Here is a 144,179-nt window from a genome sequence, read left to right as displayed (position 1 = left end):
AAGGAGAAGCCTTGACTTTATTTAGATAAGAGCATGAATAGTAATTGCAGTATCTATGGTAACAGAGTATGTGAGTACAAATGGTAAAGGCACATTAGATGTGACAGTGGGAGTGTTTAGAAGCTATAAGCTAAGATGCTAAGATGCCTGAAGTAGGAAGTAAGTGAGAGTGAAGACAGAGAAGGAGGTATATCAGCTGTGTGAGAAGAAAGGAGAAGTGGTGAAATAGCTGTCTTGGAAAATAGGGAGAGAATGGACAAGGAAAGTAGAATGTGAATCCTGGGCAGCAACAAGGATGGATCCAACCTGAAGCTCTTGACAGGTATTTAAAGTTTTTCTCCAGTTTGTTCAGTTCCATGGGCACAAATCCAGAACAGGTGGAAAGGTGTATTTAATCAGTGTTTAGGTTTGGCGCAGTGAGTATGATGAAGTGAAAGAGAAATAAGGAAGAAGAGGGTGTGATGATAATTACTGGTCATGGAAAGTAAGTTGGATGAGGATGAGACAAAGGGCAAGAAAGAGTGCAAAAGTGACAAAATTAATGGATTGGAGGTCCTGGTGGGTCAAACGATTGTTGGAGGTGCAATAAGGGATGGTCGTCAAAAGTGGATCTGGTGAAAGCAGAGATTATGTCACAGAAGCGGATACTGATACTAACAATCTATGCAGGGCCTCTTTAGCTAGCTGTAGTTATCGACCAAGTCTTTTTCTTTCTTCCCCTCATCCAATCTGCCACAAACATTCCCTCACCCCTACACAGACACTACTAAAACAAATGGAAAAAAATTTTAAAAGACATGTAAAACACACTGATCATAAAAGCACCGATCAAATGGTTGTATGTCACATCAATGTCAAATTGCTATAAAAATCTTTAAATATTTACTGTAGAATTTCTGTGCTTATCACATGTGGACCACTAACAAGAATTTGCCCACTAACTCTAGCCCATGGTCCACACCAAATAGTGCTGGTTTTGGGTGTGACCATAGAAGTGAGTGGCTGAGGTGGGATAAAGACCAAACTTATTGGAAAATTTCAAGAAAATGAAAGGTTAGAGGTTGAAAAGATCACCTACATGTCTATTGAAATCACTCAATATTATGATAGGAATAGTGTTAAAGAGTGTGATTTTTGAGCAAAGAGCTAAAATTGTCAAGAATAAGGGAGGGAGTGCCCTGGGGGAGCAGATGACAGCAATAGTGGGGTAGTAGGTGATACAAACTCATAGATGATATTTAAAACCAAGGTTTGGAGAGGAGAGAGGGAGAATGATCTGGAAGTAGCAATGCAGAGTAAGGAGGATGCCTACTACCTTACCTCCAGCCTAGTGTGGGAGAAAAAAAACAGCCACCCTTGGAGGTTTGCAGGGGATACAATGTTCTCTGAAGAAAGTCAGATTTCCACTGGAGCAGGAAGGGAGGGATTGTGCAGAGAAGTTGGAGATACAGGGGACTTTGCTGTTTGTTGCACAGTAGAAGAAAGGTTTTATGGGTTGGCATTGGGAGGACAGAACAAAGAATGTGCAGGGCCTTTCTGGGATTGGAGTGCAGGAGATGAGGGCTGAACTGGGCCTCCAGGGCTTCTTAAACATGAGAAAAGTGCATAATGATAAAAGTCCTGGATTCAAGGCAGGTAGTGAAAGCAGCACTGAGAGTTGGGTATAGACTGATGGGGCCTGGGGATCTCTCCTGCCCTCATCCATGGAGGTAAGGAGGTCTGAGTGAGGCAGGATAGGTAGGCCAGAAAATTGACAATCCCTGCCAGGGTACAGAGTGAGGTGCCTCACTGGTTACATAAGTAACATGTGACTATACCCAGGACCTGCAGCTGGAGAAAAACAAGAACCAGTTTCATCCAGCTAGGCCCTTATGACCTGGGACCGGTCATTTTAATTTTAATGTGATTGTAATGTCATTTGCATTGTGGTTACTACAACTCCCATCATGCATCTGATGCCATGATAGAACCTATTAAGGAAGAAAAAGTGGGAAATGAAGGGTCTGGCCTAGACGGAGGAGATGAATGAACCACGTCAATGGGAGGTCACCAATTCCCCCACTGGGAGGGATAAAGACACCTGCATGACTTCCTCTGTGTGACTAGTTCTCTGAGTTCACTCGCAATTTCCTCTCTAGTGTGTACTTTCATTTTCAAGAAATCCCTTTTGCTTTCCTGCAACTGTCTCGCTCTTGAATTCTTTTTTGTGCAGAGGCAAGAACCCAGTCACCGCTGATCGGGTTGAGTCCTCTCTTGGACAACCTTGTGAACCTCCAGCAATATGAGGAAGCTGGGTCCCATCCTGATCCCAATGATGGGAATAAAAGACCTGAGAAAGAGTGTATCTCAAGACTTCTAGTGAAAGCGTCCGGGAAAGATACCTCTAGCAGTCTATATAACCCTTTTCTGCTTTTGCCAAGAGGAAGCTATTGGTTTTAGTATCTCAGGATGCAACACTTATCTTGGGCAAGTGTTCTATGCTGGTTATTTTCTGATCTCTGCAGTTGCAAGTATCCTCTATCCATACTTTTTCTGTAGTTGGGATTGACCTCTGGCTGTTCTAACCCCAGATTCTGGTTTAAGGTTTCAGGGCAGTCTTAGCTTCCTAATGAAGAATTTGCATTTCTGTTTCTTGATTTTGTTGATTTTGGATATTTCATATCCGAAAGAAGAAATGTTGACTCTGTTTCATTACTTTATTTAGAATTTCCCTTTTTCATCTATAAACGCTTTTTTTTAAAAAAAGATTTTATTGGGAAAAGGGAACAGGACTTTTTAGGAACGGGACTTTATTGGGGAACACCGTGTGTTTCCAGGATTTCTTCCAAGTCAAGTTGCTGTCCCTTGAATTGTAGTTGTGGAGGGCGCAGCCCAGCTCCAGGTCCAGCCGCCATTGCTGGTTGCAGGGGGCAGGGCTCACCATCCCTTGCGGTACTCAAGAAGTCAAGTCGAACTGGCAACCTTGCGGTCCAGAGCCCACTGGCCCATTGGGAATCTAACCGGCAGCCCTCGGAGTCAGGAGCATGGAGCTCCAACGGCCAGAGCCACCAGGTCGGCCCAACGCTTTTTTTTTAACTTTTTTTTTATTATTAGTTTCAGGTGCACAAAACAATGTAATAATTAGACATTTATCATTTCTATCCCTCACACAGTGACAACTCCCCTTCCCCCATCCACTTCCCCTCTGACATCGCACACAGCACATTTCCACTGTCTCTATTCCTAATGCTGTACTCCACTTCTTGTAACTATCTATCTATCTATCTATCTATCTATCTATCTATCTATCTATCTATCTATCTATCTGTATAAAATTGTAGTTGGCATTCATTATTATTCAGCTTCAGCTTCAGGTGTACAGTGCAGTGATTAGGATCTACGTCATCCATGAAGTGGTCTCCCTAATAAGATGAGTGTCCATCGGATACCCTACAAAATCTTTACAACATTATTGATTACATTTCCCAAATTGACTTTCGTATCCCGGTGGCCATCTTGTGGTTACCGACTGTGCTTTCTAATTCCCTCACCTTCCCCTTTATCCCCCTGCCATCTAGCAATCCTCAGTTTTTCCTCTATGTCTCTGAGACTGTTTCTGATTAGTTCATTCATTTATTCTTTTCTTTAGATTCCACATATAAGTGAGATTATATGGTATTTGTCTTTCTCTGTCTGACCTATTTATGAACAACCCCTTTTTGAATAATACCTCATTCTTGGAGAACCCTGAATATTTATACCTACAGGTATTTTGTCATATGTTGATAATTTCTCTAGAAAAGAATCCTCTAATGTCCTGCCTTTGAGAAAATAGTTCTGGCTATCAATATCCTGTCAATATCAATATGCTGTCAATATCCAGAAGCCAAAAGACGCCAGGAATCCCCCTCCCCCCCAATTAGTAGGCCAACTTTTGTTCAATCTCTCTTTCTAGTAAGGTCTCATCTATTCCTGGTTTTCCTGAGCAGAAAGATTCTCTGGTTCAGATTCTTCATTCCTGGGACTGGGCAGGAGTTGATGGACAGCAAGGCACAGGGGAGAGGCCTTGGGGTTTTAACTGCTCCTTCGGTATTTGGATATCCCTGTGATATGCCCCATCTCTTACCCCTGTGGCAAATATATTTTCCCAAATGGCCACATCAAAATATATCCCACCCCATAAACACTTTTTATAAACTGGGTGTTGACACACCTCAACTGAGAGGTGGAGGGATATGTTCCCTCTTCTTGACTCTGGGTAGAACTTTATAATGGCTGCCATGGCCAACAGAATGCAGCAAAAGTGGTGCTCTGTGGCTTCCAAGTTAGGTCATAGAAGTTGATATGACTTCATCCTACTCCTTTCTTCTCTTTTGGGATACTCAGCACTGAACCCAGTTGTGAGGAAACCCAGGCCACATGGAGAAGCCACATGTGGGAGTTCTGTCCAACAGCCCCAGCTAAGGTCCCAGCCAAGAGTCAGCTTGTAAGTGAATTGCCAGACATGTAAGTGAACCCTCAGGTGACTCCAGCACTCACCTTTGAGTCTTCTGGGTAAACCCCAGACACAGTGGAGCAGAGACTAGGTGTCCTCATGGTACCCTTTGTGAATTCCTCACCCACAGAAACAGTGACAAATAATAAATAATTATGTTTGTATTAAGCCATTAACCTTTTGGAGTAATTTTTTTACTCAACAGTAGATAACTAATAAACCCCTGTCTTCAGCAGTCTCTTAAACCTCTAATTTGTGAGCTTTGCCAGTGTTCTGATGCAAAAATCAGCTTCCTTCATTTTTATTCCCTTGCCTTCCCCCACAACCCTGCCCCCCACTGCAGCAATTGATTATACCTTTCTCTGAGTCCATTCTCACTGTCCGTTTACTTTTTATCTTTCAAAACTGTGTTGATATCTCTTGTCTGCATGTTGTCATTTCTCTTGTTCTCTGTGTCCTAATAAAATTTGCTTTTTTAAGAAAAATCCTTATATGGTTATTTTAGTGGACTCAAGGATGAGTGGGGATAAATATACGTGTTTAATCCACATGTCTCCCCTCTCTGATCAGGTTGAACCCAAGATGATTCAATCCCTTTATGAATCCTATGATTTAATTTTGTGGCAAAAAATAGAAATGAACTCCAGCTAGTTTAAACACCTCATATATGAAGCATTATGTGGTTTTCAAATAATTGAAGGGAGAGTTCAGTGGCCAAGACATGAGGAGGGAAGAAGGGATGTGTGAAGTTTGGTCGAGATTTGATAATGTTGGACTCAGCTTCCATATAAAGATGAGGCATCTGCCAAAAGACAGCAGACAGGTTTCAACAGTCCTTTCATGTCTAAAAAGAAATATGGTGTGGCCAGCTTCCTAGAGGATGTTTCTGTCCTGCCTCAGAAAATTCTAGGCATACAGGCCACTGGACATGAGGTGTGAGCAGACGGCCTCTGAAGACCAGTCTTACCCCCGCTGTAGAAGAGCTCTGAGCGTCATGGATTGGGAAGAATTTGTGGTGCTACTTGATGCTGATTGAAATTGTAATTTCAAAAGTGAGTCACAGAGTTATTTGGCACCAATACAATGGGTTATATTTATAAGGATGGTTTTTGGTGTCTTGTTTGTAGTGGCCAAAAATTGGTAACTGCCAGGATATCCATCAATAGGGGGATAGTTGAAGAAATTGTGATACTTATACACCTATGGAATATTATGCAGCTCTGTTTAAAAATAAATTAAACCTATGTCTTTTGACCTGGTGGGAGCTCTATGATGTATTAAGAGAGAAAGTCAAGCTGTACAATTACTATACAAAGAATGATCGTATTTTTACAAAACAACAAAATCCCACCTAAGTGTATAAGTATTAGTACATGTCAGTGTGGATAAGGAAAATGTATGGAATGATACACACCTGGAGAAGTGGAACAGGAGCAGACTGTTACCTTTTGCTTTTTATTTTATTTTTTATTCTGAAATAATTTCAAACTTACACAAAAGTTGAAAAATAAAAATAGAACACCTGCATACCCTTTACTCAGGTTCACATAACTGCTAACATTTTACCCCGTTATGTTTATGATTTGTGCATGCTTCACCCCCTCACTTATCCTTTCCCTTTCTTTCTCTCACTTGCAGCTAATCTCTACACACACACACACACACACACACACACACACACACACAGAGTTTGTTTTCCTGATCCACTTGAGGAAAACTTACATACATCATGGGAATTTAGGCCCTAAATACTTCTTCATCCTGCATTTCCTAAGCATGGAGTTGTTCTGTTACACAAACAGAGCACAGTCACTGGCTTCAGAAATGTATAACACTGATATGAAGTAAGTTCTCTGATCACAAGAGAATTAAACCAACTGGACAAATAGTTAACCAAGTTTACTATTTGGAAGTGCTGAAAAGGCTGCATGAAAAAGTTAGATGGCTTGAACTTTTCGCCAACAATTCATGGCTCTTGCATCACGACAATGCACCAGCTCACAGGGCACTGCCTGTGAGGGAGTTTTTAGCCAATAAATGAATAACTGTAGCGGAACACCGTCCCTACTCACCTGATCTGGCCCCCAATGACGTCTTTCTTTACCCAAAGATAAAGGAAATATTGAAAGGAAGACATTTTGATAATATTCAGGACATCAAGGTTAATATAACAACAGCTCTGATGGCCATTCCAGAAAAAGAGTTCCCAAATTGCTTTGAAGGATGGACTAGGCGCTGGCTTTGGTGCATAGCTTCCCAAGGGGAGTACTTCAGAGGTGACCATAGTGATATTCAACAATGAGGTTTGTAGCACTTTTTCTAGGATGAGTTCACAAACTTAATTGTCTGACCTCGTATAAGATGGGACTCAGTGAAAATTCTTCTTCCCATTTGCCCAGTTCTCCTCACTACCCCAGGATAACTCCTGTCTTAGTTTTTCATGAACCCTTCTGGAGTTTAAGTATATATAAGCAAATACAAGTATTTTCCCCTCCCTTTTTTTTACCAAAAAGAGGGAGTAGCTTTTAATCGTCTCACATCTACTGGTGTCACTTCTCCTATTCTTCATGTCCTTGCAGGAATTTTTTTTAATTCTTATATAATCATGTATAGCTTACTTAATTCTTGTATTGTTATTATTATTATTATCACTTAATTTGCCACACCCATAGATCTCATCTTCCTGTCATATTTTAAATTCCTGGAGGTGAAAGCGATGTGTTATTTATCTTTGACAGTGCTTCATCTATTATGTGCTTTCCACCTGGTCAGTAAAAGTGAACTAAATTGAAAGAGATGATGAATAGCTCTTTGTGAAACAAGTGAGTTAATGTAGGAAACTGTATTTAACACCTATCCTTTTCTAATAGTAACTGATTTCATAAACACTGTGTTTTTAAAATAATTTAGAATATATAATCTATTTATTTCTGTTTAAAATGATTTTTTTTTTTTGCATTTTAAGGATAGGCTGATAGCATTTGTGATCTTGAAAAAAAAATCAGTGTAAAAATCATCAGAATGTCATTCAAAACTAACATATGTAAATAATCTCCTCAAATAAATGAGTCAAAGTTTAATATTTTTCTTACAAGGAATCGACTTACATTTTTATTTGGAAACTTTCTGTGAGAAACATGAAGGCATAGGACAAAGCAAGCATAAATCAAACTAACATGGGGACAAGAAGAAAGAAAAATATTTTCCCAGGAAGCTTTGTTAGAAGCTAAATGGCACAAAGAAACCCTGCTCCTCTGATCATTCTTATATGAATTCTGATCCGTGCTTTTTCACAGTCCATGGCAAGTTTTTCCTTTAGAAGTGGTCTGTAATAAATAAGGGCTAATCCTCTCCCAATCTCACAGTGGTATTACAGGTCTTTTTAAAAACCTTTTTCCTCTTGTGGAAAATGGTCATTTGTTCTCATGCAGCTGCATTTTCACCACGCAGGACAAAATGTAATTCGGAATTTGGTGCATTCCAAATATCATCATCCCCTTTGGCAAATATTTATCGAGGGCAGGGGCCACGTCTTTTCACCCATATGTTCCTAGAGCCTAGCACAGTGCCCTGTCTGTGTTTGTCAAGTGGAGATAAGAAACCCGTTCTCAAGGAACCAACAGTTGACAATGAAGTTTGTACAACTCCACCTAGACAAACCTAAAGCAGATTAAAATAATTTCTAAAAAAATTTAAAATTTTAAGCATTTTAAAACCCTGGAGTAACAATACTTATACAAGTTGATGTATAAATCTAAAGTATACAGCTTAATGATCTTTTACAAATGCATATGTTCGTAAAACCACACCCAGATCAAGATAGAGCACATTTCTAGGACCGCACAGTGCACCCTTATGTACCTTTCCAGTCACGATCCTGCTTGCATTGTCTTAGATTCATCTTGCCAGGTTTTGAACATTATGAAAATAGAATCATACAATATGGTCTCTTTTGTATCTGGCCTCTTCACTTAATATTCTGTGAGATTCATCCATGCTATTGCACATACCACTAGTTTGTTCTTTTTTAGCACTGAGCAGTGTTTCTGAGTATGGTATATCACAGTTTGCATACCCAATTCCCCTGAATGGACACTTGGGAAGCTTCCAGTTTAGGCTGTCATAAATAAAGTGGTATGAACATTTGTATACATATCTTTTTTAAAAAATTATTTTTGTTTATTTATTGACTTTTTTGGTGTACCATTTTATGAATCTTTATGTGTGTGTCATGTGTAAATTTATACAACTACCAATCAAGATGCAGTCCCATCATCCCAAAGAACTCCTGCTATTCCTCACCTCCAATCCCTGACAACACCAATCTAGTATCTATCATCTCAGCTTTGTCTTTTTAAGAATGTCATGTAGATGGAATTGTGTAGTATGTAACCATTGGAGGCTGGCTTCTTCCACTCAGACAATTCCTTTGATATCCATCACTAGTACATTCCTTTTTCTTGCTGACATTATTACATGAACTTTGATAGACACAAGCACTCACTTCTATTGGGTATATTTTCAGGAGGGGAATTGCTTGGTCATAGTTTCATCATATGTTTAACTTTAGTAGATACGAACAAATATTTTTCCAAAGTGGTTGAGCCAGCAATGTAAGAGAATTCTAATTGCTCTGCTTTCACCAGCATTTGGGAAACATACTGTGTGATTACACATTTTAGTCGTTCTTATAGGTGTGTACGTAAATTAGATTTTTAAGGTTTGTCATTAATCATGGAAAGAATTAGTCATCTTCTGTAGCAGATGCTCTTGGTGCCCTGCCCAGATCCCCTGGGATCCGTTTTACTGTCCCACAGCTGCTGCAGGTGCTGTGGCTAATGGCTCACACCTGCAAGTTTATCCAGCGAGGGCTCTTGGGCTATTAGAGCTGCCACACAGTTTTCATCCCCCACCCCCAAACACACTGGGGTGGTCGCAGGCAATGGCTGACTGTTTCCGGGTACAAAAGCCCAGTTCCTTTGCCTCAAGGCAGATAGACTCACAATGTTGCAATTTATACTTCTCAGCTCCCCATGGGGTAAGGCAGACAGTGACTTGACCTGAAACCCCATTTGTGTTTGGTTTTTCCTCTTCCCTGTTTCTGCTCCCCTCACTCCCTTAGAAGGTTTTTATGTGAGCACCTTCCCAATAAAGAAATTGGACAAGCACCCTCATTTTCAGCTCTGCTTCTAAGGAAACTGACCCCGGACAACTTTGCAGCATCCATTTCTCCATCCTCTGCTCCCGCTTTCTATGTATGTATGTGTACAGTTAGAAAAATTGCAGAAAGACTGCAACTCACAAAAAACCTGATAAGCAGAGGCTTAAACAAACAAGTGTTTGTGTGTTTCCTCCAAGCAACTTTTGCCTCAATATGACAAGTGCCAGGTAACTGGCAAGTTTCCAGGCAGAACTATAAGATAAATGAAATTACCTCTGACTATCCCAGTGGCTCTTCAAGACCTTTCTGCCTGTGTTGGTTGCTCCTCCTACTTCCTTCTCCCCGCCCCATGTATCCCAGTGACCTTGGTATGCTCACTCCAATCATTTTCAATAAAAAGCTGAAAATTTTCAGTTTCCTGGGGTTCTTCAAAAACTCTGCACACATAAATTAATATTTTATGCCAAACAATAGAAAACTTTAATTCCTGAGATTTTTATCATTAGGCAAATTAATAACTAGGCAGTTAATTTCATTCAACTTTTAAAGACATTCCTCTAGTTATTTATCTCCATAGGAAGTGATCATATCAACTCATCTGTGCTCAGGTGTTAATGACAGTCATTAATTCTTTGGTTTAATTAGTGATGCTAGAAGGCCTGACCCAGGCTCTAAATTAGGTGTAGGGATTACAAATATGAATAATATATTGACCTTTCTTTTAAAGACCCTGCATGTTCACGTATGATTGTACTTTTCACTCTACTGTAATTGTCAGTTTGCTAATTTATCTTGTCCATTTAGATTGTAAACTTCTTGAGGTCAGAACTGTGTTTTAGCTCTGTGCTCCTATAATTAGCATAGTGATTGGAACATCCCATACATGTTTATGGAAAGCAGAGTGGCAGAGAGGGATGAAGGAAGATAAAGAGAGACAGGAAGGGAGGAAGGTGAGGTAGATTAAAGAGGCTACCAGTTCTTTGTGTTTTCCCCACTGAGAGGCTGAGTCTATTTCCACTCCCCTTGAATTGAGGCTTATCTTGTGACTTGCTTTGACTAGCAGAATGCAGCAGACATAACGTAGTTCCAGGCCTAAGCTTTGAGAAGGTCTGGCAGCTTCTGCTTTTGCTCTCTAGGGGAAGCCAGCCCCTTGTAAGAAGTCTAACTATCCTATTACTGCTGTGCTATGAGGAAGTCCAAGAGAACCTTGTGGAGAGGCCATGCAGAGGAGAACTGAGGAACCCAGCCAATAGCAAGGACTGAAGCCGGGAGGTATGACCCCAGTTATTCCAACCAGACCTTAGTTATGTGAGCCATTTCAACGGAGGCCCCAGAACCACAGCACAGAGATGAGCTATTACCTGTGCCCTGCTCAAGTTACTGACCCACAAAATCAGGTTCAAATGAAATGGTTTTTAAGCCACTAAGTTTGGGGTTTGTTACATAGCAAAAGATATGTGAAGCAGGAGGCATTTGTCATCAAAAGGACAGTTTACTGTCTCATCATTCCAATTCTATTTAAGATATGCCTGTGGGAAGATAGCAATTCTTACTACAAAGTAGAAGTTGTAATAGTGCAAATATTTAGAGGCAGAGAAAACATTTCTGACATTCCTCGTATCTAAATAAGGGTAGGCGTGCCTTGGTTGGTCATGTTGGATGCCTTGATCAGGGCCAGGAGAGAAGCTCGGAGCCCACTACATGTGCTGAAATTCAATTATCTACTATGGTCTGGGAGCTGAGGTCAATGAATAAAGTGGATTAATTAATCATGGCAGGCTTAGGAAATGGTGGGAATGGTGAATTGGGAGTCACCAATACTCACCCAATTCCAGCCAATTATAGTTATGAGGGAACATGGGCCCTGTGTTGCTGGATCATCAGTTTTCTTCCAGAAGCAAAGTAGCCAGATTTTTACATAATATCTGTAGTTTTGCTTTTTTTTAGTTTTTTTTTTTTTTTTTTTATCTAGGCTATAAAATTTGTTGGGCTGTCAATTTGATCATCCTGGTCCAGTGAATGAGAGCTCTGGATGAGGTGTCATACTGAACATACATTGCATGTGCGTATCTCTAGACACCCTGTGGCTTTTGGAAATGAAAGTTGGCCTGTCTATGTGTTTTCCAGCACAGTCCAACCGGAATAGACTTAGAATATTCTAAGTGTCAGTGGAGACGTGGAGCAATCAAAGCTCTCACACACTGTTAGTGGGTATGTGAACTGATACAACCATTTTGGAGAATTGTTTGGCACTGAGATTGAGAATACATCTGCCCTATCTTTCTGACTCCAAGGTACGTACCCAAGAGAAATGCAATATATGTTCACCAGGAGACATGTATTAGAATATGCATAGAAGCACTATTAGTAATAGTCAAACACTGGAAAAAAATAGTGTTCCTCAACAGTAGAATGGATAAACAACACATTCATCAGGGGAGTATTACACAACAATAAAAACTGACCTATTGTTTGGACATAATAGTGGTTAGTCTTGACAGAAGAATGGTAACTCAGTGGGGTATGGGGGACTTCTGGTGCACTGGTCATGCTCTGTTTCTTATCTTTGAGCTGGTTACATGGGTGTATTCACTTTGTGAAAAAATTCACTAAGTTGTATACTTGGATTTATGTACTTTTCTTATATGCATGTTGTATTTTATTTTTATTTATTTATTTATTTTTAAAGATTTTATTGGGGAAGGGGAACAGGACTTTATTGAGGAACAGTGTGTACTTCCAGGACTTTTTTCCAAGTCAAGTTGTTGTCCTTTCAGTCTTAGTTGTGGAAGGTGCTGTTCAGCTTCAAGTTGTTGTCCTTTCAGTCGTAGTTGTGGAGGGCGCAGCTCAGCTCCAAGTCCAGTTGCCGTTGCTAATTGCAGGGGTTGCAGCCCCCCATCCCTTGTGGGAGTCGAGGAATCGAACTGGCAACCTTGTGGTTGAGAGCCCACTGGTCCATGTGGGAATAGAACCGGCAGCCGTCGGAGTTAGGAGCACAGAGTTCCAACCACCTGAGCCACCGGGCCGGCCCTGCATGTTGTATTTTAATATAAGTTTTTAAAAAGCAAAATTTGAAATATGCAGTACTTTTCCTTCAACCTGGGTTCAAAGGTGAGGACAATATTGACCTGGAGGAAGCTTCTAGCTAGCTACCTGGCATGGGCATGCAGCATGCGAGAGAATGAAGCCTTTGTTAAGTCATAAGAACACAGAGCAGTGCTCTGGCGTAGCCTGCTAACGGTCCTCTCAAATCTCATCTCCATCTTCCTGGATATAGATAGGGCTGCCTAACAAGAGGCTGCATTTCCCAGCCTCTCATATTGGGCCACTGGGAAGTAGGCAGAAGTAAAGGATCTGAGCAACTTCCTGGTTATCTCCAACATAGGATGAACCACTTGCCACAGACTTTTGCTTTTACCCTTTTTAATGTGCCTGAATATGAAAATGACAAGGACCCGTCTCTGACCATGCAGACCAGAATAACAGCTTCGGGGATGGCAGAGCCACAAAATGGAAAGAAAGCAGGTCTCTGAATGACCATGTGACTGAGAATCACCTTATCATCCTAGATGAGCTAGAATGTTGACATGAGAGAAACAAACCTTTTTCTTATTTAAGTTGCTATATTTTGGGGTTTATTTGTTGCAACAACTAAGCCTCTGCCTTTTCCCAAATGTTTCATAGTATGGCTGTCGTCATACAGCCACAAGCAGTAGGGACTTGGGGCTCATGGACTGCAGCTGTGGAATTACCTAATAGGCTAAAGTCAGTCAGAATTATCATGCAGTCTGGGCCTTCACAGCTGTAGCTGTCAAATAGAGCATTGAAAGAAATGGCTGTATGTTAGGCATTAACCTAGTGAGGTTAGAACAGCGGTTCTCGAAGTGTGGCCTCCCAAACATCAGCATGAGCATTACTGGGAGTTTGTTAGAAGTGCAAATTTATTCTCAGATGGAATAAATCAGAGACTCTGCCGATGGGGCACAACAATGTGTGTTCACCACGTCTACAGGAATTCTAACGCACACTCACACTTGACCCCCCTAAGCCTAAGGCTTAGGGGGTCAGCAAACTTTTTCTGTAAAGGGCCAAATAACATATTACATTTAGTCTTCATGTTTGCTTAAGCTCCTCTTGACTGTGACAGTTTCTCAGACTTTTCTTTTTTTGATGACATTGTCATTTATGAGGAGGACCGGCAAGTGTTTTGTAGATTATCCCTCATTTGCAATTTATCTGAGGTTTTTCCTATGACTAGTTTGCTGTTATGGGTTTTGGGGAGGAAGACTACAGAGGTAAAGTGCCATTCTCATCACGTCTTATCAACAGCGTATATTATCCATGACTTGTCACTGTTAATGTTAATCTTGATCACCTGGCTGAGGTAGTATTTGTCAGGTTTCTCCACTGAAGTCACACTTATGTTTCCCCTTTCCATACAGTCCTATTTGGAAGGAAGTCACTGTGCAACCCACACGTGAGGAGTGGGGAGTTATGTTTCATCTTCTAGAGGATGGTGCAATAGGCAAAATAATACCCTCTCTAATGATGTCCATGTCCTAATCCTCAGAACCTGTCAATATGTTACACAGCAAAGAGGAATTAGGAATGTGAATGGGGTGATGAGAGAAAGGAAGAATCAAAGATGACTTTCAGGATTCTTGCTGGGGCTGCTGAATAAGTGCCATTTATTGAGACGGGGGAGCCTGGAACAAAGACGTGGGGAAGGAGAGATTTAGAGGGGAACATCAAGACTTTTTCAGACTTACTGGGATGTTTAGAAGACCTTCAGATGGAGATACTATATAAACACCAGGATCCAGGGGAATCTGGAACCCTAAGGAAGGTATAGGTTGCACATAGACTTTGAAGGTCATGGAATTTAACGCTAGGAATGAATGAGACCTCTGTGGGAAAGAATGCAGATAGAGAAGGGTGAAAGGAGCCAGGACCAAGGGCTGAGGAAGAGTTGAGATCAAAAGCCAGGCTGCAGGGAGTTCCATGGGAGGGATAGTGAACAGAAAGTAAAAGTGTAAGTACGTATCATAGAGCACGTATTGTCGTTCTCAAACCCAAATGATTATCAGAATCACCTGGAGGGCTTGTAAAACCTAGATTTCTGGGCCCAGAGTTTCTGACACTGTAGCTAGGTCTAAGATGGTTCCTGGGAATTTGCATTTCTAACAACTTCCTGGGTGATGCTGATGCCTCTAGCCCGAGGACCTCACTTTGCAAACCACTGCCAGAATGAACACTTTTGATATGCTTGGCTATGAGTGGGCATCAGATAAGTGGAGGGGAGTGAGGATAAAGGATTTCTAAAGTTGAAAGGTAACAGTATATTTGCTTGCTGATGGGAGTGATCCAATAGAGGGGGAGATGGATGATGCAAAAGGAAGGGGGATAAATGAAGAGACAAAGTCCTTGATAATTCAAAAGGGGGCTGGATTTGGAGCATCCTGGGGCCTCTGATAGGAGAATGGACATTTACCCCATGGTAGCAAGTGTGCATAGGTTTAGAGGATTCGAGGTAGGGTATTGCATAAGCTTGTGTCAGGGAGCTTCATATTCTCAAAAAAGAATGGAGAGTTTATCTGGAAGCTTCTGTATTCTGTATTCTCAAGGAAGAATAGAGACAATGATGGAGGAGGTTTGAGGTGAGGGGAGAAGGTTTGAGGGTTTGAACTAGTTGGAGAACAGGAAGTCAAGTTTACTAGACCAGCTTAACAACACTTTCTTTAATTGGGAAAATGTTCTATAATCTGTGCTGTCCAATCTGGTAGCAAATAGCCACATGAGACAATTTATATTCATGTTAATTAAATTAAATAGAAATAGAATTTGCTTCCTTAGACCCACTAGTCACATCTCAAGTATCAATGGTACATTCTTAGAGAAACAGAATTGGGCTGTGGAGCTGTGTTGAGGGTGTGCGAGACGTTAGTGAAACCAGCCAGCACAGCTTGTAATTTTTCTCCAGCAATGCTCACCAGCTCAGCAACAGGCCCAGAGAAAGTGAATGATGCAAGACTTGCAGGGTGGGATTTTTTCCAGATGAGTCGTACAGAGAGCAGGCCAAAGCATCAAAGATATTGTGGATGAAGTGATTAGAATGTCCAGTGCAGGACGCAGGACAAGAAAAGTAATGAAGCCAAGAGGACTCACAAATGTGTCCCCACTGTTAAAATGACCCTTCCAGAATAAAGCATTTATCTTACTTTTTCTATATAATGCATCTCAAGAATAAATTGTTGACAAGGGGAAGTTTCTCTTTATAAATATTCCACCTAATAAAGGAGTGATAGAATTAGAGCATCAATAATCTGTAAGTCCCTAATGAAATAATGGATATAGCCAATGCCCATAAATGGCTACTAAAACTACAAAAATAGAGGGACAAAATGTTTCGTGCCTCTTGATGGAAGAACTCAGCACTATCTGGTGTGTCTTTGCCAAAAAATCACCCCTAAGTCTCATCAAGTTTCTAGATCCAACAACCAATTTACAGAACATGTTAGTGCCTAGGAGATAGAATCAGTAAAATCTACACTGTGAAAAATTATACCAGATAAACAACTTGGTGTCTTCAACAAATTAATTGGAAGGGAAAAAAGAGATAGAGGGGGAACCTGAAAGAGATTTATGGGACACATCAATAATAATGATATTGTGGTTATGTATTTTAGGTGTCCTTATATTTTAGGAATACATATTGAAATATTAACAGGTGAAGTTATATGTCTGGGATGTATTTCAAAATACTCTCAGTGGTTGGGGCATAAATGAAAGAAGAAAAGGCCATTTGATGATTACTGTAGCTGGTGATACATATCTGGGTCTTGATTATACTGTTCTTTCTTCTTTATGTATATTTGAAATTTTCCATAATAAAAAGTTTAAATAAAAATAATCCTTCCTACTCTGGATGCTTTTCACAGATACAAACCTGCCTCTCTTTTTCCTTTCATGGCAAGTATCTTGAAGGAATTATCTCTTGTTGTTTCCCATCCTTACTTTGCATTCATGCCTTTAAACATACAATCCTCCGTCTACCCAGGCTCCTTCCCCAGTGCTTCCCCTAAGTTCCCTAGGACCTCCACAGTCAGCGAACGCCCTTCTGCCCTCAGCTCCCTTGATACTGTTGGCACATCCACCTTCTCACACTCTCTTAAAAGCAGGACAACTAGAGTCAGGCAACAGGGGCTCACATCCAGGCTGGCCACAATTTGGCTTCGTCTTATTGGAAAACAGCTCTTGTGCTCCATCTCTCCATCTCTAAAATGAGGATAATGATAGTGTCTAACTTGTCCTGGGTACTAATTGCTGTGTAAAAACTCACCCCAAAATTGAGGAGCTTGAAACACTCTTTATTATTTTCTATGATTCTGAGGGGTTGATGGTCTCAGCTAGGCAGTTTTCCTTGAGGTCCCTTGAGTGGTTGCCGTCAGATGGTGTCCAAGGCTTAGGGTGCCTTCACTTCCATGATGGGCCCTAGACTGGGGTTTCTGGAACGGCTGGAGCTTGTCAGGCATCTGTCTCTCTCTCTCTCTCTCTCTCTCTCTCTCTTTCTCTCTCTCTCTCTCTCTCACTCTCTCCATGTGGCCTCTCCCCATCTTCCTCTCAGTATACCTGGACTTTTTACATAACAGCTGGCTTCCCTCAGAGTGAGTATTCGATGAGATAGGAAGTGGAAATTTCTGATCTCTATAGCTTGGAACCTGGCACATCACTTCTACCATAGTCTATTGGTCAACACTGTCACAGAGCCTGTCAGGATTCTAAAGGAGGGAACTTAGTGAAGTACCAGGGAGTTAAGTCTCAAAGTCATTCAGTTGTGAATAAACCCTATTCTTTATTATAAAAGTGATCTGTCTCTCTCTCTTTCTCTCCCTTTCTCTCCCTTCCTCTCTCCGTTCCCCCAACACCAACATCTTCTAAGTCAAAATTCCTCAAAATATTAATGTGTTAGGTGCCTATTTATTTGCAAGAAACAGCAGAGGCTTGAACAATAGAAGGTATTTTTCTCTCGTTATAAAGAATATGAAAATGGACACCTGCAGACATTGGTTCAACTGCTCAAGGATGCCTTCAAAGTCCCATGCTCTTGCTTTCTGCTCTGCCAACATTGGCATCTGGGCTTTCATCATGATGCGGGCATCCTCGTGGTCATCGGTGGCTGCCACACCTCCAGACCTCAGCAGGGCAGAGTTCTGTTTAGGACTCATTGGATGAAACTACGTCACATGGCTATAACTAGCTGAAAGGGAGGCTGGGAAGAGAGAATGGAACTTATTACACTACAGTGCCATATAAAATTGGAGGTCTGTTATCAAGGAAAGAGTGGGAAACGGATATGTAGTAGGCAAAAATCTGTTTGCCACATTATGTCAGCACATTTGTGTTTGCAGTACTTGGTAGGTAGTAGATGTGCAACAGTGTTTGATGGATGGTGGTCATCATGAATGGGGAAGTCCGGACTCCAGGCCACCTCCTCTAAGGGAGATTCCTTACCACTCACCCTCTGATAGAATTAGCAACTACTATATTCTCTGCCCAACAATGCCGAGGACAGACCTTTATTAAAGCATTTGAAAGATAGTAGGACTCTTAACTTGGCATTTCTGTCTCCTTCTTCTTAGTTGTGTCCCTTTGAGGTCAGTAACCAAGTTGTGCCCCTTTGAGGTCACCTTTGGGTCCCCATCGCCTAACACTTTAGGGAAATGAATGTGATATAGGTTTGGGGAAAGTTTTGATTGTAGAAGGTCTACTTAGGAAAAATGAGGGGAATTAGAAAAAGAGAAGACAAAATGACAGAAACATTCAGGAACAGTCACATAATTTTCTTGAAAAATAGAAATATAAGGGACGTTAATTAGCAACTAAAGTTATTTTTGCTGATTCATAAAAAGGAGAGTAAGAAAAAAATACAGAAGGTAGTGAAAGAGCTTTGAAACAAAGAGGTTCGAGCAAAAAAGGAAGGGAAAAAAGAAAGGATAGAGAGAAAAGAAGGAAGGAAGGTGGATATGTTAGTTTCCTGTGGCTGTTGCAAGAAATTGCCACAAACATACTGGCTTACACAACAGAAATTTATTCTCTCACAGTTCTGAAGGCCAGAGCCAGAAATCAGTGTCCCCGGGCTGAAATCAAGGTGTCAGCAGGGCCATGCTCCCTCTGGGCACTCCAGAGGAGATTCTTTTCCTGTCGCAAGTTCTGGTGGCTTCTGGCATTTCTTGCCATGTGGCCACATCACTCTAGTCTCTACCTTCCTGGCCACATGCCTCCTCTTCTGTCCATGTGATCTCCCTCTGTCCCACACTTGTCATGGCATTTAGCCCTCCTCCCCAGATAATCTAGGATAATCCTCAATTTAATCGCATCTGCAAAGACCCTTTGTCCAAATAAAATCTCATTCCCAGTTCCCAGCGGTTAGGGCATAAATATCTTCAGAGAAGGGGGCATTTTTAAGCCTATTCCACTGGGGAAGAGGAAGGAGAAGAAGAGAGGACATCAATGTGTCAGCCTCTCCCACTTGAAAGGCCACCTTCCTTTAGAACAGTATTGCCTCCAAATCGTTCTATCTGCCATCATCTGAAGGATTTTAGCTCTACATAAGCTCCACCTATTCCATCATATAGTGGCCATGAGAAAGTGACTCACATCTCTTGGCTACAGGGAGTGTGACTGACCCTGGGCCTCAGCCGCTACACTCTGAAGTCCACCACTGAGTTGGGGAGGAGGCCACGCTTCCCATGGGCTGCTCCAGCCAGTGACTGAGCACAGCAGGGATACTGAGGTAGGTCCACCCCAGGACCTACCTCTGACAGGTGGGACTTCTCTGACAGGTGACTTTGGCTGAGGACTCCCAGAAAGCCTTGCTGAATATTCCTTAGAACTGCCAAGCAGTCTAAGATGTTAACAACAAACCTCCTACCTCCCTTCCCAGTCTCCTGCAATTGGATCAGACATCTATCCAGGTCTGACAGCTCTCCAGACCCCTCCCAGTCCCCTCTGCATTTTCTCTCAGGCATATCCCCTAATAAATGTCCTGCGTGTTTAATCCCTTCCTGGTATCTGCTTCTCAGACAATCTAAAGCAGCACATATTACCTACTTAATACTCCTCTTTAAATAAGTCATCATTAATAAATGTATTTTAAAAGGAAATTTTGCATCACTACTAAAAATAGAAAGCTAGTGTCACTTGATATCAACAGAAGGTAAGTTGAAAATATATAGAGACATAGGCCAGCAAAATGACGTTCTTACATTTCAGCCAGGTACCCATGGCTTGCCTGCCAGAGGATGAAAGTCTGGGGTTGGCTTGCTCATTAAAGGGAGTTTAGCGAGTGTTGGAAAAGTGTTAGAGACCTATTAGCACCAAGCTAGGACTTCCTCCTAGACCTAATCAGAAGGACCAAAAGAGAATTAAAAAGAGAATAACTTTCTCACTTGGGGCTTTCATGTTAATATTTACCATAGACCAATAAATATGCCTCAGTTGCAGAACCTTGCACATGATTGGCAGGCAACAATGAAGGGTTCATTGTTACGAAGTCTTGTGGTAGGGAAATTATTGAGATATTAACTTGTGTTTTGTTCTAGCTGTAATTTTTCCTCTACCAGTACCTATCAGGTAGATGTTCCTTTCAGGCTTTCTTGTCTTTGGGGAGGTCTGTGTTGAAAAATCAAAGTCTTTTGAAGGTACCTCTCTTGCAGTCATTAAAGAAAACCTAAATTCATGAGTGAGGAAGAGAGAGATGTGGATGCAGCAGCATTGAGAATGAGCAGGGAGGTTACTTAAGCTGGGGAGTGGGACAGAGGCCCAGGGTCCAGAGAGCAGGGAAGACCCTCATGTCCCTCGCTGGGGGAAGGACCTACAGGGGAAAGGGGTGAAGAAGGTGGTTGCATGACAAATCCACCACATTGGGATGGCACCTTAGTGCCAGGTTAACAAAAATAAAATTATGTCTACACACCTGAGTTTGTGGATCTGTATTCACATGTACCTACAATGCAAGCATCTCAAGAAGATTGGATCAGTAATTCAGAATGGTAATCAACTTACTCCCAATTTTACATTGATTTTTTACATTGATATTTATCTATTTACATCTATATTTACATCGATATTTTTATGGTATCCCAGATTATGGAGATTTATTGTTCACATGTGTGTCCTTAATTTACGGAGCCATACCTTCTATCTCTTAGGAGTAAACTAACAAGTAATTTTGTCCTGGTGGCCCTTGGAGAACCAGCCTGTAGTTCACTGGGAAAGGACACAATGTCTTTTCCATGAGTCACAGGAGAGCAGAGAAGTGAGCAAGTGCCATTTTAATAGCTATTAAGTTAAAACTATTGGTAGCAAGTGAGACAGCACAACTTTAACAGAGAGAGAGAAAGAGAGAGAGAGAGAGAGAGAGAGAGAGAGAGAGAGATTTGACCACTTCAGGGCTAAACTTGCATTGGGTAGTGCTAGATCCAGTACTGTCATGAGAACTCTGTTTTGTTCTTCTCATCTCCTGGTTTTCCTTCTTGTGCATTGACAATACTCTCAGGCAGCTGCCTGCCCCAGGCTTGTATCCCATCCTCTCTCAACCTAAGGGAAAAGGGAAGTCTTAGCAACAGCTCCTCTCCAGTGCTGGTTCAGTTTGGGTCTCACATCTGCCCTTGGAGCAATCCTATGGCCGAGCTGAAAGCTCTAATCAGCTGGGTTAAATGCCCATCTCCCCCAGGAGGGGTGGAGTCAGCCTGTCCAGAACTGCGTGTTCAGTTACTGGAAGATGGGGGAATGGGTGCTAGAGGGCAGGTGAAAACACCAGGTGTCTTCTACAGGTAGACTCTTCACTTCCCCAGACACTGGTGCACCCGGGAGCAGGGAGAGCTCATTAATGTGGGGGAGACACTAATATCTTGTTCTTGGAAAATTCTGAGTGTGTTTACAGACTGAGTTAACCCTCAGGAGAGCGGGTTCCCCCACATGGCACATCCCAGGCAGACTGGGGGCCCTCATGGACACACTGCTGGTTTCTGCTTAGCTCACGATGCACATTCTTGGCAACCTGGTGCAGCCCTAATGGGGGCTTAACCTTTTCACTGTGTTAATTGATTTCAAGTTTGTTCTCCAAAACGTGTCAAAAATCCACAGAAAATGATTACAGTATTTATATATTTAAGTAAATACATTAAAGTGCTACATTTTATTTAAATAAATGATTAAAATATAAAAATTTCCTATTGTTATTCATTCTTGAAAAAACAGAAAAATATAGAAAAAATGTTCATCTGCTTTCCTAAACTTCCTTTCTGGAACACTGAGCTTGTGGGGTAAAGTCGAACACTGCAGTCAGCGGCAGGAAATATTGTTAGAATATAGACGAAAGTCATAGCAAAAATGGTAAGATGGGTTCTTGACCTTTCTAAGCCTTTGTTTACTCATTTGTGATATGGATATAAAAGAAGTATTTCTCTCCCTCAAAGGGTTACCTAGTGAAACAATCTGTTTACATCATAGAAGGCATTCGATTAACATTGGTCATTGTTATTTGAACAATAGGAAAATGTTTTCTATAATCAAACGATCCCATATGATTCTCATAGTAACCCTGAGAGATAGGTAAGAGACATATTATTGTCTCATTTTAGGGATGAAGACACTGAGGCTCAGAGAATTTTATTGATTTGGTCATGTCCCTAGATCTTGTCAGTGGCAGAGCCAGGTTTCAAAGCCAAGTCACTGGCCCTTCAATGCTACTTCCCTGCTCCCCAAATCACAATGCTGACAAGGAAATGCAGGGATACCTACAGACAGCCTTTCAGAACGACGCAGGCTCTTCAAGTCAGTCATTACTAATTTAGACCAGCACTGTCCAATAGAATGACAATGCAAACCACAGATGTAATGTTAAAATTTCTAGTAGCTGCATAGAAAAGTAAAAAATAAATCCTGAAATCAATTTTAATAATATATTTTATTTAACCCAATATATCCAAAATATTATTTTAACATGTAAATCAACATACAAAACTATTAATGAAGTATTTTGTAGTAAGTCTTCCCAATTCAGTGTGTGCTTTGTTTACACTTACAGCACATCTCAGTTCAGATCAGCCAATTTTCTGCTGCTCAGTCATCACATGTAATCAACTGGTGGTTCTTGTTTAGGACAGTACAGGACTGGAGGCAGATTAGGCATACATTTAGGGCGCCTGCAAAGCAGGAGCATGAAAACAGGGGCTGAGGGAAGAGATATTGCTTCGACGATTTTAACCAGAACCTTGAAAATTAGTCTAGGAAGAAGAGATTTAAAATACGCATACATATTTTGTGGTTTAGTATTGCTTTTATTTTGAATTATAGTAGGGTGGGGATGGTGAGACACCAAATCTTGTGCTTGATTAGGAGACAACTGAAGATCCTAATGAGGTCCTGGAGACAATGCCAATTGCAGAATAAATGACCCAAGATGTGGTAACAGAACCCACTCTAGCTAGTTTCATCAGAAAAGGAATTTATTGGGCCGCCTGGTGGCTCAGGCGGTTGAAGCTCCATGCTCCTAACTTCTGAAGGCTGCCAGTTCAATTCCCACATGGGCCAGGGGGCTCTCAACCACAAGAATGCTGGTTCAACTCCTGGAGTCCCACAAGGGATGGTGGGCAGCGCCCTCTGCAACCCAGATTGAACAGATTGAACAGGAACCTTGAGCTGAGCTGCCGCTGAGCTCCCAGATGGTTCAGTTGGTTGGAGCGCAGCCTCTCAACCACAAGGTTGACGGTTCGACTCCCGCAAGGGATGGTGGGCTGCACCCCCTGACCTGGAGCTGAGTTGTGCCCTCCACAACTAATACTGAAAGGACAACAACTTGAAGCTCAACCGGCACCCTCCACAACTAAGATTGAAGGGACAACAACTTGACTTGGAAAAAAGTCCTGGAAGTACACACTGTTCCCCAATACTGTCCGGTCCCTCTCCCCAATAAAATAAAATTAAAAAGTATATAAGTTATCATTAAAAAAAGAAAGGAATTTATTGAAGGATGTTACGTGGCTCATAGAATCTCCAGGAGAGCTGAAGAGGTCAGCCTGAAACGATGCTCAAGTTGCAGTTCCAGGCTTCTCCAGTAGGGGCTCTGTCGCTGCCATCTCCTGTCAGGGCTCTCAGCTCCTACCATCCCAGCTGAGCACAAGACCCTGACCACCAAAGCCGGGAGTCGGGAGTCTGTGGGTATACCCCAGTCGCTGAACCTGGGTCACATGCTTGCACCCAGCAGCAAAGAAGTCTGGGAAAGCAATTTTCTGGCTCCCTTGTGAGGAGGTGAGACTCATAAGGGGAAATTGCCCCCCAAAAAGGTGTGGAAAAGGTATTGGCTTTCCTCAAGCATGCCCCTATCCACTACACCAACTGATTGGGTTTTCTCATTTAAAAATTATTGTGAAATATGTAACATAGACAAGCGTGAATATAATATGTACATATGGTACAATAATTATTCTTTGTAATTCAGAATTAACTGTGCAATAGTCCCACAGGGGATACTTTCCAAGACCCCCAGTGGATGCCTGAAACTGAGGATAGTATTGAATTCTGTATATACTGTTTTTTCTTATACACACACATACATTTTCACTTAAAGGAAGAACTTTACCATTTCTCTTTGGCATATCCGAATTGTCAACATCACTACTCTTGCACTTTGAGGCCACTATTAAGTAAAATAAAGGTTACCTGAACACAAGCACTGTGATACCCAGACAGTCGATCTGATAACCCAGATGGCTGCTACATGATTACCTGGGGGAGAGTGTCTACAGCACGGAGACGCTGGACAAAGGGATGATTCAGGTCCCGGGCAGGATGGAGCAGGAAGGTGCAGGAGGAACATTAAATCATAGGCAGTTTGTGTCTTTATCCTTTTAACATGAATAAATGAATTTTCTGGAAAGATTAAAAAAATTGAAATGCAGAATGTATGTCATGCACATTCTTAATTGACAGCTACCATGTTTCCCTGAGAATAAGTCCTAGCCAGACAACCAGCTCTAATGCATCTTTTGGAGCAAAAATTAATATAAGACCCAGTATTATAGTATATTATGTTAGATAAGACCCGTTCTTATATTATAGTACAATAAGACCGGATCTTATATTAATTTTTGCTCCAAAGGTTGCATTGGAGCTGATTGTCCAGCTAGGTCATATTTTCAGGGGAAACACGGTAGTTACTAGAGAAAGGTGACTCCAAAAATGATAAGAAGGTAGTTCTGGACGATAAAGTACTTGTGTCATTTGTTTACATTAAAAAGAAAGATTTCATCACATTACTCAGATTGGTGCTCCACTTATGAATTGTTTATTTCTGGAATTTTCCTTTAATATTTTTGGACTGACCAAAGGTAACTGAAACCGTGCAAAGTGAAACCTTGGATAAGGAGTGACTACTTCCTTTGAAACCTCCATTTGTCTCTCCCTAATTTTACACTTGTTCTTCTCCCAAAGTGATCACCACTCTCCTTTTGTATCAATCACTTTGTTTTGCCTAGTTTTTTTAAATTATTTTTTAATTGAGATACAATTGACATATAATATTGTATTACTTTAGGTGTATAACATAACAAGTTTATATATGTATAAGTTATGAAATGATTACCACAAATTTTATTAACATCCATCACCACATGTAGTTACATTTTTCTTTTTGGTGAGAGACATTTTAGGATTTCCTCTCTTAGCAATTTTAAATTTTTTTTAAATTAAACCTTTTATTTTGAGACCATGTACATTCACATACAGTTGTGTTCTCTTCATCTGGTTTTCCACAGTGATAAATTTTACAGAATTAGAGTACTGTTTCACCAGCAAGATATTGACATTGAGACAATCCACAGAGCTTATTCAGATCTACCCAGTTTTACTTGAACTCATTTGTGTGCATGCGTGTGTGTGTGTGTGTGTGTGTGTGTATTTAGTTCTACAATTGTATCATGTGCAGGTTCATGTATCAACTACCACAAGTATTGAACAGTTCCATTACCACAAGGATTCTTCATGTTTCCTTTTTATAATTCTTAATTCCTGACAGCCAGTAATCTTTTCTCCATTTTTATGATTTTGTCATTTCAATAATGTTATTTAAATGGAATCATACAATACACAACCTTTGGGATTACTTTTGTTTATTCGGCATAACCATCTAGACATTCTTCCAAGTCGTTGCGTGTTGCCTAATAATTTTAATATATGGGTTTATATTCCTAAATAAGATATTGTTTACTATGATCTGTTTTTAAAAATAATTTGAATCTTATAGAGCAATTCTTCTGTACCCTCATATTTTTCATTCAATAATATGTTTTTGAGATTACCTTTGTTAATGTCTGTGTCTGTGAGCCATTCATTTTCACTGTATGGATTTATTACCATATATTAATCCAATCAGTTATTGATGGACATTAGGATGGACATTTTTCAGGATTTAATTTTTTTTAGTATGATGAATGATACTACAATGAATATTCTGATTCGTGACTCTTGGTGCAAAAGTGCAAGAATTTTTTTTTTGGAAGGGGAACAGGACTTTATTGGGGAACAGTGTGTACTTCCAGGACTTTTTTTTTTTCCAAGTCAAGTTGTTGTCCTTTCAATCTTAGTTGTGGAGGGTGCCATTTTAGCTTCAAGTTGTCTTTTCAGTCTTGTGGACGGCACAGCTCAGCTCCAGGTCCAGTTGCCATTTTCTAGTTGCAGGGACATAGCCCACTCTCCCTTGTGGGAGTCGAACCGGCAACCTTGTGGTTGAGAGGACGCATTCCAACCAACTGAGCCAACTGAGCCATTTGGGAGCTCAGCGGCAGCTCAGCTTAAGGTGCCGTGTTCAATCTTAGTTGTAGGGAGTGCTGCCCACCATCCCTTGCGGGAGTCAAAGAATTGAACTGGCAACCTTGTAGTTGAGAGCCCACTGGCCCATGTGGGAATCGAACCGGCAGCCTTCGGAGTTAGGAGCATGGAGCTCTAACCTCCTGGGCCACCGGGCCGGCCCGCAAGAAATTTTTTAGATTACAAATTTGGAGTGGAATTTCTAGCTCATTTAATAATGTGTATGTCCAATTTTACTAAATAAAATCAAATTCCTTTCCAAAATGTTTGACTCAATCTACAAGCCCACTAGCAATATGTGAACAATTTCATTGCTCCATATTTTCATCAACCCTTAGAATTGTCGAATTTAAAAAATGTGCCAGTCTGGTAAATATGAAATAGTATTTCATTGTCATTTTAATTAGCATTTTCCTCTTTACTAATGAGATTGAACATCTTTTTATATGTTGATGAGCCATTCATGCTTTCTCTTATGGGAAATGTCTGTTCATATCTGTTGCCATTTTTCTATTGAGTTTGTCTCTTTCTTATTCATTCATAAGAGTTCTTAATATAGTCTGGATTTTGATCATTTGTAAAATGAATGTATTGCAAAAGGTCCTCTCAGTTTGTTGTTTAGCTTATCATTCTCCTGATTGTGTCTTATTGTGTCTTTAAGAACAGTCATTCTTAAGTTTTCTGCAGTCAGACTCACCAAAATTTTTTATGGTTTGTTTTTTGTGTTTAAAACCATTTTTCTCTATCCTATGGTCATAAAGATATTCTTCTGTATTATCTGTCTATCTACCTCTCTATCTATCTATGCACACATTTAAATGTTTAATCCACCAGAAATTGATATGTGTATGCATTATTCAATTTCATTTTTTCCCTAGATGGATAACCAAGCCTTTCAATTTCACTTACTGAGTAGCACATCTTTCCTCATTGCTCTGCAGTGTCCTCTTATAAATCAAATGTCCACACGTGTGTGGTCAGTTTCTGGGCTCACTGTTCTGTACTGGTGGTCTAGCTGTGCATTAATGGCACACTATTTTAATTAGTATTGATATCTGATAGAGTCTCCACATCTTTTTCTTTGTCAGGAATGTTTGGTTATTCTTTCATATACACTTTAGAACAAGTTTGTCAGGTCCCACAAAAATACTTATTTTCAAGTATTTTTAAGAGTTGTATTGGACATACATGTATTAAATGAGCTAGAAATTCCACTCCAAAGTTTGTAATCTAGAAAAAGTCTTGCACCGAGTCACAGGCAAGAATATTCATAGTAGCATCATTCATCACACTAAAAAGACATTAAAACCTGAACACATCCAAATGTTCATCAAGAAGTGATTGGATTAATATATGGTAATAAATCCGTATAGTGACTATGAATGGCTCACAGACGCACATATTAACAAAGGTAATCTCAATACAACTCATCTACAGATAAATTTGGGGATTGTTTTACTTTTTTTTTTTTTTTAACTTTTATTTATTTTAAGTGTATTTTTCCAGAACCCATCAGTTTCAAGTCAAGTAGTTGTTTCAATCTAGTTGTGGAGGGCACAATTCACAGTGGCCCATGCGAGGATTGAACGGGCAACCTTGTTGTTAAGAGCACCGCACGCTAACCAACTGAGCTAACTGGCCACCTTGACTTCTTTTTTATTCAGAGTCTTTTATTCGATTAATATAGTAATTTTTTCCTTTGATTAGTGTCTTATTGAATGTCTTCCAATGAAAAGTTTTCTACTCTAATCCACAAAAAGCTTACGCAATATTTTTAAAAATTTATTTCAAGGCACTTTCTATTTTGGCTGCAATTGTAGGTCAATTTTTTTTATTAGACTTTAAACTTTTCTTACTATTACACATGTAGAAATGCAACGATACATAACTCCCACTCACACACACAGATTTCCTATGCAACAAACTTGCTAAACTCTCTTACTAATTCTAATAATTTGTCTGTAGATTCTGTTGGGTTTTCCACATAGAAAATCATGCTGACTACTAATACTGAGCATTTTGTGTTTTCCTTTATAATCCTTATACGTTTATTTCTTCTTTTTCATTTTATCATACCTGCAAAGAAGCCAGTCTAATGGAGTGGTGAGGGGAGGCATCTTTGTCTTGTTCTGGGGTGTTGTCTCCACAGGTAAATTCAGCTTGTGGAAATTTATTTAGTTGTGTACTTACGTTTTGTGCATTTATTCCCCCAACACTACATTATATTTCAATAAAAAGTTTAAAAAAACTTTTTAGGAATATTACCAACATCCTAACCTCTCCTTACAACTGTATGCTCTAAGGATGCCACTGAGCATGTTTCTATCTATTTTTCAATCTGACTATACATTACTGGAGAACACAAGTTTTAAATGAGAACACTGATAGCTGCTTTCGTGCATGTAAAGAGCTGCCAGGGAGGGGGGCTCAGGCATAGTCTCAGCAGTCCCTGAGGGCAGAATGGGGAGGGGAGATGGAAATGCAGGGGAACAGATTTCTATAAAGGAGGAGTTAAAGCTTTCTAACATCATTGTTGCCTAACCAGAGAATAGACTGCTTTTTGAAAAAGTGAGCTCCCCAGCACTGGAGTATTCAAGCAGGACTGGATACACATTTACTAAGGATACTATGCAGGGCCACTCCATCCCCCCAATAGTGGATGGGGTGTGGACCGTATCATGTCTTCTGTCTCTTCCAGCTTCAAACTTTGAGATTTTTAAAGAATTGAGCTCATCTCTTATCCTACTTTTAGGGGTTGCTCTATGAACTCCTTTCATACTATTTAGAAAACTGACTTTACAATAGAGAAAAGTCAACAAAGGCAAAACTGGTTCTTTGAAAATGTTAATAATATTGATAAACCCCTCTCAAGTCTGATCAAGAAAAAGAGAGAAATATAAAACATTAGAATTTCTTTCACCCAAAGAAACATCCAACAAATATAGTAGATGTGTGTCCAACAATCGTTGAATAGAAGTGTAGTTATCCGTGTTATTTTTCATCCTCAATCCCCTAAACGTTGCACTTTTTTTTAGGTTTCTAGACTTATATCCCATCATTCTGTAATCTTTTCAAATAATGGACAAAGTGATCCAGGCACTCATTGCTTTGAAATCCAGTAAAAGAAAAAAAGCTCTGTTAATGCTGTTAATGGTGTTGACTGCCTCTTTTGTAAAATAAAGAATTTTGAACAAAGTGAAGTTTTAAAAGATTTTTGAGATGAGCGATGATTCTGATTTATAGTTTTGCTTTATTTTTACTTTCATTCAACCAAGCTCCTTTCTAGCAAACCTCCAGTTTGTTGGCAGATAAAAATACAGTCGCAGAAGTCTCCTCGAAGCTGAGCCATCAACCTCAGACTAGAAGGAAGTCTCGTTTCCTTATACTGCTGTACAAATGTCTTCCTTCTCCACCCGCCTCACAAGTCGCCCACGCCCGAACCCGCCCGGGCTACCAAGATCAAAGTCTTTTTTTATTCTCAGTTGGTTGAGAAAATCTGGAGTCCAGACAGGAATGAGCCCAGAAAGGGCGACCCCTTGAGGGCAGACCCGGAGGCAATCCCACCACTATTCCCTCGGGAGTCCTTGGAGCGCTGCGCCCCCTCTCCGGGCGCAGGGAGCAGGCCAGTCTGGCCGAGAAATCCGTTACTAGGCTGCTGTGTCCCCAAGGGCCATTCCAGGGCGGAAGAGGACGGGGAAAACCGCTGTGTTGATTCCCCAGGCCTGTGGGCTGGGCGCGCAGCGACTCAGGTTACAGACAGGTGAGTCTGGCGGATGGGCAGAGCTGCGGGAGCCAGGGACGCGCCCCCGCAGACCCGGGAGCTGGCGTAGATCTGAACACCCCCTGGAGGGGGGCGCCCCCCGCAGCGGTGGAGGTAGTGCGGTGCGTTGCTGGGCGCACCGGAGCCGGGGCCTTGGAAGGGCTGCGCGCCCCCCAACGCGGGCACAGCTGTTCTTACCAACTCTCCTTAGTTTTCTCCCCCCCCCCCCAGGTATAAAGGTAGATAGCAAAAACCTAAACTCAAAATAAATACAAAGCTCTCCAGGCACCTCCCCTCTCGGGGCAGTTAGGGGATGCAGTACGTCTTCACTTGACTGGCTTTCGGGAAAGGTATTTCCCAGCCTCAGAATTTGGGGAACGGGCGGTTACGAGAGGCAATAATGGGAGTGGGGGAGGATAAGAAATACGTTTCGAAGCTGCGTTTGCATAACATGCACTTGGCTTTTGTTTCCATTGTGTGTTAATTTGGGGTGAAGGTGCTCTTGGGGTGCAAGGCCTTGGGGTGGAAGCTGCTTTAGCGAATAAAGCCGACTTGCTTTCTCTTAAAATGTATTGTACAAAGTAAGAATGCGTTCTAAATATGCTGAATTTTTAAATTTAATTTTACTGTGTTTATTTGGAGGGACTGTTGTGGATGATAGGAGTTTAAACCCCCGAGTTCCGCCTCTACCAGGTTAGAGTCCTGGGAATCTATCCCCACAGCCTCCCTCTTCCGCCCATCAAGATTTCAACAAGCCCCGGGAACGATCCACAAGGTCACAAGGAACTGAGCCATTTTCTGGTTTGCTTGTCGGAGACAAATGGTGGTGGTGGTGGTGGGGGGTTAACTCTCTGGAGGCCTCAACTGATTGTCAGGAGGGATGCCCTGGGAAGCGGACCTGAGGTTTGCCTCAGAGTTCGCCACGAAGTGCCTATGATGGGGAATGGGGTTGGGGGTTCATTAAAAAACGTTCTTCCTTTTAAAAAGGAGAGGGGGACGAATCAGACGTTAAATTCTTTTGCAAACATTCATGCCTAAGGAAGGGCTGGAACAGGCAATCCCGGCCGCCGGAACCGGTCGGACAGGTAGCGAGCTTGTTGACACCGTTATGTTGCAGGGCGCATGCTCACTCCCAAGTTTCCTGGTGCCTTTTCTATTCCACCTTATGAAACTTTTTCCTCGGCGTGGTCTCACCCGCGATTTAAGGCATAGGTGTCGCGGAGCCGGGAGGCTTGGAGTCGTCGGGAGTGCGGGGGAGAGGCCAGGGCCACGCTGCGGCAGGGGTCGGAGGGAGAGGGCCGGCTAGGCGGGAGGGTGGGCTCTGGCCGCCAGAGCCGGGGACCCAGAGGAGCCGGGGACCCAACCATCGCCGCCGCCTCTAGCGGGGAGCAGCCGGGAAGAGGGGGCCGCAGTCCAGGGAGGGGGCCCTACCATGCCCAAAGTCTTTCTGGTAAAGAGGAGGAGCCCGGGGGTCTCGGTCCGCAGCTGGGATGAGCTCCCGGACGAGGAAAGAGCAGACACCTACATCCCAGGTGAGCGCGCCGCTGGGGCCGGGCCTGGGCTCGGGACTCCCAGGGTGGGGGCAGGGATGACCAGATCCCCTTAGCTTATCGGCTGGGGCTGGACTCCCCACCCCATGCCCCCTGTTCCAGAGGGATAGGAGGGGGGTAGGGGCGCGGGAGGACCGAGAGTGCGAGGCTGGGAAACCCAGAACATCGTGCTCCCCCTTCCCCCTAGTGAGCGCCTCTAATTGCCCGGCGGCGGGACCGTTGGCTGCAGTGCGGGCCGAGGTGGCCCAGGAAGAGGGGTTGAAAGCCAGTAGGGGCAACCCCCCGTCCCACGTCGTCGTGGGGTTGCACAAGGATCGGTCAACCCCTCTGGGGCTGGATGGGTGGAGGACAGACTCCTCCACCTCCAAACCAGGGAGAGGAAACTTGGCGCGCTGGGTCTCTCAGTTCTCGTGGGCGCAGGGACCGGGGCCGAGGAGCGGCCTCCAGAACCCGGAGTTCGCTCGGGAGGCCGAGCCGGGGACTTGCTCTTCCATCCCCTCAGCGTTGCCCACTTGGCGAGATGCCCAGGGGCGGGGCGGTGGCGGCGGCACCGCCCGCAGGTCAAACTGCCGCGGGCATCCAGGCCTGACGCCGCGTGTCTGTGTGCCCCTGCACGGCCCCTCCCCCCGCAGTGGGTCTGGGCCATCTGCTGCGCGATCCCCCCGAGGACTGCCGCAGCGACGGTGGCAGCAGCAGCGGCGGCGGCAGCAGCAGCAGCGCGGGGGATCCTGGAGGCGCCGAGAGCAATTCGTCCCCGCGCGCCCCCGAACGCGAAACCTCTGAGCCTGGAGACGCAGAGAGCCTCGGTGGACACCTGGCGGTGAAGCAGCGCCCGGTCGCCAGGTCGAAAATCAAGGTAGGGTTCCGACTCTGCCCCCGCCGCCACCTGCACCACGCCCTGGCGTCGGGCTCCCAGGGCCCGCGCCCCTCCCTGCCGCGCCCGCCCGCGCGCCCGCCCGGGCACCGTTGCACCCAGCGCGCCCGCCGCGTGGCTCCTGCACCTGCCCCTGGGCCGCCGCCAGGGCGCCTCCGCGCGTCCTCCCGCGGACCGGGGAGCTAGCCGCCTGCGCCACTGCGCCGCGGAGGCCGGCTTCCCCTGCGGGCACAGTACACCGGGCAGCCTCAGGAGCTGCCTAAAAGGCCCAGGCGCAGCTTCCTCCAGCAGCCGGTTCTGTGCGCTAGAGCCAAAGAAAAACCGGGCCGTCGAGGTTCCAGTGGTCGGGAAAGAGGGACCCAGGCTCCGGACTCCACTCTCTGGGGCGCAGTTTTTAGCGTATTTGAATTCCGAGTTTCACACCCTGCATTGCTTTTTGGAGACAGTGGCTGCAGCTTGGCACACAGTGGGCTTCTCACAATTTAACAGCTGTTCCCAATGCCAATCACCCGTTAGACACGAGGTCTGTACTGGGCACTTTAAATTTGTCCTGTCTCTCAAGTTTTCTTAAGTTAAAATGATGGATAAATGAGTTCAATTGCAAATTGCCTCAATGCCCCGCCCCCAGTGGGTTGGAGTGTTTGTTCCCCTCGGTCTTCGCGTTTCAGTTTCCCACCCCCACCCCAGTCTTCTAGAATTGTTGGCGACATCTTATCCGGACGCCCATCTGCTCTTCCATGATTGCCTGCTCAAAGGTATACGCTACCCCCAAGATTAAGGAATCCCATTCCATGGACTCACAGACAGCGGGAGCCAGGGAGTGGTGTTTTAGGAATCACATGAGCCTAGTGCCTAGCCAGATGGGCCATAATGTGACCCTTTGCCAGTTTCAGGCCCTCGGTGTAGGTGATAATTCTTGGTTGGTCTCGCAGTCCCATTGCCCAGGAGTGGGTGAGGAAGATAGGGTGGAGGAACCCTCGCGATTGCTCTGGATTGGGAAAGCTTCAGTTACTTTTCCTGGGAGAGACCATCTCTCCCCTATGCATAGTACTGGCTCCTGGGGCTTGGCTGGGGGCTGGGGGCGGGGCTGGGGAGTAGGATCTCTAGCGTTTGCAGTGGATTGGGACTGTCTCCGTTACTTTTCCTGGGAGAAACCACCCCTCCCGCATGCATATTCCCAGTTCCTGGCTCCTGGGGTTTGGCGGGAGGTGGGCTGGGGTGCATTTGGTTATGAATTGAGGCTAGAGGCCTGAGCTGGAATCCTTTGGAAAAACATCTTTAAAGGATGCTGCAGACTAGGGCTTGCTGCTTAGTGTTTTTCTGCTAAGGGTCAAAGTCAGCTAGCCTAAGGTTTTTCTGGGCCAGATGGGGTTAAGTGGGAGGGCTCAGTTTGCCTGAGGCTGGTAGCTCTGCCCTTCAGGAAATTCTACAATGTCCCACTTGCATATCTATCACCAGGCTGGAAGGACAATTGAAACGTTGTTTTGGGATGGATTATAGGCTGTTTGCCCCTCAATTGTCCAGATTACCCTCGAGACAAAGTGGCAGACAAAATATACCCAATCCCTTAACCAACGTTTTAGGAGATCTCTCTTTGCTGCCCCAGGCAAACAGCGCCTTTGGAGTCCTGACTTAAAGGAATGAATTCACCAATTTTATTTTCAGGATGGTTGCCTCTTTGCTGCCCCAGGGATGGGGGGTGGGGTATAGAGTTTGCTCCTCAACCTTTAACATAGTTTCTGGAGGCTTGTTTGTTTTTTGTTTATGGAGGACTCCAGTCTGGTTCTTTCTCCCTCTCAGCTTCCGCCCACAAATAAGGACACATCTTGGTTTTAAGATGCTCCAAGTCTCCAGAGTTATCAGTCGTGATATTGGTCATTTTCGAATGACTGGCCAAATTGTCCATCATTTAGCACATTGTGTAACTCTAGAGTTCTATGCAAAGCACGCTGAACTGTTTAAGAACTAGTTTCATAACCAGGTATAGAAAGCCATTCAAGTATGAGGCTCATACATGCTGCATTATTTTAATGACTTAGTTTCAATGACTTGAAGATACTTGGCAGTTGGCTCTTAAGACCAGAGGAAGGGCACAGGACCTGCAGAGAGGTAACATGCTGTCTAACAGTATGAAGTACCTGCTGTGGACCAGGCAGCCAGGAGTTAAAAATGCTCCCACCCTAGTGTTCCAGAATCTGACAGTAACGGTTAATTAAGCCTCCGGGTTCTAGCTTTGCACTTCTTAGTTGTGTGACCTTGGGCAAGTTGTTATCCTTCTGGACCTCAGTTTTCTTGTCTTTAAAATAGGGACAATGATGATACTTACAGAGTTGTGAGGATAAATGAGCTAAGAGAAGAACATGGCAGGTGCCCGATAACTCTAGCTGGAATTGTTTGGGTTGGGGGGGAGACTCAAATATTAATTGTTAATTCTACTACAGGAAAGGGAATGCTAAACTAGAGGCACAAGCAAAGATGTAATAAATTCTGAGCAGGGGAAGGTTTCTTGGTATGGATTTGAGGCCTATGGAGAAGGAGAGAAGCAGGCTTTTGGATGATGTGACCTCAACCGGAAACTTGAGTAAGGAAAGGACTCAGAGCTATGGTGGATGGAGGATGGAAAACTGCTGGGGTCAGGGAAAGTGAAGGCAAGGGGCCGGAAATACAGCTAGGACAAGGTGAGAGGGTAAAGGGGCCAAGCCAAGGAAAGGGGAAGCTCCTTTGAGGGTTAGGAAGGAGCTCTGGAAGATCTTTGAGAAGGAAAACCTCAGTTGGGTCCAACTTACTAGCTGTGGTTGGGGATATATGACTTGTTCTGAGCCTCAGTTCCCTGATGTGTAAAATGGAGAAATAATAGAATCAGCCTCTCAGAAGCGTTGCATAGATTGTAGATAAAATGAGATATAAGGGTGCAAAATGTTAAGTAATTTTGTGCCTATGTAAATTGCCCAATAGGAAGTTAGCTGACAATGACTTATAGCAAGTTTTGTTGATGTCCAATATTATGTTGCCTACAGTAGGGACAAGGGATTTTCCAACCTGATTGGATCCGGAGAGGAGTTCTACAGCAGGTGTCAGGAAAAGTGTTCTTTCTCAGTCTTGCTGTCTTTTGACTGTGTGCCTTAGGGCAGGTTAGGAAAGGATTCTGTAATTTACAAAATAGATGGGGGTTGGGAAATGATGTACCTTTGGGAAACAAACAAACCTCTGCCCAGTTCCAGGTTGCTTTAAGTCCTTTTTGTACTGGACACATTTGTAGGTCTGCAGCTGTGGGGTAGCGACCCCTTTCCTCCTGGAAATCCCCCCTCCTGTCATCACTGTCCTTCCCAGGCTTATCAGAAACAAAGTTAATCATCTGAAGTAAATCAGTTAGTTGACTGATACCATATACATTCCTGACTCAGAGTGGCTGGTGGGACCCAGGTGCAAGTACAGATTAACAAGTGAATTTGTCTTCTTCCCCTTTCCCGATCTTTTCCTTTAACCTCTTCCAAGAATTTTTCAAAGGAATTGAGTTTAGAATTCCTTCAAAAGTATTTTTGGCCTTTTACCTGGCTCTGTAGTCCCCAGTCTTCCAGAAGTGACAGATGTGTAAATATGGAATAGTCTTTTCCTTTTTCCATCATTTTTTTTTACAGGACTTTTATTGGGGAGCAGTATGTACTTCCAGGACTTTTTTCCAAGTCAAGTTGTTGTCCCTTCAATCTTAGTTGTGGAGGGAGCCGTTCAGCTTCAAGTTGTTGTCCTTTCAGTCTTAGTTGTGGAGGGCGCAGCTCAGCTCCAGGTCCAGTTGCCCTTGTTAGTTGCAGAGGACGCAGCCCACCCACCATCCCTTTCGGGACTTGAGTTGAACCTGCAACCTTGTGACTGAGAGCCTGTGCTCCAACCAACAGCCATCTGGAAGACAGCTCAGCTTAATCTTAGTTGCAGGGGGCAGAGCCCACCATCCCTTGCGGGACTCTAGTTGAACCGGCAGCCTTGTGGTTGAGAGCCCACTGGCCCATGTTGGAATCCAGCCGGCAGCCTTCAAACTTAGGAGCACGGAGCTCCAACTGCCTGAGCCATCGGGCCGGCCCCTCCATCATTTTTTTAATTTGGAGATTTTTCAAAGGCAGAGTCCCTGTCACTTGGCCCCAGCAACTGTGAACCCATGGCCGGGCCCATCCATCCATTACCCATTTGTTCCCCGACATGATTTTGAGGCAAATCTCAGACATTATAAATATTTTAGACTGCTCTAATAAAACCAAAACACGTGATTAATTCACAAAATGGTGTTCACATTGCTAATTTTCTCATAAATTCATACTTTTTTCAGTTTGCTGAATCAAATCTACATAATGTTTACACATTGTAATTGATTAATATGTCTTTCAAGTCTCTTTTAATTTATATATTTTCCCTCCTCTTTTTCGGTTAATTGTTGAAGAGATGGCTAATTTTTGTAGAGTTTTGTAGAGTTTCCAGCATTTTGGATTTTGCAGAGTGCATCACCGTGGTGTCTAATGTTCCTTTTTCACCTGTGTATTCTCTAAATGGTAGTTGGATCTGCAGCTGCACTGTCCAAAATAGTAGCCACAGTCACATGTGACTACTTAAATTTAAATTAAGTAAACTTAAGTAAAACTAAAAATCCCTCAGTCTCATGACCCATATATCAAGTGCTCAGTAGCCATGGGTGATTAGTGGCTGCTGTATTGGACAATATAGATTAGGACATTTCTAACATTGAAAAAGTTCTGTTGGATATCACTGCTCTAGATTTTTGATCAAGTTTATTTCAGCTAAAATCTGTCACAGTGAGGGGTGCCTATCTCCATCAAGAGGCACATAATGTTTAGTTGTCCCTTTGTGATGTTAGCAGCCGTTGATGCTCAAGGTCTAAATATTTTAAGTTATTAGGGGTTACAGAACAGTAATATTCTAATTCTGTCCCTTACCTATTAGCTGAAATTCTTCTATAGAGAGACAATCCCCCTCATCTGCTATTTGGTTTCTCAGTACGACAGTTTCTCAGTGTGACAGTTTATTTAGGAAAGGCAGAATAGGATTCCCTTTATTTACCAAGTCTTCAAAATAATCATTTGGTTTGCCAGAATTCTCTAGTGATGGCCAACTGGTTCATTTTTTAAGTATTGTTGTGAATCATAGATTTAAGTAGCTTATAAAAACCTAAAAACCCATCCACTTGATATTTGGAAGGGAACATAAGCTCCGTCCCTAACTCCTTGCCTATTCTGTCTCCCAAGACAGAATTGGATGCCCCTTTCTCTGCTCCCACTGTAACTTGCTGATCACCTCCCTGGCTGCACATTTAGCTGACCAGATTCTTCTTCTTGGTTCTCAACCCACCGTAGGCAAAGATCAAGTCCCTACTGGGCTTGTATTTCCAGCACCTGGTGCAGTAATGCCTGACTCATAGTAGGACATAAGTCAACACAGGACAGAAATCCAGGCAGGGAAGGGGTCAACAGTCCCTAGACGTAAATGACAGCATTTGGAGGAAAACAGGAAGCAAGAAAAAAAGGGAGATCTTAGAGAATGCTTGGAACAGATGCTCAAAAGAGTTTAAATTAATTTAAAAGGGGAATAGGAGGAATAGGAGAACAATGTTAAGTGTTAACTACATGAGCTTTTAATTTGAATATAGGTGAAGTGGTTTTTATTGTTGGAAGGGACTGCATGGGTTTAGTTATGGACCACTATAGCTAGCTTAAGCAGAGAATGGTTAATTATAGCGTGCTAAATGGACTAAAGAAAGACCAGGCTGAGCTCTCAGGAATGACTCTGAGAGCCACATTGCAGAACTAGGCCATCTAGGGAGCTGCAGCTACTGCTTTTATGGCTGGCTGCCTGTTCCTGCATCATGATGCTTCTGCAAATGCAGAGTGTAAAACAATTGCCATGTGCCTGCCTCTGTTCAATTAACCCAGGTTCAAATTCAAATCTTCTGATAGTTAATGTAATTGGTGGAACCCAAGTCCCTACTGGGCTGTATCTTAAAACCATAGCTGCAAGGGAGTCTGGGAAGTATAGTTTCTAACTTCCTGGCTTCTGTAGTACAGGATTGCGTATCAGAAGGAGTAGAAATAGAGACTGAGTGTCTATCCATAGGATCTACCACAAGGACCTTTAAAGCTTATCTGATCCAATCTCCTCATTTTCAAGGGGAAAAAGGTAAAGCCCAGAGAGGTTTTGTTAAATTCCTCATAGTTGTTAGTGGCAAAGCCCAATCCAAAGATCTTTATTCTTTTAACGCTGCTGTATTCCATTGTGGGGGAGGTATCTTTGACTCTTTAGCTATTAGCATTGACAGTCTGCTGTAAAGGAATCCGAAGCTATTTCTCTCCGTGATATGAGACAAACAACAGGGTCCTTTTCTCCCTCTCCCCACATCATGCCCAGACTTGTAGGCCTGTCAGGGGGACCTGTAGACACAAGTTTTGCAGACAGGCCGCATTCAAAATCTCAGTGTGGGCACCTACAAGTCATGTGGCCACGGATAGTTTACAGCTCTTTGAGTCTCAGTTTTTTCTGGGTTATGAGGATATATTCCCTTCATCATCTCTGCATTTGAGAAGGTTCTCCATTCTGCCATATTGCAGAGTTGTGAAGCCTAAGGAAATGGTACATGGGACCAGGAGAGGAATTTTTATCTCGAAGGATTTGGGGAAAAATGCTTAGCATGTTTTGAGCACTCAAGCTTAGCAAACGTGTCTGTGGAAATCTTGTCCAAATGGCCATCAGCAGGTAGCTTGGATTCATATTACCATCCCACAGGAAATAGGACCATTAATTTAATGAACTTGTCTGGTGGAAGCATCAACAAAAAATAAAGGATTTAAAAATTTTTACTTTAGAAGTTTGACAGGTCAGTGACCTTAGCTAGCTTTGAAGTTGGCCAGAGGGCCAGCTGAAGTCCCTACCTCCCCAGACGCTCCTAAAGTTTTCAGTAGCACTGATACAATGATTGGTTTGTTTCTGCTGCAGAGGCCTGTTGTTTAGAACTAGAGGGGAACTTTGTGTGTTTTTTAAAATGAAAGCTGAGATCCTGTAGAAAACAGGACAGCAAGTAAGATAGCGCCAAGCCATGAGGGTTGGAGAATTGCTTGTTCTTTCTTCATTTTTCTTGCCCTGAATTAATCTCCAGACTGATGTCATCTCCCACTCTTCGTGGTAGCTTCCCCACTTCAATTAATAAGCCTTTTGACAAAGTGTTAATTTTGGATTAAGGGTGAAACTATCAAGTTTTTTCAGAAGATAGCACAGTGTAAATATCACTCCTGGCAGGTCTGGAGCAGTACCCTATCATTAAACACATTAATAATTTCTGTACCAAAACACATGAATATTGAGACAAAACAGATAAAGTCTGTGCATAGTTCCACTTCTGCTTGGGTCAGGTTTTATTGCTAAGGGAGATGGGAGAGAAAGTTGGTTTTCAGAACTTTTTGGATTACGGAGCGTTGGATGAAGGACTGGGGACTTGTGGCTCACACCGAAAGTTAGTCCCATTTTCCTTTCAGCAGAGAGAAAAATTCAAAAGCCAAAGGGATAAACAAGGGTTTTGACTGACTAACTTTTATTTAGGATCGCAGAGTTTTGGAGCTGGTCTAACTATAACAGTTAGGACTTATCGAGCACCAGGTTCTTTTTAAGTAGCTTTTCTTATTTTATTTTTAAAAAACTTTTATTTATTTAAGTGTGTTTTTCCAGGACCCATCAGCTTCAAGTCAAGTAGTTGTTTCAATCCAGTTGTGGAGGGCACAGCTCACAGTGGCCCATGTGGGGATTGAACAGGCAACCTTGTTGTTAAGAGCACCGCGCTCTAACCAACTGAGCTGATTGGCCGCCCCCTAGCTTTTCTTATTTAATTCATAATAATCCGAAGAGGCAAATATCATTATTATCTACATTTTACAGATGCTTAATTAAAGCTTAGAAAAGTTGAGTAACTTGCTTATATCCCACAGTCCATAACTAGTGGAGCAGGATTTGAACTTAGAAGTTGGAAAATACTCTGCTCTTAGTTTCATATTCTGCTGAAGAGCTCATCTAATACTATTTCATTATTTTTACATGTGGGAACTTGTGGCCCAGGGATATTACATTACATTACACAGCTAACCAGGTCTAGGTTTTCATTTGATCCTCAGCATTTCTGTTTCCTCACTCCACTCATTTTGTAACTAAGATGACTAAGGTATAACTAGTTTTGGTCTACGACTTACAGAGTAGAGTAACCAGGTAAAATCAGTTAACTCTTACTTTGAACTTTTAGGAGGTAGAGTGTTAGATATAAACCTGTGTAAACATAGTAAATATGGCCTAGTGAGCAGATATGTGACCTGGGAGGGATTGCTGGTTCTCTGGCTCATGGGACGTCATTCCAGGAATTAGATGTATCTTCTGTCTTATGCAGCCCTCATGTGAGAGAACGTTCAGAAATATGGCAGGTCTGATGTTCTGGAGAGGAGGTGACACATCTGTCACTGTTCCGGTTCATTTCTTGCTTCTTCACAAATAACCCCAAATTTAGTACCTTAAAATAATTTATTGTCATGTCTCCTAGTTCTGTGGAATGACTGAGCTCAGTGGTGTTCATCTTCCCTGGCGCTTCTCTTGCTATTGCAGTCAGAAGACAGCTGGGACTGGACTTTTCTGGGGGTTTGACTGGGCTGCACATCCAAGAGGATCTATTCATGTGGCCGGCAATTGATACTCTTTCCTTTTTTCAGATGCTTTGATTAAATAGTTCTATTTTGTTAAACAAGTTGCTATTGACGGACATATAGAATAGTTTCAGTCTTTTGCAGATCACATTATCACAGATCACATTTCAAGGCACAAGACGTGTAAAATACACTCTGGGATAAATTTCACATTTAGGAATTTATCCTAACAAACATTCCTTCCTTTCTAAGGAATGAACTATTCAGGCAAAAACTGGCTTCATCAGCCATGAATATTTTCCATTTAATTAATATTACCTCTTGCTTCAACAAGGCTCTTTTAAGGCTTCGAATATAATATCTGATAGCTGGATTGGTCATAGATGTATATAAGTGGCAAGTAGCGCTTCATGGATTGGAAGGTACACACCACTGGAGTTCCCTAAATGAGCCACTTTGTGCTGATTCAGTTTTCCATGCTGTGAAATGGGAATGTGTATGAAGGTGAGGAAATGGAAAAATTGCCTTTGCTGAGGCATATTTGGAGAACTTCTATTTTTGCTCCAAGAAAACCAGAGGAAACCTACCCTGGGAATGGGGTTCTCTCAGTCTCCATCTCCTCCCCCATTCTCTGTTTCTCCCCTGTGTTAAAAAGCTTTCTGTATCTTAGTCAGGTGATCCATTAGCCCTGCACTCCCTTAAATATTTACTAATCTCTCTTCCCTCTGCCCTTCAAGGTTTTATTCTTCTCCAACAGAATAATGCCAATGATTTGAGATTATTTTTTCATCCTGGCCTATATTAGAAGGTATCTATATTACATGCCTAGCATTTTAAAAATAGGAATTTACCAAGAGCATTAAAATAAACAAGAGTTCAGGTTTGAACTGTAGTTGGCGAGTCCTCAGGCACATACTGCAGGATTTTCAAAAGATAGTTCTAGCTTTCTACATGTTTTTAATCAGAATTACCAGGGTCAGTTGTCTATGTTCTATTTTATTAGTCCCTCCCTATCTTTATTCTGTGTAAACTTGGCCTTAAGAAGCTCAAAGTATTCAATTGCCAAGACTTGGGCCGTATTTAGTTTTTTCACATCTCTTCAAGGGAGGCAAGACCAGAATGGGGACTGCTGGACAAGGAGGAGACCAAGACCTCTTCTAGTGATAGGAATACACAGCTGGGTCTCCCTCAAGGCCAAGTGCCAGGTCCTACCCTTTGGGGAACACATGGCAGAGTTGGGGTATGAGGTCTATTCTAAGGAAGAAGGGGAGAATACATGTTGGGAGGACCTGCCAGTTGTTCCATCTTCCCCAGAGCCAAAACCTGCTTGGAATTTTTAGGAGGCAGAAGCCCCAGCCAGGCCAGTCCTAGAGAAACAGGGAGGTGGGATCCTGGAGTAACCCCCAGGATGTACCTGCCTGCACTGGGGTCCTCACAGTCTCTCTCTGTGTCCTAGTTCACTACAGGGACATGCAGTGACTCGGCGGTTCACAGCTGTGACCTGTGTGGCAAGGGCTTTCGCCTACAACGTATGCTCAACCGGCACCTCAAGTGCCACAACCAGGTTAAGAGGCACCTCTGCACCTTCTGTGGCAAGGGCTTCAACGACACCTTCGACTTGAAGAGGCATGTCCGCACGCATACAGGTGAGGAAGGGGCATGCGCTTAGCTTTTGGTTTTATTTTTCTGGCCAAGAGTTCCTGTTTCTTTCCCACCAAAGAACCAAGTCGGGAACATGGAGCAGTGTCATATTTCTGGAAAGATCACAGGATGGCGCATTTGGAGCCAGCCCATCTGGGTTCACCTCCTGGCTGTGCTATCTGCCAGCTGTGTCACCTTGGACCAGGCCAGCCCCCTCTCTTAGCCTATTTCCCCCCCTTGTAAGATGGGGCTGATGATACATGTTCTGGCTCAGCTCAAGACAAATGCCTGGTTGGAGGTATTCTGAGAATTGTGATGCCTGACGCAGTGCTGCGGGATTTCATAGTTCAGCCCCTTCTCTGGGGGTTGTGGTCCCTGTGGTCCTATTGGTGGTATTTTATGCTCTGTTCTTGGGAAGTAAGCCTGTGTCCAAACAGCATCATGTTCTTCCTGAGATCTCAAAAGAAGAAAGTGTTTGGCCTCACTTAGAGATGACTGAGCCTCCTACTTGAGGCTGGCAGGAAAGCCTCTTCCTTTCCTTGGGCCTCCTTCAGTTTCTCTCCTGATGTGAGGGTCTGAGTCCTCCCAGCTCATTTCACAGAGAATCCTGCACGTGCTCATGAGCTTCTCTCCCAGCCCTTTTAATTGGTCGCAGCATCATTAGTTTTATCTTAGAAACATCTGGCCTCCACTCTTCTCGAGGTCCACAGTCCACTCCTTTGTCAGAGAGATCCGTTGAGGAGAATTCTAAGGATGCTACTTTCCTGCTAAAAAGTCTCCAACTGTGGATGGGAGGAACTCGAAACTTGTCTTGATGAGCTTCGAGTCCCTCATCCCATTTCATCTCATGTAAACCTATCCCATCATAACTCATTCAACCCCATCCTGGTTGCTACCCACGCTCTCTACAGCCTCATAGAATTTACTGTGTATAGTCCTCCTGATCCCTATAGCCCTTTCAGAGTTTAGGGTTTCCCCTGGCATTTTGGTGGGGATGGGAATATGTCCACTCCTCCCTCCAGATGGGGTTTTCAACTCCTGAACACCCCACCGGACCCTTCCCAGATCCTCTAATTCAGAATTCTTTTATAGCCCTTACGCTTCTTGTTCTTCGAGTACTGGCCATAAGCTGCCTCCCTGGCCTGAGGAGAGTGCCCTCCACCTCAGAGGGTGGACTGGCATACTAAAAGGTTTCTTTTTTTCCCCTCTTAAAAACTTTTTCTAAAAATAATTTTTCATTGAAATGTAACACACATCTAGAAAAGTACACAAGTCCTCGGTGCACAACTCAACAAATTTAGGCATTGTTGTCAAGTGAACACATCCATATAACTAGCACCCCGATGAAGAAACACGATATTTCCAGACCCTAGAAGTCATTGCCTACGCTCTCATGCCGCCTCTAAATCACTATCTCCTTCCTTCCAAGAGGCACTGCTATTGCAGCTTCTAACAGTATAAATTACTGTTGCCTAGTTTTGAATGTGATGGAAATGGAACCCTATAGTGTGTACTCTTTTGGGTCTGGCTGTAAGGCTTCTGTTTTAGTCCCGAGCAACAGTGAGTCAGTAAAAGTTGGACCTCTGTCAAACTGGCCTCCAGGCACTTCCAGGCCAGTCTGGCACCTTAAGTTGGGGCAGGGAGCATGCTTAGGGAGTGTCAGGGTTGGGGATGGTCCTGTGGGATAATGGAGGGTCCTGGAGGTAGCGGTGGGTTTTATAGGTGGTAGGCTGAATCCATTAAGTGACTATAAATCTAGGCTCATAGACAACCGACCCAAGGGCTAGAGGGAAAAACAAAGTGAAGAGGGCTCAGGGAGCACTGTTGGCTGTTGGTACCTTCAGTTGGAGTAAACATTGAACTGCTTCATTAGTACCTGAGTTAATTCTCTGTTGATGGAGAATTAACTAGGAAATATTAGGGACTGACTGCTTCTTAGGGAAGAGTTTGCAAGTTGAGTTGGTGGTAGAGTAGTTAAGAACTCTGGGTCTGAGTTAGCTGACTGTTTAAGCAGTTTATTTGGGAGATGATCCCAGGAGGCACAGTGAGGGGGTGGAGTGGGGAGATAAAGGAGAAGAGTGAGTTAACGAGCGGGTTACCACTGTGGGCAACTGGGGCTCAATCCCACTGGGGTCCCTCTGAAGAAATATATAGAATGCACCCCAGAATTGCGCCAGGGTTGAGGAAGCTAGGGTATTGATCTATCAACTCCTCTCCCTCCTTGCTTGGGAGTCCATCCTGGGACCCTCATCTCCTAGGCAGTCCCTCACCCCCAGCCCCTTACAGGCCTCTCATGTTTACTGGGGACCATCCTCAGGAGATGTGGGAACTGGCCTTATAGGAACTACCTGAGATTACCTGGCAGTAGGCTGAGGAGGCTTGCGTTGGGGGTGGATAGTGTCTGCTCAGGCAGTAGAAGGGTTAGCAAGTGAGGAGGGTGGCTTGGCAGAGAACGGAGACTACAGAGGGCTACATAGTTTCCTCAGATGCAGCAAGCTGCGAAAGGTCACTTTCCTTAATGCCAGGCTCTCAGCATTTATCATCTTATCCCAAACAACCCTGAGGAGTCAGTGCTGTTGTTACCCTCACTTCACAGATGAGGAGACCAGGCTCAGGGAGGTACACAACAAAGGTGGTAGAGCTGGGAACCAGACTGGCTGGTCCTGAAGTTCATGGTCTTCTGTCTTCCACAGAGTGGCCTTCTCTGCCTCCTTTGCCTCCCAGTGCCTTCCTCTTTCAGTGTTCTCCCTGGGGCTGGGGCTTCAGCAGCCTGCCCCCTTTCAGTTTATAGAAGTCTGTCTGCTCTGGAAGAAGGTGAGAAAAAGGCAAACTCAGAGCTAGCACAAACTGCACACTGCAGCCTGGGCTTTAGCAGGTTGCACAGGGGCCTGAGAGTGTGCGTTCAGTGGTGTCTAAATGTCCTTTGCCCACAGAGTGAGCAAGAAAAGGCATGGCATGCACCCCCCAGACTCCTGGGCTCCTCCATCTTCTGTTCCTCAAAGGTGATACTTCTAGTGATTTTTAGAGGAAGGGCTGAACTCATTGAGGTCCCCTGAAGGGAGAGTCTAATACTGAGGAGACATCTAGGAATGGGAAAACCTACAGCTGCACTGGCCACTACAACACCCACTGGCCATGTGTGGCTGCTGAGTCCCTGTAATGAGGCATACTGTAAATGTCAGACACTAGATTTTGAAGGCTTAATGCAAAATAAGAATGTAAAATATCTCAATTTTTAATGTTAATTTCATGTTGAAGTGGTAATATTTTGAATATATTGGGTTAGATAAAATCTATCATTAAAATTAATTTCATGTGTTTTTTACTTATTTTAATGAGGCTACTAGGCATTTTAAAATTCCAAAGTGGTTCCAAATGGTTTGCATTTTAATTTCTATTGGACACACTCAGATCATTGAAATCTACAGAAAACCGTTAAAAATGTTTTAATCATAATCTTGACTCTTAAAGTGATCAACAAATGGGATTATAGAAATGTCTTGACCCTGTTTTCCCTGTGCTCGTTTATTTTGTAATGGAAATATGACTCGAAATAACAATGAACTAGAAAAAGGAGCCAGGGGCTTACTGACAAAGCAGCTGGTAGCAAACTGAAAAAGGAGGGCCAGCTCTGGGGATGCTGCTGTCCCAGACGGGCCCGGGGAGCAGCCCTGGCCTCCTGGTGTGAGACACCCGACTTGCTATCTTTTGAGCTCTGTGCCAACGGGATAACCAGTAAATAGGGCAAAAATGTGGGGTTTTCAGATATTTTTTAAGTTCGTGTGAACAACCTCACTCTTTCCAAAAGATCTCACGAGAATTCTGTGAATTCAGTCTTGCCTTTGATTGAGACATGAATATTGGATTTTTGCTATTGACTATTCAGTAAATGTATTTAGACCAGAAGCAAAGATATGGACCGTGTTAACACAAATACATTTAGAAAGTTGAGCAAAGGGTATGTTTGCTCACAGTCCGACTAGACCAGGCCATGACTAATTTAAAGTCATGGCCTTTATGGATCCCAGGACCCTTCTGAGGTTGTAGGTACAGTATTGGTGAGGTGGGCAAAGACAATGGGATAGAGAATCAGGATTCACCCCCCTGGCCCCCACGTCTCCTCCTATCCCCTGCAACTACTGAGAGGACGGGGCATGTAAGGAAAGACTCAAAACACAAGGAAGCATCTTGGAAAAGATCCAGGGAAACCAGAGCCTGAAAATGTCTTGCCTTAATATCCAAGCAGATGAAAGAAAAGATTAAGATGTCTTTTTTGGATATGACTTTACCAAGAAGAGAGTAAATCAGAGCACTGTGTGTGAGATGGGGAGAGGGATGTCAGGTACATGATGTCTGATTCAAGATTGGAAGACAGAAGCTAGTGCAAAAAAAACCCACAACATTTTGTGAAACTATGTCAGCAAGCAAGCATCTATTTTCGATCCAAATTGTCTTAGGTCAGGTTCCCTAGAAGCAGATTCCAAGATGATGATTCTTATAAAATGATTTGTTGAGGGAGGGCTCTCAGGAGAAACCTGTAAGGGAGGGGGAAGCAGGAGGGTAGAGGAGGGAGCTGAGCAGGGTGTGCCCTCAGCTGGAGTCCAGCCCTGGCCCTGGCCTGATCCCACAGGGTTCTGGAGTGTGGATGGCACCACAGCCTTCTCCTGGCTAAACGCAAGTGGGGGATGTTTCTGCGCCATGTCAGTCAGATATTGGCTGAAGGCTGCCTCTCTCCTGGTCAGGGAGGTCAATTCCTCGGTGCCTATTCCTTGGAGAAGGGGGCAACCGGGAGTGGTTAGCTGCCAATACACATGACAGCTGGGGAACAATGCACTGGTTCAGAAACTGGGCCTGGACAGAGGACCAACAGCATCCACTACATACATAATGGAGATACTTGTTCTGTTTAAGTCAGGTTGACAGGACCTTGAAGGCCAAGGTGGGAAATTATGGCTGTTGATCCACCGCAGGTCCAAAAGGGAGTGGGGGGTATGAGCTTTAAAGAAACCAACGTATATTCAGTTCACAGCCCGTGAAGAACATCATGGGCCTGTTTTTAGAGAATTTTCTTTTGGATTTCAGTGTTGAACCAGCTGGGATGCATCCTAAGAATGGCCATCTGTTGAGGCAATGATTTGATTTTGGTCGGGGAAGATCCGTATTTCAGAGTGAAAAATAACCAACGCTCACATGGGCCAGACTGCACTCAGTGTCTGCATCCTTGATACTCAAAGTGTAGTCCGTGCACCAGCAGCATTCACAGCACCTGGGAGCATGTTGGAAACTCAGAATCACATTTACTGAGGGCAGCGTTTACTGTATGACCAGATGTGCCATCCTCATCAGACAATTACAGCTTTTATTGAAAGGATTTTATTTTTCTCATTTGTAAAATGACTACTTATTCTGTAAAAGACTTCAGCCAATATAAAAGTTATAGAGAAGAAAATGTAAGCCACAACAAACAGTTGAAAAGGCCCACACATCTGTAGGGATCCCAGCTCAGTCTTCACAACTCTGACTTATATAAAGGAATCAGTTTAATTAAGATGCTTGCCATTCCTGTGGAAGCTTCTGAGTTCCATAGAGAGAAGCTGAGAAATTCAGATTTGAGGTCAGGGAAGTAGGGAGGGGGCACTGGCCAAAACCACAGCATCTGCCCCTGGGTTGCCTTCTGGCCTTATCTTCCATCGGCCACATTGAAAGGGACTGAAGGCAAACAAATCCCATCTTGATTGAAGGAGAGGAAACAATGTTGTCTTTGTTTGGAGCCTAAAGGGAAGGATTGACTGGATTGGGGAAAATGCAGATTGGGATAAATTTGGAGTGGGGCAGGAGGAGAAAGAATAGAATGCCCACTACCTCTAGTGAGTTGAATGCTGTCTTGTGGGATTGTCTCCTTTACACATCAAACTGTGTCTCCTTTATTTTATTTTTACTTACTTTTTTAGCTAAAAAAATAATATGGGGGCGGGGGGAATGACAGAAAAACAAAGTAAGCCTCTTTTCTCATATCCCTGTTCCACTCCTGTTCTACCATTTAATTTTTAAAGACGACTTTCCGGAAGTTTTTAATACACATTGCTCTTTTCTTGGAGATTGTTTCATAGCTATACAGGTAGACAAACTCTTTTTAATAATTGTCAGGGTATTTCTTAAATAGGAGATTATGACATAGTTCAAATATGGAGGCATCATCATTTCTCCTTGCCCCCGTTGATGACACTTATTTCCAGTTTCGGGGGTTTCTCCTTTTATTTATTTCTTCTTCTTTCTTTACACTTGATCTTAGCCAAAAGGCTGAGAAGCGATGTCTTCTTTTTCTTTTTTTAATTTCAGGCAGTACTACCATGAATATTCTTTGCCTACCGGTGTGAGTCTTTCTGTAGATAATTTGCCTGAAGTGGGCCAAAGGATAGACACATTATGAGCTTTTATGGGCATTGCCACGTTGCCTTCCAAGGAGGTCACCTTAAATATACACTCCAACAAAAAGGTCTGCAAAAAGCTTCTTGCTGAAATATATGTTTGGACAAAGTTCGATAAATGGAGCACTTAGCTATAGCAAGGAAAGCAAGCAGAAAATGCCAATAATGGAGAATTTCTTTTGGTGATATGAAGCTTGATTTTGGTAGTCAGAATGGCAGATTTGAAAAGAAGAAACCTTTTTTGAGTACCCCAGCACACACTACTTTTTGGACTAGGTAATACAGGCCTATGACACAAAATTTAAAAGGGTAGACAGTGAAGGAAGTCTCTTCTCTCTCCATCAGCCACCTAATGACCACATTTCAAAAACTTTTTTTTTTTTACTCTGTGAAACAATATATCCAAAACTGCGTACAAATACAAAAAGTGTACACATAGGTACAATTTAAAGACAAATACTAAATATTCACGTCTCCACCAGCCAGTGTATGAGTGGAGCATATTTGTGTTATGTTGAGCTGGATTGTAAGCTCTTGCTGTTGTGTCCCACTGAGTACTTAGTATATACTGGCCCTCTGCATGTGATGTGTAGGTTAATCCTCAGAGCAGCCTTACAAGGGTGTATGGATATTATCCCCATTTTACAGGTAAGAAAACTGAGGTTTGGGGGGGTGTTCAGCAATCTGATCATGGACTCAGTTAATGAGTAGCAGATGTGTAATGCTTGGGTTTTCAGTGGACTTGCACTCTGTTACTGTCTAGGTGTCAGTAAATTAATGGTGTCTGGCTCAGGGATGGTGTTTTCTGGTATCTCACTCCAGACATGGGCAGGATTGGCATTTGATCAAGAGCACTGAGGTGGGTGAGGCCCCAATGTTGGGGAGGCCTTGATGTCATTCCCCCTTGTCCAGGGCTCCTCTCTGGCCACCTTTATCACCCACCCCTGAGACATGGGGGTTTGGGGGACTCCAGAAGGGAGGGGCTTATTCCCAAACCCAGAGAGGGTCACCAAGGGGCAGCTACATGGCAATGTCTGCCTGTACCATTGAGTGAAGGATGAATGTGGTATTTACAGAGAGGGGAAGGGAAGCAGGCTTGTAAATGTCAGAATTGCCATACCTAGAGTTTTTAGGGCCTCCTGTCTCCTTTCTATCGCTGTGTCTGTGGGACATCCATCCTGTAAGCCAGGCTCATTCCAACCCCTCCCTGGAAAAAAGACCCCATGCTGTAGTCACCCCCGTTATCTCCATTGTCCGGACCAGGCAGGGCTCTGACATTGTCTAGCCCTTGCTGTCCAGGCCTTGTGGGATGCCGTCTGTAGGAGATGCTCTGCTGGCCTGCTGAATGAAGAGAGGAAGGAGGCGTAACCCTGTGTGCACCAGACTCGGTCCTGGCACGCTTGCCGCTCCAAGGGGGCAGGGATCAGACAAAGCAGTACAGCCACGGCTCCATCACCTTTTCAGGTCACTGATGGGGGGTGGAAACTTCCATGAGTAGGCTTGGAAGCATCCATTTCCAGGAATCCAGAGTTTGGTACAGCCTGCTGTAAGTGTGCTGGTTTCCCCACATGTTTAGTTTAAATGTTTTAAAACAGTTATTTCCATGAACTATTGAAAGGAGCAACTGGTCTCTGGGTGAATTTCTGTTTTGATGAGCTGTGCGTTTGAAACAGGTTTGTTGTTTGATCTGCCAGAGGTAGGGGGCAGCCAGCTGCCTTGTGGGCATATTCGTTCGGAAAGGTCTCATAGACCTTAAATTTGTAGAAAACTAACCCCAAGGATGTTAGTTCTCATTCATTCATTCATTTAAATATTATTACTGAACACCTATTATGTGTCAAGTGCTGAGGATTATAAAGGAGTTTCTTAACTTTTGGTCGTTTTTCTAGAATGTGTGAAATATAGGCCTGTATTCTGCTTGAGTATGTTGGAATAACATCTCACCATAACATTGATCCAACACAATTTTTTTTCATAAGAGAGTTGGAGGAAACGATGTGTGCTTCTGGATGTAGACTGGAGGAGAAAGGAGTGATTTGATTTGTTCACATGGTTGGATGGAGGTGGGGGAATTTTTTTTTCCATTTTGACATCCTTTATCATCTGCATGTACTTCAAAAAATCTTTATCAACAGAAATGGCCCCCCCTCCACAGCCACCATTAAGGAACTGGGGACATTGAACCTTGAAGAGAAGACATTGGGTGAGGGCAGCATGGCTACCTTCAGACACCGGAAGTGCTGTCCTTACGATTTTTAATTTGGCATCATTTTAGACCTGTGACTCTCAAAGACCTGGTACAAGCATCCTCAGCATCCCCTGGGAAAGTGTTAGAAATGTAGTCTCATCCCCGCCCCAGAATCGGGTAGGGCCAGGAACCTGTGTTTTGACAAGCCTCCTGGGTTGGAGAACTGCAGCTTTCACATTGAATTCAGTATGCAGGTGGGGCCTGAGACTACATTTCCAACAAGCTCGCAGGTGACGCAATTTTCGTCTGTTGGACCATGGACCACACATTAGCATTAGTACCAGGTAGTATAAGCCAGTATGATATGTAAGGGTGTGGGCTGGGGCAGTACTTCCTCAATCTGTATAGTTTTTTTAAAAATAAATTTTATTGGGGAACAGTGTGTTTTTCCAGGACCCATCAGCTCCAAGTCAAGTCATTGTTTTCAATTTAGTTGTGGAGGGAACAGCTCACTGGCCCATATGGGAATCGCACCAGTGACCATGGTGTTATGAGCACTGTGCTCTAACCAACTGAGCCAACCAGCCGCCCCCACCCTCTATAGTTTTTAAAAGATGGGATTTGGGTACAGCAGTACGACAAAACGCCATGGTGCTGTTAAAGAGGAATGAAATCAAGCAGTAAGCACCAACATGGAAAAATCTCCAGCATTATTGTTAAGTGAAAAATGTAGATTTTGAAAATATCTTTTGATAAATTTGCTTCTATTAAAGCCAGCATAGTAAAATCATAATAAATTCCATTATTATATAAATTTAATATTTAAACATTTTAAAATGTAATTTTTAATACCCCTACTTTTCAATTTTTCAGTATTTTATTCAACAGTCAAACATTCTGGGGAAAAATAACTATTAAAAAATATGTAAAACCATATGATTTCACTCATGTGGAATATGAAACAAAAAGTAAGAAACGAACTAACAAAATGAACAAAAATAAACTCATAGATACAGTAGAATGGTAGTAACCAGAGTGGAAAAGGGGTGAGGGGAGGGTGAAGTGGGTAAAAGGGGTCAAATATATAGTAATGGAAGGAAACTAGAATTCAGGTGGGGAGCATGCAGTAGAGTACACAGATGTCTAATGCTGTACAACTGAAAGTTATATTATTAACTAAGGTTACCTAATAAATGTAATTAAAAACATGTATTTTTATGTGTAGGGGAACACATTTTTCCTTTTACCTCAAGCTATAGTGTGGCTCCACACGGCACTGTCAGATTCTGTCATCATTTAAAATTATGATAACTTGTTCATCATCGATTATTTTTATGTACTTTGATTTTTAAATATTATTAATATTTATCTTAATTGATGAGTTTTGGGGGTACCCTTAAATTTTATTCCAGAGACTTTGGGGATTCTTCCAGGCAGTGGCCCTCCTGGTCTCTGGCCTCTGAGATGGTCTGACTGTGGTGGCAAACCCCTTTTTGCTCCCCATACCCCCAGCACAATATTCACCCTCTCCCAGGCTTCCATGCTTATGTGACACTGTGCTTCCTTTACAGCCAGGATCCCCTCCTTTAGAGCTTAAGTTAGACCTTACTTAAGTCTTTGTCTGACATTCCGACCTCCCACAGTCAGGGTGAGTACTACTGATGGGGGAAATAGGAATGACTGTATTTTTATAAGGCTGAGCTCCCTGGTATATGAGTATATGGCACATGTGAACTCTCCATCTAAAAGGCAAGCCCCACTAATATTATCCCTGTTCTAAAGTCACTGTGAGGTCTAGTTTGGAAATGTTTTCATAACTGTAGCAGACGCCATCAGTGTCCTGCCCCCGTCCCCAGCCCCTTCCATTTCTGGGCATACCCTTCCACTCAGCAACTGTCCACACCTGCAACCTTGTTCTTGTGTTCTTGCTGGAGGCTCCCTACCCGAAGCAGGCCAGAAGTACTGGGGAGGTAGAATCAGTGCCACCCAGCGGAGCCCTCAACAGTGCTGCCAGGGCAGGTGGGTAAAAAGACCCAGCTCCCAGTGGATAGGTGACTGAGGTCAGTGTTCACTGTTTCCCAACTTGCTCAGCCTACTGGATTCTGGTTGTCTATAGCAATTACTGGCTTGATAACCCCACCTGATAGGGGCTCTTTCCCATGTCCCTGTCTCACTTCTTTACTCCCCTACAAGTACTTCCTGGGGTCCCCTCCCAAATAACTCCTTATACTGGAATATTTGTCACAAGATCTGTTTCCTCAAAATTCCAAACTAAAGTAAAAGCAAGGTTTACTTTGCCTACTCTAAAATCAAAACATTAAGGCACACAAGTAGAAAGAATAAAACTGCATCCATTTTTGTTTGTTCATGTGGATGCTGTGAACCTTTGTGGACAGTTTTGTATCCCGCTCTATTTACCTCCTGTTGAATCCTTGGTCATCATGATTGTTTTTTCTTCCTACTTCTCCCACCCTTAGCACCTAGCAACCATTTTTCTATGAGTTTGACTTTTCCACGTATCAGTGATACCAGTGCAGTATTTGTCTTTCTCGGGCTTGTGTCACTTAGTATAATGCCCTCAAGATCTATCCATGTTGTCGCAAATGACAGGATTTCCTTCTTAGTCATGGCAGAATAATATTTCATTGTACAAATATACCGCATCTTTTTTATCCATTCATTCATCGATGGAATCCTAGGTTGTTTCCATGTCTTGGCTATTGTGCAGAATGCTGCTATGAACATGGAGTGCAGCTATCTCTTTGAACTTGTTTTCATTTCCTTTGGGTATGTATCCTAGAAGTGGGATAGCTGGGTCATAAGGGAGTTCTATTTTTAATTTTTTTGAGGAAATTCCATACTGTTTTCCATAGCGGCTGCACCAGTTTACATTCCCACCGACAGTGTACAGGATTCCCTTTTCTCCGTGTCCTTGCCAACACTTTGTTATCTTGCCTTTTTGATAATAACCATTCTGAAAAGTGTGAGATGATATTGTGTTTGTGATTTGCATTTTCCTGATGATTTAGTGATGTTGAGCACGTTTTCATGTACCCATTGGCCATTTGGGGAAATGTATCTTTAGTTCCTCTGCCCATTTTTGAATTGGGTAGTTTGCTTTTTTGCTGTTGGGTTGTACGTGATGACTTTTTTTTAAATTTTTTATTTTTTATTGGGGAACAGTATGTTTTTCCAGGACCTAGCAGCTCCAAGTAAAGTCGTTGTTTTCCATCTAGTTGTGGAGGGTGCAGTTCACTGGCCCATGTGGTAATCGAACCGGTGACCTTGGTATTATGAGCACTGTGCTCTAACCAACGGAACCAATTGGCTGCCCCACATGATGATTTTCGATGTCTTCCTACTTGGGAGGCTCTGGCTTGGCTGTGACCAACCAGTGATGCATCTGCCCCTCGCCCTTGCAGGCATTCGTCCCTACAAATGTAACGTCTGCAACAAAGCCTTCACCCAGCGCTGCTCCTTGGAGTCCCACCTGAAGAAGATCCATGGAGTGCAGCAGCAGTATGCCTACAAGCAACGCCGGGATAAGCTCTACGTCTGCGAGGATTGTGGCTACACAGGCCCCACCCAGGAGGACCTGTACCTGCACGTGAACAGTGCTCACCCAGGCAGCGCGTTTCTCAAAAAGACATCCAAAAAACTAGCAGCCCTTTTGCAAAACAAGCTGACCTCCACACTCCAGGAAAATGCCAACCTGAGCGAGGAGGAGGAGAAATGAGGAGGAAGAGGGGAGAGATTCCAACGCTGCCACATTTACATGGATTTTTGGTTTGGAGGGTCCCCCATCCCACGGCTCTTTCTAATTACAAGTGTTCAGTTCATCTCTCTGTCCTTTTGGGGCCTCAGCAGGGGGATCTGTTCCAAGGCTGCCAGTTGTAATTGTGGCGTCAGGCCCCCTGTCACCCATGTCCTATTGAACACAGTCAAGTTAAGGAAAGTTTATGGATGGCTGTGATCACTGTGCAGGACTTTTTTTTCTTTCTTTTTTTTAAGGCTTTTCACACATGGAGGCAGAGGTGTTCTTAGAGAGACCATCATTTTATGGTGCCTTGAAATAAAGTATTTCCACTTGAAATGCTACTCAAGCAAGAAAAATGAACTTTGTTATCCTGAAAGAGTTTACAGGAATTATTTTAATAAATGAAATGTCCTCATGAAACTTTATAATAAAACAGGGGAGTGTGCAGCTATATACCTCCTTCTTTAGGGCTTACTGTGTGACATTCGACTTCAGGTTCTGAGGGGCTTGATTATTTTGTGTCAGTGAGTGGGTTTGAAGAGGCAAATCTCGAGTGTTGGGTAGGAGCACAGATAGCCGATGAAGAGATAGCATAGAACAACTAACTCATGCACGCGTATGCCTGGGGTCAACTCAACAGGTAACTCACGAATGCTCTGGTCACTTTTTGTGGCAGTGAGATTACTGCAGAGACGCCTCTGGCTGTCTGAGTCTGGGACTTGCTGGCTGAAGGCACTTCTCCCTTCCTGGAGTCCAGCACTGCGATCAGTGTGTGGCAAATGCTGGCGTGTGAGGACTAGTCACCGGCATTCATAGTGCACTTGTGGGAGGGACAGCACATCGGCGGTCTCCTTCAAGGCATGTGACTGCCGAGCACAATGACCTTTGTCCACCTGCATCTCTTCACCTGGGTAGCCTGGGAGATTCACAATAAAGCGGACCTGAGACCATAATAGGGCAAAAGGGAGGCAGCAGACAGTGGGAAGAGGGGCTGGTGAGGTGGTTTCAAGGTCCGTCCATACCTGGAAGGGCAGCCATAAGGGTCCGGAACCCTCAGGAAACCACAGTGGCCTGTGACTGGGAAAAGTATTTATCGCAGCCCCTTAAAGGCCCGTGAATTGCCCCACATTGTCCTGCCCCATCTCCCTTGGGCACTGCCTGGGCTGAGTGCTTCCGGTCCATTTCCACCTTGGAAGATCAAGAAAATCTTGCTTTCGGACCGGGTCACTTCCTGGTCTACGGAAACATTTGGATGATGAGGCCATTTTCTTATTTCCTTCCTCTTCCATCATCCCCCTTCCTCCACTCTTCCCTTGCTTTTCTCTCCCTCATTTCCGTTCATCTTCTTTCTCTACTTCTCCTCTCTCACCCTGTGGGCCAGGCATTATGCTAAGATCTGGACAGTGTAAGTAGCATATCCCATAACTTAAGTTAACACCTCTGTTCAAAATCAGCACGTTTCTTTCAGATGGAAGGAAATCAACCCTTTTGCAGGACACCTACAACCTGTGGGGCGCTGCACACGTTCTCTGGAGCCATTCTTGGAGTACTCCTGGGGAGTCAGCTCCCTGTGCTCATGAGCGAATGAGGTGACAGCAGAGGTCAGCAGTTGGCAGTCAGAGGAAGGGGCCAGGAATCCTAAATCTGTTCAAAACTCCTTTTTCTTTCTGTTCCCACTCTCCCTCCAAAAAGGAAAGAAAAGGCTTCAAGTTCAACTTGGACCTACATAAGAGGCTGGCCTGAGTCCATGGCAGGATTTGGGGGATCCTCACTCCTCTGGCTTCTCTGAATGGCCAGGCCCTGCCACAGGGCTCAAGGATTACCCTCACCCAAAGGGCCGATGTGTATCCTGCTCAGACTCACCCGAAGCCCCGGGTGCTTTGCGTAAGGCCACGTGGTCTAAACAGCCACGTTTGAGCATCTGCAATGGCAGGGATTGCACTTGGAACCCACAGCAGCACAGTGGGATGAACTTTACCCTCAGGACAGAACCAGTACTGAGGGTTCAACACTGGCTCCAGTGGGCAAATTGCTGACATCGTGCTGTGTCTCCTAGCACTCAACACTGAGGACAGAGAGGCTAGAAGGTGATTAATTTGCTTTCCTCAGTTATCTGGGTCATTTAGACACTCAGGAGCATTCCTATAAAGGAGTATCTAGTTGACTGGGACAGCTGGCCTGTGGCCTGTTTTGCCCAGGGGATTACAGAATAGCTGACGTGATGTTCTCTTTAGGGTCAGATTTTTATTGAACAGAATTCTTGGTTGCAAGTGACGGAAACTCAGATTAAAATGATTTTAACAGAAAAGGGAATGTATCGGCAAATACATCTAGGGTTGTTCCCATTTCATGGTTGTCTGGATAGGTGTTCAAATCATGTCGTCATCCCTCATCTTTCTTTTATCTGGTTTTCCCCCCAGGTGGCTTCTTTCTCAGGCAGGACCAAGTGGAAGCTGGATGGCCACCCGCAGTGCAGCAACTCATCAGAAGGAGGGTTTCTCCTTTAGCCAGAGATGTTGGGCGGATGCTTCTCATCTCTGATTGGCCCAATTTGAATTGGCACGCCCCTGAGCCAATTGCTGTGCTCTGGGAGATATAGGGCTCTCTTAGCTCAGGCCTGAGTCATATCTTCCTGCTTCCCCCGAAGCAGGGGTAGAGAAGGGAGGTCAGCTATACCTCTGGAGTGAAAGTAGTGGGAAAGTGGTTCCCTGGCAGAAAAACAGCGTGCTGTGACAGGAAATGGATGTTGGGCAGGTGTATTAGCTAAGGCAAGTTGCAGCTGCTGTAACAAAGATTCCCAACAAACGCAGTGACTTAAAGAAGAGAGGTTATTTTTTTCTCATCTGGGTTGGTAGGTGGCTCTCCTCCATGATATCACTTAGGGACACAGACTTCTTTCCTTTCTTGCTCTGCCATGCCCTAGGATATTGTCAACATGGGCATGGTTGAAGCTAGGTCTCTGTGGGTGGGTTTCAGCTGATAGGAGAGTTGTCTTGGTTTGAGTTCCTCTAGAAGCAGATTCTGAGGCAAGGGTTCAAATCAACTATTTTGGCAAGTGATCTCAGAAAGCATGTGTAAGGAAGTGTGACAGGGAAGGGAAGAAAGCCAACAAAGGGAATATAGTCAAGGAAGTTACTGCTGTGGACAGCTGGAGCTTAAGCCCCTCGAGGATCTCTGGGAGACAATACAGACATGCCTCAGAGCTACCCCACCTGAGGTGCATAGGAAACCATTTGTCCACTACCTCCCCATCCCTGGGGATTTAGTTGAGGTGCTGGCATTGGGGCATTCATTTTTGGGCCCTTCCAACTTGCCCTGTACACTGGCAAATCATGCTTCCTGTTTCAGGAAAGGCCCTCAGGCAGAGTAATGGGTTGGCCATAAGCTACCTTCAGCACATAGAGCCAAATGCTAAGGAGACCTGGGCAGGGCAGCACTGAGTCTGGTACGGGTGTGGAAAGGTCACACCCACTGTGAAGCTGCTGGCTTGGACATAGCACATGGCCCTTCCACTCATATTCCAGGGCAAGGATTTGGCCACATTACTCGGGATGTGGGAAAATGCAGCCTTCTCAGCCACAACACTCTTAAGGCGAATGAGGAAATGGGTTATGGTGGATAACTCACCGTCTCTGCCATTGCAGGCCAGACCTATGACATCCACCTTAGTTTTGACCCCCTCCTATTCCCAACCCTGTTTGCTTGTCCTGCTCGCAGTTGTCAGGAAATCCAGCTAGAGTGTATAGGGTCATGACTTAGGGCACTCGTTCTCAAGGTGGCATCCCTGGAACCTTAGGTTTGTTGGTGGTAGGGATATGAATGGATGAGCCATTGTCAATATTTTATATCCCTCATTAGAAATCATTTATTAACCTTTACAAAATCCACCCAGCAGTATCTTTGCTTTTGGCTGGTGTTAGTTCAGCACAGTGTGGAAACTGGTGCTCATGCTTGTCAGAAGGGCCTACTGGTGGTTCATTTTGCAGAGAAGGCTCTGTTATCAATCAATGTGGTTTATTTGGTTTATGTCTTAGGTTGGGTTCCTAGATGCAAAGCCTGAGACAGAGATTCTGGGATAAGTGATTTATTGGGGGTGGCTCTAGGGAGGCAATTGTGAGGGCGAAGGGTATGCTCACTATAATGTTGATCGATTTGGCCCAATTCTTTGGCACAGAGATAGACCACTTTGCAGTCCCGCCGGCAATGTGTGAGAGGGCCCCTTTCCTCCTAGATTGTCATTTATCTTTAGATTTTGCTCATGCTGTGCTATTTTTTTCTTGGCCAAGCAGAAGTTTTGTGATTTTTATGAAGTCTGAATTGATCCATCCTTTTCTTTTATAGCTGCTGGAGACTGAGTTGCAGTTAGAAAGGCCTTCCCACTCCCTTACATCTGAATTCTGTCATGCCTTTTTCTAGGACTTTAATGGTTTCATTTTATCATGTATAAATCTTTGATCTTTTTGGACTATTTCCTGGTGTATAGTGGGAGGTATGGATCCAACTTTATCATTTTCCTGATGACTGACATTTTTTAACAGGGAGCTGGTCCAAAACACACCAGAGAATGCTTTCTTCAGGAAAAGGTCATGTGCCTCAGCAAAAGGTATTGAAAATTATAGTAAGGAGCAGTTTTCTTGGTTAGCAAAGATTAATTTGTTCAATTGATATTTACTGAGGGCCCACTGCGTGCCAGCTACCTTTCTAGATACTGAGGAAAAAGTGGACACAAGTTCTTGTCCTCCAGGAGCTCCCATTCTCTTGGGGGAGAGACAGACAAGAAATAAGCAAGTAAATATATACAGTGTTAGCCACTGTAAAGAAAAATCACATTGGTGTTCCAGTTACTATGATTGTGTAACAAATTGTACTCAAACTTAGTGGTTCTGTGGGTCAGGAGTTTGGACGGAGCACAGCACAGAGGCACAGAGGATGATGGCTTTCCTCTGCTCCATGATGTCTGGGGCCTCCGCTGGCAGGCTTGAAGGCTGGGGCCTGTGAACCATCTGAAGGTGTGTTTGCTGATGCATCTGGTGGTTAAAGCTGACTGTTGGCTGGGACCTTGATTCCCCCCTACATGGGGCTCCCTTTATAGTTGCTCTGTGTAGGCTAGTTTGGGCTTCGTCTGATGTGGTGGGTTCCACGGGAGAATGTCCTCGGAGAGTCAGGTGGAGGTTATATCACCTATGAAGAGCCTGCCTCAGAGTCCTGCAGTGTCACTTCTGCCACTTTTATCTGTTAGAAGTGAGTTAGTTTTTAAGACTGATCCATATTGAAGAAGAGAGAAACAAGACTTTCCTTTGATGGGAGGAGTGGTTCTCGAAGAGCTATGGGACCATGCAAATTGCTATGGCCATTTTTAGAAAATAAAATCTGCCACATAAGGCAAGGACGGCTGGGATGAGGATGGATAGGTGATGGCGGTGGAGGTTCTTGGCATTTATATAGGGGGCCAGGGACATGCAGCCTTAAATACGTGAGGGAGTAAGCCCTGTGGTTATCTGGGGAATTGTCTCAGGCAGAGGGAACAGCAAAGGTGAGGCCAGGGAGCAGGGGTGTACTTGACTTGTCTGAAGAGCAGGAGAACCAGGGTAGCTGCAGTGGGGTAAGAAGAGATGGGAGAGTGTAGATGAGGTCAGAGGTCAGAGGGAGCAGACTATTGTAAAGACTTTTCTTCTGAATGAATTAGGAAAGCATTGAGAGTTTTGAGCAGAAGAGTAACCTGATGTCACTTGTGTTTTAATGGGTTTGCTGCGGCTGCTGTGAGAACAGATTTGGAGATGAAAGGTACGAATGGTGGAAGTGGGAAGACTAGTACGGAGGCCATTGCGAAAACAGGCAGGACATGATGAATGTTTGGGCCAGGTTGATGGTGGAGGAAGTGGTGAGACCCAGATGCTGGATATGTTTTTATAAATAAAGCTAGCTGGATTTGTTGATGAATTGGATGTGGGTTACTGGACAGACTACACATCCTTATTTGTCTGGGATAATTCCAGTTTATATAATGAATGACATGGTCCCCCTGGTGATGAGAAAAAGAAAGAAATCAAGAATGGTTCCAGTTTTTTTGCCTGAGCAACTGGAAGAATTGCAGTGCCTGAGGAGCTGGGTAGGATGAGGAGAGGAATCAGGAGTCCAGTTTGGATCTTTTTAAGTTGATTATAAGACACCAAGTGTCTGGTAAGCACAAGGACAAGTTGAGTAGCAGATGGGAGTTCTAGGATCAGGTCTGAGATGGAGATAGGGAATTGAGTGTTGCTGGACCAGAGAAAGTATGAAGCCAGAGCCTGAGGCAATCATATTGCAGCAATGAGAAAAGCCCTGGGCACATTGGTGTGCTGGGGAGTGAAGATGCAGCAACGTGAAGAACAGGAAAGAGCTGCCATAGAACCGCAGGGGACATGTAGGCTGTGGGGGCTAGCGCCCTTTCAGAGGTGTTTTCTGTCACCAGCGGTGTGCCTGCTCTTTGCTTTGAATGAAAATTTTTCTTAGATATGCATACTTCCTTATCTTAAACAGAGGACAATGAACACAATCTGCTGTTAAGAGTGACTTAGTCATGACTATAAATACCTCCTGTGGTCATACCATTTGTAGGTATGGTTTCTGGAAGCCTCTGAGACCCCCAAGGCCTGCTAGTGCCTGCCCTGCAGCCCAGACTGTTCTGAACCTTCTGTTTGTATTTTGAGTTTTCTGTCTTTCCCTTGGCTGGCAGCTATCACTTTCCTTCTTATCCTATCGCAGCCCCTCCTCCTTTAATCCATGGCTTCCCAGGCCACAGTTGTTTCATAACCGGCTTATTGAGCACACTGGAATTGCAGGTGAAGTGAATGGCTGTCCTGTGACCGTTAGTCACTATTTAGGCTGCTTGGAAGTCTTGTTTCTTTTCCTCTTCACTTTCCCTGGATAATTGGTTACTGTAAGGTAACTTTTGGATAAGAGGAATGTAACTGTAAAAGTTATTTTGTTGCCAAATTAATCAGTCATTCAGTATTTACTAGGCACATCCTGTCCCCAACATTGTGTTAGACCCAGCAGGGGCTACAGAAAGTGACTGATTAATTCATTCATACAACAAATATTAGTTGTGAACCTACACACAAAAATGCTGCCTGTTTTGAGTTTACATTCTAGGGGAGAGGATAGACAATAGATAAGACAAATTAGTAAAATAGGAGAATGTAGGTGGCGCTAAGTGCTGTGGGGAAGTCATCAAGCAGAGAACGCACATGAAGTGTGAGGGAGAGGAGGTTGCAGTTCAAATAGAGTGATCCTGGGAGGCCTTAAGGAGAAGACGTGGGGAGTCTAGCCCCACAAGCTCAGGATCCAGCAGCATCCAGATCAGGTGGTGGCTGTGTAGCGTGGCACGTCCAGGGCTTCCAATAACTCTCCAATCCCTTTCCATGGCCTCCAGCACTGAGGGGATCTGGCCCCTGGCTGCCTCCTTACCTCATCACTCACTGCTCAGCTCTGGCCACAGTGGACTCTGCTTTCCTCACAGACCTCAAGCACATTCTAGTCTTAGGGCCTTTGCACGGCCTCTTATTGCTGCATGTCTCACTCTTTCACTTTATTTTGGTCTTTGCTCAAATGTCACACAATCAATGAGTTCTTGTCAGTGCTAGCCCCCAGTGAACCCTGCCTCCTAGTGCCCACCTCCTATGCAGTCCCCTCCCACACTGAATCTATATTGGCCCTGTGACTCACTTTAACCAACAGAGTGTGTTAGAAGTGATGCTGGGCCATCTCCAGGCGTAAGCCCTAACATGGCCTGGCAGCTTCTGCTTTTGAACGTGGAGAATGCTGAGCATGTAAGAAGTCTGGCTACCCTGCTGGGAAGGCCATGTGAGAGGCCACGTGGACAGGCCACCCCAAGAGGGAAAGGCCCTGAGACTACCTGGAGAGGGGCCCAGCTGTCCTGACATCCCAGAGGAGCCTAGCCTTCTTGCCATCCCTGCCAAGACACTAGACATGTGAATGAGTCACCTTAGAGGTTCCCACCCAGTCAAGCAGCAGATGACTGCAGCCCCAGCGAAAATCTGGGGAGCAGAACCACCTTGCTGAGCCCAGTCAGTAAACAGAATTTGAGAGATAATAAAACAATTGTTTTAATCACCTAGTTTTGAGGTGTTTTGTCATACAGCAGTAGTTAATTGGAACACTTTCTCTGACAACCTCAACTCAGATTGCATCCTCTGTCTATATTCTTTCCCCTGCTTTGTTTTTCTTCACAGCACTTGAACTTTCCTGACATTTAACATGCATTTGTTTTACTGTCCATCTCTCCCATTGGACTATAATCTCCATGAGGTGAGGAATTTTTGTTCTGTTCACCACTTTATTCCTGGAACTTAGGACAGTGCCTAGGTCCTAATAGACACTCAATAAGTACTTGATCAATGAATGAATATATAAGTATCCATGCTTTTAAGATCCAAATAGACTTGATTTTAGAATGACTCATTTCCTCTGAGAAAAAACATCTAATCCCCAGCTCATAAGGTCACACGCAGTGTTCTGTGAGGAACATCTTGCAACTGACCATAGGCATGAAAATCCACATGTTTTATTGAACTGCCACATGGAAAATTGATTGGAAAACTAACAAATAAACATTTAAAGATAAATACCGTATTTCCCCCAAAATAAGACCTAGCCGGACAATCAGTTCTAATGCATCTTTTGGAGCAAATTAATATGGGATCCAGTCTTATTCTACTATAATATAAGACCAGGTATATAATAATATGATATGATATGATATATGATATGATATAATAGTATAATAACAAGTCTTATATCAATTTTTGCTCCAAATGACACTTTAGAGCTAATTGTCTGGCTAGGTCTTATTTTCAGGGAAACACGGTAGCAACTTTAAACAAATCCAGTTCTATGTTTGGGAAATCCCATGTCCCCAAAGAGAGGGCAAGAAGCAGTAGCTGCTGCAAAGCCAGCTGGAGGACGGTGTGAAGAGCACCAGGTACTGGAGGCGCTGCATGGAGGGTCCTGGCCCAGCTGCTCATGACTGCTAGGGGCTGCCCTGTGTGCACGTGCGCAGCGCGCGCACACACATGCTACCTAACAGTTTCCATAGAGAGGCCTCTTGGACTCTGCTAGTCCTGCCTTCTATGCGAAGGAACAGATTTGAGTGGCTACCATGGTCTACACAGTTGCTATTTCTGTTCTCTGTTCCATCGGCCTGACGTTTTCTCAACTAATTCTAAGCCCAGTGCACCATTTTAGCTAGCGTGGGCGAGTGTTTCACGGGGACAGCAGATGGATGGGATGACAAATAGCACGATGGTAAGGACAGCTGAGAAGTGCTTTTTCCTGTGCCGGAACTGTTGGCTGTGCACGTGCTCCCACGTCGTCTGGATGTACTATGGGAGCAGCAGCAGATACTAGGGGACAGTGGACAAGCTGGCTTCCATTTCTTCCTTTGCTGTTAAGCTTCCTCCTCCATACATCCAATCAGCCATCTCACCAACTGTCCCAGAAGTAGACCCTGAGATAGTGGTTTATTACTGTCCCCAGGGAGTGTGACCTGGTTGTGGGAAGTGAAACAGGGAAAAGAAGAAAGCCAGCACAGGGTGTGTGAGTGAGCGGTTTACTGGGGAGCTCTGGGCAGCGACACAACATGCCCCAGAGCTGTCCCACCCAAGAGGTGAGGAAGCTGGGCTGTTCAGCCACAATTCCTGTATTTCACTGGCCAAGGGTTTCCCCTGTGGGGAGTTTACTCCATGGAACTTTGGCCTGCCCTGTAGCTAAACAAAACCAGGCAGTTCTCAGGTTCTTAAAAGAAGCCATCTGTCATTGTCAGCTGTGGGCTGCTGCAGCAAAGTACCATTGACTGGGTAGTTTATAAACAACAAATTTTTTTCTCACAGTTCTTCAGGTTGGAAATCTGAGATTAGGGAGCCAGTATGGGTTCTAGTGAGGGCCCTTTTTCAGGTTGCAGACTGCCACCGATTTATGTCCTGGAAAGAGAAAGAGAAAGCTAGCTTTCTGGCTTCTCCCTATAAAGGCACTAATCCTATTCCTGAGGGCTCCACCCTCCCAACAGCCCCATAAATACCATCACATTGGGATTAGGGCCTACCATATGAATTTGGGGGAAACACACACATTCAATCCATTGCACCATCATTTGGAGCAGCAAGTCCTGAGGGGATATGGACAGGACATGACAATGTTGCCACACGGAGCAGCATGGCCTGTGAGTCTGCCTCAGGTCAGGCCCTGTGCTGCTAGCACTGGGTGCAGAGGAAATAGAAACCCGGATCCTTGCTCATCATAGGGGAGACGGGTGTACAACTATGTAGATGAGAACACTAACACAGGCTGTGTCACATGCTGTGGGAGGCAGATCACCACTGAAGGGACCGGGAAGCTTCACAGGGCAGGGAACACAAGCTGGGTCTTGAGAGCCAGATACTAGTTGAGGGTCATATGTGTGTCACTAACAATTCACAGAGTTTCTGCACTCCTGTGGTGGCTGCTGTGATGCTGGGCAGGTAGGATTCCTAACTACGATAATGTTCGCCAAGCATTCAGAAAGAAAGCTACCCCAGAAAGTCAATTCCGGGTGACATTCGAAAACAATTCTTAGTGCACAGACTGTGCAACAATGGGCAACAGGCCAGATTTGGTCCACAGGCCACTGTTTGCTGACCCCTAAGCAAGACTATTGCAATAGCTGTCCAGCGGGTCTCTGCCTCAGGTCTTGCCCCTGCTTTCTGCACTCCAAACAAAACTGATCTTGAAAGGGGATGGGATGGCTTTACTCCCCTACTTATCCCACCTTTCCATCTTCCTTAGAATAAATCCAGTGTCCTTTCGTGGCCTATTGAATCTGGCATCACTCTTCCCTTTCCTCACTGCTTCCTGACTATCCATGTCTTCTTACCACTGCCTATCCTCTAGGCTTAGAGAAACTCTTTCTGGGGCTCTTTACATGGAGCACTTTTCATCTTTCAGGTTTTATCTTACATGTCACCTCTCAGAGGAGCCCGCTCTGACCGCCCAATCCAAAACTGCAATCCCCTCTCTGGCTCAGTGATTCTGGCTCTTAATGGTGCCTGTCAATCTGAAATTGTCTTACTGCTTTTTCACTGGCTAATTGCCTGTCCCTCCTCTAGACTCCTCTAAACTCCATATCTGTCTTGATCCTCAGTGTCTTGTATAAGTTGGCACAAAACAGACACTCAATTTGTGGGATGAAGGGATGAATTAACCTCTAACCTATGACCCCATACATTTGTACCACCCTGTCCTTCACTGTACTGCTGCCCAAATCCCATTTTACAAGTATCTGTTCACCGTCTGGCTTCTCTAGTTCTGCATCTACTTTTCAAATCACTAAGCTCACAAGGGAACCCACAGCCTCTTAGCAAAGGGCTGCCCAGAACTAACCACAATGTCTCTGGCGGTCCAGTCTGATCCCCAACTCTTTTTCTGCTATTCTGGGGCAGGGCAGTTTCCTGTTGTTGTTTGTCCCTTCATTTACCTCTCTTAAAAACTGTTCTGTATGGCTTTTGACTACTTGCACTTTCTTGATTCATGTGTAGGACAGTTTGCTTAACAAGCACTGTGTATGTATTGAATGCCACATTTGTCCAGCTCTGTTGATGTATCCCAATGACTGGGGAGATGATATACATACCTAAAATGGTTAAGGGACTGGAAAAGGTAGAATACCAACGAAATTCAAAGTGAGTGGTAAAAATAATGCCCCCTTAGGAGTTCAGTGAAGCGTGGAATCATCATGTACTGGTTGGAATCAGTTCCAAGGAAATAGGAATAAATATTTACCCAGTGCCTGCTCCATTTCCAGCATTGTCACAGATCCCCCATGTTAATTTTCCTGACAACATGGGGTCAGTACTATCCCCATTACTGGTGAGGAAACAGGTATGGGGAAGGGAAGTGACTCCCCTAACATTGCAGGGCTGGGATTTGAACCCTGGTCTGCCTGATTCTGAGGTTCCTGCTTTCCGCACTATACTGTCTCCTCTCCAGCAGAGTTGGGAAGACTTGTGCCAGACATCAGGTAGGAGTGGGGTTCAGCACTTAGAAAATTAAGATTTGGCTGAACAATGGGATGAAAGGAAGTTATTTTAGGTGAAAGCATCACCACAAACTACAGCTTAGAAATGGTCATGAGCCTGGTGCTATGGGACAGATGAGATTGGTCTGAATGGATGTTTCTAAATCAAAGCTGACCTTTGCTGCTTGTTGTTTAGACTCTGTTTTCTTAACTTTTAACATCCCATTAACTTAGTGACTGTACTTATTTAAAAATATAGTTCAGCAGCATTGCTTTTTTTATACCCTTTCATGGAACATTTTTGTACAGATATTTTAAAATGTATGTGTCTTTGATGATTAATATAACATTTTCATGCACCCTGAAATTGTCTTAGACTATGATTTTAGAAGTCTGCAGCAGACAGTCCAAGCCCCTAATTTGGAAAGAAATTAACTAACTGGGCCTCTCAGCTCAGCCCTCTGTGGCAGTTTGAGGGAGTGGCCCTGATACACGCACTCGATCATCTCTCCACTGGTGAGTTAGGATTTCTCAAGAAAAGCCTGCCCTGCTTGGAGCCATGGTGTCCTGCCACTTTGTAAATAGCCTTGTTCCTAATTTTTCTCATCTCTCTTTTCTGAGCCAGTGACCCAGATTCATTCAGCTATAGGAAGCCGCACAGGGCTGTGCAGACAGGTCACCATGTCGCTGTACCGGTAAAAGTGAGGAGAAAATCCACACGCTGCCTAAAAATGGTGAGAAAATAATAGAAAAACTCTCACACAATTGCTTTAATTCAAACCAGATCTGTGTTAGGGACTACCGTGTTTCCCAGAAAATAAGACCTAGCTGGACGATCGGCTTTAATGTGTCTTTTGGAGCAAAAATTGATATAAGACCCTGTCTTATATCACGTAAGACCTGGTCTTATATCATATAAAACCCGGTCTTATAGTAAAGACCGGGTCTTATATTAATTTTTGCTCCAAAAGAAGCATCAGAGCTGATTGTCTGGCTAGGTTGTCCGCATTTTCGGGGAAACAGGGTAAAATGCCCCAGTTCCTCTGAGATACATGTAGGTCCACCCATATTTGGCTTCTGCCCCATAACTACAGTCTACTTCTCCCACCACTAGATGGCAATCCCGTTTTAAAGCAGATTTTATTCAAGCAATGCTATTCAAAATAAAAACCAAAAATGAATTGTTTTCACCCCATCAAGTTGGCAAAAAAGGTCTTAACATTCTTGTGTTAATATGTGGGAAAGCAGAAAATTTCAGACACCACTGGTGGGAGCTTAAGTTGATTTGGGAGAGGAACTTGGCAGTAATGTTTAAGCTGTGCGCATATTTCGGCCAACAAAGACATGTCCATGTGTGATCATTTGATGATGATGATGATGGCTAACATTTACTTTGTTCCCATGATGTGTGTGGGGACAGAGCCAGGAGAGCAGTTTCCAGGCGCTCGGCTTCACGTGGAAAGCTGCTAGCTCGGTTATTAGATGGCCATCAGCTGTAATCAGATGGCCATCCTCTGTGACTGGTTGGCCGTCAGCTGTAACCAGTGAGCCACTGGCCACTAATATAACTGCCATGGCTCTGTTGGCAAGGCGGTTGGCAGAGAAGTGGACTGCGGATTGTGGATCGTGTGGCTCCTGCTTCCTGTGTCTCCAACCCAGCCACCAGTGAGAATATAGTGGTATGACCCCCCTATCCATGGCTCCTTGGTGGTTCCTTTTGGCCTCACCATACTCTGTGTCCACCTGCCGAGAGCAGGAGAGTGCCCAGAAACCCTGCATGACACGTGGCACAGAATATTCATGGTGCCGGCCAGAATTTTCAAAGGGGTAATGGAGCAGTTTATACGTATGAAAGCTCAGTTTTGGGAGGCCCATGAGGAGCGGTGCCAGTAACGGGACACGCGGTCTGCCTGGGAGACTCGAGCCTCTGGATGGCACACCACCCTCTTGGCCGTAGAAGGCGTCGCTTTCCTTTTGGTGATCTGCCGCTGCTGTAGGCTCCGAGGGTTGCAGACATCTTACACCGAGGCCATCACCCACTCGGATACTTGGCACGGTGAGCAGGATTCTGGCCAGGTAGGAATGGTGTCTGACTCTGGGTAGGAGGACATGTGGCCCTCACACTATGTGGTACTTGGTAGCCACTGTTCTCAGGAGTTGGACTCCCGAGGAGGGATGGGAGGATGTGGATGGCTCTCGGGCCAGTGTGGAGAGGGCCCTGCAGGTTCTAGCTGAGCAGTTGCTGGAAGAGGCGAAGGGTACAGCCGGCCGTGTGGTTTGGATGTTCCTCACTGCATTGCATCTTAATATGGAAGCCGGAAGCCGCACTTAATGAAATAGCTCGGGTGCAGGACCAGCAGCCCTGGTGGGAAGCGCTGGAAGCTCGGGACCACCAGTTAGAGGAGGTTCTCACCACATTGCGTCATAAATCAGGGGAAGCCCTTATTGAAGCAGCCCAGATACAGGACTTGCAGTCCCAGAGGAGATGCTTGAAGCTCGGGTCCTCATGTTAGAGGAGGAGCCACACAGTGGAGACTCTGAGGCAGAGGCAGACGACACGAGTGGAAGCTATATAGCTCCCGACCCCCACACCCAGCCCATAGTGCAGCAGAAGGTGAAGCGTGAGCAACCTTTGGGCCCCGGGGGCATTGCTGCCGGCAACCCAGCTGTGACTGAGTTCACAACCTACACCCCTTACACTCCCACTAAGCTGCAGGAGCTGGGGAGGCGGTACAGACAGCGCCCTGGAGAGCCAGTCTCGGCTTGGCTGCTGCGTTTATGGGATGAGGGAGCAGACAGCATTCTCTGCTCCCCAGGATTGATGGAAAAGCTAGCCAATGTGACGGGGCATCCGTCCCTGTGACAAAGGTTGCAGAACTGCTGTAGGTTGGCCTAAAACCAGGGCAACCACACTCTAATGAAGTGGCTTAGTGCTGCGGTACGCACAGTATGGGGACGGGCTGGCGAGCTGCCAGACACTGTGAGTAAATGGCAATCATATACTGAACTTACTCAAATCATCCGTGAAATGGGTATGAGACGTGCTATTTTCAACCCTTATATGCAGGGGCCGGATGACAAGTTTTGTACATCATGCTACAGCCAGCATGAGAGATTTGGTTTTGGATACTGCACCTGCAAGTGCTTTTGGATCCTTGGTTGCTATTCTTACGCCCTATTCTTACGCCCTATGTGGATCCATGAAGTTACAATTGCCATGGCCACCCCAGGGGATATTGAAAGCCGGAGGCAAAGGAAGTTAAGACAGGAGGTCCGCAAAGTTGAGACCTGGAAGTTGAGACCTGGGGGCGAGGTCATGGGCCTCAGAGAGTAACACGAGCACAGATGTAGCGTGATCTCGTGGCAGAAGGGGTCGATCGGGAAAAAAATAGACCGACGACACAACACACTCTTGTTGGAACTTTGGAAATAGCTGTGTCCAGAACAGCAATTTCAGCGAAGCCTAAAGGAGAAGTCCAGGAAAGTGCAACCCACATCCCTCTAGGACTTCATGCGGCCGCCTGAGGCCGACTCCTTTCAGATTGACTGGGGGGCGGAGGCCAAGGTACCCGGTCAGACAGGACAAGCGGGGACTGGAGGCCCCACGTGGAACTATCCATACATTGGCCCCCTTCTAATGTGGAGAGGGTTTTCGCTATTTGACACCAGCGCAGACTGCAGTCTCATTTATGGGAACCTAGAACTGTTCCCCGGACCAGCAATCTGCACTGAGGGCCACAGGGGAGACTGTGACTGTGAAAGCCGTTTCCTTACCACTGAGTATAGGAAGTCTTCCCCCCATGTATGTCCCCCTCGTTCCAGAGTATATTCTAGGGGTGGACGTGCTACATGGCCTCAGCTTACAGACGTCGGTAGGAGAGTTCTGTCTCCGGATCCGGGTGGTGAAAGCGGTGACACGCGGGCATGTCACCACCCTCCTCAAGTGTTACCACAGCCCTGGTGCATAGTTACAGAGCGACAGTACCACCTGCCAGGAGGACAGGAGGAGACACTGCTATGGGGTTGATGTTTGCTTGGCCGTGTCCTGCTGCGGATCAGCAACTTACAGTGGTCGCTCTTACACAGCTATGCGCCCTCTATGGCCTCCCCCAAGTCATTGAAAGTGACAAGGGTACTCATTTTAGGGGCAAGAAGTGCAGCGCTGGGCTGCCAGGATGGACGTACAGTGGTTGTTTCATGCCCCGTACAATCCACAAGCAGCTGGCATGATTGAACGCTACAATGGACTTTTGAAGCAAGGCCTCCGGGTGTCAAAACACCCTCCTACTATGCGCGACTGGGCCTCGCGTCTGTGGGATGTCTTGAGAATCCCGAATGAGAGACCACGGAAGGGAGGACCCACACCAGTAGAAGCTCTGCTACATCAAACGGCCGCTCCCATTCAACAAGTTACCACCAGTGAGACTCTGTTAAAGCCAGGCTACGGCAGAAATGGAAACATTTTGCTGCCAGCACCCACATGCTTGAAAGCAGGGGAACGGCAGCAATGGACTTGGCCCTGGCAGGTCAAGAGCCCCCACTGTCGGTGGTTGGGCCTGATAGCCCCATGGAGGGCTGGTTTGACCCATGATTTACAAGTGACGCCACGGGTGGTGGCCGAGTGGCCACCCCAAGTGCCTGTGGTTTACGGAGGTCCCGACGCCAAGACAATTTTGCGGGGAACCTATGTGCTCTCTCTATGGCCTATTATGGGGTCCCGTTTTGCTACATATTGAAACTATGCAAGGGAACCCAAGCACTGCCATAAAGGTCTGGTACCACAAACTGGGAAAGGTGCCACTGGTAGTGACCCTCCTTTCCCAGGACAAAAAGCATGTATCCTCCCAGATGGAAGGGATTTGCCATTGCTGGTTCCTTTGACTACTGTTTCTTTCCACACATAGGTGCCTATGGGCTAATGCAATATTAGATTGGGCCCACACTTTTACTGGTGTGGTGAAGCCGTCATCTTGTCAGATTGGCACGTTGGTACAGCCCCGGGTTTCCGTGGAAGATTCACTGCTTTGGGTGACACCGACTGTATAAGTAGACATCGAGGGACACCCCCCTGGGGCATTACTTAAAATGAACTGGAACCTTTTCTCGTGGGCTTGGTTCCTCACACAGGGCCCCTCGCAGAAGACACTTGTCGCGTAGATTGTGAGGGAAGACCCTGGAGGGGTGGAGTGTGGGGACAGAGCCAGGAGAGCAGTTTCTAGGCTCTTGGCCTCCCATGGAAAGGCGCTGGCTCAGTTATTAGATGGCCATCAGCTGTAATCAGATGGCCATCCACTGTGGCTGGTTGGCCATCAACTGTTAACTGGTTAGCCATTAGCCACTAATGTAACTGCCATGGCGATGCTGGCAAGGCGGTTGGCAGAGAAGCGGACGGCAGATTGCGGATCGTGTGGCTCCTGCTTCCTGTATCGCCAACCCAGCCGCCAGCAAGAATATAGTGGTATGACCTCCCCATCATGGCTCCGTGGGTGTTCCTATTTGGTCTCACCATACTCTGTGTCCACCTGCCGAGAGTGGGAGTGGGACCAGAGACCCTGCATGACGATGTACCAGGCACTGTCCTAAGTGCTTATATCACTGTTCTACTACTACCATAATAGTAGGTACTATTATTCCCCCCCAATTTACAAATGAGGAAACTAGGCACAGAAAGATCAGGTAACTTGTCTTAGCTTCACAGAAATAGTCAGTGGCAGAGCCATGATCCAAACCCTTCTTCCACCATGTTGCATGTGCCTCCGTGTGCCAGAAAACACGCACACGTAAGGGTGCTCACTGCAGCGCTGTCAGTAGTAGTAAAACATTGTTAGCCTGCCAGCCCTTTGAGGACACAATAAAGTCTGAGGAAATACTGCAGCGAAGTTAAAAGCCATGCACTAGCTCTGGAATTGGTCACCTGGAGAGATCTCAAAAACAAATGTTGAGACAAAGCAAGTAAAAGCCAAACTCAGAAAGCGGAACTGTATATTATTCATGGAGACTAGCACAGGTGGTAAAAGTATAAAACGATACACTGGAAAGATACCCTCCATATTTACAATGGTGTTTGTCTCAGGGGAGAAAGAAATGGGATTAGGGAAACGAAGACAAGGACTTTTAAAGTTTATCTGTGGTCTATTATTCTCTCTCCCTCCTCCCTCCCTCTCTAGCCCTTTACCTCTTGAGCATAAAGGAAAAAACTGAAATCCAGATCATTTTATGATTGGATCTGCACAAATGCGTTGCTCAAACCTGACAATTGTTATTGTCAAGGCAACATACAAGCCTTTTGTTTAATCGGACATCTATCTCCCCAGAGCGATTTGTCAAGCTCCCTTCTATAGTATAAATAACTTAAGAGATTCCGTAGGTTATACTTCCAGCAACAGCACATCAAATTTGCTTAACCTGTAGGCCTCAGAGGCAGGAAGGGAGAAAAGGGAGGGGAAGGAGGAGGGAGTCAGGGAGATTCAGTTCTGCTTTTTACTTAGTAATTGATTGGTTTAAGACAGTGCTTGTTTCTCTTTAGGGCACCAGCTCCAAACTGAAGTATTTAAAAATAAAAAGTTCCAATTATTTTTTTGCATAACTTTTTGTGTGGGGGGGAAGAAGGGTAGGTTATAATCAAATGTTTAATTGCTCAGGTGGAAAGATGCAATGACTAAAACAAATTACCCCTCTACAGCTCCTTTTAAAGCTGGTAGGCAAATTGGTTACCTAGAAACACAGACTTATGACGAACCCTCTTCCTGTATTTACCAGAGTCAGTAAATATAAAACCATAAGTCAAATGTTGACACGTTTTCCTATAACTGTAATAGGTTTATAGAGGTTAATGTTCTCAGATTAAAAGTCACTAATGACTCTGAGAAAGAAGCCAGGTCTAAGGGGAAAAGAAGGCATTCATTTTTTGGAAAAAATTGACTTTTAGTGCCAGCATGGAGCTTTTGTCAGCTGCTTTAAATGCATTCTTATTAAGTGCATTAATAAGAATGTGTAGAATTGCGGAAGAGAATGCAGACATCTTTGAACTTAATGGATTCTCAAAATTCATGACTGTAAGGCCGTTTTGTACTTCTGTGAGGAAGCCCCTCATAAGAGCAGGTACATCAAAATTTAAACAGTATTTTAATTACCTCATTTGGAGACTCTCATAACAAATCCTGTTTCATTTCACTGGAGTTTACTACATGCTATGTATCTCTTAGGGGAACAGGTAGTGTCCAAAAATTAGTAATATACATGTTAATGCTTGAGAAATTTTGACTCATTTAGAAACGCAGATTTGGTTTTCTCCTCTTATGCCTTACTACCTAGGGAAAATAACTTTTTTTCATTGACATTTCTTTTTCCTTTTCGGCTGAAGACTTCTTTAACTGGTGAGATCTGAGTATTATTTACCATGATTGTAGTGAGAAACTGGGGTGCCCTTGTGGGGTTCAGGGATACCTACCCAGGGACTTACCTTCACTGTTCTTCTACCAACCATGTTTTCTTGGTCAGATTCTGAGGGCCTTCATGGAACCCTTCATGCTACCATTTTTTGGGGAGACTCTTGGTCCAAAGTGTCAGGTCCAAGGCACATTTATATTAACCCAACAGAACTGTATTAAAATGAAATCTTGTTGGGTCCAGTCTCCTAAATTCTAAAGTGAGTCTTAATAGAGCAATGTGGCAAAATCTGGTGGTACAATTTTTAATTTTCTCATTTGATTTCTGACTTTGTAAATTATAAGCTACAGGAATATATGCTGCTTGAAAAAGTTCAGATGTGTGTAGAGTCAATAAAAGGTTGTCTTATATCCCCTTTCTACCTGAACCTTACTTACTTTCCTTACCAGGAGACTGTTGTTTAGGACACCTCCTTGTATACATTTACATAAAACACATACCAAAGCTTCTACTGGGCCAGTGGTAAAATTCTGAATTTAAAAACAAAATCTAAACAATTTCCAGGTTTTTGAAATTAATCTATAAACACAAAAAATTTAAATAAAGACAAAACCAAAAGCCTCATTATTTTACTCACGTTGTATTTTATTTCTTACAATTAATGGCTAACAAAAGAAAAAAGTAATTGTAGCACCCTGTGATTTTAAGATAGCAACTCTAACTTAAATGCTAACCCACTCCATTAAACAAAGAATCTTCCCCCAGGGCTATAGTGGGGTTTTATTTAAGTTTCCCAAACCCAGTGAAAACTAATAATTTTTATTAGCTACAAAATACAAAAAAAAAAAAAAAATAAATTGTATTATTATTCCCCATAGTTAAAAAATTCCACAAATGATAGATTTTTCTCTAGGGACATGATTCACTCACTCAAACCAGAATACAGCTACGAAAATATCTATAATTACAAGTCTCACACTGGAGTCTGGCTACTTTTGGGGGTTATTTGATGGTATACGAAGGGGTATTGCTAATGGTGTGGTGAATATGCTCAAGAGAGCAATTTTTACTCAAGGCTAAGGAACCACATATTTAGTTTTCAAAAATATTAACTGGAAGCTTTTTTCCTCAAAGAAAAATATAGAGAACCCCAATATATAAAACAACTTTTAGGAAACTGCACTGGCTGTAGTAGTTGGCTGATGGGAATTCTCCCTCCACACCCTGGGGATACATGGCCCCTTCCCTCCTGCTATACCCTGGGGCTATGCTTGGAACACCAAGCCTCACTGCCCTCCAATTTCAGTTCAAAGACTGGGCATCCTGCCTGGGACACAGGAAGGTCCTCGGGTTCAAGAGCCACCAACACTATGCTAATTCTGCTGGCCATTTTTTCAGGTAAATCAGTGAGAAATAGCATAGTTGCTCTTTTATATGCTGAAGTCCAGTTCTTTAAATCTAAACTTTCCTGGCTTTTCAGTCTTGTGGTTGCAAAATATTTTAACAAATTAATACTTCTGCTATGCTAATATAGCTCTCAGATCCCGTGGTACTTCCATTTTAGGTCATAGTAAAGAGAGATATCTTCCCAGCACTGAAAAAGTGCTGAATGGTCCCAAATAGTGTCCTGTCCCTAATCTGGTTTCTGAATATTCTGTTTCTTTTCCTTCTTGGTATATTCTTCTAGTCGAAGAAGCCACTTTGCCCAGTACTGGGAACAGAGCTCTGTGTCCATGAAATGCGGGTGGGCAGGGGATCCATCTTTGTAGGCCACCACAATTAAGCCACACTGAACCTAGGAAGAAACAGTAGGATCAGAGTTTAGGTTCATTTCCTTCTTACTCCAGGGCAAACACAGAACAAAACAAGCTACAGTAATATCTCCTAACTCAATTTCTAAGATGGTTGGTAAAAGACTGCACCAGGATACACAAGAACACAAAGATGACAGATAAGACACTGAAGAATAGACTGTAACAACAAACAGCCTAGGAAGAGGGGGAAAGGGCTTTTTAAAGTGGTAGATGGACAAGAAACAGAGTAAGCAGTGGAATACAGAGTAAGAACCATAAGGAGTTAAGTAGCTACAAACAACCATTGAACAAAGCTTTAAGCAGAGGCTCAGTGCCCTGACCTGAAAGCTGTAGTTGGCATCATTATTTATGGCACCCACATATGCCACAACCTGAAGTGGGTTGTCAAATGTATTTCTGATGAGAGGTTTTGGTTTTTCTGAGGTCTTCCAATCAATCACACACAGCTTGTTCCTAAGGAGAAACCAAAAGAAGTCTTTGTAGGTAGCAGTTCAAACAAACAAAAAAAAAAACTCTATTAGGTTAACCCTCTCACGTATAGTTTACTATTGTCACCCAATAACTGTTGCTTCTATTCTCCACTTTCAAAAAACACAGCTCCCCTGAGCTTTACTTCTTAGGATTAGAAAGGTCTGATGTTCTCTTTTCTTTGAGCCCTTTATTTAGTAAATGAGCCTGTCTGAGGTCTGATGGAAAATGTTTCCTAAATTGCAATAATGAGACCTATAGGTGCAGGACCATGTGGGAATGCTGGGAAATAACTTTTCCACAGTTCAAGTTTCTACACTATCTTGAAATTCGTTTGGATCTCCATGGCCTCTTTTCCTTTATCTTAATTGATTTCGCTTTGAATGAACCACAACAGACCAGTAGCCAAATCCCCATCATAAAAGACTAAACCATCATAGTGTCTCTGAAATTCTCTTGCTCAAAAACCAAGGCTGGGCGCAGCCGGTTTGCTCAGCTGGTTAGAGAGAGCAGTGCTCATAACACCCAGGTGGCTGGTTCGATTCCCACATGGGCCAGTGAGCTGCGCCCTCCACAACTAGACTGAAAACAGCGATTTGACTCGGGGCTGATGGGTCTTGGAAAAACACACTGTTCCCCAATGTTCCCCAATAAAAATGTAAAAATGGAAAAAAACAAAACAAACAACAACAACAACAGAAAAACAAAGGCTGGGATACAAATCCATCTGCACTTAATAGGCAACGACTATATGCAGAAATACAAATAAGGAGACCTGGTCCCTGCCCTAAAAGGTTACACACACGGTAGGGTGTTTTACTATTAGGGATACTGGGGGCGGGGATTCCTGCCCCCCCTTTCTTTAAAATCAAAAAATGAGTGCATTCCTCCCCACTCCTCACATCTCGGTAGGATTTTACACTTGTCAACTGTAGTCAAAGGATCACAGGGTGTGTGGGTGGACTAACAACTGGTGAATCTCAAAAGGCTCTATTTGTTCAATTTGTCTTTCATGACTTCAATTTCAAAATTAGCAGTTCAAAGGGAGATTTTGTACAATGTATGTGGCCTACCTGTCACACAGCTCTCGAGTTACAACTTATGCAAGGTATTTATAAAATCAGTCTAGAGTAGCACTGTCTAAAATTAGAAGTAAAATGCAAGCTACATATATCACTTTAAATGTTCTAGTAGCCACATCAAAAAAAGAAAAAAAAAACAGGTGGAATTTTAACATTTTATTTAACCCAACATATAAAAATATTATCATTTCAACATATAATCAAAATTAAAAAGTTATCAGTGGGCTATTTTATATTCTTTTTATATTAAGACATTGAAATCTAGCTGCTATTCCCAGTTCTCTTCCTTGAATAAATCAGAATACCCTAAAAATAAAGATTTCTGCCATGGACCACTGATTCTAGCAAGTACTATAACTTGTAGAAACTAATGTGGACAAAAATATTTTAGTAGTACAAACCCAATAAAAATTGCAATTAAGACAGTCTACGAATAGCTCTTAAACAAATGAAAAGATGCTCACCTTAATTTATGTGAAATGCAGATTGAAATTACACGATACAATGGTAATAAAATTACTAACATTGTGTTGTTAAAGGTGTGCACAAATAAGCACACTTGCATATGTGATAATTTAAAATGCACATACCCTTTCACCCAGTAATTTCTCCTTTAGGTATGGACCGGAGGAGAGTAATGGTTTGATATACTGGGTGCAAGTGACAGTTTCTGGAAAACTTAATAAGTACTCATGCCCAGGCCTACTTCAGATCAACTGAATTTAACCTAACTGCATATATCACCACCAAAACAAACAAACGAACCCATGCATCTGTCTAGAGAAACTCTTACAGTAGTATACAAGGAGACACATTCACTGCTGCAGTTTGTAATTTGAAAAACTAGAAATAACTTGAATGTTTCCAATAGGGAAATGGGTATGGTTCATTCATACAATGGAATAGTAAACAGCAGTAAAAGGAGAGAATAGGATCAAAATAATAATGCTAACGTTTATTGACTAGATAGTATGCATTTTAAGTACTGTATAGGGAATGTCTCACTTATTCTTCATAACAACTCTATTAGGTAGGTACTATTATTTGTCTTATTTTACAGATGAACAAATTTAGATACACAGAGGCTAGGTAAGTAGCCTAAGGTTAAGATGAAAAGCCAGGCAGCCTGGCTCTAGAGCCCAATATCTCAGTTCTGTGATACTAGAGATTTATGATCTAGAGATTTCTATATATTGTGAATTTCAGATATGTAACAAGACATAGTGTTGTTTGTGGATTACACATAGTGTTGAGTGTGTGCGCACATGTGTGTGAGAATGCAGAAAGTAGACTGGGATTATGTTGTGTATGCATTATACATAGTTCTGTGTGTAGGGTAAGCAGTACAGAAAGTAGACTAGCAAGGCACAGTACCAAACTTACAGCGTAACTGTCTTTGGCCAGGGGATTGTAAGAGAAGGAAAGAGGTGTTTAAAGGTGACGTGAGCTTAATTTATAATATTTCTTAAAAAAAAATTTAAAGCAAATGTGACGAAGTGTTAACAGCTGTTAATTATGAGGAAAATTATTAAAAGAGAAAAGAACGTTGCAGATCTATATAAGCTAATAAGAAAGCTCTCCAAGACACATTTTCAGGGGAAAATAAGCACGGTTTAGCATTTTTCTGTTAGTAAGTGGGGGTGAAGAATGGGGCTGAAGGATTCTGGGAAGATGGCAGAGTAGGAAGCACCAGGAATCTGTTTGCCCACCTAGACAAAAACTGCAACAGCAGAATCTGATATAACTATTATGGAAATATAGTTTACTGAAGGCTTAGAGGGTGAATTGTGTTTAGTTTTTGACAATTTTCAGCTCTTAGCACAAAAGTAGCTATCATTCCCCACTCCTCATTCATGGGGCAGGCAGCTGTGCACATGTTCCTAAAGTAGCTTGTACACAGTTGTGTGAGTCAGAGTGGACAGAAGGACCATGTTCTCCAAATCAGAGATCTGTGCTCTTATCACTGGTTGCTGTTTCTGATCACACAGGTGCAGACAAAGAGGACAGTGGACATTGTTGTTGTACCTCCCCCATTGTTGCAAACCCCTCTCCCTCCAGCTGATGTGAGTTCCAGGGGACTTAAAGGGCTGGCACCACTCCCTTTTTATTTTTCTCTTTTTTCTCTTCTGGGAGTCAGATATCAAAGACTATGACATCCAAATGTAACGGCATACATGAGGGAAGTTAGAAAGTGATTGAGCACATCCAGGGAAAGGCACAAGCTCAGAAAAGACCTGAGAAGACCTTAAGTTTATACTTCAGGCTGATGCTTGGCACAGACATTGCCTACAACAGTAATAAATCCAAAACAATAAACATAACCCAGCCAACCCTGGGGTAGAGGGAAAATCTGATGTCCAGTTACCACGATATTAAATTCAAATGTTCAGTTTTCAACAACCACAAAGGCACAAAGTACACAAATAAACAGGAAAGTATGGCCCATTCAAAGGAAAAAAAAAATTCAACATAAATTGTCCTTGAAAAGGATTTGATGGCAGATCTAACAAAGACTTTTTTAGAATCTTAAAGATGCTCAAAAATATCAATAAAGGTAAATACATGGGCAATTATAACATCTAGTATTTCTGTAATAATAGTTTGTAACTCCATTTTTTGTTTTCTACATGATTTGAGCGTAACATATATATTTTTAAATTGTCAGTCTAAAAATTTTACTATAACTGGTTTGTAACTCCACATTGTTTTTTATATAATTTAAAAGACTAATGAATCTAAAAAATTATTAGTTTATGATTTGGTAAACACAATGTAGAAAGACATAATTTTGTGACAGCAACAACTGAAAGGGATCGATGGGGACAGAGCTGTTAAAGAAGCAGAGTTTTTGTATATTATCAAAATTAAGCTGGTATAAATTCAAATTAGAGTATTATAACTGGGATGTAAGTGTAATATTCATGGTAATCACAAGGAAAACAACTATATATAGAATACATACACAAGGAAATGAGGAAGGAATTTAAACATTTCACTACAAAAAAGTGAACAAAAAAAGACAATAAAATGCAGAAAATGAGACAAAAAAGACATATAGAAACAAATAGCAAAATGACTTAAGTCTTTCCTTATCATCAATCGCTTTAAATGTAAATAGGTTAAACACTTCAGTCAAAAGACAGAGATAGGCAGAATGGATAAATACTCATGAACCAACTACATACTATCTACAAGAGACTCACTGTATATCCAAAGATGCAAATACATTGAAAGTAAAAGGACAGAAAAAGGTATTCCATGCAAATAGTAATCCAGAGAGAGCAAGTGTGACTCTAACAGCAGAGAAAATAGACTTTAAATCCAAAAGGGTAAAAAGAGACAAAGAAATACATTATATATTAATAAAAGGTTCAATAGACCAAGAAGATAAAACAATTATAAACATACATACCTAATAACAGACCAGCACAATATATGAAGCAAAACATGACAAAATGGAAGGGAGAAATACAGTTACACAATAATAGTTGGAGACTTCAATACCCTATTCTCAATAATGGATAGAACAACCAGACAGAAGATAAGTAAGGAAATAGAAGACTTAAAACAACACAATAAACCAACCAGATCTAACGGACATACAGAACACTCTACCCAACAACAGAACACAAATATTCTCAGGTGCATATGGGACATTTTCTAGGACAAACCATAAGTTAGGCCACAAATTAGTCGAGATTTATTTTAAAAGATAAATATCATACAAAGTATCTTTTCCGATCACAGTGGGATGAAGTTAGAAATTACAATAAGTAAAACTAGAAAACCACAAAATTGTGGCAATTAAACAACACACTCTTAACCAAAGAAGAAATCATAAGGGATATTAGAAAATAAAAGACAAATGAAATCACAAAATATCAAAACTAATGGGACACAGTGAAAAGTGTGAAGGGGAATATTTATAGCTTATGATTCAATGTTATCTTACAACTTAAGGAACTAGAAAATTAAGAAGCAAACCCAAAGTTTGCAGAAGGAAGGAAATAAAAGATTCAAGCAGAGACAAATGAAATAGGTTATAGAAAAATGATAGAGAAAAATCTATAAAACCAAAAGTTTGTTCCTTGAAAAGATCTACAAAATTGAAAAAAACTTTTAGCTAGATGGACTTAAAAAAAGGAGAAGACTCAAATTACAAAAATTAAAAATGAAATTGGGGACATTACTACTGATTCTACAAAAATAAAAAAAGATAAGAGAGTACTATGAAAAATTTTATTCCAAAAAGTTGGATAACCTAGATGAAATAGACAAATTCCTAGAAACACAAACATACCAGGACTGACTCATGAATAAATAAAATATATGAACAGATCTACAATTAATAAGAAGATTCGATCAGTAATCTAAAATATCCTGGCAAATAAAAGCCCTGGACCTGATGGCATTACTGGTAAATTCTAGCAAACATTTAAAGAACTAATACCAATCTTTCTGAAACTTTTTAAAAAAATTGAAAAGTAATGACCTCTTTGTAACTTATTCTGTGAATCCAGTTGTTACCCTGATACCAAAGCCAAAGACACTATAAGAAAACTACAGACCAATATTCCTTATGAACGCAGATGCAAAAATCCTCAAAATACTAACATATCAAATTCAGCAGCATACACCATGACTAAGTGGGATTTATTAGTGGAATGCAAGGATGGTTCAATGTACAAAATTAATGTAATATACCACATTAATGGAATGAAGACAACCACAGAATAATCTCAACTGATGCAGAAAAAGCATTTGAAAAATTAAGTGATAACAACACTCAACAAATTAGGAATAGAAAGAAACTACCTCTACATAATGAAAGCCACATATGAAAAACCCACAGCAAACATCATATTCAATGATGAAAGAGCGAAAGGTTTTCCTCTAGAATCAGGAACAACGCAAGGCTGTCCGTTTTCACCAATTCTATTCAACAAAGCACTGGATGAGCACTAGGCAACACAAAGAAATAAAAACATGAAAACTGGAAAGGAGGAAGTAAAAGTATCTCTGTTCACAGATAGTATAATCTTTTATGTCAAAAACCTTAAAGAATTTACCAAAAAAACTAGTAGAACTAATAAATGAATTCAGCAAAGTAGCCAGCTACAAAGTCAACACACAAAAATCAACTGCATTTCTGTACACAAACAACAGATAATTTGAAAAGGAAACTACAAAAACAATTTCATTTATAATAGCATCAGAATGAAAACACTTGGTAATTAACTTAACCAAGGAATGAAATCTAGAAATCATTGCTGAAAGAAATTAAAGAAAACACAAATAAATGGAAACATTCCATTTCATGGACTGTAAGGTTTAATATTGTTAAAGTGTTCATATTACTAAAAGTGATCTATAAATTTAACGCAATATGTATAAAAATTCCAATGACATTTTTTGCAAAAATAGAAAAACCCATTCTAAAATCCATATGAAATCTTGAGGGACTCCAAATAGCCAAAACAATCTTGAAAAAGAACAAAGTTAGAGGATTTGCACTTGATTTCAAAACTTACTACAAAGCTACAATAATTAAAATAGTGTGGTACTGGCCTAAGAACAGAGACATATAGACCAATGGAATAAAATAGAGATGCCCAGAAATAAAACCTTGTCTATAGGGTCTCACGATTTTTGACAAGGGTGGCAAGTCCATTCAATGACAGTCTTTTCAACAAATGGTGTTGGGAAAACTGGATATCCACATGCAAAGAATGAAGTTGGACTCCCACCTAACATCATCTATAAAAATTAACTCAAATTGGATCCATGACCTAAACATAAGACTTAAAATACAGGGCCAAAGCTTAATGACAGTGGATTTGCCAATGATGTATTATTCGTGTGACACCAAAGGTACAGGCAACAAAAGAAAAAACAGACACACTGGGTTACAGGAAAAATTTTTTAAATTGTGCATCAAAAGACACCATCAAATGAGTAAAATGGCAATCCACAGAATGGAAGAACATATTTCAAATCATGTATCTGATAAAGGATTAATATCCAGGATATATAGAGAATTCTTAAACTTCAACAACAACAACAGCAAACCCAACCAAATTATAAAATGGGCAAAGGACTAAATAGACATTTTTCTAAAGAAGATATACAAATAGCCAATCAGCACATGAAATGATGCTCGACATCACTCTTAGGGAAATGCAAATCAAATCTACAATGAGATATCACCTCACACCTTAGGATGGCTACTATCAAAAAACAAAAAAACAAAAAAACCCCAAAACAGAAAATAACAAGTGTTACAGAGAATGTGGAAAAACTGGAACGCTTGTGTGCTATTGGGAATATAAAATGGTATAGCCCTTGTGTTACAATATGATGGTTCCTCAAAACATTAAAGATAGAATTACCATATGATTCAGCAATGCCATTTCTAGTATATATCCAAAAAATTAAAAGCACAGTCTTGTAGAGATATTTGTACACCATGTGCATAACAGCATTAGTCATAACAGTCAAAATGTGAAAGCAACCCAAGTGTCCACTGATGAACAGATAAGCAAAATACGGTATATACGCATACAGTGGAATATTAGTCAGACTGAAATGGAACAGAAATTCTGACATAATGCTACAACATGGCTGAATCTTGAGGACATCAAGCTGATTGAAATAAGTCAGTCAGAAAAAGACAAATACTATGATTCCACTTATATGAGGTTCTTAGAGTAGTCAAATTCAGAGACAGAAAGCAAAATGGTAGTTGCCAGGGGCTGGAAGTAGTGGGGAATAGGGAGGTTATTATTTAATGGGTATAGAGTTTGTTTTATCAGATGAAAAATGTCCCAGAGATGGATGGTGGTAAGAGTTGTATAACATTATGAATGTATTTAACCATACACTTAAAAAAATTGTCAATGTCATGTGTATTTTACCACATTTAAAACTTTTTTAAAAAAGTAGGGTGGGTAATTCTTCAATTATAGTTGACATACATTATTATAGTAGTTTCAGGTGCATATATTACCCATCAAAATTTCTAAAACCTTAAATTTCTAAAACAGTTTCAAAACATTCAACGGTTACATTCTCAATGTTGATGCTCTTTATGTGCAGAACAAAAAACAAATAAACATCAGTACTGTTTATTATATTTTATAATCCCTATGAAATGTGTCTGGTGTCAATTTCTTGTAGGCCTTTAATTGTATAGCTCCACTGGTTAATCAAAAGGGCAGCCAAAAGATTGGTGCAGCCACTATGGAAAACAGTATGGAGGTATCTCAAAAATCTGAAAATGGAACTACCCTATGATCCAGTAATTCCACTCCTAGGTATCTATCCAGAGAAATCCAAAACTCTAATTCAAAAAACTTTATGCACTCCTATGTTTATTGCAGCACTATACACAATAGCCAAGACATGGAAACAACCGAAATGCCCATCGGTAGATGACTGGATTAAGAAACTGTGGTACATTTACACAACGGAGTATTACGCAGACATAAAGAAGAAAGAAATCTTACCATTTGCAACAGCATGGCTGGACCTAGAGAACATTATGGTAAGTGAAATAAGTCAGACAGAGAAAGACAAATACCATATGATCTCACTTATATGGGGAATCTAAAGAAGAGAATAAGTGAATGAACTAATCAGTTTTGGAGACAAAGAGGAAAAACTGAGGGTTGTTAGATGGGCGGGGGGGTGGGTGGGGATAAGGGGGAAGGTGAGGGGATTAGAAAACAGTCGGTAACCACAAGATGGCCACGGGGTTTTGAAAATTAATTTGGGGAACATAATCAATAATGTTGTAAAGATTTTGTAGGGTATCCAATGGACACTTGTCCCATTTGGAAGACCACCTCAGGGAAGATGTAGATGCCTGATCACTGCAATGTACACCTGAAGCTGAACAATAATAAATGCCAACTATAATTTTATATATGTATGTATGTATATACTTACAGGAGGCGGAGTACAGCATTGGGAGTGGAGACAGTGGAAATGTGATGGCTTGGTGCGATGTCAGAGAGATAGTGGATGGGGGGAGAGGGATCCACAGTATGAGGGATATAAATGATAAACGTCTAAATATTACTTTGTCTTGTGCACCTGAAACTAAAAAAAAAAGGGCAGCCAAAAATAGTCAAGTGAATTTCCAGGGGCCAGCCCTGTGGCTCAGGTGGTTGGAGCGCCCTGCTCCTAATGTCGAGGTCATCGGTTCGATTCCCACATGGGCCAGTGAGCTGCACCCTCTACAGCAGGGGTGTCCAAACTTTTTTCAACGTTTTTCACCAAGGGCCATATGTGTTAAAATACATAAACAGCCAAGCCACTCACTCGAGGTGAAGTACGTATTACCTCTGGTTTATTTAAGTAAACTAAATATATTTTTGGAATTTGCTGTGAGCCAATTAAAAATGGATTGCGGGCCGCAGTTGGCCCATGGGTGGCAGTTTAGACACCCCTGCTCTACAGCTAAGATTGTGAACGATGGCTCTCCCTGGAGCTGGGCTGCCATGAGCAGCCAGAGGTCAGCATAAGCTGCCGTGGGATATTGCGAGCTGCTGTGTCCTGCTGCGGGCTACTGTGCTGCCGTGGGCTACCATGTGCTGCTGGGAGTGCCCAGTGGCCAGCGTGAGTGGCCATGGGCTGCTGTGTGCTGCCGTGAGCTACCATGTGCTGCCATGAGTGGCAGGCGCCCAGCGTGAGTGGCCGGCAGCCAGTGTGAGCGGCTGGCAGCCGGACAGAGCTGCCGAGAGCGACTGTGAGCTGGCGACGAGACTGCCTCAATGCGGGGGAGCACAAGGCTCCTAATACCAGCACGGGCCAGGGAGCTGTGTCCTATACAACTAGACTGAGAAACAACAGCATGAACTGGCGGGGGGATGGGGGGCGGATATGGAAGAAAGGGGGGAAAAAAATTTCTAGGCACACAGGTCTCTTCTCAGATATGAGGCAACTATGGCACAAAACTACTTGGTGGGCTAAACACAGTTTCCAAAGTAGAGTAATAAACATTGTCAATATTTTTAAATTTAAATTTTAACTACAGTTCCAAGGGTTACACTCACAGATTTTTTTCCTCCCCCATCCTACTATAGTGCTCACATACTTTTTTTTGGAATAGGAGTATCTGCAGGTTTCAACAACCCTTGGAATCTGGAGTAAGTGGGAAAAACAGTAAAAAGAGCTTTTTAAAAATCAAAGGAAGCTGTAGTAAGCTCAGAGTTCCTATCCATGTCAAACACTACCTGGAAACCAGGAAGAGTTGATTTTCAAGGCTAACAAGGTGCTATTTTTAGGGAAACAGGAAAGAAAATGTAGGAATCAAGTTGGATCTTATGGCTAGTACCTTGCTGCTATATGCTGGAAAAAAGGCCATCCTAGGGACACTGAAAAGTTATCCCTTTCCTCCAAGAAATACTTTGATTTTGGAACACAGGATTATGTGGCCCTTCCTCTGTATCCACCCTTACCTCCTGCCTAATACCCAATTCTTTTACCTATCACGTTGATATTTTGACTTACGGAAGCTGCACCTTAAGCAGGAGTTAAGAGGAAAAAGCAGTATTTGACAGGCACCATCTGTCCCACCCCGAATTAATTCACTTCCATATTTTGATGGAAACAATACTTACTGATACTCAGCCACACAGTCCAGCAGACCTACATACTTTAAGGTCTCATGTTGAACAGCACTTTCAAGAGCTCGAACTCCACTGACATCTTTTAGAATATGCTGGATGCTTTCAATGTAGCCTGATGTGAGATTTTCATCTCTCTCTTTTACGTTCTCCTGGGGTGAAAGTATGCTTTCCAAGGCTTCATGGAACTGTTTCCCTTGTAAAAATATGTCTGAAGATAAAATCAGGGAAAAAAGGAAAAATAAAACAAAAAATTCCAAACTAGTACTAAAAAACAAATACTCTAAAAAACTCAGTAATAAAATTAAAAATCACACAAGATTTACCTTTAAGTGACAACCTGAGATACCACATTTCAGCTTTTTCTGAAACCTAAGAATGCACTTTTAAAACCAAAGGGACTAGAATAGCTTAGATAACAAAATGGATCAAAATAAAGTATTTCTAACTGCATCAGGCCCAAACTAGAATTGGAAGATCTGGGCGCTACAGGACCAGATCTAATTTACGGTACTCTGAATTTAAGTATCCATTTTAGTAAATTAACTGGTTGTGATAAATAATTTTTAGAAATTTAGGAAATTGTGATTCTGTTTACACTTCTTTTTACAACCAAAACTTAATTATGGACATAGAAATGGTGGAGGAATCCTTTTAATAACCAGCTTAATGACAGGCAAGAAATGAAAATCAAGGCACCAATTTAAAAAAATGAATTGTTATGGGGAAGGTGTGGGACTTAGGGAGAGGGGAAGAAAATATGTAACATTCTTCTCCTGCACTTTTTTTAAGAAATAGAACAGCCTAAGATAATTGTTCTGTCCTGAATTTTTTCCCTTATATACTTTTAAGAAAGGAGAACACATGGGGGAGGGGGGTTATCACTTTGTGAGGGGTGTATATTACATTGTTTTGAACATCTGAAACTAATAAAGTAAAAAAAGAAAGGAGACCACAAACATTAACCAAACACAAGAAGTACAGTGGTACCCCGGTTTTTGAACATAATCTGTTCCAGAAGAATGTTCGAGTACTGAAACGTTCGAAAACCAAGGTACCACAGTACTACATATTCACTTGTCTCTTGGTAAGGGGAGAGGGGGTGTTGTGCTAAGCAGTGGCCTTGGTGCTTTCAAAATACTGTATTAACTTTCAAATACAACAGCCAGCAAGATAAAGATCATTACTCCCATTTCAGTGAATGAGACCTGGGCAGAGCTGTTAATTTGCCCAAAAGCAAAAAGCTGCACCAGCAGCCTATTCATTCCAGATCACCACACAGCAGAGCTAGGAAGGCAAATTCAGGGACCATCACTTAGATACACATAGAAACAGTGTAGAAAATATACATGCTTGGAGACAGAACCACAGAAAATGAGGAAAATAATCTCATCTAATGAGGTAATATCAAACCATATTATGTTTGTCAGGTATTTTTACAAAGATTTTGAAAGGTCAGTTCTACCACTGGCAAAAGATGGAATCGCTTCCAGGAAATTACTTGGAGACTTAAACGAAATTCAACTGAGCAACGACGTTATTCTATTCCAAATTTACTTGGCTCAGTTGGACTTAATGTCAGCACATGAAAGAAAGGCCTATAAGAGATTTAAGACCGATGAAATTAAAACCTAGGAAAAAGAGGTGTAGTATTCATCTACAGACTAGTTTAATGAAGGAGAACACAAACATGTTAAAAGCAGGAAGAAAAAATTGCTTTATCAACCACCAAGCAAACAGACAACTCATTACCCACTGCACACTTGGCCTCTGGCTAGATTCTTCACGCGTAAGAGGCAACGAACATGAACTGTAGAATACAGGATACCTTAGATTGTAAGTCTCAGACATTAAAAATGATTCGATTTGTCAAAATAAATTTTAAAAGATTCAAGATTTATTGCAGATAGCATCAAGTCAGAGTATTCACTCAGTAAGTTAAAGGAATGAAACTGAAATGTTTTCAAGTCCCAGTATATAAAGGATATTAAAAAGAAAAAAATTCATGAATCTCCAATATTCTGATTGATAGAACAGGCAGGATGGACATTTTAGGATAAAAAAATCAGTGTAGCAAAAAACTGAAAAAAATAAACCCCAGCCATTTCCGCTATGATTGACACATATATAACTTAAAGTCAGACTTCCTTATCCTCAGCAATCTTCAAAAGATAAACTGATGTTTGAGAAATTGACAAAAAAGTAAGATGCCATTAAATGACTTTTTTATGTTGCTTGTTTAGAAAGCAGAGATTAGAAGCATACTTTGGAGATATTGCGGGTTCAGTTCCACCGTAATAAAGCGAGTATCAAAATAAAGTGAGCTATAATCTTTTTCCTTCAATTTGTAATGCAACACCTGTGAAGTGCAATAAAGTGAATCACAATAAAACGAGGTATGTCCATAGTTTGAACTTAATTGATCCATAATGAACTTTCTTAAGGCAGCCCCTGCATGTATTTCTTGGCCCACACAGCTGAGGAATGTTGTAAAAGGGTATGGCCTTCATCATTTCTGCCACATCTAAGTACCACCTATATACTTAATATTTTTCTCTAAAACTCGTGACCACTTGTTTGTTGTGTTGTGTGCACACATAATTTTTTCTAAGATGCCTCAAAGTAAGTGCATTACTCTTAAAAATAAAAGTGCTTGTGTACCACTAGAGGTACACATAGTGCTCTCTGGGAAGCCTGGGCTAATGAATGATCAATGTAACACTTAGCTTTAACAAAAGACAACTACATAATCCTGATGGGAACCAGCTAATTCACCTGTGCCAATGGTCTTTCTTTTTATCTTACTTTTGAATGGAATCTGTTTCAAGGAAGCTATTCTCTTCACTTGTCTAAGAAGTTAGTAAATTAGGAGTTGAAAGCTAAAGTTTACTCTCAGAGCATCTGTTTATCTCAATTTACTAAGATCTAACTACAGAGCATGCGTTCTGGCTTATTGTTTACGTGTCAGTCTGCGTTGATAAGTTGAACAAGGGGATATTTACTAATTTACTAGAGTCTGAACAGAATGCCTAGCAAACAACTAGAATTCCATTATCAGGTGATTGACTCTCTTTCATAATCAAAGAAAGCAGGCAATTCTAACACTTAAATTTGTAGCTTATAAATGAATGTTATACATCATTTAGTCAAAGTACTTGATCTCTGTGCTTGTTTGTGAAATGGTGATAACAGCAGATTAAGTAAATTACTACACAAAGTGCTATTTAAAGATAATTATTTGAAAGCAGTTCCTCACTAGTTAAAAAAAGACACCAGTCTAGAAAACAAAGTAACAATACTGAACCAGGATTGAGAAAATTACTTGAAGTATATTCTGCAAAGCCATCTTCTCCCAGTTCCAGAATCATCCGCTGTTTCCACCTCTCCAAATAGAAAATCTGTTCTGATGTCATGGTCTGCTGGAGGACCCGGGTCACACTTGGTATGTTGTTCCTTTGCAAAGGAATTTTCAAAGGCATTGCAGCATCATTTGTTGCATCTGGTTTTAAGCTTTTCTCTGGATTTAAAAGTGGAAACCAGTTTTCTGTAACTCTTGCTTCCTCGTCTTGCTTTGGGGGTTTACACTTACTCACAGGTCCATAGAGTAAAGCATCTTCCTCAAACAACGATTCTGGAGTCTGAGCATGGCCTCTGAACGACAAGACAGACTGCACTAACTCACAGTACTTTCCTTGGTCCACTTCTCCGTAAGGGTTCATTTTTTTCTTCCGGCCACACGAGTAAGAAGAAGTGGAGAAACCCACAGAAGGGGTTGGTTCCACCAAACACCCCTTTGAACTCCTAAGCTGCCTGCAGATGGTCTGAACGGCCTTCATCTTGGATTTTTTTCACTTCACTCTAGTCTCCTTGCAGTGCCGAGGACCTTTTTTAATGTTTGCATTCCTATTAAAGAGAAAAGTGGTGTTAGGTACCAGACGTGTTAAACATTTGAACTACGCAGTGAAAGCTTCGTCAGTATGATACTGCACATTAAGTGTGTTCAGTAAGTTTTTGTGACATATTTGGACACGCTTTTTCCAAGGGCTGACTCTCATCGATATCAGACAGACCAGTACTTATTAAATGCGAAATAGCAAAAAGCTTGGGGCAAGACGTCCCCAGCGTTCAATCTGAAACAACGGGATGCCTAGGAAGGAGGGTGTGTAAGACTCCAGAGCCCATCCTGTAACGGCCAGGGGTCCCAGTTAACAACCATGAACCACGGGTCCCTAAATACCAGGTTCTTTGCGAAGGAATCTATGAGTTTTTTCCTTTAACCCTCACACCCTCTAACGTGAATACCGCTGCGACCCGTTTTACAGACGTGGAACTCGAGCTGCTCAAGGGCCACGTTACCAGATGCGAGCTGGTAAGCGGCCTCCAGCAAGGAGCACCCTCGGGACCCGCAGACGGCAGCCTCCCGCTCCGCGGTAGGTGTGGCACCGGGGTGGGGACAGGACGGCTGTGGCCCCTCGGGTGGCAGTCAGGATTAGGGAAGAGACGGCTTCAACAGTCGCCTAACCCAAGGCAGCGGTATATGTACGCGGAGGCCACCACCCTTCACTTAACTCCCACAGAGCGAACAACCTCTCGGCGCGCGTAGTTCCGTCGATCCCGCGCTTTCGTCTCGAGTTAGGCCTCGCCCCAGGCACGGCGGCCCCAGCAAGCACTGCGGCACTCACGCCCCGCCCCTAGTCCCCGGCGCACGCGATTCGTGGGGAGTCCCTCCCCTCCGCCAGTAGAGAGGACGCCTGCAAATCGTACCCTATCGCTCTCACGAGATCTTGTTACGTCACAGCTCGTCGCCATCTTGGACCCTGGCTGAGTAATAAATTCCCCCGCAGTAGCGCGCGGTCTTTCTTGAGACGGGCCTCGCCGGGAGTTTTCCTCGTTCCTCCATCGTGTGTGGCACTGCGGTCAGTGGTTTCCGCGTGGCCCGGAGCGAGGGTAGGCTCCGCGTAGCTTCTTTGCCCGGCTCCAAGATGGACGGCAGTGGGTCCTGGGGAGGCAGCTGCGGGGGAGCACGTGGCACGCCAGTCTCCTTTCTTGGGGCTTCTGGGATGGTGGCGGAGTCCCGAGGCCTCCTGCCACTGTCGGGTAGGGAGGCTCGCGGAGGCGGGGCCGCGGCCGCCCCTGAGAGGTGCCCTGGCCGCGGCGGTCCAGCCTCTTCTTTCCTCGCACAGCCAGGCGGCCCCCGCTCGAGGTGCGCGTCGCCATGGCCGCGGTTCCCGAGTTGCTGCACCAGCAGGAGGAGGACCGCAGCAAGGTGAGGCCATCCCCGCTGTCAGGCTCCAGGACGCGAGGCCCCGCCGACCTCCCGAAGCCCCACATTCCTTCTGCGGTCCCCGGGGGCTCTGGGCCTTCTCGTGCCCCATAGCTTGCTACGAGGGGCTCCCCCACGTGTGCAGCACCTGCCGGCCCCGAGCGCCCGTGCTCTCTCCTCTCCGAGCGCTGCCCTGGGAGCTCCCCGCGGACCCGGGGAAGACAGAACCAGAGACGCTGGACCGTGGCTGGTCCCGCGGGCGGCCCGGTGTCCGGCACCGAGCCGGCGCGCGGCGCGTTCCTGGAGACCCGACAATGTGTTTTTCCGTAAAAAAGTTTTTAAAACTTTTCTTGGCTTGGTGAAGACTGGACGGGGAACACGAAATCCACTTATCATGTAATAAATAGTGGTTTTGTTGTTTCCAAACTGCCCCCCCGCCCCCCCCCCCGTGGAGAAAACTTTTTGGCTCAAATACTGGGGAAATTCCATAAAATCTGAAAGCGTGTTCCTTACAACTTTATAAACCTAAATGCGTCACTGCGAGGTTTCTGTAATTTTTAGTAGGTGCTCAAGTAATTGTTGAACTCGGTGTTTACTTTTATTTTGGGTGTTTCTGTAAATTATCCACATGCCGCTTAAGTATGGAGGTCTAGAAGGTAGACTAACGCAGTAAATTCGGGTTACCGGAGACCGAGATTTAGAGACACCCTCCGCTTTTTCATCGCTCCTTTACATTGAGTAAGTTTCGCGATTCGGAGAGGTTGGTCGGAACCACGACGTCAGGTGCAGAATCCTCAACAGGGAAGTTTTTTTGCGAGCAAGTGGGAAAAAAGCCCACGTAATCTAAAAATGCAGGGCGCTCTCAAATTTAAGTAACCTGGAAGGAAGGTGTCTTAAGTTAGAACTGTTTAGAAGTCATATTTGGAGAGACTTTTTCATCTAGTACCAAAGTTCACGCACAGCCTGCCTGGATTGTTAGTTATTGAAATGCAACTTTGTGCATGAGTAGGGTCTTGGTTGTAGTAGTTTTACTTGACAGTCGAGAAGTAAATTTTTTTTACTAACACCGAAAGTGGGAACGTGATACTATTCTTTCTAGAACGTTCCAAAGGTACTTTTTTCAAGTTTAGATGCTGACTAGGAATTTTGATAACACTTTGATTACCCCCCACATGCACTTACTTTCTTGATCAGAATCTGTTTTAGCTGTTTTAAAGGACTTGACTGCTTTAGCAGGCCTTATTTGTCAATGCAGTATGTGGTAGCTGGTATTTAAAATAACGTTCTGTTCCTCCAGAATTGGAGGCTCGTGAAGGCCTCCAGGATTTAGTGGCTACAGGAAAGGATTGTATAGAGTTCTTTTCTTTCTGATTTTTTAATTACAGAAATAAGGAAATAATAAAACTTAATAAAATGTTACCCTAATACATGGCTTCATTTTCCTTCCTGATTTAACAGATTGCCTAGATGGTTTTTACTGTTAACCTGATGGGAAAGATTGTATTTGGATCTTTAAATTTAGAAAAGTAGGGTTTTACCAAGTCTGGCCTCTGAAAAAGTTAACTAAAGCATTAACACCGTTTGGGCCCATCCTCGTGATAAACTGCTCCTGTGCTGTCCCTGTGTGTCCCCCTTCTGCTCCCCCACAGAATTTTTAGTGTGTAGGGGGGAGATAACTGGAGGTTGTGCAGAACTTGTTCCCATAAAAAGTTACCCCAGCCTCCAGTCATTTTGCACCTTCTAGGTTCTCCTGAGCTTCCTGTTGAGGTTCCCGCTCATTCACTGTGTTTTTCTATGATGACGAGTCTCGTCCCATTAGTCTAGCAAACCTACAACAGATTGAGTGTGAGTCCAGATTGCCTCCCAGGACTTTTCTTTTTTAGTGATTCTTAAATTGCTAATAGACTGAAGTAAGTTGAGCACCTGGGAAAAGCTTTGCAAGGACTAGGCAGCAGCCCTTCCCAGCCTGGTGCTATTACAACTTAGCCTTAACTTTCACTAGTTGGGTACATGGGCTTTGGGTAGATGGGGTCTCCAGAGCCAGTCACATAATGTTTAAGAGCTGCTGTTTGCATTTTTTGGTTAATTGGTATGGAAGTTGTCTCTAAGGACACTTAACTCCACCAGGTTGGGTGGAAGTCGCCTGCAATTAGTATAGGAACAGTCCTGAACTTTGACCAATACTGCAGCAAGTCCAAGTTTACAGACTTGTGTGTACTGACGTTTTCTACATTTGATAGCTCGACTTCATTTTTCTTTTTTAAACTCTGAAGTCTGACTTACCAAAGCTGCCCGCAAGCCTTCGTTCCAGATCAGTAACTTGTGCACAGTATTGTAAGATCCCAACATTTATGAGTACCACTTTAGCTCAGGTCATGACGCGCTTGTTTGTTGGCTGTAGGAAGAAATGACCAAAGGAGGCTATTATAGAAATTTATAGATTCTGAGATTGTTTGGTGTGAGACCTAATAAGTGACTAAAATCTATTGTAGAGCTTTAGTTTAAACCAGGGTTTCTCAATCTGAGCCCTATTGACATTTTGGGCTTGTTAATTTGTGAATTGTCCTGTGCATTGTAGAGTGTTTAGCAGTATACCTAGTCTCTACTGGATAACGGTAGCTCTCTTCCCTCCAGTAGTGACAGTCAAAAATATATACGTGCAGGCATTGTCAGATGTTCCTTGGTTGAAAATCATGGCTTATTACATTTTGCATTCTAAAATGTGATATGTGGATGTCAGGTTGTGTTGCAGAGGCTAATCTTTAGTGTGCCTGTGTATTTCAATATTTTTCAAGTCTATGATTGATAAATTGTAAGGAAATAACATGCTGTATAAAACATTAAGTACCATTGACTACCTTTGGAATTAGCCCCCCCCCCGCCCTCCCCCCAATATTGAGGAACCTTTATTCTGGGCAAGTAGCATTACAAAAAGATTTACTGTGTTGGGATTCAGTGCTCCCTGATGCCACAGCATTCAAAACATTGTGGGCTAGAATTGAAGCTCACTAAGAAATGTGCCACAGGGTAGAACTTGGTTTAAAATCCTGCTTTTTAAACAGTTTGCTCTCTTTATTGTCAAGGCCTTGCTTGAGAAAATGAGACAAGAATAATTCTGTAGGTTAGTACTCTTCAAATAGTGGTGGAAGGTGCATGCAGTGAAGTTAGGTAGTATTTAGGGAAACAACCTTTTAATGAACCCAGTTATTTTGAGGAAAGTATTTTCAGAGCATTGTAAGTTCTACCTTTTCTTTGTGAAAGAAGATGGCTGCAGGAGGACATCTTGTCTCACAAGAATGTGCCAAACTTGATTTTTACAAATACAAATGGAGAAGTTTCTCTGCATGATCTTACTTTCTAAAAAGCTACTTTTTCACTTCCACATCTGTTTATTTTCTGATTGGTCATTCGGTTACTCTTAAGAGATGGCACTTCTAAAAGAGGGACGCGGAACTTGTCAACTGTTTCATACCCCAAAGGCAAACCGTAAATAACGGAGCAGTGTGTAAGTTGCAGTTAGGAAGGCCTGAACTTCACCAGTTCAGATATTGGGTCCTTGGCTTGTCACCTTCCCGCATTCCCTTTTACAAATTTGGTGTAACTTTTTCAGGCACCACTATGTAGTCTGAAGAGAAGAGTAATTTTCTTAGAACAGCTGCTTCTATTAATCTGTGGAATGCATGTTCTGCCTGAGGAAGAGTTCATGGCTTACTTATTTTTGAGGGGCAGACCCCTAATCTTCATTTCTAGTCAGTGTAACTGATAAGTACAAATGCAGAAGCCAACCTCCTGGCTTTCACTTGATCATTCTTGAAAAGCAGTACAAAGCTGCTGGTGAGTGATGAAATGAGGTACTAGAATATTTACATCAAAGTGAGCTGGGAAATATGTGGTACCTCTGAATCAAAGCAGAAGAAATCTCACCATGAAGCAGGCAGCCTTTTTCGTGCTTCCATTGTGTCTCAAATAACACAAGCTTAAGCTCAGATGGCTCTCCATGTGGCTGAATCTTTGTTGGTGGTGAAGGTAAATTTTTTTTGCCAAACCTGTTTTTATTTGGTTTGATCAGAAAGGTCAGGCAGTGGATGTTCTTAAATACCCTCAACCTGAGTAATGTGTAACATGTCAGGTTTGTTAGCAGAAGGCTGTGGACTTGATAAACCAGGCAACTTTTGGGAGGGAGCCTTGATGGGATTCGATAGTAGGTGAAGGGCTTTAGCTTTGAGTGGAAGAAATTTTCCGTTTGTTCCAGCCCTTCCTCTGTAGCAGTGCTTTGTTGATTCCCAGTAGAACTTCTGTGCTAGGAGATCCTTAGAGATCATATAGTTCAATCCTTTCACTTTGTGAACTCGTTTGAAAGTAATTGAGGTATCTAATAATTAGATGGATTTCTTGTAATGAATATTATTTTTTATTTTTTAATTAAAGTTTATTGGGGTGACAATTGTTAGTAAAGTTACATAGATTTCAGGTGTACAATTCTGTATTACATCATCTATAAATCCCATTGTGTGTTCACCACCCAGAGTCAGTTCTCTGAAATGAATATTGTTTAAGCCAGTAATTCAACTTCATCTTTCTGGTTCTGTGTTGGTAGTTCATGAGTTCATGGGCTTTGCAGCCTTGTGAAATGATGATTCAGTTTATCCATTCGCTGAGTGCGCTGCACTGACCTTCTTCCAAGCTTCTGTTCCTGTTCTAGGAACTTGGGGCCATGTAGCCTCCAAATGCCCTGCAGTCTGTGGTGTTCTACCGTGGACAGCTTGTGTGTGTTGGTGGACTACCGGAAAGAAGGGTTGGTGTCAGCAGAGATGGGTCCCTCTGGGTCCTGTCTCTCTAAGATGAGTGGTGGAAATCTGATCACATGCTGTAGCCCTTTAGTTTTGAAGTTTATGACTAACTTCTATAACTATTACCTATGCTAGTAGACTAAGATCTTCAGAAGCTTTTGGTTCTTTTGTCCTGGAAGACTAAGATATTGGCAGGCCTGAATTACAGGAAGGGAAGAACCAATTGGTGAGGGGTGAGATGAGGGGAGGTAAGACATGAGAAACAAATACCTGTAAAAGAGCTCGTACATTGCTTATAGTCTATTCAGTTTTCATACACTAGTGCCACAACAAAAAGCTGGGATAGAACAGGTTTTGGTTACCTGCAAGATGGAAGAAAACTAACAAATAAATAATTCACACCAGTCTTGAACCACAAAGAGGGATTTGAAGAAGGATATAGTTATTAGAATTTCTAAACAGCACTTCTTTCCTGTGAGTTGAAACAGTAACAAAGTAATGCATGTTTCATAAGTATGTATCATGTGAGTCTTGGTTTCAGAAATTAATGCAAATCTAGTGTGTACAGCAGAACCTTTTTGGGTTTATTTCCTCACTGATGAGTATTTGACTAGGCAAGGTATGTATACCTTTCTAACTGAAATACGCTATTTCTTGCTTCCTGTGATCAAAGTGAAAATGTGATCCGGGTGGGAGGCTTCTTGCTTATTTTATTTTGGCTCCATGCAGACCATTCATGGATAACTTGTCATATTGGCTGTGTCCCTGGTAGAGTTCTTAATTCCTTAGGCAGTGGGATGAAGGATAACAAAGCAAAAATCCGTAGGAGAGACGGAGAGAGAGAAGAGAAACACTTTCAAGGCAAGACACTGATATAATTAACATGTGCTGGCTAATAAGTACATTGCTTCTGCTACGGGAATGGAAACCAGAAAATTACTTAAATGTATACTAGTATTTTTCTACCTGTTGTAGTTTCTTTGCAACAGTCAAATTAAGATGGAAATATAGGGGTTGGCATATTCAATTTTTTGTTACATTGTATGCAAAATTGATTAAACTAAATGGCTATTCAACTGGCTCACATTCTGGCAGGTTCAAGTTACTATGGAGATTTCTTTCCATTGTGTCTTATTATTTTGGCTGTATGGCACTAGTGTAAACTGGAGTCTGTATTGACCATAACAGCACTTACATCTTCTGTATATATCTTTTCTGTTCTCCCTTGTGGGCTCTGAATTTCAGAATCTAGCCTTCCGTGTTGTGTCCTTTGTCCTAAACCTTTTGAAGAGGGAGCTTTGCAGATGGTGTTAAGTACCAAAGAGAGTCATAAGTGAGATTGGACCAAACGTGGTCCTCAGTTCAGAGCTTTGCAGTTGTCCTGCAGCCATTGTCATGTGCCCCAGTGGGGAGGCTGATGAACAGGTGAGAAAATGCGCAGGGATTCTGTATCAGTAAAACAGTCAAAAGTTTGCTTTCTAAATGAAACAGTGCGTGTTTATCCCCCCCACCTGCTTTTTTTCTTGTCACAAAGATCATTGTAATCTTTACTATAAGGATTTATCTGACAGGAAATACATTGGGGACTGAAACTCCACCTAAAACTTTGGGTATGTGATATAGTGGTTTCTGTAGAAATCTGCAATGGAAAAATGAACATGACTCTGTTCTGAAGCCTTCCTGCCTTTCCCCACTGATTTTAAACAACCATTCTAGGCATTTTGACACCTGTGGCCCAAGTCAGAGACTTCACAGTGTTGGCCAGCAGTGCTAAGCAGTATTCTGGATGCTTATTTAGGGTGGGGATAGAGGTGGGAGAGTGGGGAAAAATATATGGAGGGATACAACCCATTCCTTAGACCCTCCATCCTGGTGATTTATTTAGCAACTATTGTGGCATGGGACTGTGGGGTGTTGGTTTTGTTGACTAAGCAGAAGGAAAGCTGAGCTTTTAATCACACTTGATGTTTAATGCTTCCTGAGTAAGGATACAGTGCTGACTTAGAAGTTTTAAACATTTCACAATGTTTAACTTTCTGATGATTTATCTGCTTCATTTTCTGGAGGGTTATGCTACAGTATGGGTTGTATGTATCCTCATCGCACTCATATACCAAAACACTACACCAAAAAATATTTCTGTGGTGGCATGAAAGGAAAATTACTGATACAGTAAACAGTCTGGGCTATTATTACCTCTGTATGGTTGGGGGCATAGGAAAAGAGGAAACCAGAAGGTAATTGTTCATTGGGACAAAAAGCATTTGGTAAAGTTTGTTGTGAATTTGACTATGGTGCTTATTAAATGAGCCCCATTTACTAGGTTACATTCCCCTTGGATCCTCCAACCCCTAATTCCAAAGCTAGTCCATGTGGAGCTCGCAGGCTCATTGAGTTTGTTTGGCTTGTAGTGAGCTAAAATGGAATTGTCAGCATGTTCAGAAATTGAGAGATGGCTAGAAACCAGGATTTGTGACTTCTTTAGGAAATGAATCTCAGGAAACATGGAAGTTGTTGCTGAGCTCAGGGAAATGCCCCTTAGACCTGTTCTGTAAGCTGCCCCCATCTTTCCACCAGTGTCTGTTACCCGTTTTACACCTGCCCACTTTATTCCTGTACTGACTCTGGCAGCTACAAACATAAGATATGTAGGGTGTTCAGTATTCTCTGCAGTCAAGTTTTAGTGTTTATTTTGAGGTCTTTTTGAACTCTTCATTTGCCCAGTGGTAAGTTACCAGAAGGAAGGAAGCTTTTATCAGAAATGTCAGAGCTAGAGTCACGGACATGATAAAATGAAATATCTCTGACCATGAAGCTTTATCTTTGTAAAGAGCTCATAACTGGGCACAGGAAAATTAAGCCAAACAAGCAAGTATTTCATAGGACTCATCAAGAATTCATTTGGGAGAGAAGTCTTTAGGTTGAGATGTCAGGGACTGTTAAGGATATTGTGATCTTACTAATATCTAATGTTACGGTGACAGAACTTTAAGCATGTTTCTTAGAGGAAAGCCATTGTTAACAGGGCTAACTGGTTTTTGCAATTGAAATTTTTTCTTAGTGCTAACGGGAAAAGGGAGGTACTGACGGCTTCTAAAATACAGAGAAGTAATTCGTGCATTTTTAGTGAATATATTTAATCTTTTTACACCTGATTGAATCAGTTTATCTAGTTTCCATAGTTAAGTTCATCAGTTCTTGGTCTTGAACTTTTTATTTTGAAGAAATGAATCCTAAGTGAAATTTAAGGGGAAATAACCTCAGCATTCCGTTCTTTCATCTTCTTGACTCCAGTCTTCACTTCGCATTCTCTCTGTTCAGTAATCTAGAGTGTTGGGACAACTTTACTTTAGCACAGGCCCGTGGTTTAAGGAGGGGGGTGGGAAGACATGAGATGTTTATTCATGCAGTTTCATGTCTTGTTTGGGTCAGGCCTTCAGATTGATCGTCAGCTTGTCTGTTTTAAGAATTAGGGAATTTGTCGTATTAAATTTAGTACGAAACAATTTTAATTACTTTCTCCTAACAGTCCAGTTCTTCCAAAAATTCTTTTTAAACTGGCAAAAAGGGATTTGCATATTCTCTGAATTTCTAACTCACAAAATCTGTTATTTTTGCTTCCAGGGCAGTGCTCACACTTGTCCCTTATGTGTGACCATAGTGGGATCCCACTAATTAAGACCATTGTTAGTATTACAATTCATCGCTTGTGTCTAGGTTTTTTACTCTCCTTGAAAACAGTCCCTGAATATAAATAGGTCCACTCTTGAACTGGATTTTTCTTATCTTTTCATCCAGGATCCCACACCACATGACTGTTCTCTGTGCCTTCTCTCTGTTTTCCTAGCCTCTAACTTCTTTCAGATGTATGTATGGTATGTATGGTCTGGTTGATAATGCCTCTTGAATGTTCTTTGTAGTTTGGGCAGTTATGTAAGAAGTTCAAGATTTCTTCCTATTTAGTTCATGCCTCCTTAGTACAGTTTTTTGACTATTTGGTTAAGTATGTTTTTCATGTGACATAAAACAAGTAATGTACATGATATTAGAATGCTAGTTGCTTTCTTCAAATTACAGCAATACTTTGGACCCATTCATTCATGCATTTAAGAGCAGATCTTCCCAGTTTCAAATAAACTTAGATTCTTAGATTTATCTCAGTTGACTTTGCTCTAAGTGATCTTGTATAGACTGCTTTTAATTACTAGCTCCCATTTTTGTAAAGATACTTAGAACTAAAATGAATTTGAGACTAATAGCCACACAAAAAAATAATGTATTTCAGCTGAGATCTGTATCTGTGGACCTGAATGTTGATCCCTCGCTTCAGATCGACATACCTGATGCACTCAGTGAGAGAGATAAGGTCAAGTTTACAGTGCACACCAAGGTAAGTGACAGCATGACTTCAGTAATAAAACAATGCTAGGCTGCATCCTGGCTCTGAGAAGAACCTTCCAGATCTGAAATGATTGCCATTTGTTTGTAGTCTAGCGCCATTGCTAAGTGAGCACCTCCCTCATCTTCCTTGTAGTGAACCTCAGATAAGTTCACTTGTTGCAGGATTTACCACTATGGTGGAGCCCTGGGGCTGTGGGTATTGCTGCTATTAAAACCAGGCAAAGTGCTGTAGGGGAGCCAACTAAACCTACACAGTTGAATTCTTCCACTTTGTCTTTTTAATTTATCTGCATGGGAGGTGCTTGCTTTCTCATGTTTACTAAGTTCTTGTCCTTTGCCCCACTTATTTCTTGTGATTAAAAAGACTGTTTTTCCTTCTCCAAATTTTTAATTTGACAAAAGCAATACGGCAATCTGGAATATGTAGAAAGTAAGTTTAGTTTCTTAGAATTAGTCCTTTCAGGACCATTTTTAGCCTCATTTCTCCTTCCAGACCAGTTAAAAGGTATTTGAGTGCTTGTCTTATGTCAGGCACTGTTAAAAAGGGTTTACATGGATTTGATCTTTGTGTTTTTTTTTTTATAACAACTTTGTAGTGTTTTATTATCCCTGTTTTATAGGTGAGGAAACTGAGGCACAGATTTAAATAAAGCAAAGGTCCTCTCCCACATGGTTTCCTCCTAATACCTCGGTGGCTTGATTACCATACCTCCGTTATTCAGGAGGCAGTGTGAAGACTGCATGATAATACCTGCCTGAGTTGACCTGAAAGGTGGAGTTTTGTGAAAAGAATAACTTAAAGAATATGTTGAATCTTAGCTATGACTTTTTATGGTGATGGGCGAGATTATGTGTTGCTGCTTTTTGTTCTTCATTGGAGCTGATTGTGATGGTTTTTTATGTAGAATTTTCCCATAGTACAGCCCAGAAAACTCAAACCATTTTATCTAAAAGTGGTTGTTACCGGTTAACTTTTCTTTACAGACTACGCTGCCCACATTTCAGAGCCCAGAGTTTTCTGTTACAAGGCAACATGAAGACTTTGTATGGCTACATGACACTCTCACTGAAACTGCAGACTATGCTGGGCTTATTGTAAGTGCATTTTGGAAAATCAAATAATAACTGAAGCTAGTTTCTTGTACCTTGCTGCTCATTTCGTCTGAAGAGACTTTTACCCACTTTTCAAATGGATTATGAAAATAGTCTGATTTCATCTTCCAGCTGGAGTATGTGTTGACCATTACTGTTAGTCTAAACTATCTGAGAATAGTGTCAACAGTTATGAATGAAATGAAACGTACAGTCTTACATTTTGTATAGTATAAGAGGGTAAACATAAACAGTTTCATAATTTAACTCTTAACCTACTTCTGGGTTTGGTGTTTCTGGCATTTTTCTTTAGGCATCAAGTGGAATTGATTTTTAGGAAAACCTCAGTATTGGTGATGTTATACAGTACATTTCTCAGAAAGGTTTTAGTCTGTATGTGAATGAACTAATCAGAGACAGTTTTGGGGACGCAGAGAAAAAACCGAGAGTGGTTAGATGGGTGTGTGGGAGGGGGTTGGGGATAAGGGGAAAGGTGAAGGGATTTGGAAGCAGCTGGTAACCACAAGATGGCCTCAGGGTTTTTTTTGAAAATTAATTTGGGGAAGGTATTCTATAATGTTGTAAAGATTTTGTTGGGTATCCGATGGACATGCGTCCTATTTGGGAGACCACCTCAGGGATACTGTGGATACCTGATCATGGCATTGTACACCAGAAGCTAAACATTAATGAATGCCAACTATAATTTTATATATATAATGTGATGGTTCAGTGTGAGGTCGGAGGGATAGTGGATGGGGGGAGGGGGGTTCACAGTATGAGGGATATAAATGATGAACGTCTAAGTATTACCTTGTTTTGTACACCTGAAACTAATAAATAAATAAATTAATTTAAAAAAAAAAAAAGAAAGGTTTTAGTCTGCTCAAAGTAAAGGAGGCAGTTGTCTTTGTGCTCAGATTTTTAGAGTTAATGCATGGCTACAGGAAGAGTCTTAGCTGATTTTAAAGGAGAATTAAGTGGCTTGTCTTGCCAGGCCGACTGAAGAATCTGGCCAAATAATTAAACAAAATTAGTACTGAAGCTTGTATTTAAGAATGTTCTCTTCACTCAAAATTAGAATCTTTTGATTATTCTCTGGAATTAAAAACTCCTTTTGAAGTCTAGTGACTATAATCTTGGTGGTTCTTCATCAGCTTCATTTTAGCCCTGATTATAATATTAATATATAAACTTTAAACTGACGTTGAAGCAGGATAGATACTATTGTACCCTCCCTGCTAATTGTCCATACTGGGTAAACTGAACAAGTGATTACACTCAAAGCGAGCGCCCAGTTGTGGTCAGGACACTTCTTTTCAGTGGTCAAAAGGAATAAGGTTAAGAGAAAAACAGATTGACCGACAGGGCTGGCTGCCTCTCACGCACAGCCCCCAACTAGAGTATCACTGCCTGGATGAGAATGCTCACAAGTTACCTGTCTATGCTACAGATTCCACCTGCTCCTACAAAGCCTGACTTTGATGGCCCTCGAGAGAAGATGCAGAAACTGGGAGAGGGTGAAGGGTCTATGACCAAAGAAGAATTTGCCAAGATGAAGCAAGAGCTGGAAGCGTAAGTGGGTCTCTTTGATGGGACTCTATCTGTTGAGAAAAAAAGTGGTAATGTACAGAAATAAGAACCTGACAACTAATTTAATTTTTTTAAGTATGGTAGTTAATTAGTTGCCTACTGTTGTCTTCTTTTTTTTTTTTTTTTTTTTTTTAAAGGAAGGCGCAGCTCACAGTGGCCCATGCTGGGATCGAACGGCAACCTTGGTGGTACCAGTACCACACTCCAACCAACTGAGCTAACAGGCCATCCCCTAGCGCTGTCTTCTAAAACTACATTTTGCAGAGTGTGGGGCACAGTCTTTTAACTTTATGCCTTGACTTCCTGGCCATTAACATGGGATAGATTAGTGGTTTTCCCTGTGTAGACCATACTTGTTTTGGGATGCTGGTCTGGCATAGTGAAGTAAACCTTTGTGTCTTTATATATAAGGAATTCTTCAGGTTGCTGATAATGTAATGTACAAAGCTTTCTTCCCTGAAATTTAATTACTGGAAATACAGTTGGAACTAGATTGCTGTGAATGTGGTACAAAGAAGCATTATGAATAATAACCACATTGATGGTTTGAAAGAAGCCCAGGTCCGTAGGAAGTGTATTTTAATTATTTCAAGCAAAAGTGGGTTTTTTATTGCATGAAAGTTTCTTATGAAACCATTCTTGTACTACATCTTGGCTCCTTCCCCTCTTCCACCATCAGTGTATTGGAATTCAGGTGCTCATTTCAGCAGTTCTCTTAGTGCTTTGCCCCAAGACCATGTTATCTAGGCCAGTGCTCAAGTACCTCCAGGTCCTTAATCATTCAGCACACACTTGACTGCCTGTCATGACCAACTCTGAGTATAAAGCACCGAACACAACAGACTCAAATTCCTACCATCGAGGAGTTTACAGTGATCTTTAATGTACAGATGGAGATAAAGCTGCTTTATAGTTTCTGACAATTCTAAGTCTTGTTAGACTCAATGCTGTGTACATAGCTACAGAATTAAACGGTTTTCATTATTTTAAAGAAACCAGTGTTCTGTGACTGCTAAGTACCAGCAGTATTTGCTTGTAGGTTTTGGGCTTTGCAGACTTGCTCCATCAACCCCAGTTAAAATATCATTTTCCCCTTTCATTTGCTCATTCCACAGGTTTCAAAATGACAACTACCTTACTACCTAATTAGATATAAAGTTATACCAAAATGTTTTGGTCTGGTTCAGATATTTTGCTTAGATGCATGAGCAGAACAGTGATGATAACCAGGAGCAGTAGTGGTCATTAGTTAAGCAATGCCAACACAATGCTTTGTGTGCTTCTCTTCCAGTGAATATCTTGCTGTCTTTAAGAAGACTGTATCCTCCCATGAAGTCTTTCTTCAGCGGCTGTCCTCTCACCCTATTCTCAATAAGGATCGCAACTTTCATGTTTTCCTGGAATATGATCAGGACGTAAGGCATTTTAATTCCATTTCTGTGATCCAGTTAAAATGTACAAGACTATACTTTTTAAAAATACACTTGATATATTTTCTGAAAAATTGACTTAAAATTCTGAATTTCTTACCAAAACACCAGAAACCTTTTTTAGATGCACTTTCCCTTCCCCACAGATCCATTGTGTAAGACATTTTTGTAAAAGGCTACTTAAAAGATTTTGACCTTTTCCCATTCTAAAGACTAGTTTTCTTCCCTCAGTTAGTTTGGTGTTACTAGAAAGAACTTGAATTAATACACATTTGTTTTCTCCCTGGCTACCATTTTGTTGAAAGAATACCTGCGTGCCTTTTTTTTTTCCCCCAACATGTTAATTTTCCGTTAATATGTATGAGGCAGGCCCTGACTTAGAAATTTCCTCAGAAGGAAATTTCCTCAGAAAATTTCTTCTAACCAATGAAATTTAATAGAACAGAACAGTAATTTTACCAAGAATTTAAAAGCCACCAAGACTTGGTGCCTAGATAGTTTTTCAAAATATCTCTTTAGTCACACTTTTAGAATTCTGACCTGTGGTTTAGTCATTTATTGGATATTTTAAATCTGGTGGTTGGGGTGGAATTTAAGGTGTGTGCCTATGCAGTAGGACACTTACTTGGAATGTATTCAGGACTTCTTTAAAAGAACCTAGAAAAATATGTACCATAAACTATTCTTTTGAAATTCTCTTTTCAGCTAAGTGTTAGGCGAAAGAATACCAAAGAGATGTTTGGTGGCTTTTTCAAAAGTGTGGTGAAAAGTGCTGATGAAGTTCTTTTTTCTGGAGTTAAGGTAAGTTGCTTTTAGCTGTTACAGAAAATTCTTGACTTCACGTGGATGTGAACTTCTATTTCTTCAGAAAACATATTTGTGAAACAAATGGTATTAACTTCTCAGAAATGTAGTAATTTCTTTAAATTTTTGGTTATTTTTATGTACTCATTTAATGTTCACTTACTTTTCCCAAATAACCCTGTTCTCTCCCTGAGAAGGAATAAAGCTACCCACACTTAAGTCTTCATTTTCTCCTTTTCTGTAAGGAGAGAGCTTAGATTATTATTAAGCAGAAAATAAGCTACCAGATCAGTATTTCATGCCATTCTCCAGAACTATACTGTCCATTTTGGTAGCCCCAGACACAAGTAGCAGTTGAGAAGTTGTGTGCAATTAAGGAACCAAATTTTGATTTACATGCTGGATTTCAAGTACTTGATACGAATAAAATCATGTATAATATCTCACTGATGTTTTTGTTTTAGATATACTGAGTTAAGTAAAATATTAAAAGTAATTTCACTTGTTTTTAAAAAAATGTGGCCACAGAAAAATTTTCAATGGCCCATATAGCTCACACATTTCTACTAGACAGTGCTGTGCTAGAAAATCAAATTAATATACAAGTCTCTCATTACCCTCATAGGTGCAATTTATTTCTTCACTCCTCGGCCCCCCAGTCCCTTTTTAAGTGAGTTATTTCAGTAGCTACTATTTGATACCTAACTTTCTCACTTGAGGGCTTTAGTAAGCACCCTGAGTAGAGGGAGCATTGTCAGAAATTTGGAAACTTTTGTAACTATTTCATTGGCATCGCTTTCAAGGTGTGTGGGACTGTCCTGTTTGGTGTTGCTGGGGGTGCCCACCAGATACTGGTATTGCCTGTTAGTCTGGAACTGACCAAATTCATCACACCACCTACACCCAAGGCTAGGTAGCAACCCACCAGGCAGAACCACTAGTCTAGCAGAATTGCTAGATAATAGAAAATAAAATACATATTCATATTATTGAAAGTTTTGCATCTTAAATTTCTTTTTTCCTCCCTTTTTAGGAGGTAGATGACTTCTTCGAGCAAGAGAAGAATTTCCTCATTAACTATTATAATAGGATCAAGGATTCATGTGCAAAAGCTGACAAAATGACCAGATCGCATAAAAGTAAATACCATTCACTCACTAGCCACTTAGCTTTGTTAATGTGCCAGATCTATTCATATAAAAAGGGCTGTTCTTGTTTCTGCAGATGTTTCAGATGACTATATCCACACTGCAGCCTGCCTACATAGCCTGGCTTTAGAAGAGCCCACAGTCATCAAAAAGTAAGTTTTTGTTGGAAAAGCATTTCCCCTAATTGAAAACTAGGTAGTTTAATTAATTAAAGTTATGAACAGTGACTACATAGTTTCAGCTGTGCTCTTGAGTACAAGCTCATCAAGGGTAGTCGATAGATTCCAGGAACTCAAGTCTTACACACCTTTGAACAGACACTTTGTAGAGCACTCAGAGGGCACTTGTGTATCCAACATGGTGGCTGTCATCAAAGCCTTTATTACATGTCTGTTTCTTGTAGATTATCTTAATTTTGGAGTTGTCTTTGAGTGAAGTTTGCCTTGTGTGTTCTTTGGCGTGTGGTACTTGTCATTTATCTGAATACCTGGACTGACTTGAAGAGATTTGATTAAGGTGATCATAAGGATAATGTAATGACCCCAGTCTGATCTTGAGCTTTGTTTTAATATGAATTTCTCACAGTTTTTCTACCCTGGCCACTTTTAGTGTGAGATAGTATTCTACTTAACACTTAGGCTTGGTATAACAGGTACTAGTATTTCTGATTTCAAAATGGAAGTCAGGTTAATGGCAGAACCAAGATGAAATAGTATATATTTATTGCTTTGAGACACCCATGGTGGTGGTTCATTAGAACCTGACTTTGGTTAACACAGCTTTCATGTCTTAGAGTACTTACAAAATCATACATCATACATGATTCAAGACCTTAAACCAAAATCGTGTGTATATTTTCAGGTACCTACTGAAGGTTGCTGAGCTATTTGAAAAACTTAGGGTAAGGATTTTTATGTTGATCTTCATTAAATGCTTTATAATCTGTAGATTTCTGCTTAGGTGATGGTGACCTTTATTGTATTTGTTAAATAGAAAGTAGAGAGTCGAGTCTCCTCAGACGAAGATTTAAAGCTGACAGAGCTTCTCCGATACTACATGCTCAATATAGAGGCTGCTAAGGTAAGAAGTTCTTTAAGTCCTCAGAGGAGTGCAAGACCACCTGGCCATGACCCAGTAGAGGTTTGATGTTAGAGATTTATTCTTGATGAAAATGAAGGAAGTTAAGAATTTGTCAGGATTGTTTAAGTGATGTCGACCTAAATAAATAGAGGTGTAAACTGAGATGAGCTTGAGTTACCAGAAATTGAGTTTATTGAGGAATAGCAGAACTGCAATTCTAAAAAGCATCTGTGACAAGTTATAAGTGAGTCCGTTGAGGATTTGGGGTGGACTATTTATGGGCAAAGGAGTAGAAAGAGTTGAAGTCCAGCCGGAATTCAAGCAGTAAGTTCGTTAGTCAGGAGATACTTCTGGGTCTTCTGCAAATCGACCTCTTAGTTCTTAAGTTCTGTTCTTCTGAGGGGGTACACATAATGAGGTTCTTCATTTTGTGTCCTCCAGTTGCATTTTGGTTGAAATCTTTTCATGGTGACATGCCTTTATGTGGCATTGTATGCTTAGATTGTATTGGCTCAGAAGCAGTAGGGGTGGTGCTGAGTACAGATAGTAGTTTGGGGGATTGTCAGTTATTGGATGTGGGACATAACCAAAGACATGTCAAAAGGTCTATTTCTGAGGTAGAAAGGGCTTGGAGATTTGTGAGTTTTTATTGAATTGCAGTTGTCACTGAAGACTTTGAATCATAAAAGCATTACTTACCAAAAGCGAGGCTAAAGGGCAAGCAGAATGACCTTTTGGAATGAAACATGCATTCTTCACTATCTTCAATCCCCTGAACAAAATGTTTAAATTATTTTTATGTGAAATACACTGACGCAGGCAACATAAAATTAGATAGGGAAAATATGTAACAGGAAAATGTCATCAGGAAGTAGAAATTTGTTATTTTCCCCATAGTTTAGGTTTTATTTTAATTTGTCCTTTGGCATGTTTCCTTAATCTTTTACTTGATTTCTTTTAACACACATTAGACTCTTGTCTTTATAATGGATTTAAGTGCTGATGGTAAACATAAATTTTTTGAGTATACACAAAACCGAACCTTATCTATCTGTCATACATGCATCATAATTTCCCGTTTTAGATAATGAGGTAACTTTACTTTGCTGTAAGATTGCAGAGACTATTTCAGATTAGATCCTCAGGGCAGATCCCTAGAGGCAGGTTTATAGGATAGGGTTTTAAGAATGTTTCAGAGTATTTTAGATACTTAGTCTTCCTATTTTGTTCTCTAGAGATGTTTCAGGGTAGAGTGAATTACTGTGTCATATCTGTTAATTTTCTTTTTAGGATCTCTTATACAGACGCACCAAAGCCCTCATTGACTATGAGAACTCAAATAAAGCGTTGGATAAGGCCCGCTTAAAAAGCAAAGACGTCAGGTTGGCTGAGGCACACCAGCAGGAATGCTGCCAGAAATTTGAACAGCTTTCTGAGTCTGCAAAAGAAGGTCGAGCGGGGTCACTCTTTTTGCTTTCTATTTGGAAATAATTTCAAGCTTACAGAGAGATGTTGCACAAATATCAGAGACTACTCATACATCCTTTACTTGGGGACACTTGTCCCTTCTGCTTTGTCACTTGGCACATGTCCTACCGTGTGTTTTTATAAACACATTGGGTTTTTTTTTAACTGTAAGCTTTATATATCGTGGTCCTTTTATTTCTAAGAACTTTGTTGTGCATTTCTCTTACCTCTATACAGTAGTACTTTGGTAACTTCAATACAGTATAATACAATCTACTGTCTTTATTCTTAGTCTCAATAATCTCAGTTTTCATAGGTCCTAAGTCTAATTTGGAAGGAACCCTTCTCAGCCTTTTTTTTATTTTAAATGACATTTGCCCCATCCCCGCACTCCTCCACTCCAGTTCAAGCCATTGTTTCTCAGTCCAGTTGTGTAGGACACAGCTACCTGGCCCATGCTGGTGTTATGAGCCTTGCACTCCCCCTGGCCGAGGCAGGTTCCCCAGTCATTGGTTGGCTGCTCACAGCCCCTCATGGCAACTCCTGCTGGGCTGCCAGCCACTCACGAATCGGGCTGGTAGCTCAAGATCACTGCAGCTCCAGGGAGAACTGTTGTTCACAATCTTAGCTGTAGAGGGCGCAGCTTACTGGCCCATGTGGGAATCGAACCAGCAGCCTCAATGTTAGGAGCACGGCACTCCAACCACCTGAGACACTGGGGTGGCCCCAATGTTGGCCCTTTTGAAGATCATAATCCCTTTTTTACAAATGAATGTTTCTCCTTTTTGATTGGCCTATTTTCTCAAGATTCGGTTCCAGGTATGCACTTCCAACAAACTACTATATAATTAATGCGTTCTTAGGGTATGGTATCTGAAGGCATGTTGTCCCTCTTCGCCTAAGCAGTTTTAGAGTGTTGTGGTATTAATTTTGATTACCCAATCAGGTGTTACGTCATTTCTCCACTATATAGTTAATATTTTTTTCTCATGCCACTAATTAGCAATCCATGGGGAGAAAATTTAAGACTGCATGTTTCCTACTCTTCAACTTTCTCCCTAAGTATAGCCTGTGTTGATGATTCCTGCCTGAGCCAACCATTACTCTCTTGGTTGCAAAAAGGTGATTTTCCTCCTCTCCCTATTTTCGCATTCCCTTTCTAAGTCAGCACTTGACATTATTCTTTAAGCACAAGCCTTCTCTTCTCTCCTTCTTTATTTTTGTTATTAGTCATGGATTCCTATTTTTGAAAATAGTTTTTAAATTCATCACTGTACTAAGTTATTTTGGTGCTCAAATTGTCCAAACTTAGCCAGTGGGGAGTATCTTTAAGCTGACATACCCTTATGACATACTTCCCATTCTGTTCAGTAGTTAGATGTTCTATACTAATCTTACTACTCTTTTCTACTGTTGCCCTGGAAGTCTCCATTTCTTCCAGAAACCCAGGTTCTTGTTACTTAAAAGATTAGTAACAAGGTTTGGGTGCTAAATACACTTATTGTTCCTGCGGGGTCTCTGCTACTGGGCCCTTCTGCTCACAGTGAGGAAATGTAGGGGTATGTGCAAGTGCACATAGCTTCTCTCTTCCCTCTTCCTCACTCCCCTCTCCCCTTTGTTTTCCCTTTTCCCTCTCCTCCCACTTCCTTTCCCTCTCTGTGTCATTCCTTCTCTCCCTCTCTCCCCCAAGGAATCACGTGTCCCATGATGATGATTTAATTCCAGTCCATGTCCACAGGGTTCTTTCTTGCCTTCCCTCATTCCTTTTTAATATAGCTTAGGTTTTGGGAGATGGTCCACCATTTCCATTGAACATGAGTGTAATAGTCTTTTCCTTAAGGGACCTCACTGCTGATAATTTGTAGGGGCCATGGAACAAGCCAGAGCAAAGTAAAGAATGTGTCTTTCAGAACAAATGTAATTATAGTAGGACTCTGTACTTGATTCACCCTCAAAACGCTTCCCCACCCTCTCAAAACTCAGGTTCCCATGAGAAATCCCAATTTCATTTTAAGACTTTGTTTTCCAAAACCTTTTTCTCTCCTGTAGTTTCAAAATCTACAGGGCATATCTGGAAACGTCCTAATAATAGCAATGAACTGTAGAGTTTTCCTTTGTCTTGGCTCGTGTCTATTTAGGACTATAATGTTTGAACTATAAGGGACAGAGCTGCTCTGCACAAAAACTTTGCAAATGACATGCAGACATGCTCATGTGGCTATCTTTTGGATTCTTTCAAAGGAACCTCCTTGTTGCCCTATTAAAATAAATTTTTTAACAGCGGATTTTAATTGACTTCAAAAGTATTGAGTTGAAATCTTAGGTTATTATATAGTCAGAGTTTAGAGGTTCTGACAGTTTTAGAGGGGATGAAAGAAAACCACAAAGTTTTAAAATGGGGCCAATTTAGGCCTATCCTTATTGCCTGAGGTTTGTCCCTATGTTGCTAGATTTTCTTCATTCAAATTGTGAGCCTGAGTGTATGATAATTTAAAAGTATAAACTATTCTGAAAAATACAAAGGTGAACAGATCTTAACCTGTTTGCCTTTGGTCCCAGTTCTTTGTAAAATTTGTGGCTGAACTGATTAGTCAATCAAGTGAACATAGTAAAATAATACAGTATGAGACAGCATGGGAGACGTTAGTGTTAAGTCCTGGTCTTCTGTACGAGTCTCAGATGAAGGAGGCGAGCTTATTTTGACAGCTGGGGAAGACCTATTTAGCCTCGTATATCCAAGGTATTGTTAGTAACACATCAGCACAAAATTTTTTGTGTGAGTTTTTAATGTGGCTTCTTGCATTATATCTCTGTTGGACATTGCTGTATAGACATGATACAGGAGGGTAAGTTTGAGTACTCTAGTGCACCAGCTTGAGCTAGGGAGGGTTTTCACAGTTTAAGAGTAATCCATAAAAAAGTCACTGGTTAAACTGCGTATGGTTCACCACCTCCCCAGCCCTTTCTCCACAAACACTGGAACCTAGAGGTTAAGGCAAAGCCACTCAACTCAGATTCTCCAAGTCAGTAGCCGTTCTCTGAATTTTGGTGTTTGGTGGTTGGGTGGTATTGTTCACTTAACATCAATGACAAGCACATCACTGCAGTGTCCGTAAAATGGTATATGTACCAATTGCAGAGATGATGAAATGTGAGATGTGGTGGTGCATCAAGGGATGATATTTGGAAGTTAAACATGAAAAGTATTTAACTTTTCTTGGTAAACTTTCTCTTTTGTAGAACTAAGCAATTTCAAACGAAAGAGAGTGGCAGCATTTAGAAAAAATCTAATTGAAATGTCTGAACTGGAAATAAAGCATGCTAGGGTAAGTTTTTTCTTCAAATTAAGACAACTTTTTTTCTTCTAAGGTATTTCCCAATTTACTACCTCCTAAGTTATTTCCTCATCAGGCAGAGGGGTTTGCGCTATAGTTTTAATCCCTTGTAGTATAGGTGGGAGCTACTTGTTAGAGTACTTATTCTACTGCAAACCAAAAATCTGGAACGTCTTGATAAAATACTGCTTTTGAGAAGAGTATTCTTGGTGGTAGCTCCCCTGCCTCTTCTCAAAGTCCTTGCGGGCCACACTTTGAGGAACCTGTTCTAATAATTGGGACACATCTAGTATACCATTATAAGGTCTTAATTATCTGGAGTTCATGGAAACCATTTTTAAAAATGTTTTCTAGTTTTATGAAGTGTGTTCTGATATTCCCTTTTTGGTTTGGAAAAGAAAGAAAACTTCTTGTATTTAATGTCTAGCTTAATTTTGCACAGAAAAGTTGGAGAGCAGTGGTTCTCAATGCTGGATACACATTAGAATCTAGTACGGAGCTTTGAAGACTTTTTGTTGCCCAGACCCATTCACTCGGAACTTCTGGGGATGGCTCTTTGAGTGGTTCCTGGGTATAGCTGAAATTGAGCCCCATTAGAGTAGCTATCTGGTCCAGGGCAACTGGGTCAGCCTTTGGGTCAGTAGGGAGTCATTGGAGGAGGGAATTGTCACTAGCCATTAGCCTAAGTTAAAGCAGAAAGACTGAACATTGGGTATATATTTTGAATTCCTTTATTGGGACAGCATACGTGTGTTTATTCACTTGTCTCTTGATTAAGCCCAAGTCCATTTCAATTGGAGTTTTAAAGTATCATTTATACATAAATTATACCCATATTGTTCTGGGTATTCTAAGTTTTTAAAATTCCTTTAAAGTGAGAACTTTTAAAGCAATTTGTGTGAAGTCCTATTTAAATATTTATAATTTGTAATCTGATATAAAAATTTCACCCATAATTAATTTTTAGCAACAATTTATCTGGTCTTTTCAAGACGTTCAACTTCAAAAAAGGACTCGTTTATGTAATATTTAGGTTAACTCACAGTAAGCAGAACAGGCATGGCTGTAGGGAACAAACCTGGGGGTGGAGGTGCTGGAGTGAACCTGTTATGTGCAGCAGCCCCAGACCCTTTAAGAGGAACTCACCAACATAAAAATGGGGTGAGGGGTGTAGGTTATGGTTCAGAAGTGATTTAACGAAGAAAATCACCAACCCAGTTTTCTGGCTTTATGTCTCTTAAGAAAAGCTAGGTCTGTGGGTTTCAGTTTAATTCTTATATAGGAAGTCTTAGACCTAACGCGATTCATTGGTCTATGTTGACTTTTGTTTTTCTTCCAGAACAATGTCTCCCTCTTGCAGAGCTGCATTGACTTGTTCAAGAACAACTGATCTGCCTTTTCTCTGAATGAAGGACACGAATGTGAAAGAAAGCCAGCATCACTTGCACTTAAATCATTACCACAGAAGATTTATTACCTTTGACTTTAGTTTAAAATTATGTTAATAAATATTTTGATTTCTAAAAATCTTAACACTTAACCATGTTGGTTTAAAAATATTTCTATTACATGCTACTTGGACATAACTAATCTTTTCCTTATGCATTTAATAGCTCAAAGTGGGTAGAATCTAAATACTGGGTTCTCCTGTAATTTGTCTTTAGTTATTAAAAAAGGGTGCAGGAAATATGTGCCTTCTGGAAACAAGTATAAACAATTGCCTGGCACATGTAGTCTCATTGTTTCATGTGCTCATATCCAGTCATTTTAGAGTAGGTGCCAGTTGTAATAAATTCAGCTACTTGTTACAGGCGACAGACATTCCGTTCCTTAATTAGATGACTTCCCCCCTTAACTCTCAGAGTTCTTTAGTCATCTTAAATGTGTATATGTAACAAGAGCGAGAAAGTCTCACCTTTATACACCCTTTGCAACTCCATTTTTGTAGTTGGGTTATATTTGAGAGAGAAGTATCTTAAGGGTATAAAACCCAACAATATGGCATCTTTAGAAAATGGCCAGATCTACATTAATAAAGATATGATCATGCTCCCTAATGGGGCGGATGTTAGTGTTTGGATTTTTTATAAAGTGTATAATAAAATGATAAACCATGATACCATATGAAGTGTTTTTGTGGAAAGCAAGGCCAACCAAGTACATCCAAGACTACATTTGCAGCTAAGCCTTGGCAGTGGTGAGGTGCTTTAACGTCTACCCAATCTTTCTGGCCTCTGTTCTAGTCTTAATGTTTTTGAAGACTGCAGGCCAGGTTTTTAGAAGGTCCCCAGATCTGGGTTTGTCTCCTTTTGACTTGATTCTGGTTTGCATTTTTGACAGGCTTTAAGTAACATGAGTCATCTGTGTCCTCAGGATGTGTCTGTCTCATCATTGGCAATAACTGAGCACTTAAGGTGGTCCTTCCAGGTTTTCTCCTCTGAGAAGTTTTACATCTTACCTTCAGCTGATTAAAACAAGAATAGAGGCTTAAAGTGGTGGGTAAACAAACTTTTTTTAGTGTCAGTATCGTTCTATTAGTTAATCACAATGAGTTGTAACTGGTATGAGGGTTGTAAAACATTGATTTTGAATGTTCTGAGGGAGCATTTATTCCTTAAAGTGATATTGAAGTCTTACCTCCCCAGCCAGATAGGTAGCTAAAATTTACTAAAATGGGTTGGACATAGTAGTTTCTATTCCCCTTGTTACATATTTGGGAAGCATGGTACACAAAACGCGTGAAGTTGTACTGCTCTCAGTTCCTGACCGCATTTCTGTCTGCTCTCCTGTCACTCATACATATTGTCTGTTGTAGCAGAGGTGTTGTGTGGTTGGGGCGAGCAACGCCTAGTGTACCTGGGTCACAGCCAGTCCAAGGAGCTGACTATAGTCCTGCCTTGCTTCAAGGCTTGACTGGAACCTCGCTGCACTTTGGAATAGCCTGTTGCCAGATGTCAAAGGGGTGCTGTGTTCTGAGTGCTGACTCTGCTTGCTGAGTGGCCTGAGCCAGGTATCCCTCTGGGCCAGACAGCCTTCTGTCACGTGCCCCACAAGTAATTTTATACCATTGGTGTCAAATTTGGCACAATTCTAGATGTATTTACCTTCTGCACTATTGGTGTCAAGGATAATTCTTTTTAAGTAACTAGGTCTGAAAGTTATTCATGAAGCCCCATGTCATTCTGAGTGGATGAAGGATGTTTCTGGCGCTTGCCCTTTCCTACCCTTGTCAGTTACCAGTGCAACCACTGCCTTTCTGCTCTGTGTTCCTGAGAAACCAGCAGAGGTAGAGGTAACCAACATCCTGAAGTGGGAAGGCACTAGATGTTAGTGAGACCAGATGCTGTCTTGTCCAAAGTGCCAGCCTGTGGGTGGGGTGCAGCTCAAAGGGCAGGTGGCATCTCGGCTTTAGGGGGATGCCAAGCGGAAAACTACAGCTGATGAGGAAGCTTCCAAGGTTGCAGGTGGGCTTAGGTAGAACATTTTGAAATGTTTTTCCTAAAGCCAGTAGTGCTACTTGAATGATGTGGGAACGAGATACTAGGAAAGTTGCGTTGTAACACACAACCACAGTTCATAGATAACACATTTTCCCTAAAGGGAGATAGGGGACACCAATGAGTAAAGGGATGACCAGCCCGGCATGGTCTGTAAAGCTTTGGTAGAAAGTCAAGGTCACCTCATGACTTCATTGCTATCAGTGGTGACAGCCTAAGCAGTGGGCCAGCTACCTGCCCACGTGTTCACTTATTTCGCCCCCATCTTTTTGGGTTTGTTTACTCAACATTTGTCTTGCCTACATTTTGGAGTGGTGAGGTTCATTTGAGATAATGCCTAGACTCAGCTCTGAGTTGCTGGAAGCTATTTCCAGGAAACACGTAAGTGCTTTGCACCATCAACCTGCCTATAGACAGGCGAGGCCCCCAGTGCAGCTACATGTGTTCTGCTTGGGCCTCTGTAAGCAACTGAGGGTAAGCCTGGCGCTGCAGAGTTGCTCAAATGATAGCCTCATAACAGGAAGAGACGTGTCATGGGATCTAAGATTTCAAGTTACTCGGGATGGTGTCTTCCCAGACCAGCAGTCCTCCAGGATTCAGATAGGCCTCAGATTCCTGGTGATTCAAGACAACCTCTTGCTCCTGTTGCGGGAACTTCTGGAATTGGTGTTAAACAGCTGCAAAGTAATGGAGTTTTAGAGTAGGTCCATGTGACATGCCTGGAAAGAAGGGGTGGGGTGGGGTGGGGGGTCTGTTAGCTCGGTTAGAGCGTGGTGTTACCGTGTTTCCCCAAAAATAAGACTGAGTCTTACATTAAGTTTTGCTCTAAAAAACACATTAAGGTTTATGTTCAGGGGATGTCATCCTGAAAAATAATGCTAGGGCTTGTTTTCCGGTTAGGTCTTATTTTCAGGGAAACATGGCAGCACCAAAGTTGCCAGTTCTATCCCCGCATAGGCCACTGTGAGCTGTGCCCTCCTAAAAAAGTCCAAAATCTAAAAGGAAATGTGGGGGGACCCTCCCCTTGCCTGGTGGAACAATGTTTCTAAAGGGCCCATCAGCTCGAAGTCATCCTTCAGTCTAGTGGAGGGTGCATCTCAGCCCCAACTCCAGTTGCTGTTTTCAATCTGAGTTGCAGGGTGCACAGCCCACCATCCCGTGCAGGAATTGCGCACTAACGAAGTGAGCCATCAGGCCACCCAAAGATTTCTTAGAGGTTTGGTCTGTTAACATTAAAAGGCATTTTTAAAAAATCTTTATTTCTGACTATAAAAGCAATATATATTTAAGGAATTCAAACAATACAGACATATAAACTAGGCAGTAAAAGTTCTCTATTTTAACATCCTATAAAATCAGTTATTTTTTCTTCCTTATCCATGTATGTGGCATTTTTTACAGAAAATGATGCCTAAATTGGTGTTTTTGGTTTCTGGAGTTTCGTAGCTCTTGAGTATCTTTCCCTTTGGAGTGGTCTCCATGGTCTGGAGGCTAGAACACCTGTTTTGCATTTTATCAGTGCCCATCCCACCAGAAAGTGCAGGAGGAGACAATGGAGGAGGCAGAAGGTATCTTGGGCTTCCCTTCAGCAAATCTGCCCCGCTCCTTCTATTGTGTCTTAGTTTCATCTTTATTTTTTTATTTTATTTTTTTTAGTTTCATCTTTATTTACATGCTTTACACAACTTTGAAACTTATTGAACTGTGTGACTTCTAATATTCAAAACACGCAGGAAAAGGGGAGCCCACAATCCCAGCCCACAGCCATTTTTATTTCTGATGGTTGCTTTTCAGCTCTTGCCCATGAGCGTTAAATTCACCTAGTACACTCTCAGTTAATGGGGGATTTGGGGGGCAGGGTGCAGGATTTCCACTGAACTTTGCTGCAAAGATTACATAGTGGAAGGCTGGCCAACTGCTTAGGTTTCAGGAACTGTTTATTACTGGCCTTATTTTTTAACTGCTGCGTAGCAGATCCTTTCCTGTCATTCTGGTGTAATTGGAGATGGAATGGATATCGTGTCCGTTCCTTGCCGTGTTGCTTCCACACTGCAAAACCACAGAAGGGACTATTCATGCCCCACCTAAGCCAAGGCAGGATTCGGAACAGCAAATAAAAACAGTGCTGCTGGGGCATTAGGTTAGTACTACTTCTGATTCGGGCCTAATATGGTCATTTTTGGCATAGTTGATGGAAGTCCCAACTCTTGCCCTGTCCTGCCAGGATAAGGGAGGTTTCTGCAAAGCAACTAATCTGTAGAAAGCTAGAGTCAGCCTTTGAGACTCAGCTTCAGCTCCCAGGGCCTCTCTGCTCCTTGGAGTTGATTTGTATAATGAGCTCACAATTCGGTCATGTTGGGAGGCAGGCAGCAGGTCCAGGCATGTATTTGGGGACAGAAAGTGGCAGGAGGAGGAATACAGGAAAAGGATCCTCGGGACTAAAGAGGGAGCCAGTGAGCAAACAGACACTACATGAAGTCCCACTCCTTCCGTGAACCTGACCTGGGCCTGCTCAGCGAACACCCCAGAAGACAGGAAATGCTGAGTTTGGGTAGTCTAGAGGGAAATGCTGGGAACGCCTGCTGTGAATCCTACAGGATTTGTACAAAAGGTTTTCCTAAAGTTTGTTTCTGCAGCACTTTTTACCCCTTATGCACTGTTGAAATGCTTGCCTCACTAGGAGGGGCAGGGGATGTGAAACTGGATGTGATTTACCTCAGAGAGGCCAGATTGAGGGACTACTGCAGGGTCCTTGTTGGGTAAGCTGAGAGGGAGGGGGCAGGACATGGGTTATGGCGCTCCTGCATCACCAGTTCAGGGGAGGTCTGATTCCAGCCTAGCCACACCAAGATAAGTGCCCAGTCACTATCTTTGCCCCTTAAGTTTCATTTTAAAACCTAAATCTGATCATGACCCTTCTCTACAAAAATCCCTTCCATGACTTCCCATTTGTTGCAACATAAAAGCCCAAGTCCTTCCAACCACTACAAGACTGACCGATTTGCTGTCCACCGTTGACTTGGTTTTCCAAGGTGTCCACGATAGAGTTTTCAATCCCATGTGTTCTATTCCCCTCTCCTTGAATCTGGGCTGGACGGTGACACATTTGCAATCCACAGAGTGGGACAAGTGACTTGCTCTCTCAAGTCCATCCGTCCTTCCATCCATCCATCCATCCATCCATCCATCCATCCATCCATCCATCCATCCGATCTCCTGCTGCCACACCAGGAGAAGCCAAACCACACTTAAGAGAGGTCATGTGTCCCTGCTAACCTTTAAGTCATCCCAGCCCAGGAACCAAAGTCTCTAGATCAGCACTGCCCAACAGAACTTTCTGTGAGAAATCTCTATCTGTGCTGTCCAACACAGTGACCATTAGTCACATTAGCTAGGGTTTAGAACATGGAATAACAACACCCTGTTAAATTTGAATGAGATAAACAATAAACAATGTATGTCCCATGCAATATTTGGGATATACTTATGCTAAAACAATTTGTTTACCTGAAATCCAAGTTTACTGGGCATTCTGCATTTTCATTTGCTAAGTCTGGCACCTGGAATGTGGCTAGTGTAATTGAGGTCACTTAATTTTGTTTCATTAAATTTAAATAGCCACATATACCTTGTGGCTACTGTGTTGGACGATGCACTCTAGAGAATTCCAGATCCAGTCATTCTTGTCACCCCAAGACAGTCATGTTTCCCAGCTGAAGCCCCAGACATTGTATAACAGACAAGCCATTCCCACCACACCGAGTTTTATTTTTTTTAAGTTTATTGGGGTGTAGGGGTGGCTGTTTAACTCAGTTGGTGAGAGTGTGGTGCTGAAAACACCAAGGTTGCTGGTTTGATCCCTGCATGGGCCACTGTGAGCTGAGCCCTCCTTAAAAAAAAAAAATTGGGGTGACAATTGTTAGAAAAGTTACATAGGTTTCAGATGTATAATTCTGTATTACATCATCTCTATATCACATTGTGTGTTCATCACCCAGAGTCATTTCTTTCCATCAACATATATCTGATCCCCTTTACCCTCATCCACCACGCCCCTTCCTTCTTACCGTCTGGTAACCACTAAAGTATTGTCTCTCTATGAGTTTTTCTCATTTGTTTGTCTTGTTCTTTTGTTGTTTTCACTTTTATATACCACATATCAGTGGAATCATATGGTTCTCGACTTTTTCTGACTTATTTCACTTAACATTATAATCTCAAGATCCATCCATGTCGCAAATGACACTATTTCATCTTTTCTTACCGCCGAATAGTATTCCATTGTGTATATATACCACAACTTCTTTATCCATTCATCTATTGAAGGACATTTTGGTTGTTTCCATGTCTTGGCCATCGTAAATAAAGCTGCAATGAACATCGGAGCACACGTGTCTTTATGGATAAATGTTTTCAGATTTTTTGGGTAGATACCCAGGAGAGGGATTGCTGGGTCATATGGTAATTCTATTTGTAATTTCTTGAGGAACCTCCACACTGCCTTCCATAGCGGCTGCACCAGTCTGCATTCCCACCAACAGTGGATGAGGGTTCCTTTTTCTCCACAGCCTCTCCAACACTTGTTACTATTTGTCTTGTTGATGATAGCCGTTCTGACTGCACACCGAATTCTTGACCCACAGAATCCCTAAGCATGGTGGAGGTTCCATGTACCAAATCTGTGGTGGTTCATTACTCAGCAACAGTAGCTGAAACTCCCTTCACCTCTCTTACCTTCTCTCCTTGAACCCCAACTTCATTCCACCCCAGCAAATCCAAGGCGCACTTCTGCCTGAGGCCCTTTGCTCCAGCTGCTCCCCATGTTGGGATGTTCTCCCTGTATTCCCTTGGCTCGTTCCCTCACCTGCTTCCCTTCCAATTTTTGCTCAGAACTTACCATTCAGTGAGGATTTACCTGGCCACCCTATTTAATTCCTGGTCAACTTTATCTTACTCTATTAAAATTCTTTTTCACAAGCCTCTCCATCTTTACTCTTTACATGTATAGCTTATTTTCCATCTCTCTTTGCTGAACTGTATGCTCAAGGAAGGTAGACAGGGCTCTTCATCTTTCATGTTCTCTGACGTGCCCCAAATGCTGATGCCATCTTTCCAAATGTCCCTCAAGTGTGGCTGCTGCTGCCCATTGCCCCTAGATTCCCTGTAAGTTTAAGGTTTTGTTCGGTAAGAACATTCATTCAACAAACACACTATACCAGGTACTGTCCCAGGCCCTGGGGATACAGAATTGGCCATGACAGATGAGGTCCCTGTCTTCAAGAAACCTCTGTTCTAGGAGAGTGAGGGTCTGGGAGAGCGACTCCCAAATCGGCCATTTAACTTGGTTTTAGTGAGGTGAACCAAAGCGTTATAGTCACTGTCACAGGCATGGTCTAGTCTCAATTGGCTGCCACTGTGGAAGATTTTTAAAATGCTGATGGCTGGGCCCACCCCAAAGGTTCTGATTTCAATGGTACAGGGTCCAGCCCAAATGTTGGTAGTTGGGGTAGCTAGTAGTTTACAAAATTCACCTGGTAGTTCTGATATATAGGCAAGATTAGAACCATTCATTCAGGTGAATCCTGGTCATTACCTGTGAGCCAGGGGTTCTCATCAGCCCCATTTTGGGCATGAGGAAAATGAGGCTTAGTGGCTTGGCCACGTGATCAGAGCCAAAGGGTGAGAAATGGTGTATCTGGGAGTCCCTTGGGTCCTTCCCCTACACTGAGGGGATAGGGTCTGGCCAGAAGGCAGAGGCCTGGGCCCAGGGAACCGTAGGCTTTGGGAGGGACCCTCAGTCCCCCAGGAGGTACCTCCCCCAGGGCCTCTTACTCATCAGGCTAATGAGAGGCTCTGGCTCCCTCTGTAATTTGCTCACAGGCTTTCCCTCTAATTTTATTGCCTCGTCATCAGTTTCCCAAGACCTGGGGCCTCCATTTCCGGTGGGAGGCCCTTCCCGGACTTAATGAAAGGGGCCGCTTTCCTGCAGCTGGGCAGCTCCCCTGGGGCTGGGGGAGCAGCTCCTTTACAGGGCTCTACAGGGAGTGGGAAAATCTGTTGCAAATGTTTTAGAGTAGGAGTCAACAACCCTTCTGTCCACCGAGTGCCACTCTAAGTTCTTCTGCAGACACTGTTTTAGAATCCACTGTGGGGACAGAGCCCCAGAGAGCAGTTTCCAGGCTCTCGGCCTCATGTGGAAAGGTGCTGGCTCGGGTAGTAGATAGCCATCAGCTGTAACCATTGAGCCATTGGCCACTGATATAACTGCCGCGGCTACATTGGGGAGTTGAGAGGGGAGTGGACGAGAGTCGAGGAGAGTCTGTCAGTTGGCAGCAAAGCGGACAGCAGGTCACACGTCGTGTGAACCCAGCCTCCAGTGAAACCATAGTGGTATGACTCGCCTACCTATGGCTCCGTGGGTGTTCCTTTTTGGCCTAACCATGTCCTGCGTTCTTATGTGGGGAGTGGGAGCAGAGACCCCACCGGACACCTTGCATGACACCACAGACCCAGTAAAGAGCATGAGCAGGCTACAGGGGAGGATTGGGCAGGACATCTGGGTACCTAGTGTCTGGCTCTAGGTGGTAATCTCTCCTGTGTCACTGCCTCGTGTTGGGGTTTAACTTCTCTGCTCAAGTTCCTCTGGGTCTTGTTTTCCCACTAGACTGTGGCTCCTGTGGGAAAGGACTTGGTGATGTTTTGGAATCATCCAGGCCTTGTGTGGGTTAGTTTCTGCTTCACTCCCCAGCAGTGGTGACCATGGACAAACTACTGAAGCTCACTTGTTTACACATTTGTAAAGTGTGTGTGGAAGGTGTGAGGGTGGGGGAATTTCTCTGAGCACAGAAAGAGGGTCCGGTTGATGAAGTTTTGGGCCCTCCTGCCTACATCTGAGGCATTTGGCATATCGGTGCCACCCAAGACGAGAATAGTTCAGATGGGTTCCAGGGGCTGGAAGGACCAGGAAGGTAGTCCATGCATAACCTGCAGAAGTACAGTGCTTGCCACATACCAAGTGCTTAATAAATGTGATACTCTTGTCATATCATTGGTCTCTGCCCATCTCCTGACTGCAGGTTATGTACCCAGTAGACTCAAGCAATGCTGTTTGTACCACTGGTTTGGAGCTGTTTACCTCGGAGCTAATTCTGTCTCTGCCAAAGAGTTCATATGACAGGCATCCACAGTGTAACCAGAGGCAACAAGCTGTGGCTTTCTACAGCTGGCAGGCAGTTCCTGCAGTGGGTCTGGACCTTTCTCCCTTGCTCCCTTGGAACCTGGAGCTCTCCTCTGAAAGACCTCATTTGCATAGATGCATTTGCCACAAAGCCCTTTAGCCAGGTGGGCTCAGGAAATTCAGTGTCCAGACTGAAGGTGGAGAGTCAACAACACAAGTCCTATCACTCATAGCCTCAGTTTCCTCTGCTGAAATACCCCTAGAGAGTCATTCTTTGATCTCTTTCCCCTGGGACACTGCAGGTTCCCTGGGTTACACATGCTGTTTTCAGTTGTCCCTGGCCACTGAGGCTACCTGAATGAAGCTCATTCCTGTGTACACATACTGGCCCTACCTCAAGACCTGCCTCTGGCCCAGGGCATGCCTGCCTGCAGGGGAGAGCTCCACCAGCCCAGGAATGCCTGCACTTAGTGCTGGGAGTAAACCTCACCTGGTAAGGGGCAGGAGCTCGTGGGTCCTAGCCCCTTGGTGGGATGAATGGAGGTGGGTTTCACACAGTCCCTGCTTGATGACTCTCAGCTCCACACCCCCTGCTGGGCCTTCCTGGGGCCCCTTCCTAATAAAATCCTTATGCCCAAATCCTCAGGTTGAGTCACTCTTGGTGGAACCTAAATTAAGGCAAACATTACTGAGCAGTCACCAGTGATCTCCAGACACTTGCTTGCACTCTGTGCTTTTCCTCCCAAATTACCAAAATTTTTCTTGAGGTTCCTGGAAGGGAGGGAGGTTGAGGTGTAAATTGGAGCAGCCTGGGGGATGCAGGGGAGCACCCCTTCTTGCCCCCTTCTTTAGTGTCATTGAAGCTCTGAGAGTGGAGGGGCTGGCCAAGGTCTAATAGCCTGTGTTGTTTCCTTTCCCTTTGGTTGCTTCACAGTAAACAATGGTAAAGTCAATTTAATGAGGTGCTGGTGTTGTCAGAGGCTTCTTATGGTGGGGAGGGCTTTCCAGCTCCATATTAGGGACAGGTCGGGCCCCAGGGCAGGCTGGGAGGAGAGAAAATGCTCACAGTGGGTCTCCTGATTGGGGGTCTGGTAGGCCCTGGGCAATAGTGGCAGGTACCTCTGTCCAGTGGTCTGAGGGAGCTCTGGGCAAGATGTGCCTCAAAATACTCTGGTTCCCTTTGCAAGTCGCTGTCACTCAGCCTCCAGATGCTCATCTGAAACATAGAGGCAAGAGTATCCCCACTGATAGATCTAGGAAAAGGGGATCAAACAGATAAGTATGGAAGTTCCTTTTATACACGAAAGGGATTGTTCAAATGTGAGGACCACTACTATTCATGGGAAGGAGGGACCAGGGCAAGGCAGGCAGATGGGGGGATGCCTGGAATGAATCTCCAAGTAGTGGTCCACGACCACTAGGAATCACTAGAAATCACTAGGGTGTGAGATGAACTCATTCAATCATTCCACAAATAGCTGAGCCCTTTTACGTGCTGGATACCAGGGAAAGCAGTAGATAAAACAGGCAATATTCTTGCCTTCATGGAGTCTATATTCTGCTGTGTGTGTTGGGGCAAGAGCGACAATAAACAAGTAAGTAGATCCATGTACTGGTGAGGTGATGAATGCTATAGCAAGATACAGAGGGTGCCAAAAACATGTACACACATTTTAAGAAAGGAAAACTGTATAAAGATGAATACAAGTCACGTTTGACTTCTGCAATTGCAAGAGATGCTCAAAGTGGTTACCATCAGCATCCAGACACTTCTGATTACAGCGAACTACTGCTTGAGCAACGTTGACCAAAGTTGTGCACATTATTTTGGCACCCCAGCCCAGTATATATCAGGAAGAGTGAATGGAAGTGGAGGTGTTATTTTATCCCTTACCTGGAGCAGTGAGGGAAAACAGCATGTGGATATTTAGAAGAGGGTTCCAGGCTGAGGAAGAGCAAAGGCTGTGAGGTAGGGACATTTTCAGTGTGCTTATCAGTTAGCTGTCGCTATACAACAAACTACTCCAACACTTAGTGACTTAAAATAGCAGTTGTTTATTTTTAATGCTGGGCCCATCTGGGCAGTTCTGATAGCTGGGCGCACTCAGTTGTCTGAAGTTAGCTGCCAGGTTGGCTGGGCTGGTGGCTTAGAATAGCCTCAGCTGGGATGTCTTGTCTCTGCTCCACATGATCTCTCATCCCTCAGCAGGCTAGTCTAGGTCTGTGCTCATGGCAGCTGGGGAAGCATCCAAGAGAGCAAGGAAATCTGCAGGCCTAGGCTGGGTATCACATTCTGTTAGCCAAAACACCTTACAAGGCCAGCCTAGGTTCAAGGGGTGGGAAAATCGGCTCTGTCTTTTGATGGGAGGAGCTGCAAAGATTGGGGCCACTCTGGCAATTTACTGTAATCTTCCATGTTGCAGATGAGGAACCAAGGCTCAGAGAGATAAAGGCACAAGTCCACACAACCACTGAGATTCAAACCCATGCCTGTTTAACTTCGTTATTGATGCCTTTTATAATATAAATCACTTCTTGTCCAGCAAGTTTTTTTTTAATGAAATTTATTGGAGTGACAATGGTTAGTAAAATTACATAGGTGTCAAGTGTGCAATTCTATAATACGTCATCTATATATCACATTGTGTGCTCACCACCCAGAGTCAGTTATCTTTCCATCACCATATACATATTTGACCCCCTTTACCCTCTTCTACTATCCCCCCCTTACACTCTGGTAACCACTGAACTGTTATCTGTGTCTATGAGTTTTTGTTTCTTTATTTGTTTGTCTTGTTCCTTTGTTGCTTTCAGTTTTCTATGCCACATACAAGTGAAATCATATGGTTCTTGACTTTTTCTATCTGTCTTATTTTGCTTAGCATAATAATCTCAAGATCCATCCATGTTGTTGCAAATGGCAATATTTCATCTTTTCTTATGGCAGTGTAGTATTCCATTGTGAATATATATAACAACTACTTTATCCATTCATCTGTTGAAGAACAAAAGCTCCACCAAAAGTTAGTAGAAATAGCTTCTGGTTGTTTCCATGTCTTGGCCACCATAAATAAAGCTGCAATGCACATTGGAACACATATGTGTTTATGGATAAATGTTTTTATATTTTTTGAGTAGATACCCAGGAGAGGGATTGCTGGGTCATATGGTAATTCTATTCGTAATTTTTTGAGGAACCTCCACACTGCCTTCCATAGTGGCTGCACCAGTCTGCATTCCCACCAACAGTTGTATGCTCGGCTCTCCACAGCCTCTCCAACACTTATTATTTGTCTTATTGATGATAGCCATTCTAACATGTGTGAGGTGATATTGTGATTTTGATTTGCATTTGCTAATAGCTACTACAGTTGAGCATTTTTTTCACGTAACTGTTAGCCATTTGTATGTCTTCTTCAAAGAAGTGTCTATTCGGGGCCGGCCGGTGGCTCAAGTGGTTAGAGCTCCATGCTCCTAACTCTGAAGGCTGCCAGTTCGATTCCCACGTGGGCCAGTGCACTCTCAACCACAAGGTTGCCAGTTCAACTCCCGCAAGGGATGGTGGGCAGCACTACATGCAACTAAAATTGAACATGGCACCTTGAGCTGAGCTGCATCTGAGCTCACGGATGGCTCAGTTGGTTGGAGCATGTCCTCTCAACCACAAGGTTGCCGGTTCGACTCCTGCAAAGGATGGTGGGCTGCGCCCCCTGCAACTAGAAACGGCAACTGGACCTGAGCTGAGCTGCGCCCTCCACAACTAAGACTGAAAGGACAACTTGAAGCTGAACAGCACCCTCCACAACTAATATCGAAAGGACAACAACTTGACTTGGAAAGAAAAAAAGTCCTGGAAGTACAGACTGTTCCCCAATAAAGTCCTGTTCCCCTTCCCCAATAAAATCTTAAATAAAAAAAAAAGTATCTGTTCATGTTCTCCGCCCATTTTTAATTGAATTGTTTGTCTTTTTGCTGTTGAGTTGTATGAATTCCTTATATATTTTGGATATTAACCCCTTATCATGGAGTTAATATGATTACAACTATATTCTCCTATTCGGTTGGTTGTCTCTTTGTTTTGTAAATAATATTATTTTGCTGTGCAGAAGCTTTTTATATATTAAAAAAAGGCACATCTTTTATATGCAGTTGATATAGTCCCATTTATTTATTTCAGCTTTTCCTTCCCTTGCCTTTGAGGTCAAATTCATCAAATGCTCTTTGAACCGAAGGTCCATAAGTTTAGTACCTATGTTTTCTTCTATGCAGTTTATTGTTCCAGATCTTATGTTTAGGTCTTTGATCCATTTTGAGTTAATTTTGGTACACAGTGACAGATAGCAGTCTAGTTTCATTCTTTTGCACCTGGCTTTCCAATTTTCCCAGCACCATTTATTGAAAAGGCTTTCTTTTCTCCATTGTCTGTTTTTGGCTTCTTTTTCGAAAATTATCTGTCCATATTTATGTGGGTTTATTTCTGGGTTTTTAGTTCTATTCCATTGGTCTGTTTTTCATGCTGTTTTGATTATTGTTGCTCTGTAGTACAAGCTGAAGTCAGGGAATGTGATACCTCCAGCTTTATTCTTTTTTTTTTTTTTGAATTCACTTTTTTTTATTAGTTTCAGGTGTACAAGACAAGGTAATACTTAGACGTTCATCATTTATATCCCTCACACTGTGAACCCCCCTCCCCCCATCCATTATCCCTCCGACCTCATACCCAGCCATCACATTATATATATAAAATTATAGTTGGCATTCATTAATGTTTAGCTTCTGGTGTACAATACCATGATCAGGCATCCACATTATCTCTGAGGTGGTCTCCCAAATGGGACGCATGTCCATCGGATACCCAACAAAATCTTTATGACATTATTGAATAAGTTCCCCAAATTAATTTTCAGAAAACCCTGAGGCCATCTTGTGGTTACCAGCTGCTTCCTAATCCCTTCACCTTTCCCCTTATCCCCCCCCCCCCGCCCATCTAACAACTCTCAGTTTTTTCTTTGTGCCCTCAAAACTGTCTCTGATTAGTTCATTCACATATTCTTTTCTTTAGATTCCGCATATAAGTGAGATCATATGGTACTTGTCTTTCTCTTTCTGACTTATTTCACCTAACATAATGTTCTCTAGATCCATCCATGTTGTTGCAAATGATAAGATTTCTTTCTTCTTTATGGCTGCGTAATACTCCATTGTATAAATGTACCACAGCTTCTTAATCCAGTCATCTACCGATGGGCATTTTGGTTGTTTCCATATCTTGGCTATTGTGTAAAGTACTGCAATAAACATAGGAGTGCATACTGATTTTTGAATTGGAGTTTTGGATTTCTCCGGGTAGATGCCTAGGAGTGGAATTACTGGATCATAGGGTAGTTCCATTTTCAGATTCCTGAGATACCTCCATACTGTTTTCCATAGTGGCTGCACTAATCTGCAATCCCACCAACAGTGCACTAGCGTTCCCTTTTCTCCACATCCACGCCAGCATTTGTTGTTTGTTGATATATTGATGATAGCCATTTTGACTGGAGTGAGGTGGCAGCTTTATTCTTATTTCTGAGCATTACTTTAGCTATTTGGGGTCTTTTGTGATTCCATACAAATCTGATGATTTTTTTTTTTTTGGTTCTATTTCTTTAAAGAATGCCATTGGGATTTTGATGGGGATTGCATTAAATCTGTATATTGCTTTGGACAATATACATGTTAACTATGTTGATTCTTCCAATTTATGAACATGGAATGTCTTTCCATTTCTTTGTGTCTTCTTCAATTTCTTTTAAAAATGTCTTATTATTTTCAGTGTATAGGTCCTTCACTTCCCTGGTTAAGTTTATTCTTAGGTATTTTATTCTTTTTGTTGCAATTGCAAAAGCATTTCTTTTTCTGAAATTTAATTGTTAGTGTATAGGAATGCAATGGATTTTTGTACAATGATTTTGTAGCTAGAAACGTTACTGTATTCATTTATTATTTCTAGTAGCTTTTAGGGTTTTCTATATAAAGCATCATGTCATCTGAAAAAAATGACAATTTAACTTCTTCATTACCAATTTGGATGCCTTTTTATTTTTTTCTCTCACCTGATTGCTCTGGCTAGGACTTCCAATATGACCGTGTTTCTCTGAAAATAAGACCTAGCTGTACCATCAGCTCTAATGCGTCTTTTGGAGCAAAAATTAAGGTAAGACCTGATCTTATTTTAATATAATATAAGACCGGGTTTTTCATTTTTCTAATTAAGTCATAAACTTCAAAATTTTTATTGCTGAAAATCCACAAAAACATTTTTTATCCAACCTATTGCTTTTCTAATGAAAAAATACAGTAAAAACTTTAAAGATAAAGATATTTATTTTCCCCCTTCTTCCACCTGCCCTCCCTCCCTCCACTCATAGTTTCTCAGTCTAGTTGTGCAGGACACAGCTCCCTGGCACATGCTAGTGTTATGAGTGTTGCCCCGCCCCCAGACGGGGCCTCTCACAGCAGCTCAGCTCATCGCAGCAGCGATGCAGCACTCTGTAGCCCAGCTCCAGGGCAAGCGGTTGTTCATAATCTTAGCTGTAGAGGGCGTGGCTCACTGGCCCATGTGGGAATTGAACTGGCGACCTCAGCGTTAGGAGAACAGCGATCCAACCACGTGAGCCACCTGGTCATCAGACAACTGCTCCTCCAAATCCATCATTTTCCTTCTGGAGACAAACCACTGTGGCAGCAGCCACCTCTTTCTAATATAATATAAGACCGGGTCATGTAATATATTATAATGTAATATAGTATAATAAATATAATATATAATACCAGATCTTACATTAATTTTTGCTCCAAAAGATGCTTTAGAGCTGATGGTCCTGCTAAGTCTTATTTTCGGGAAAACATGGTATGTTGAATAACAGTGGTGATGGGGGACAATGCTGTCTTGTTCTTGAACAAGCAAAAGGCTTCAATTTTTCACCAATTATGATATTAGCTGAAGACTTGTCATGTATGGCATTTATTATGTTAATAATACTGATTTTACTTTTTTGAGTATAATTATGTTAATTATACTCATTTTATTAAGTGTTTCAATCATAAATGGAAGTTGTATCTTGTTAAACGCTTTCTCTGCATCTATTGATATAATCATATGATTTTTATCTTTTATTTTGTTTATGTGATGTATCACATAGATTGATTTGCCTATGTTGAACCTCCTTGTAGTCCTGGGATGAACCCCATTTGATCGTCATGTATAATCTTTTTAATGCATTGTTATGTTCAATTTGCTAGAATTTTGTTTAGGATTTTTGCATCTGTATTCATCAGAGATATTGGTCTGTAATTTTCTTTTTTTGTGTTGTCCTTACCAGGTTATGGTATCAGGGTAATGTTGGCCTCATACAATGAATTAGGAAGTATTGCTTCTTCTTCAATTTTTTGGAAGAGTTTGAGGAGGACAGGTATTAGATCCTCTTTGAAGATTTGGTAGAATTCACTAGTGAAGCCATCTGGTCCTGGACTTTTGCTTTGGGGAAGGTTTTGGATGACTGATTCAATTTCGTTACTGGTGATCGGTCTGTTTAGATTTTCCAGTTTTTTGTGATTAAGCCTTGGAAGGCTGGCTAGCTATATGTTTCTAAGAACTTGTCTATTTCTTCTAGGTTATTGAATTGGTAGCATATAGTCCTTCATAGTATTCTTGGAGGATCCTTTGTATTTTTGTGGTAGCTGTGGTAACTTCTCTTTCATTTCTGATTTTGTTTATTTGCGTCTTTTCTCTTTTTATATTAGTGTCTAGCCAAGGGTTTGTCAATTTTATTAATCTCTTCAAAGAACCAGCTCTTTGTTGCATTAATTTTTTCTATTGTCTTTTTTTCTTTATTTCATTTCATTCTGCTCTGATTTTTATAATTTCCTTCCTTCTGCTGACCTTGGGTTTTATTTGTTCTTCCTTTTCCAGTTCTTTTTTTTGTTTTGTTTTTTGGTCATTCAATTTTATTTTATTTTATTATTTATTTATTTTTTTAAATTAAAGTTTATTGGGGCTTTTACCAGTTCTTTAAGATGTAATGTTAGGTTGTTTTTCTGGGATTTTTCTTCTTTCTTGAGTAGGCCTGTCATGATATAAACTTCCCTCTTATTATTGCTTTCGCTACATCCCAATAATTTTGATAGGGTGTATTTTCATTCTCATTTTTGTTTCTATGTATCTTTTTTTTAAACATCTTTTGTTAATTTTTTTTATAGATACATTTTATTTTACTTTACTTTCTTTTTAAGGAGGGTGCAGCTCACAGTGGTTCATGTGGAGATTGAACCGGCAACGTTGGTGTTATTAACACCACGCACTAACCAACTGAGCTAACTGCCCACCCCTCCATGTGTCTTTTGATCTCTCCTCTTGTTTTCTCTTTGACCCGATGGTTCTTTCAAAGCATGTTGTTTAATCGCCACATATTTGTGGTTTTCCCTGCTTTCTTTTTGCAGTTGATATCCAATTTCAAAGCCTTGTGATGAGAGAATATACTTGGTATGATTTCTATCTTCTTAAATTTGCTGGGTCTAGTTTTATGCCCCAACATATGGTCTGTCCTTGAGAATGTTCCATGTACACCAGATAAGAATGTATAATCTGGTGTTTTAGGATGAAGTGCTCTATAAATGTCAATTATGTCCATTTGGTCTGAAATGTCATTTAGGGCTGATATTTCCTTACTTATTTTCTGTTTGGATGATCTATCTATAGCTGTCAATGATGTGTTTAGGTCCCCTATATAATTGTGTTTTGGTCAATTTCTCCCTTTAGTTCTGTTAGTAGTAGCTTTGTATATTTTGACGTTCCCTGATTGCAGGCATGTATATATTGATAAGTGTTATGTTTTCTTATTGTATTGTCCCCTTTATCATTATGAAGTGTCCATCTTTGTCTCTTGTTACCTATTTTATCCTGAAGTCTGTTTCATCTGATATAAGTATGTATACACCCACTTTTCTTTGGATACCATTTGCTTGGAGTATCGATTTCCACCCTTTCACTTTGAATCCATATTTGTCTTTGTATCTGAGATGTGTCTCTTGGAGACAGTATATGGTTGTGTTTTGTGTATTGATCCAATCTGCTACTCTGTGCGTTTTTATTGGTGAGTTCAGTCCATTTACATTTAGGGTGATTATTGAGATATGAGGATTTGCTATATCCATTTTGTCTTTTGTTTTCTGGTATCTTGGCTGAGTGAGCCAATGCACAATGGAGTGCATTGTTTCTTTGCCTTTTTGTTGCTGTCTGTTATTTTAATGTGGTATTATTCTATGATTTTTCCCTGTTTCTTCTTTTTTTATGTTATATAGCTTAGTTCTGGATTTACTTTTGAGTGGTTACCATTAAGTCTGTGTAAAAGAAAGTTTCATACATACAGTAGTCCTTTTTCTTCAGTATGCTTCTTATCTCCATTCCTCTTTGCAGATTCAGACCTTTACTCTCTCCGTTTTATGTTTCTATTGTCACAGTTATCCCTACTTATTCTGTGAGTTGATTTCTGAGTTGCAGTAGCAAGTTGTCTTTTTCTTTTCTTTTTTTAAAAAACCACGTTTTTGTCTTCTTTATCCTTTATGTTATGTTTAAGTCTATAGTGCCCTATTTTGTGTAGGTGTTGCCATTTCCTGCTTCTGTCTGTCTATTTGTAATGTTGCTCATGCTTTTGTATCCTTTTGTTTTTTTGTTTCAGGTCGAATAGCCTCCTTCAATACTTCCTGCAATGCAGGTCATGTGTTAGAAAATTCTCACAGCTTCTGTATGTCTGGAAAGGGCTTTATTCCTCCTTCATATCTAAAGGATATCTTTGCTGGATGTATTATTCTTGGCCCACAATTTCTCTCTTTCAATAGTTTAAATATTTGATTCCACTCCTTCCTGGCTTGTAGAATTTCTGCTGAAAGACTGATGATAGTCTAATGGGCTTTCTCTTATAGATTATTGCTTTTTTTCCCTCCTGGCTGCCTTCAAAATTCTTTCTTTGTCATTAATTTTTGACAGCTTCAATACAATACCCCTTGGAAAAGACCTGTTGGGATTGAGGTAATTGGGTGTTCTGTTTGCTTTTGAGATTCAAGGATCCAGTTCTTGCCATAAATTTGGGAAGTTCTTATTGTCTATTTTTGAATACACTCTCTTTTCCCTTCTCCTTCTAGTATACCCATTATTCTTATGTTGCTCTTTCTAATGGAGTCAGAAATTTCTTTTTCTTTTTCTTTTTTTTTTAAAGATTTTATTGGGGAAGGGGAATTATTGGGGAACAGTGTGTACTTCTAGGACTTTTCCAAGTCAAGTTGTTGTCCTTTCAATCTTAGTTGTGGAGGGTGCCATTCAGCTTCAAGTTGTTGTCCTTTCAGTCTTAGTTGTGGAGGGCACAGCTCAGCTCCAGGTCCAGTTGCTCATTAGTTGCAGGGGGTGCTGCCCACCATCCCTTGCAGGACTCGAGGAATCGAACTGGCAACCTTGTGGTTGAGAGCCCACTGGCCCATGTGGGAATTGAACCGGCAGCCTTCGGCGTTAGAAGCATGGAGCTCCAACCGCCTGAGCCACCGGGCCGGCCCAGAAATTTCTTGTAGAGTTCTTTCATTTCTTTTAACTCTCAAGTCTGTCTCTTCCTTTTTCTATGTTATTTCCAGATTTCTATTTTCAATATTACTAATTCTTACCTCTATCTCATCAGCTCTACTACCTAAGCTGGCTATTTCATTCTTCAGTTCTTTTATTGAGTTCTTAATCTCCAGAATTTGGTTCTTTTGTAAAGTTTCAATCTCTTTGGTAAAATATTTATTTTATTCTTTGATTATGTTTCTGAGTTCATTAAACTGCCTATCTGTGTTTTCTTGCATCTCATTGAGTGTTCTCAGAACTGCAATCTTGAGTTCTCTGTCATTTAAGTCACATATTTCCATGTTTTTTTCTTTTTTTAAGTTCATTACCTGGAGAGTTTTCATTGTCTTTCTGAGCTGCCTTGTTATCTTGGTTATTCATGGCAATTAATGAATTAGTATTTCTCCTCCTGGGCATCTACAGGAGTGGATTCTGCAGCAAGTTCATATGAAGAAGTTTTTGTTTTGCTTTCCAATAGGTGTTGCTGGAATGTTTTATTTTCTCTCCCACTGCAGCCTTTTATTTTCTCGCATGCTGTAGCATTTTATTTTCTCTTGTACTGTTCCGGCTTCTCATGCAATGGAATGTGGGCTTCTCCTCTGTGAACAGGTTGTCTGAGTCTCAGGGCACCACCTCTGTGGAAAGATATGGAGGGTGATAGAATTCTGAGCTTCTGAAATCCCAATACTGTCCCTGCAACCCATTGCAGAGCCTGTGTGTCTCAGCAGCTCAGGTTGCCCGTGAAGGGATCCATCCAGAAAGGTGGGGCAGGGTAGGCTGTGAGATGTGGCTGGTACATTTGTGGTTCTAAGCATTGGCAACTACCAGCCCATAGCTGTCTCGCCCCCAAAGCCCCTTTCCCTATTACTGGAATGTGCGTCTGCATCTGTGGGACTGTAGTTCCAGTTCTCAGGGCTGTAGATATTCTGTTCTTTAATCTGAAACTGCTACCGTTTCTTCTGGAGCCTGCTTCTAACACTGAGGGGGGTGGGGTGGGGAGTTGGTCAGGCTCCATGTCTTTGTTTTCTGTTTTCTGCCTGGCAGTGAGGGCTTAAACCACAGTTCTCACCTGAGGTCTCTGCCCCGAATGCTGCATTCAGCCTATTATATTCTGATCTGTCAGGCTCGGCTGTGCGGTACAGGGAATGTGCCTGCAGCCTGAATTCTTCCCTCTCCCAAGACTGCAGTGAGCACCAGACTGTGTCTTGCAGCCTGTGACCTATGTCTCTGCACTTCCCCCTTCCCTCCTCCTCTGCTTGCCCAATTTGCTCATCTTCAGATGATTCGATGCACAGATCTCTCAGATGTGTTTAAGTGTTGATTAGATTATCCTTTAGTGAATTATAGCGTTCAATTTGTTGTAAGTTCCAGGAGAGATTTCAAGAAGCACTTCTCACACCGCCATTTCTGTGACATCCACCCACCAAGTTTCTTAAATTTATTTTATAGTTTTCCCCAAGTCACATGTTAAGGTAGAAAATACAAAAATGAAGAAGTTTTATCTCAAAATAAGAAGTGATATCTCAAAATATCCTTCCAGCCTTTTTTCCTACACATACAAGTGTGAACCTCCACCTTCTACCCCAAATTTCTCTACCTCTCAAAAACTTTTTCAGGTGGTATCTTTCTTTAAGACTGTACTTTTTTAGAGCAGTTTTAAGTTCACAGCAAATGTAAGGGGAAGGTACAGAGATTGCTTATATCTTTTTTGTCTCAAGTGGGAATAAAGTAGAAGAAAGGAGTGGCCAGAATTAGATCTAATCTCTAGGGGGGTTAGAGAATTTGGAGATATTTACCTTTCTTATTATAAATAATCAGAACAGACTTATGGAATAATGACTAATGCCAGTAATATTTTGGGGGCCAGATTTAAATGGATCTGAAACACCAGAGTGAGGATTCTGAAGGCAGGTAACGGGGAGCCATTGAAGATTTGAGCAGAGGAGTTGTCCATGTGTGATGAACAGCAGGTGTCCATAGCTGGACAAGCAGCTGGCCTGAGAGGGTTGTTGGGAAAATTTCCTGAGGTGTACTGGCACCAAACATCAAAGTGCCGAGAGACCGAAGAAAGAGGCTGACAACTCCAGAATTAGACAAAGAGTTTACTAAGGGAACTTGTGGACAGAAGCAGAGTCTTAGGCAGCAAGACCGAATCTCTGCACCAGAAAGGGGATGAGTCTTGATATATATATTAATAGCTTCCAAGAACACAGGTGGCTTGTAGCCAAGTGGCACATGCTTGTTAAGAGCTATGTATTACAAAGCAGTAAACAACATAATGGGCCTATTTTATATATAAGAACATTCCTTTCAGGTGATATTGTCACACCCTGCCTAAGGTGAACAGGAAGTCACTGAGAACAACTTGCTTCTTAAGATGGTGTTAGTCATGTCAAACACCAGAAACCATTTTGCCTAACAAGGGTCTGGAATTCTGGACAAAGGAAGTGGGAGTGCTGGGCCAGGTGTGATACATTGAAGTGAGGGGAGTGGAGTTTGGGGTGGTTGGTAGGGGACATGAATACTGTCAGCAAACCCTTTAAGGACCATCAGGCAAACAAAGGGAGATGTTGTTCTGGGTGGTCTCAGAAGGTAGAACCAAGTGTGATGGGTAGGAGAGACAGGGAGACATAATTGGACTAGACTCTGAAGAGCTGTAATCATCAGGGCAGCCCTCATGTTGGATGAGCCCACTTGTGAGGTGGAGGTGGGCTGGTTGGGCATGCGATGGGTTTTGCCTACTCAGCTACCCTCCCTCCTTTTGGTTGAGATAGGACAGGTAGATAGATAGAAATGAGCAGGAGAAGGAGAAATTTAGCTGCAGTTAGAAAGCCCCTTGCTGCAACTCCTACTTGGGTCAATACCCCTTGCAGCTGCCCAGCAGGACTAAAGACTTACCCATATCTCTAAATCAAAGAGTATTATTAAAAGTGAGAGAGGGGGAGCCTATCCTGTTTGTCACCAATACCTTACTAGCCAAACAGAATTTCAGGTTTACAGATACCCCTAAGGGTTGTATTTACACATCCCCACAAATCAAGGGGATGTATTTACCCATGCCCCTAAATCAAAGGAATATGTTTCCTCATGTCCATAAATCAAAGAAATGCATTGCTAAATGCCAGAGGACTAGGCACCTCAGGGGGAGAAAGAGAGACAAGAGAAGGAAGGGAAAGAGGCAATTCTATGCATAGAAATAAAAGCTTTCACACAATGTAAGGCCAGACTGCTTCCCTCTCTTGGGTCAGCCTGCTCCACATCTCAGAATATACTTTCTTTTACTAATAAACTTCTGCTCTTCATGCTGCACAAATTTCTGTCTCTTGATTGAAGTCTTTCCTTCAAGAAGACGAAGAGCTGAGGTGGTTCAATGTCATTTTCCTGGTAACAGTAGGACCCCTGATTTTTCCGTGGACACCTCACCTCCATTCCCACGGGGAAGGGAGAGTTTCCTTCTGTCCTTCTGGTGTTGCTGACTCCACCCTCGGCTTGTAGGAGTGGCTGGAACTCTAAGGTCTGGCTCAGGAAATCCTTTTCCAGCTCAGTCCTTAGTGATTGGCCCATAGTCAGAAACATGGCCCTGTCAGGCTGATGAGGGGCAGCCCTGGACTTTGGTTGGGCCGTTGGTTTGGGGACACGCTCCCACTCTGTTCAAGCTGCCATGTGGGAGTGGGTAAGTGTGGTGTTGCAGAGAGCTCCCTGATGGCGTTGCTCTAGCACGTGTGTCTGCAATCCAGGCACCACACTGCTGTGGGGTACCCAAGGGTCAGTGGTTAGTCACCCTGTAGTGTGGCCTATGCTGGGAGGGAGGTAGGCCCTGGGGCTGGACTGAAGACGGGGGTCAGGGAAGCCTTCCTGTAGGAAGGGATTGAGACCCCCATTGTCCAAATTACCTGGACAATTTGGGTTGGGGCAAGAGAGAGCGTTCCTAGCCAAAGCAACAGAAGCAGGTCTGACTGCTCCACTCTGCAAGGCTGTGGAAAGGTGGAGCAGAAGTCAGGACACTGGCATTTTCCTCACTCCTTCTGTAGCCAAAGAAAGTTTTACCCCCTTTCTGGGACTCAGCTTACTTTTTTGCTAAATGGGTCTAATGAGCCTCATGCCTGAACAGGCATCAGAATCAACAGGGAAGGTGCTAAAAATTCATATTTCTGGGCTTCATTCCTGAGTGTTTCCAGTGGAATGTGAGGAGGGTGAGACCCAGGAATGTGCGTTTTTTACCCAGTACTCCAGGGGGCTTTGATGAGAGCCCAGTGCCAACATTTTGAGAAACTCTCTCTGAGAATGCCAGCAGGCCCTTTGGACCAGGGGATCCACCAAGTACCTGTTGAAGCAGGTGTTTACCGAGGAACTTCCAACATGGAATTGGTAATAGATTACAGGTGTCCCCTTTGGGCCACACCTTTTCCAAACATAAGCTGCTCAGGCCCTGGCGTGGCTCAGCGTCCTGGTAGCTTGACTTAAAGTCAGTCCCCCAGGGTTCTGGGGCATTGAGGATGTCTGTAAGAGAAGTTTCTCCAAGGCCCCTAGGGAGGGGGAGCTCAGTGGCCTGGGAATTCCTCAAAACCCTTTCTAGGCCATGCTCCCTCTGTGGCCTCAGGCACTTAGCCTTGTGCTGCTCCTCATCTTTGTCAATATTTATTTCTTCCTTAGCCTCAAACAGCCTGGAATTTGCTTAGAGGGCAGGGACAGACGTGGCTAACTTTGCTTCTTGCCTTGCACTCTGCTTCCTGACATTTCTGCACAGGCTGCCTTGTTCTCTGCAAGTGGGCTCACCAAGCAGCTCTGCCTGTGCCTCTGGCTCCAGCACAGGGCCCAAGGCCTGATGAGAGCTTGCTCGTGTCACACTTGAGTCTACTTCCCCTCCGAGACACTTGAACCTGTCTTTTGGCTCCACGAGCATCGTATCGGGTCTATAGGCCTATAGGTACTCAGGAACTGAGTACTCAGGAACTGAGTATAGGAACTGAGGTACTCAGAACATTCTAAATGTTTCCAAAAATACTCCTGATCCAAATTCGAACAAACCACCAAGAGGCTGTGATGAAAGGCCATGTCATTGGAAACAGATGTGCACATCATTTTCTACGAAATAAGAGAGCGTGTGATTTTTGCCTCCTTTGAAACTTAGGGGCACGTTTCAGAGAGAATGCCCCTGCCCTTACCTCCCCAATTCCACATTTCAAAATGTTTTGAGATCTGTTGCCTCAGATTTGAGCATTGCTCTAATCAACACAAGTGTGGTGATTATTCCTTTTCTAATAAAGACACTGCTCATAAAATGGACATTTATTACTGTTTCTTTAACTTTTAATTTTGAAACACATTTAGAAAAACTGTGGTAAAAAGAAATAGTAAGTGTAATAGGAAAGTTGTAAAAATAGAATTTCCCTATACCCTTCCCCAACTGGCCCCAACCTTACAAAACCATAGCACAGTGATCAAAATCAGGACATTAACCTTGGTACAACACCCTTAATCCAACTCAAGACCCTGTGACAACCTCACCTGCTTTTTACCAGTGTCCTTCTTTTGTTCCAGTAACACTCAGGAGCCCACGTTTGTATTTAGTTGTTTTATCCTCTCTGGTGTCCTGCTGCTTGCAACAGTTCCTGGGTCATTGTTTGCCTTTCACAACCTGGATACCCATGAGGAGTATTGAACAGCTGCTTTACTGAATGTCCCTCAACTCAGGCCTGTCTAGATTGGGTGGAGGTCGTGAATCCCATTAAAGGACACCACAGATGTGGAGCTCAGTGCAGCAGGCCACAGGGTCATGGAGATGATGTGTCTTATTTCTGCAATGATGGCCTAGATTTCTCTGAGTGGCTTTTCTTCCGCAGGATTATTATATCTACCTTCCACACTCCCTGCCTCGTCAACAAACATCTTGAGGCTATGCAAATCCGTTTTCTCAAACCTTCCATGGATTCTAGCATCTGTCAGCAGATCTTGTCTGCAGGTCACCTCTGTGCTGTGTGCCTAATGCTGATTTCCTCCTTCCTTTCACATTTATTCATTTGATTTCCACTACAAGAAAGAACTGTCACTTCTGATTCATTGATTTATTTAATCAATTGTTATTTATATCAATATGGACTCGTGTGTATTTTATTCTATGGGTTGTAATCTGATACTATTATTTATTTTATTGTTCAAATTATTTCAATCCTGGACATTGGGAATTCCTTCAGGGCTCCTGTGTGAGTAAAAGCCTCCATTTTTTTGTGGTTCCACACAAAGTGCCAGGCTTTGCTGCTGGTCTTGCTCAGCTCATTGTTAGATATCCTCTTCGAGTTCTGCATAGATTGTGAGATAATGAGGCCACAGATCACATCTTCCATTTAATATCAGTATGGGCCAGATGATAATCAAAACATATTCCTTAATTGATTGGTGCATTGGCAGCACTGGTTCTTTGAAAGAAATTCTCACCATTTGGAGGTTGGAAGTTGTGATTGTTGTGTTGGGAGTGAATAAAACCAGGCAGGACCCAAGTAGGCTCCAACTTTACTGTCTTTTACAGTTGGTGTTCCTTCTACCTGAAAGTCTCCACAGTGAGAAACTAGAGTTCAAAAGCCCCAGGATACCCAACTCATATTGACCTGTAGCTCCCTTTGCCTGGAATACAGAAGGGTGCCAAGATTTCATGATGATAACCTTGACCTTTGTCTGAGCTTCACCTGATCTTACCAACAACAGAGAAAGTTGGGAAGTTTTTTAGTTAGGGATGAAGCTGACCTTGTTATAGGGATTTAAGTGCAAATACTTTCTATGGGAGGTTATCTCAGTGGAGAGTGGAGAAGTGAGACAGGGACTGGAGGACAGTCATTATTATGTTATTGTATTATCAAGCACCTCATCACTATGTACAGTTGGAGTTCAGTCCTTCTGGAGAACCCTGAAAACAGTGTAGAACCTGTACCTAAAAGTTCTCCTGTCCCTCAGGAGCTGGGGTATTTATATACCAGCTCCTGTCAATCTTTGGTTGAGGGTTGCTCCTGGGCTTATTAATTCTCTGGGACTTCTAAGCACACAGGCAGAGTGCTTAGAAAGTCCTCAGGCTAAGTTGTGCTCAGAAATGGTAAGGGTCTACAGGATATAGGTGGAATACTAATAGCATCCACTACAGGCATTTCCCCATATTGCAGATGAAGAAACTGAGGTGCAGAGAAGCTAAGGGATTCGTCTGGGGCCTAGAGGTGGTACTGAGAGCTGGTACTCTTGAAGCTAGGAATTTGGGTAAAGATTGTGTTAGGTGGTTTTAAGTCTCCACCCAATTCTTTCCCTCTGATTCTTATGTCAGGTCCTTCCTCCGCTGCCTGCTTGCGGGCCCAGAAATGGCTTCCTCAGCTTGGCAGAGTGAATATTTGCACAAGGGCACACCCCGGTACAATAAGTGATGATTTGGCTTAATGTCTTGGTAGTTGCAAGTTCTTGTTTGAGTTGGATGGGGACAAGCGCCTGTATTATTTCAGCATGCTTGAGTTATAGCAACCCCCCCATCCCCCCACCCCCAATGAACAGTGTTAAAAGATTAGTCAAATAGATGGAAGAAACTCTTGGCTTCTTATTTGCTTAGACTGTCGGACTGATAGAGAGTCCTGTTTATCTCTCTGGTCCCAGGTTCCTCTGACACTCCCAGGAGACAGAACTGCCTTGCACTGAGCTGTACGGTGGTGTCTTCCAGCTTCTTACTTCTCCCCTGACCCCTTCTAACGTCCCAGGTCTTTTTCTGATGACCCCCTCCTCTCTGCCCCTCATATATTCCCAGCCTGTTCTCCTAGTGAACTTTTGGACCTGGGCTATCCTCATGAGTCTGGAGAGGGAATTCTGGGTCAGGATACCTGGGCTCTGCCAACAAATAAATGGGTGTGTGGGGCCGAGGTGCAGCCCCAGCCTCAATTTCCCACAGGAGGAATGGAATGTTTAAAGAAGAAATTACCCTCGCCTGGTCCACCTCCTACGACACCCACCCAGGAACTTCAAAGCAGATGAAGTTACAAAAGGATTGTCATATCCTAGAGCCTGGCTAGCTTCCTAGGCTCTGAGAAACAAAAAGAAGCCCCACCTCACCAATATTCAGGCACTTGTGAATTAAAACAAGATACTAGTGAAGTAGGAGGAGTGTCTAGCCCCTTTGGGTGTGTGTGTGTGTGAATTGACACCATCACAATAAAAACAGTCCATATCCTATAACCCAGGTAATCACTTATTTAAATCTGCAGCAGAAAGCCCCTTGCACAGATGCATAAGGACTCAGGTATGCACGAGGCTGTTCACGAAAGTAGTGCTTCTCAACAGTCCATGGGCAATGTCCAGTCTTTATTTCCAATCTGTTGAAACTTGTACAGTTTTACTTTTACAGTAAAACTGAATTACTAAAGAAATGAAAATTTAAAAATCAAAGACTTACAAAATACAACCCCTGATTTTTATAGTGACATTTGACACAACGCTACTTAGCCAAATTGCTATAAAATTTCCTCAGTGCTTACCCCCAGTCTCTATTCCTATCTCATCACTGACTGCTAACAAACAGCTGAGTGTCCCGCACCTGAGTGTAGGACTACAGACTAACTGCTGTGTTGCTTGCAAAAAAACAAACCAAAACAAAGCAAAAAAATAAAAAATAAAAAAGCAAAACAAAAAAACTGAAAGGAA

At 42.5% G+C, this 144,179-nt stretch overlaps 2 protein-coding genes across 9 annotated transcripts; one reads left to right on the top strand and one right to left on the bottom strand.

Moving 5' to 3' along the window:
* The first annotated feature begins 30,115 nt into the window (after positions 1–30,115).
* On the top strand, positions 30,116–116,325 carry LOC308491279 (sorting nexin-5). Of its 6 annotated transcripts, XM_081034547.1 has the most exons (16): positions 31,579–31,796; positions 32,447–32,670; positions 42,817–43,006; positions 85,556–85,719; positions 102,144–102,248; positions 103,244–103,354; positions 104,805–104,926; positions 106,236–106,359; positions 107,080–107,175; positions 108,212–108,317; positions 108,403–108,478; positions 109,188–109,227; positions 109,320–109,406; positions 110,697–110,856; positions 114,114–114,199; positions 115,548–116,325. In XM_081034547.1, the coding sequence occupies exons 1-16, from the start codon at positions 31,697–31,699 to the stop codon at positions 115,596–115,598; spliced, it is 1,842 nt and encodes a 613-aa protein (XP_080890673.1). In that variant the 5' UTR covers positions 31,579–31,696; the 3' UTR covers positions 115,599–116,325. The 6 variants fall into 6 exon arrangements, with proteins under 6 accessions (XP_080890678.1, XP_080890673.1, XP_080890674.1 ...); XM_081034548.1 differs by lacking the exons at positions 31,579–31,796; positions 32,447–32,670; positions 42,817–43,006; positions 85,556–85,719 and adding exons at positions 92,595–92,752; positions 92,989–93,071; XM_081034550.1 differs by lacking the exons at positions 31,579–31,796; positions 32,447–32,670; positions 42,817–43,006; positions 85,556–85,719 and adding exons at positions 92,613–92,721; positions 92,989–93,071.
* On the bottom strand, positions 75,444–92,492 carry MGME1 (mitochondrial genome maintenance exonuclease 1). 3 transcript variants are annotated; one of them, XM_081034553.1, is made up of 5 exons: positions 92,393–92,492; positions 91,128–91,708; positions 87,800–88,016; positions 76,947–77,079; positions 75,444–76,607 (listed from the first exon to the last, which is right to left on the bottom strand). In XM_081034553.1, exons 2-5 carry the CDS (start codon positions 91,639–91,641, stop codon positions 76,446–76,448), a joined length of 1,026 nt encoding a protein of 341 aa, XP_080890679.1. In that variant the 5' UTR covers positions 91,642–91,708; positions 92,393–92,492; the 3' UTR covers positions 75,444–76,445. The 3 variants fall into 3 exon arrangements, with proteins under 3 accessions (XP_080890679.1, XP_080890680.1, XP_080890681.1); XM_081034554.1 differs by having other exon boundaries at positions 92,162–92,457; XM_081034555.1 differs by having other exon boundaries at positions 92,370–92,455.
* Positions 116,326–144,179: the final 27,854 nt, after the last annotated feature.

The sequence above is a fragment of the Rhinolophus hipposideros genome, assembly GCF_964194185.1.
Source record: "Rhinolophus hipposideros genome assembly, chromosome: 22".
Taxonomy (NCBI): domain Eukaryota; kingdom Metazoa; phylum Chordata; class Mammalia; order Chiroptera; family Rhinolophidae; genus Rhinolophus; species Rhinolophus hipposideros.
This window is presented reverse-complemented; position numbering and strand designations above follow the sequence as displayed.

Bases quoted from the DNA above. Each gene is read 5' to 3' on its own strand.
- LOC308491279 (XM_081034547.1), top strand. From the start codon at position 31,697: ATGCCCAAAGTCTTTCTGGTAAAGAGGAGGAGCCCGGGGGTCTCGGTC. The intron at 108,318-108,402 runs GTAAATACCATT...TTGTTTCTGCAG, and splicing joins AATGACCAGATCGCATAAAA to ATGTTTCAGATGACTATATC. The intron at 110,857-114,113 runs GTCGAGCGGGGT...TCTCTTTTGTAG, and splicing joins TTCTGAGTCTGCAAAAGAAG to AACTAAGCAATTTCAAACGA.
- MGME1 (XM_081034553.1), bottom strand. From the start codon at position 91,641: ATGAAGGCCGTTCAGACCATCTGCAGGCAGCTTAGGAGTTCAAAGGGG. The intron at 88,017-91,127 runs GTAATTTTCTCA...TTTTATCTTCAG, and splicing joins CTTTGCAGAATATACTTCAA to ACATATTTTTACAAGGGAAA. The intron at 77,080-87,799 runs GTAAGTATTGTT...GTTTCTCCTTAG, and splicing joins GACTGTGTGGCTGAGTATCA to GAACAAGCTGTGTGTGATTG.